The sequence below is a fragment of the Poecile atricapillus genome, chromosome 1 (genome assembly GCF_030490865.1).
Source record: "Poecile atricapillus isolate bPoeAtr1 chromosome 1, bPoeAtr1.hap1, whole genome shotgun sequence".
NCBI classification, from domain to species: Eukaryota; Metazoa; Chordata; class Aves; order Passeriformes; family Paridae; genus Poecile; species Poecile atricapillus.
Genome location: NC_081249.1, coordinates 34,521,695 through 34,665,873, shown reverse-complemented (window position 1 = coordinate 34,665,873; position 144,179 = coordinate 34,521,695). Strand labels below are relative to the sequence as shown.

Below are 144,179 nucleotides of genomic sequence, written 5' to 3'. Positions count from 1 at the left end.
AAATCATCCATCCAAGCTGATACTTACCTTCTCTGTAAAGATGCTGATGCCTTAAACAAAATAACATCAGCATTCAGAAGAACAGAAAGGACTCTGAGCTCACTCTGTAAAAGTTTCCTGGCAAAGACACCGTTATGGTAAGTCCATGTCATAGTCCTTTTACTACTGAAATAAAATAACTCATGGGAGCATTATGTAGGGAATTAGGTCTGACAAATCAAAATGCCCCATTCTTGCACTCACTGAAGACAAGAGAAGAATTAGCACTGACTCTGAGACAGGAATTTTTTGACTCATCTAGCTTAAACATCAGTTTATAGATGCAGCTTAGCACATTGGCTATGACTAACCTATTTGCTGACTTGGGGAACAAAGCAGCAACATGAGCAAATGGCAGTCCATGGTCATGCCCTGGTTTTACCTCTTTTTCCACCTTTTCTTCCTCGCACACCTCCAGATTCATCCTGGGAACCGAAGGTCCCTTGTTTCAATTTTTTGGCAAGCCTTCTTATTTACAGTGTAGAGTTCTTCAGGACTGAGACCACACCCTGAGACCAAACTTTCTCTTGAATAAATCCATGGGCATGAAGGGTGTTTTACAAGTACATGAAGTGACAGCTTCATAACCTGAATATCTGACTTTTCATAGCTTAACACAGCAAGGACCACCACAGATAATGGCAGGGTTGAAAAGGGTATAAGAGAACAGAATTCTAAGCAGGGAAGACACTGAGATGGGCTTGATGTTGTGTGTCCTCTTTGGGAAGGAAGTTTTTGGGAGGTCTCGCAGGCACACATGTATGGGATTTTTTTTCCCCCCTTGCATATACCACAGGCTGATTTTGTAGTCCTCCTCAATCAAGAGTAAATTAACATTTCCTTGGTAAAAACTATGGAGGGTTTACATTTAGCCACTTAATTAATTCACTTAAAAGGGTAATTAATTCACAGATACCACCACTTCCTTCAGGCTACTTTTTAGCATGAAACTAATATAACTGGTACCATCAAATAAGCAAAATCGTTTCTCTGAACTGTTTTATTTTTAAGGTGGTGTTAGGGGAAAAGACAAAGATCTGAGTCAGCCCCACACATCCCTGCTGGCTGTTTGGTCAACCTCATTTCACTATTTGTGTTCATGCCTGGCTGCTGCAGGATGTAACACCTCACTTTGTCTGGAAAGTGAGCAAGCATTCAGAACACATTACTCACAGGCTGCAGCTCCTGGAAAAGTCACCTTCATGCCACATAATTTGCAGGTAGGACAGAATGCACAGGGACTGCAGCTTAGCAGGGAAGTCCCCAAAACCACTTGCCCCAACTCCTGCACTATCTTACAGATACAGGATGCACCATCTTCCAGGACAAGATTCTACTTGAGCATAAGTGGCTCATGAACTGTGTTCTGTTAGTTGTTAGGATAATAAAGACCATTACAACCTTATGATTTAATTTCATGCCTATCACAGAATGTGACAAATGGCCAACTTTCCTCTTCTGAGGCTACTTTCTCCCTGTGCTACTCCTACAACCAAGGGAGAAGGATGTTCCCATACATATCTATGAGCTCAGTCTCCTGTACCTGATTCATTCAGTCTCCTGTGATTATGAGAGCCCAGAGAGATTAGCCCAAAAGTTAATAGCTTTTGCAAAGAGTCCTTAAGTGTGCTTTGTTGTCTATTACTGAGCTCAACAACTCAGTGAACATTCATTTCAGAAAGGCATCTGTTTTTGAATTGAAGGCACTACAGATAAGATCATCTGATATCTTTGTCTCAGCCAGTCACCCTCACTTTGCTTTCTAGTCCTTCTAGAAAAATAGAGCATACAAAAATACTTTGGAGAAATGTTTCCCTGGAGTGCTTTGAACATAAGGGATCACTTTCAGAGGCTCAGATGAGATGAGTCCACCTCAAATAATGTTGAATACACCACTGCTTCACTGCTTTCATTATCCCTAAAATTTACTTTTCTTTCTTCACCTGGTTGGAGGTTTTTCCTGATAACCAAAGAATTACAAGCAAGTAAAATATCATCTTTCAATGTAAGAGAGGACAGAGAGGCTTCTAGCCTATGTATATGTGCAGACATGCTCATAAACATAAAAAAGTCCTACAGTCTCATAAATGTGAAAGTTTAAAATGTCAATACCTTTTAAAAATAAATCTTATGATTTGTAGACCTTTCTAATCTTTGAGCAGTTAAGGTTGACAATACTGTAAATAGCAGCTTCTGGCCAAAAACATAAGGCAAATTTTAAAACTTAATGCAGAATGACACAAAAGATAAATAAAGATGACCTTACACTTCTGTCAAAGCATTCATAAAGAAGATAAGCCATTAAGGAAAAAGGTGTCGCATTTGAAATATCTGCTTACACCATAAAGCAATCTTTCAGATCCACAAGGCAGATTAGGAAATAATAGCAATACATTTCCACCATCTGCCCCAGTGGAATGAAAAGAGAAATATAAGACTTTGTCAACAGATCCAGAAGAAACTCCAAACCTACAGACCACATAGCAGGTGAAAGACAAGAATTTAAGTTTGGGCTAAGTCTTCAACAAAGTCATCAAGCCATTATCATGACTAAAAGCTTCTTGCAGTCAATTTCTCTTTGCAGCAAATCATTCCTATTGACGACTTATTTCTAGAATAGCTTCACCTGGAGCTCTAGGTTCTTCTTCTCTCAGCCCAAACATTATCCCTAGCCTAAACCCTAAATGAACCAAATAGATTGCCTCTTTCAAACCCACACTTTCTATATTATTTCTACCACACTATCTTTGAGCAGATCAGGTGTATAGATTTTGTGAAGGAGCTGGGAAGGCAAACTGCAGCATGTCCAGGCTCAGCTCCTTATTTCAAATGTCCCATGACAGTTACTTAACATACACCTGGCATTGGCTTCTTCCTGGTACCTACACTGCCCTCTTCAGCACATTTTATGCGTCTCCTTCAGTAGTCTTGTACGATTTAATCCTCTACGTTTCAATTTCCAGGTGTGTCAGACCTGAATGTACATCCAGGTGCTCAGAGAATTCTGTTTTAAGACAACAGGACAAGTTTACAAGTTCATTTACATAAATATAAATCATCCTGAGAAGGTAGGCACAGGGGAAGTCTGCACTTTGAAAGTCATTAATTAGATTTACAAGAAGCCTTTCTTTAGAAAAATTCATTATTTTTTCTCTTTTATTTAGCATTGATCTGTTAAGCACCATGCACCTAGACTGCATTATCAGTACTTTTCCTTTAAATAAGGTAATTAAAAGGTATTTAGAAACTAAAAAAGGTATTCTTAGACACAGATCACTCTAGAAGCCTGAACTTTGACATGGTCATCACATATACAGAATAAAAATGTGTTTCCCATTAAGTACTTTACTATCTGCAATGAAGAATAAGACATGAAAGAAAGTGAAGATTTCTCAGATGCAAACCACTGATAGTTCAGATGTTTAGTTGGCAATACCAAATCATGATCTTGAATCCCTATGTAATTATATTTTAAATTGGTGTACTGGGTCTATTTGAGGTGGCGCTAATTTTCTCCACAGCCAGGGCTGACACGGGATATTATCAGTGTCCACACTCAGCCAGCAGTGTCCCATGCCCATACAGGTGATGTCCCACACCAGTACCTATGGCAGGGAGAGCACCAAGCCATCGATGTAGCCCTGGGCCAGCATGGGAGCCTGGGGTCCCTAGAGGAATGCCCTAGAGTCCCCATGTCATATTCTGCCCCCCACCAGGCAGCACTGGATGAGAAGCACCAACCCCATGGCATAACCTGGCTCTGTTTTTGCAAGGATGTTTCTGTTCATAGGGTAAGAAGAAGAAATTAAACGTAAGGGCCATATACAAGTGTTGGTTTTCCTGTGGTGCCATAACAGGAATTTACAGCCCAGGTCTGTAAAACCTTCTGTGAAGAACCCTGGGCTCAGCTTGACAGTAAGGAAGGATGGGCTCATATTGTCATCTCCATCATTGCATACAAGGAAGGTTTTGCTCCTTCTTCCACGCATGAGCTGCAGGACAAAAACAGGTCTAAATTTACTGATAGCTGGGTGCAGAGGCTCTTTAACCACTTTTACCGTGACCCTCAGTGTCTAAACTGTTTCGTTTACACGGCACTTTATCTGTGACCGCAAATGACCGCGCAGAGCTGGCTGCTTTCCCTTCTCCGCTGCCCATGCCTCTCATGAGACAAGCGCAGCAACAGCAGCATCTTGTGGCAAGTGGCATGCGTGGCTGCAGCAGAGCAGAAACCATCTCCCAGTTAAGGAAGTATAAACCAGGCACAAATGGTCAAGGTTAGAAAATCGCAAACAGCAAAAAAAAGCTGCAATATTTTTTATTGCAAAGTTTTATCATGTTTGCATGCATACATAACATATAGAATATATATATCAAAAATAAGGTACTCTTAACTCGTTCTTTACTTCACATGACTAACACTCACTACTTCAAACACCAACTGATTTGATGACAATATGTTTATATCCTATTTAGCTTGCTTAGATTTTTCACATCAGAAGCATAACAGCAGAATTTCAAGGGAAATTATACATGCACTTATAGTTTTTTTAGGTACTCAGGCAGTGAACAGTATGATGCCTCAAGCACCAGAGGAACATTATATGTACAATAAGACATTCAGTTCCCCTGCAAGGACAGGATTCTACCTTGTTTTCCAATGCAAGATTTAAAACAATTAATTTTATTTTTTTTCTCTTTTTCCCTTCTGGCACAAGTCCTGAGTTTCGTATGCTGAACAACCATTGCTCAAGATAGAAGATTTTTTAGTGAAAACATTCAGTTAATCTACACCTCCTTGTTGGCATTGTACTGAGTGGCTGGGATGGAGTTGTTTTCTCACAGCAGCCCACAGCCCCTGTCTTAGGTCTGTTACCAAGCCAGTGTTGATAACACAGGTATATTTTAGCCATGGCTGATCAGTACTTGCACAGCATCAGAGAGTTCTCTGTTTCTCAGTCTGACCCCACACTGAGTAACCTCGGAGTGAGCAAGGGGCTGGGAGAGGACATAGCAGGTACACAGCTGACCCAGACTGAGCAGAGGAATATCCCATATCATGAAACTTCATGCTCAGTGGTAAAAACTGTGGGTAATCTTTCCAAGGCAGCTGCTGCTAAAGGAGTTGCTGGGCATCTGTCTCCTGGTGGGAAGTAGTGAGCGATTGCCTTTTCCCCCACTTGGAGTTTTTTAGTTTTGTTGTTTTTGTTTTTTCCCCTTATATCTTTCTTTCACTTGTTAAACTGTCTTTATAATTCTCCAGAAGGTCTTTCTTGCTTTTCCTCATTCATTGTCTCTCACACTGCTGGGGGCAGGGAGTGCACATGTAGTGGGTCTGTTGTGTGATTGCTGGTCAGCATAACCCACCACAACCAACTTTCCTTTGCCTAAAATCCTGTTCCAAATGTGCACATTCCACTGTGTCCAGAACTACCAAGTGTGATATTTCACATATTGCTGTGAAGTTCCCAATTTTCACAAGTTAAACTATACACTAAAGGAAATACAACATTCTTTATCATATCAGCTTACCTGAAACATTTCTGGTGTCTTGGCTTCTTCATTAACTTATCCCTGAAATCTGCCTTGCCCTTGAATTGATCACTTACAACCAAAGTTTCCACCCCCCAAAATTATCACAACAAAACTCAGTCTGGACTTGTGCTCCCCCAAGTCCCTTCCTCATCCAGGATGCTTTTTCCATGAAGTACATTTTCCACAGATAAGAAGAGCCACAGCAAAAGGACATTTTTCCCCACTATTCAGCTTCTGGTTAGAGCAAAACCATCTTCAGCAGCAAAGTTCCTCTTGAAATCTGGCATATGTAGGCAATGCATATACATAAATCAACTGCTTAATTCTTAAGGAAGATATGGAACAAGTATATTTATTCCTCTAACAGCAAATCATGTTGCTAACCCTGTCCAGACCTTGTGTAAATGCAGTTCTACATCCTGCAACAATGTGTGTCACAAACTATAGCAAAGGAAGGTAGGTTCTTCTTTTCTTCATTTCTTGCTAGATGTTTTTTTCTTTTGAATTCCTATATCAACTATCACCTGTTCTGCTTCAGGACAGAATTACAGGTTCAAAGGAAGCTCATCACAAGGAGTTAGAATTTTCTAACATCAGTCCACAAGGAATGTGAAGAAACTGGGAACTCACTACAGTGAACAGTTTTATTTTACAGGAAGCAAACAGAGTACAAATTGAAAATTGTCTTTGTCAAGTACTGTGTTAAAATTCGAAAAACAGGGGTAAAACATGAAACAGAGACTGTGAAAAGATAAGGAAGTATAATCTCTCCTTGGAAGATTTCTTTTCATAGGTAATTTCTTATGGAGTATGTGTTAATTTATTTTTCCCACTCTCAGACAAACAATCCGTATGTGTTTAATGGTTGGTGTTTCTACTGACAATGTATCAACTTATCAAAGGGATGATTGCCCTAAATAAAAACTAAGTGGATTGAATATTTCATTTTCCCACTTTTGCATGCAAGATGGCAGAAGAAAGAAGTGAGAATTATTTCCTTCCTGAAACAGCATCATAGAGTTTTCCAGTTCTCTTGACTTGAATCACTCCAAAGCCAGCTGCGTCCAGGAGCTTGCTGTACTCTGCTGCTGTTCGCTCTTTCCCTTCTGTCTGGACCAACATATTCAGAGAATACAGCTGGGTTTCTACAGGCCCACTTCTATCTTCATTCAGAAGCGATTCAACCAGCAGCACTCCACCACCTGGTGGAGAGAAGAGAAAGAAAACACATCTTGAGCAGTGAGAAGCAGTCTTTACATTGTCATATTTCAGCATCACAGAAGACAATGAAAGACCCAAAGCATCAGAGCATGTCTTTGCTTGGCTATGTAGGTACTGATGTCCCAGGGCTGACAGGGGTGCTATCACTGGGATATAAATTTCCCATTTTCCCCAGCTGAAATTGACAGGACCTTACTGATTTTGCTCAGAAGATGACTCTGTAGGCAGTACTTTCAAAGCTCCTAGGGTTCAATGCAATTCTTAATGGCATTTTTTATATGACTTATACACTTGTCTAACACAGTGTTATGGCATATATCTGATATTCCTTCTGAGAGCAGTTATTTTTAAAATAAAATACCACAATAGATTTAAGTGTTAATCCTTCAGAGAAAAATGTCTTTTAAGGAGCTTACAAAATTTTCTCATTAAAAAGGCACAAACATTGACAGACATTAGATAACCACTCTGTTTGTTAGATTTCATATCTTGTACAAAAATAAACTAAAAAAGATGGCAGCTGAACTTGAAGCACAAAGGCACTGCAGGGTCTCTCCCCTTGGAGATGTCTGAACCTCATCAGAGGCACGTACGGAGCCCTCACAGCCAGACATGCAGACACAGAGTTCATGAGAGCAAAGACACAAAGGCTAATGAAAGTGAACTGTGTCACCTCCAGCCTAATGGCAACACTCTTAGTGGCCCCTGGTATCAAACCACTGTGAATCACAACTTTGGTATTTAAAAAGTAAAAGGAGCCACTGCAGACTAGCCTTCCTTGGCTCTTTCCACATTTAGAAAGCTGGGAAATTAAGAACAGGGCACTAAACCAGGCACTGGGAAAGCCGTGATGGAGCCAACAAGGGAGCCATATGACTCTTATGAATCCTGGCAGTGCTCAGCAGCACTGGGATAGCAGTGTAGGAGAGTCTCTCAACCTAATGACACTGACTGAAGGGCAGAAGGGAAAGTCTGGCACCAGAAAAATGTATCAAGCAGGCATGAGAAAAAGCCACAGCTGCCATGTACACAAGGGGATAAACCACTTCTCACACAAATGAGATGGTAGAAAAAAACATTGAGCTTTCTAAAGCACTCATCACTCACATTCCTCTTTTTAACCCAACCGATACAGTAAATGTTCCCATTACAGCTTACAAGATTCTGGCATATGTCCTGTTTTCCAGTGTCATACCTATCATATATTATAGTTTGTTCTATTTTTTTTTTCATTGTTTGTAAAAGACAGTTCAGAGGCTTGTTAAGGAAGATCTATTGTCAGTAACATGCCTGGTCACAGACCTGCCTGAAAGGGGAATGGCATAATGCAGCAAGAATATCTCTTCCACACTTACTCTACAGAGTTCTGGCCAGTCATGAATTTCAGACCCAATGAGGCAGTTGTCCATTTTGGCCACCACAGAAAATTGGTGGTTCCTACTGAGCTTATGATTATAAATATTTGGTTATGATTATGGTTATGGTTATGATAGAACCAAAACCCGAAGATCCCTTCCTGCAGAACTACTCTCAAGCCCCAGTACCCCAGTCTATAAGTACATCCAGGATTACACCATCCCAAGTTCAGAGTCTGGAATTTGTCCTTCTAAAATTTCATACAGCTAGTACAGTGGTCTAATCTATCAAGATAACTCTACAAGTACTCTACCCTCAAAGGATTCAATGCTTCCCACTAATTTAGCATCATAAGCTACCTTGTTCAGCATCATTGGAAAATGACTTGGTAACATCCATCAGAGGGAAGACTCTTTTATCTTCAGTTAGAACATGGCTGAGATTACTTCTCAAAAACATGATGAGAATGAGAATTTTGAAATCACTATAGATCGTTAATGAGGAAAATTCAAACTGAAACTGAATAGAGGAATTTTATGCAAATGCACATACACACAGGAAAACAGCATCAGCAAACATTAAGGAAATTGAAACTGCTCCCTGTCTGTCTTAATGATATGCTGTCTGGGAGAGAGTCATTATAAGACACTCTGTATTCACAGTCCCTTCCATCTGAAGGGACATAACATACAAATGTTATCTGCATGGCAAATTAGGAAGGGGAAGAAAATATTTGAAAAATCTTATTCTTCACATGGTATAACAAGAGGGGGGGAAAAGGCAATTGAAGTCAGTCCTGTGTTTGTCAGACTTCAAAAATTATAAGTGGGAAATAATCCCACCACAGAAGAGACTTTCCACATTTAAGGCAGTCAGACAACAAAATACTATGTTTTTAAACCTTCATGCAGAGACAAGGTCTATTCAACCAAGCCTCCAAAGGTCAGTGGGGTCTCAATAAATGTTAGGTCCATCCTGAAGGCCAGATCTGCCTTAGTTGTTTGTTGGGTTTTTTTTTCCTTTAGACTTCTGTCATGCTTATTCAAGTCCAAAGTCAGTTTACATTATGATGCTTTATTATGAACTGTTATATTCTCAGAGAAGAGTGCCCCTGAGCATTTCAGTCTTAGATGTCTATAGAAGACTGAGTGGTATTTCTTACCTTGGGGACTAAAAATCCATGTATATATTGCACAATGATTTGAGAATAGTCAAGGTCTTCTGTCGAATTCATCTCTCTGGACTAAGACAGATTTTCTGCCTCTCTTAATTTAAATAAGCTTCTTTTCACCAGACACAAAACACACCAGCTGATCCACATAATCTTATTCCTTCCGAGAAACACACTGGTTACAAAACATTTTAGCTGAGTTATTTGGCTCTGATGTGTTCTTCTATCAGGTTCAGCTGTTTCTTCCATCATCAAGTATAAAGCTAAAGAAGCAGTGTGGATTAAAGCTTGTATTGTCAGTTCATCAGTCAGCAATAGGCTGGCACCTCAGAAGCACTTGAAAGCTTGGAACAAGCAAAACAGGAATCAGTACAGAAGAATTCCAAGAACCTGAACTCAGTGTGATGAGCCAGAGTTCATAAACCAAAGCAGAATCTTACTTTAGGCTTGTTCAAAAGCACAGCTTCTCCACTGAACTGGCTTTTGATGTGGGAAGGCTTCACAAAAAGAAACAGAAGATAGCAAGGGATAGAGTGTAATATGAAGAAAACCTCTACTGATCTGACTTGCAGCTTGGCCAGACAGGTGTGCAGAAGAGCAGCTTGCAAAATATGATCAGTATATTTTCCCTCACCTTTTCTCTATTTCACTAGGCTGGTTCCTCCCCTGCCCACCTTGATTCCTCCATTTCTTGCCTTTGGCCCTTTCTCTAACTACTCTCAAGTTCACCACAACTCCCACAGTAATTACCACAAGCCCATTTTAACTCCTCATGATGTTTTCATTCTGGTAAGTCCTTTGATCATTTTGTTTCTGCTTTTCTTCTCAGCTAAAAATATTTAGCTGAACTTCTTTATGGCTTTGTGGGCATCCTCCAGTGGTCTACTAAGGGGACAGGGAGTTCTGATATTTGTCACTGTGCTTCTCATTGTCTGTTTGCTAGCTTTTATACCTAGATGAGGTTGATTACTGCTTTTGTCTCTTGCCTTTGTCTGTGAGGCTGAAGAGCCCTTAATGATCTGTCTCAAAACTCAGGTACCCTCACATTATGGATTTCTTAATATCCTTAACATTCAAAATGTCCCACTATTCACAACTCAGAAACAGTATCTGTTTCCCAGTTTCTAATACTATAGAGTCTACTGTGTTACAAAAATAGTAGGTCTAAACATACAAAAGTCAGAGCAAATTCCAAACTCTAAAAAAAATGTACAGCTCCTCATTCCAGACAACATAACCCAGAATCTGTGCAGCTTGCATTAAACAAGACACCATTTTTAATTTTTGCAGGTTTTTAATATGCATTGAGAGGTGAACAGTTTTGTCAGGCTATGGCATCCTTAGCATTCCTATCACAGCCTGAAACTGCAGTCTTCCTTTTGTACTATAAATGCTGAAAGAAGAAATCAGCAAGACGTATCACAGGCACTGCTTCATTTATCATACAGAAGGTTTATGGGCTGAAGACTGTATTCCATTTCAAAAAAGCATTACCTGTCTTAAAGGTACAAGATACAGCACAGAAGAAAGGCTTAATATGTAGCCTTCTGACAGCATGAGTCTTAAGGCATTCTCAAGTCTCATACTGAGATGTTGGAAAAAACCAGTAAGTTTTACATGCTTTAAGTCAGCCCCTGACAGCCTGATTGCACTAATATGTAACATAAAGGCCTATTTCCTATTTTAAGGGATCTGTTTCACCCTGTAACAATGAAATTGCTTTTAGCAAGCCTGGACATGTATACTGCGCCCTTTCAGAAGCTGAATGGTGTGAGAACACCCAGTTCTGAAAAGGCTGCTCTACGGGCAGAGGACATTGTGCTCAGGGTGCCAGTGTCTTGGACAGGCCACGTCTGGTCCTAGGGCCTGAGAAACCCATGTGTTATCAAGGTAATCTGTAACCCATAAAATATTTGGGAAAGGTTAGGTGCATGTGGACCAAGGGGTGGAATGTATTGATCCTGACCAAGAGCTTTTTGCACATCCAGGAGTGAGTGTCCCCCATGGCAGCTGCCAGGGTGGTCTCAGGCCTGTGCTGTGCCACAAACATCCTTCAGCTGCAGGAGGGGCTCAGGCAGCTCCTGCTCGGTGCCACTGCCCACACAGCCCTGTCTTTAACGATCCAGCAACGTGTTCTTGTGAGAATGGCCTCTTTCTTTTATGAAAATAATAACCCAAATGACCCAAAATGAGCTGCTTCTTCCACCAACAGTGTCTGTACAAAGTAATGTGGAAAAATCCAACATGGCTTCATACAAAGCTGGATGGAGCATGGACATAGGTGTCTGGCATCTGGATTTACTTGCTATGTATATTCCTCTTCTTTCTTATTAAAGCCTTAATCTTTAGTTGCTTTATCAAACCATTTGTTGCAGGCCTTCCTTACTGAGTTCCAGAAAGCACTCGTCTTCAGTGTAGAGCATTCTCCACAACCCTGAGAGATTTTCACTCAAAATGTTTCTTCATTCAAAATATTGCCCTACACTAAGCTAGTCTGCAATAATGTATTTTTGAAGGGCTAAAGCATTAGAAATGAGAAGTGTGGAGAACTTTGGGGGGAAAACCACACACTTATAGAAGCACACACAGTTCAGCACAACCTGTGGACACGTCCCCAGTGCCTCAAGGGTTCTCTAGAGAAGCTCAGTGGAAGAAGGGAGAGCTGAACATTGGAGCCAGAAGGGAGCCTGGAGTGTGAGTCCTACTGTCCCACAGTGGTTTTACAGCCACAGATCCCATGAGACGATTTCCCACCCTTCTGCCCTCCATTTGAGGTCTCCTTTGGCAAGGTGTTTCTAGGCAGCATTCAGCCCCCAGCCTGTGCCTGATCCTGCAGCAATGGGGCTGTTGTCTTTCTAAGTGGGGGTTCCTTACTCAGTGCATCCCCTGTTTTGGTTTTTTCTTGCTTAGTTACTGTTTCTTCTGTCATATTTGAGGCAGTATTTTCCTAGTGCTCAAGGCTGTGCCTCTTCAAAGACCCATGACTATCAGCAAGTTCTGAAAAGCAGCAGCCACCAGCTTCCAGTTAGCACATTAAGATGGCAAATTTCCTGTCTTTTCCTGCCCTCTGCTCTTTTGTATAACTCCCAAGCCATCAGGCCAAGGCCCTGCTGGAAGTTTCTGTCCTCCCAGACAGAGCAGCCTGGGAACAGTTGACTTCACTCAGCCCAGCCCAACATGGCCAGTCTCAGCTCAGAGGCTGTGTTTCCTGCCCCAGGCAGTCTTCTGGTTCCCTTCAGCTATGGCCAGGTTTCATTCATTACTCTTAAGCCATACTGGAGCTAGAAAATTTATCTCAGTCTATATGGTGAAAAACTACATGGAAGGGGGAAAGAACTCTATTGGCAGAGCCATCTACTTCAAACAGAACACCTCCCACTGCAGCACCATGAAAGGGCACAAACTTGGGAAGAACTTTCGTTACCCAAAACATGAGTAACTTGGAAACCTCCACCTTATTTCCATTGTTCCTGCACAAACTTTTTTAAAGTTAACATATCCAAGGACAAGCAAAAAACACAGACAAGAGACCTTATATATAGCAAGGTGTCATCAGAAATATCTGTTGGAACATAGAAACTACAAAACAAACAGGGTTTTAATTTGCCTGCATTTAGCAAAGCGCTTGTTTCAGGTTCCCTTTACAGTGTTTGTTTTTTACAAGAAAAAAAAATAGACAACTCCCCAAAACCCAACATTCCAATCATGCAAGCTGTCCCACCATGTCTCTATAATTGCAATGATATTAAAACCTTGTGTTTCCTGTGTGTACTGAGGCTACTTTGTCCCTGTCCATCTCCTACAATCATGAGTGGGAGGCTCCTGTAGAAGGGTACTGAGTAAACTATCTCAAGCTCCTCTAGTATCTAGCTTAATGGGCAAATGCAACTACTCTTCCAGAAACAATAGCAGAGTGACTTCCTAGTGCCTTCTCCAAATGCTTGTCACTTCAGTAATGTGTAATTCTGCTTCCAAAAACTGCACGGATAATGGCAGACCACCTTTGATCAAATGATTTAAAGAAATAGCAGGAGGCATGCAGTAAGGACTAACCAAGTACATAACAAAATTACTTAGCTGCATCATCTTCCCACCTGCTTTGTAATAAGAATCCCTGGGCTTCACCCAGTCACGAAGGTACCACACTTCTTCATAATTTAAATCAAAGTCTACAGGAAATAAAAAATTAATATCATTTTTTCATGCAAAACTCCCCAAGGCTCAAACAAGGTTTCTCATGGAACTCTGAAAAGACCACAGGGAGACATAATTTGGTCTGATTTTATTATACCAATATCTCAGGAATAAAAATGCAGGCAAGAAAGCTCAGTACAGGGATTAGCTTTATTTTGCAGGAACTCAAGTACAAATTCAGCTCAGCTTTTGACAGATATGGTGTTAAAATCAGAGAGACTGATACAAGCTGAAGCAGACATACTACACATTTCTTTTGTGGATTGTTTTTTGTGGAACAGGTGCTAATTTCTTTCTTTCCCTCCCAGATCCAAAGGCAAGCCAAGCCAGCCTGCCAGATTTGCAATACATGCATGTTGAAGATCTGTTATTAGTGAGTCTTCTGACAATGTATCAGCTTACAAAAAAGTTGGCAGCCTTAACCAAAAGCTAAGTTGATCATTGCATCCTAAGAAGAGAATAGCACATTTCTCAACTTTTTCTGTCTTGTTACATACATAAAACACATACTACAATTTCCTTCCTAAAACAGCATCATAGAGTTTTCCAGTTCTCTTGACTTGAATCACTCCAAAGCCAGCTGCGTCCAGGAGCTTGCTGTATTCTGCTGCTGTTCGCTCTTTCCCTTCTGTCTGGACCAACATATTCAGAGAATACAGCTGGGTTTCTACAGGCCCACTTCTATCTTCATTCAGAAGCGATTCAACCAGCAGCACTCCACCACCTGGTGGAGAGAAGAAAACACACCTTGAGCAATGAGAAGTTGAGCTATTTTTAAGCTGTTACTAGGACAGATCCTAATCTTACTTTCAGGAAGAAGCAGTCTCTACATTAAGCCACATTTCAGCATCACAGAAGACAACGAAAGAGCCAAAGCATCAGAGCACATCTTTGCTTGACTATGTTGGTGCTGATGTCCCAGAACTGAAGGGGGTGCTGTTGCTGGGATGGAAATTTCCCATTATCCCCAGATGAAACTGACAAGACCTTACTGATTTTGCTCTGTAGGCAGTGCTTTTGAAACTCTGAGGCTTCATTGTGAGGTTTAATGGGATTTTTACTATAATGTATATACCTATCTAAACAATATTCAAAATTCTCAATCCTTACACTTTATGCCTCGAAAGAGGAGTTCCTGCAGAGAAGACAAAAACCGGAAACCAAACAAAGAGAAATTAGACCAGGTGCTGTTTGTCTCAGCTGCACATAGCTGGCTTAGGGAAAGCAATGGACTAAACCAAGAAACTCCTGCACTGAAACTCTGACACCCAAACTGAGCATTGAGACTGGTGTGCTTCGCATTGCTAACAGGTAAGGGTCTCTCTGCTCTCCAAGAGTTCACACCTACCAGGTTTGCACGCTTTGTAGACTTTTGCCAGCAGTTGTTTGCATTTGTCATCATCCCAATCATGCAGTATCTTGGATAAAATATACAGTTCAGCTTCAGGTATCGAATCATTAAAGAAGTCTCCTGTAAAGCAAAAAATACATGTGTTATACAAATTCCCACAACCCTGAGTGCCAAGTTATGCAAATATTTTCAGTTCTGTTCAATTCCAGCCTTGCAATGTGCTTCAGACATATCAGACAGCAATGGAGTTACCAGGTAAAAGTCCTCTGTTGCACTGCATAGGAAATTTTGCTCTTGATCAGTCTCAAGAAGATGTGAAATATTTAAAGGCAATAATCATCCTGAAACAGATTGATGCACAGGAAAACATTTGAGTTTAGGTTTCCCCCAGTAACAGAAATTCAAATTCATAAAGCACTAAGGAGATAGGTTCACATGATTTCTGTCACAAGAAAGAGGAAAGAATATTGCCTTCTCTAAGAAAGTTTAAAAATATCTTCAGTAATCACAAGTTACTTCATAATTCCATAGGTAAAAATACACATCTCTCACCTCCTAGCACTAGCTTTGTTATTCCTTTTGTTTAGCACCTGGTGTATTGCATTCAGATTTTTTTCTCAGTGTTTTACTTCGACATTTCTTCTCCCATTTTGTTGCATCTTTGTTTTTATACACTTCCTGCTTTCCTCATGGCTTCTTTTCTCTCTCTGAGCTTTGAGCAATATTAAGCACTTTCAGTACTTTGAAGCCTTTTTTAAACATTAAAAATGAGATTTCCCTATACCCATTTTCCTCATAGATGGTACAAAGACTATGGAGGACCAGTGGCCTGGGCAAGAGGAATAGGAGCTAGCTCACCCACTTTCATGGTCCAAAATATCTTAGGACTTGAAGGTCAATTGGTTGTGAGCAGAGAAGGGAAAACCCTTGCTTAGAGCAGGCCTGGCATCCCTCACATCTGCCAGGAGGTTTGCACAAGAGAAAAGGGGAGTGTTAGGAAGATTTATAACAAAGCATCACAGATTTCAAAATTGTAAGGTGCTTTTTTTTTTTTGCTAATGTACCCTTGTTCTTAAGAAATGAAATAGCTCTCTTCAGGAATTAATGTTGCTGAATAACTGAGTTTTGTCTCTGACAGCTGCTGATGGACAACTGGGACAGCTGCAGACCTGGGCTGGGGAGGCTGCAACCTGAGATGCTGTCCCCATAAGGGGCAGCTGGAGACCTGAGCCTCCAGTATGACACCTCTGAGCAGAGCCATGGCTCTGGAGAAACAGCTGTGACACCACCACACCCCTGTCCACACCTACCTTCATGGAAAGTGATTTGACGCTCCTCGGGGGAAACAAATTGTTCTTTGGCCACTTGAACAACTTTGGGCAGGTCATAAATTGTGACAGTAGAATTTGGATACAAAGAAACACACTCTTGGGCCAAAGCTCCTCCACCTCCTGTGGGGACAGTAGAAGAAGGTCAGTACTGACACAAATCCAACCAGCAACACCCCCATGAAACCATACAGAAAACGTTGCATTCAGCCTCATGGAAGCTGGCAACGTACGTTTGCACTCTATGTGTTGCTGAGAGGCAAGAGAAGGGGTAGGAGAAGCCACTGTCTCCATGTGTTGTGCAGGAAGATCTGGGGTGTGCAGCACCCAGGCGTGTGGGGTTAGCCCCAGCCCTTAGCACTCTTACACTCCCTCCTAGCCAGACCAGCTGCAGGTGCTGGAAAGTGAAAAATGAAAAACAGAGTCACTAAACCAGGCTCTGGGGAAGAAGTGAGGAAGGCCAGGGGAGAGCCTGCCTTGTCCCATGAATCAGCAGTGCTGGGACAGCAGGGTGTTGCAGGATAAGAGGCTGTAGGCAGTACCTCAACCACAGTGTCTGAAGGGGCGAAGGAAATAGTCTAGCACCAAAAGAATGCATCAAGTAAGGCATGAAAAAATGCTAAAGTTGCCACATCCACAAGGGGATGAGTGGCTACTTACATAAGTCAGACTGCAGAGAAAAGCATTCAGCTTCCTAATGCTCTCATCACTCTCAAATTTTTGTTTTTAACCCAACCAAATCAGCAAAATGCTCCTTATATTGCTGTGTCCTGCTTTCCATTGTTTTGCCCATCATATAACATAGGAGTTGTTTTCCTCTAGAGAGCTTATAAAAGACAGTTCAGAGGCTTGTTAAAGATCTTCTGACACTCACCTCCCAGGTCATAGATCTGTGTGAAAGGGGAAAGGTCGAATGCAGCAAGAACATCTCTGCCACATATGCTCCATACTGAATTCTGGCCAGCCATGAATTTTAGCATTTCTTCATCTGATCTAGCAATGCAAACAGAAACAGCACAGAGAGAGGGCTCCTTACCACATTCTCAGGGATTCCTATCATATAACTGCTGCTACATGTTTTAGCTTAAACAAAAATCTCTGGTTTTATTGACACAAAGTACGTCCTCTTTGCATATAAACCTACCTTGAATATTACTTTATCAGGAGGGTACAGCTATGAATTCATGCATTTAAATAGGGAATTAAGACTAGCAAAATCCAACAGTTTATTATGCTACTCATTCTCAGAATTTCTAAGGGATTTTTTTTCCTTCAACTATCATTTCGTCTGTCAGAGATCTGTGATATTTTTCAGATTAGCGAATTATACACTTCAAAATATCAGAAAATGCCTCAGCAATTGATATTGTTGAGAAATAAAAACATTGCATGATGCTGATGAGAGGAATTCTCATTGTTACATTTAATTGTTCTGAGCCATAATTAAAAACATTAGTCTTATCCACAACAAGAATAAAATTTCTATAAATATTCTAATGATTACCTGTACATTGCTTCAAAAGAGTCCTTAGATGAAATGCCAAAAGCTCTTTCATATTGGTTTCTTCCTTCTCTAAAATAGCAATTGAAAAAGCCTATGAGAGTGCTGATATATTAACCTCTCACAAGAATAACTAATTCTTTTCAAAGTCAGGGTGGGACAGCAATTTGAACAACCTGATCTAGTGAGTGCCATCCATGGTAGGAAGGTTGGAACTAGATGATATTTAGAGCCTCTTCCAACCCAAACCATTTTAGGATTCTGTGATTTATGGGAACACACCTGAGGTAAAGGTACAAGACTGATGCAATCATCACCATCATCTACACCATGTTTGCTCATCAGTTGCATGGACTGGAACAAGTGAGACTCCAGACCCATATTAAACTGCCCCTATAAACCTTTGCAACAGAAGGATCCTTATCCACCATTACTCATGATTTACTTTGTTGATGTCACGTCCAGTAAGAGCCACTGTAATGATAAAGTGTTTTACTGAAGGTGAAACATAAAGAAATCTGATTTCTAGATCATCTCTATAATGGCAGGGAAAAGGAAAATAAGAACATATACAAATGGAAAGCAAGGCGTTGGAAAAAGCACACATATTGGCCATGTTAACAGCTGAATTATCTGTTACTTTTAATTTCTGAGAACCAGACAGCATCTTTATTGTGCTCCTCCCCAGAAACACACCACTCAGAGCAGCAACACAGATGCTGCAAAGCACCAGACAGCACACAACACACCTTCTTACCTCACAGCATCAGCCAGGTACTGCCAGCACAAGTAGACTGTGTTGGAATAATACATCATAATATGATACTGAGACTTTGTACTTGATTTTGTAAGGTAGATGTTGGAAATTTCTGTGTTTCTGTAGAGGGCTAAAAGTAAAATAAATACCTTTTATTTATATCATAACATATATGATATAACACCTTGCCAAATCTATTGTACAGCTTGGTGTTTATCACCAGAAGATGTCTATACAGCCAAAGACACAACCACATTACTTCTACAGCCAAATCCTTCCACTGCAATGAGCAGTGGGTGAGGGCTGCTGAAATCTGTGTTGCCCCATTCCATCTAGGTAAACACTGTCTCCCTATGCTTAACTCCAGCACCAAATATTTCTTTCAAGGAGAGCAAAAAAAAAAATGCCTTAGAGGTGTTACCATTTACATAGAGGCTTCTGCTCTCAGAGGAAGATTTCAGTCTCTATTTAAATGAGTAGTCTTTGCAGACAAGTCTCTTTTCCTGATCAATAAGGTCAGCAGGTGGGGGGAAAGTCCCCAAAACAACAGGCCAACAACACCTACCCTCATTCAGTTCACTAGGGCAGGACCTTCTGCAGGCAGAAGAACGCCTAAAGGACTCCCAGAAATCTCCCCCACTCCCTCCAATGCATCTGCAGTGGCATCACTCACCCACCAAACTGGAATATCAAATGAATATAAAAGAGAGATCTTGCTCTCCCCAGCTCATTGGGCAACAACTATAATCCCTAAAACAAAGCAACACAAGGCAGAGCAGAGGGGACAACTTGTGAGACTCTAGCTAGTCCTGACCAGCTGTCTGATGGCCAGAAATCCTTTCTGTCCAAGTGGATTCTATGTTTCTGACATTTTCTAAGGAAAAATTTACATCACCTCACAGTTCTGATCAACAACCTAACAAAATAGTTCACATAATGGTAAAAACCTGTTTTAAATTATGCTGTTACCATCCACCCTGCCATTTTTTTTTAAGTTTAAAATCCTGCCCAAACCCCAGATTTCTTGAGACAAGCTCCACAGAGATCCTAAATATCTTCTCCAAGGTCACATGAGGCTCTTGCACAAAGATATTTAGAGATATAGAGCCCTGTACCCATGTTTCACTTCATACCAGTAATCATACTGACATTTACCTCTTTCAGCTGAAGAGTGAATCCTGAGTGATTCTCTCCTTCTTCCAGCTACATTAACTGATGTAATATTTGATATCACCTTTGCCCACACAGCTTATCTCACTTTCAGAACCATCAGAGGTTTAAATTATTGTTATAATTTATTCCCATTCCTCTGCCTTTATTACCTCCTTCTTGTGTCATCTCTACTGCCAAGAGCTTCAATCCCACACAAGCATCCAGCAGTCTTTTCATCCCCATGGTGCTGGCACCCAGATGTGCAGCAATGGCATCTGAAGACAGAGGCTTTCCTGACTCCAGAAGAAGATCAAACACCCCCAGCTCACAGGCAGTGAACATAACCTGGGGGTAGGGAAAGATGGAACTGAGGGATTAGGTGAAAGCACAAAGCCTACTGCATTTCACAGGCTGCTTAATTAGGGAAAATAGAAATTTGATTTATTTCAGATAAATTTGTATTTCATATAAACAAGTCCAATTATTAAATTGTAGTTCATCTGAGCAACAATATAATATACAATTCATGCAATGCACTCATTGGTCTTATCTTTTTATTTTTTTTTTACTTTTTTCAGTGAAGACAGACAATGTTTTTGGCTTCCAAAAGTCCACCTTTAGAGACCAGATTTTGTTTGTAAATAATCATGACTCTTCCTTAGTTTAGAAATATATTCACACAATCTCCTGGAAAGAGCAAAGGCAAGACTGGGTGATGGTGCTTTTTCTCTGTTTATGTTTCTGTTCTTTAACTAAGGATCTAACACATGCTTTGGGGTGGGATAGAGACTCTCTCATGGCTTGCAATAGGGGGAACATCCCATTCCATGGATCTTGTTTTCAGAGATTGATGTGAAAGACTACAGTGATCTTCCAGAAGCAGGCAGTGTCCTCTCATCCAGAAGAACTGCTTCATTCAACCCAACAACATTGCCCAGTCTTTCCACAGAATTGTGTAACTTCTCCAACAACATCTGTCAACCTTCAGACAGACATTGCTAACCATACATAAAAAACCAGAACAAAAACCACCCATTTTCTTTAACTATACAGTCAACCTTAAAAGTATTAGCCTTTTACTCTGGTCACATAAACACTCCAGAAAAAGTAACAAAGACATCAATTTAAATGACTGCCTGTATCTACAATGATTTGAGCTACAATGTTTCCTGTACAATGAAGCTCCTTTTACCTTGAATAAGAATATGGCTTAACCAAATTTCTCAAAATATTTCTCAAAAACATAGTACTAACAGTGTTAATTTGGGACGTATTGGGCACTTATTCTTCTCACAAAGTGACTTTTCATTATGTATTTTTCCTCCCTTTATTGTCAGCTCTGCCTTTCAGGAGCTTAAGGTGCAGCGGTATTTGCACAAACCAAAGAGCATTCCTTCTGTTGCCATGTTGGCCAGATATACAGCAAGGGACAACAGGAAAGTTAAGTAGTAAATGAAGAAAAAATCATCCACTGCACTGGATATTATAATTTTATGTCCATGTGCTTAGGCAAATAACATCAGCAAACAATAAGAAGAGTGGAATTGCTAGTTTTGCCTTTGTGCCTTAAAAATATGCTTGGAAAAGCAGTCATTGTACTACTGCTTTCACTTCTTCCAAAGACTTGCATTCAGGACCTAAAGAGAAATCCCTAAATATTTCTGTCTGCATACTCTCTCTAAGAGTTATATTTCTTACCTTTGAGATTAAAAATCCATTGCTGTATTGCACAATGATTTGAGGATAGTCAAGGTCTTCTGTGGAACCCATCTTCCTTCTGGACTGAGAGACAGATTTCCTGGCTCTCTTAATTTAAATAAGCTTCTTTTCACCAGACACAAAACACACCAGCTGACCCACATAATCTTATTCCTTCCGAGAAACACACTGGTTACAAAACATTTTAGCTGAGTTTTTTGGCTTTGATGGGTCTTTCTACCTGGTTCAGCTGTTTCTTTGTATCTTCTATCATCAAGTATAAAGCTAAAGAAGCAGTGTGGATTATATCTTGTATCGTCAGTTCATCAGTCAGCAATATGCTGGCACCTCAGAAGCACTTGAAAGCTTGTAACAGGCAAAACAGGAATCAGTGCAGAAGAATACCGAGAAACTGAACTCTGCAATGCACCAGAATTCATAAACTAAAGCAGAATCTTACTTGGAACTTGAAACTTGCTGTGGGCACAGCCCAGGGGACCCTGGGCCGGCAGTAGCGTACACCCCATCCCCAAGTGCAGAAGCAGCAAGTCCAAAGAGAAGCTGTAAGAATCTGCTTCTGTTTTCTCACCGTGACTATTTTGCTCTGATGATGATCACTCAGGTAAAGCCTATGAGGAATTAAAACTACATTTGTTACTTTTCTGTATTTTGCAGGTCCCCCCACCCACCTTGATACCAGTTTAGAAAGGAATACCTTTTTGATAGCAGCACCTCAGCAGGGGTGTTGTACTTGTGCTTTGCCATTTTTTGACAGAGCAGGGTGCGGAGGGATGACAGTACATTTTACATTTTCCAGCTGGCTACTACAGTCTTCCTCCCCTTCTCTGCAAAACTAACCATGGGCAGCAGAAGGCCCTTGGGAAAAAACAATGAAATTACTGCAAAGTGCAAGAAGGGTCATGGATTTCACATTCACACAGGACATACCTCATAGGTTTTCATCAAAAATTAAACCCCTGGATTACTTTCCTGAAATCTTGCTGACCCACTGTTCATTTCTGTCTCCATCTGACATCTTTCCCACCTCACCTTGGGGTAGGCGTGGCAACACTCAGGTGAGGAAAAATCCTTCCCATCAAGGAAAAGAGTCACACATTTAGTGACCCTTCAGGAAACAATGTTAAATTAAACCTTATTTAGGTAATACACTGAAGGCAAAATGTTACAAACCACTATTTTTTCAGTGGCAGCTTTTTCCATGCTTCAGATTCTACTGCATAACCCTTCTCTGAATCTGTTTTTTCCATTCAGATCCCTACATTGTAGCCAGATGATCTACTTCTTTTAGTCAGTAGTGAAATAGCAACTTTCTTTGAGAGTTAGCTATTAAAGTCAGTTAAGCAGGTATAACAGTTTTCAGCCTTTTCCCCTTTGTATATCTGAGAAATTCTCAGATTCTAACACCATGGTTCCCCGTGTTGAGTACTAGGTGTGAACATTACAAGAATTATAGCTAACACCAAGTTGCAGAAACATGTAGAACTGCTCCTCCTGACAAACACAGCCTATAGACATAGTGCTATTGTTAGTGCACCAGATTCAGTGTTCAGTACAGATTACATACTAATATTTTGTGTATTTAGTATGTGCAGGCTGGACACCCCAGCACCAGCAAACCTCTGACCGAGTGACTGACTGTGAATCTGTGCACCTTGCATTTAACAAGACACTGAAGCTTTCAAATACACAGCTATATTCATAACAGAAATATTCCCCTGCTATCCTCAGCTCAAGGAGAGCACATGCGCTCAGTTACTATTTATGAACTTCTGTCTGCATATGCAATAAGCTGTCAGCAGAGTTCATTTATTTGGACAAATCTAGATCTGCTCTTGGTGAACACACTACAGCTTTTCCAGTTCTTTGGTTTCATTCCAAAGACAGCTTTGTAGAAGGAGAAAGTTTAAGAGAGACTCACTAAGTCTCCATCTGCATGGGTAACCAAGTCAACTTATTTCCCTCTATGTCTATTTCTACCATTTCCTCTCCTCCAATGAAAACAGAGAACTAAATTGTACATAAAAACCAGCCAAAGATAACTATTGTTAGCCAAAAAGATTAGAAAGTTGTATGAAAATAAAAATATTTCTCTTCTAAAGGCAAATTCTACCTGCTACTGAGAAACTGGTGCAATTTCATGCAAGTTTAAGGATTTCCCACTCCTGGGAACATAACAGCTATTCAGCCCCAGGCCATAAATGCACTTCACTTAAGGCAAAGTAATATGGTAAATGAGTGTCCACTAATAAAATGACCACACAGTTGATTAAACACACTTGAAGTTCTTTTTCAATTATGACTAAATCTGTCTGTTGAGGATACAAGTTATAATCATCTAATGGGATTACTACTAGTAGTGAGATGTAAGGGAGGAGACTTGCAGATAACTCACACCAGATTGAAAAAAGCAGTGTAGATGTTTCCAAGTAAATTGTTAGTGAGGCTTAAGGTTTAAGCCCCTCTTAAGCTAAAAATGCATTCATGGAGATGAAATTGCAAAGGCTTGCTTTCTCTGACAACCCTATCAAGGTTTCTTTCATAGGGCTTAGACAACATGCAGACTAAAGACCTTATTTTACCCCCACAGTTCTATTTCAGTGATGCATTTTTCTTTGCCTAAATAACTCAATACAGTTAAACACTATACAAAAACCAATGATGTCGTTTTTGCATAACATTTGAAAGTAAGAAATTATCTATGAACAGAGGGGATTTAGTGAAATGAATGTGCCTGCCAGTGAGAAATGGCAGATAACACTATCTTCTCACATGAAACCTTCCTTATAAGCAAAAACTACAAATCCCAGGGATGTGACTATGTTAAATTTCAATAATGCCAGTAGGGAAACAACTGTGCTTTGCTATAATGACTAAGTCTCTAGTGTACCCAGGTTATAACAGATGCCCTGGAAGGGCACTAAGGTAATAGTTTGTGGCCTTTCCTTTAACAATCCTAAGAAACCAGGATACTCAGTATCATACTTTTTCTTTGAAATAGAATATCAAGTTTAAAATACTCCTTTTCTTCTTTGTAGTTTCTAATTATTCCCATATTTTATAATATATGCATTTTCCTAGTAATATTATTTCCATCACTTTTGACACAAACCAATTTTATTTTTTTCCTGTTTTCATCACAGTTACAACTGGCAAACATTTGGAATGGGCAGGAAAACCTGTATATCCAGCTCATTTTCTAAGCAAACCCTCCCCTCTCTTTCGATTCACTTACTGTAAAAACTCTGAGAACATCTTTTAAAGTGCATCTCAGGAAATCCGGAGTTGTTCTCCGTTTAACTTGTGGACTGCAAATAATCTCTCAACAAATAATTCAACTAAAGTCATTGAGATTGCTAAGAGAGGAAAGTCTCAACAGATAAGAGTCATACTCTTCCTGAGGCTAGCCAGCTACACCAGCTAGAAGTGGTATGTCGCTAGAGGACACAAAATGATTCACACAAACACCTCCCAGTGTCAGAACAGAAAAAGGCACTTTTATTCTCTGACTCCAGTATTTATAAATTTTTGACAATGACCAGGGATTGGATAATTAAGTTACCACCTTCCCAAGCCTACTGGTCATGCAAAACATCCATCAAAAGACATTTCCTAGAAGGAATGTGATAAAAACTTATGTTTATAGAACTTTCATGGGAAACTAAAATTATGAAAACGTTAGCAGAAGGCCTAATTTTCAGGGAGACAGTGGTAGATGCAGAAATTTTAGAGAGAGAGAGCGAAGGAGAGAGGAAGATATAAACAGAACACCAAAATGGATAGCAGCTGAGGCAGGCTCTGATTTCAGACATTACTTGTGTTCTGTCAAGCATCACAAAGGAAAATTATGGATATACAACTGCCTTAACAGGCCGTTTGAGAGGCTTGGCTTTGCTGGAGAAGGCAGGAACACCTTCCTGCCCAGGGGAGGTGGTGAATAAGTTCCTCGTTTTGCCTTGCTTGTGCATGCAGCTTTGGCTTTACCTTTATACTGTGTCTTCTCAATCCATGAGTTTTCTCACTTTCTCTCACAATTCTCTACCCCATCCCACCAGGGGTGCATGAACAGCTGCATGGAGCCGATTTGCCAGTTGCTATAAATCACAGCAGCAAGCCATGCAAAATGAACAGAAAAGATTTTTCCAGGCCTTCCTTTTTACAGGGAAGGTAGAAATCAACAGACACCACTAGGCAATTCCTCAGAGCATTGACAAACACATATCCAGGATCATACACAGAATTGCAGGGGAAATCTATTCTCAAGGTGATCAATTCTTGTTCAGACACTTTGCTGGCAGTGCCTGGGAATGACATCCTTTCACACTGTCCTACAAGTAATCCAATATCATGGACAGCACACCTGAGCATCCCACGCACAGCAGGTAGAACTCACCTGGCAGGTGCCACAGTGCACATGCAGCTAGGTAAGTTATCAATTAGAGAGAAATTCCAACCAGCCTTAGCCCTTCAGAAATTTCATAACATAAGCTATGGCAAAGCATTAGCCTGAGCTAACCTATGAATTATCTTTCTTATCAGGCAGCAGATTGAGGAGGTGTGGCATGTGAGGGAGAACCAGACCAAATTCATTTTCTGTGCTGCGACTAAGGAAGGATGGTGGTACACATCACTTCAAACAAGCCTCAAGAGCACAGTATTGGATTAATATAGGACACTTGACTCATTCTGAGCACCCAGCTTTGAAGAAGCAACAGCAACTAGATTGCTGTTTTATACAAACACTAGAGACAACTGCAAATTTACTGCAAAGCAGCAAAATATACCTTCTGCAAATATGTTCATTAGACTTGGGAAAAGGCCAGATCAACAGAATGCAATGTAAGCTTACTGAAATGGGTATTGCATCTAGAATAACCAAACTTCAAAAGCAGGATACCAGATCAAGACACAGGCAATATATAATAAACACAAATTTGATCTGTATTGTAATACAAGACATCAGTGGCCAATTTTGCCAACATATTTATAAATTAAGGTATTTGCCAAACTAGTTGGTTTAACTGCTGTCTTGTGTAAAATCTAACAACATCTCTAGCTCTGCTATCAAACATGAGAAGCCACAATAGTCTCTTATATGATCCTATACAAGAACTGCCCTAAAGCTGACATTGATGCAGAATCCAGGTAGTCCTGATCACCAATTGACTCTCACTAGTTTGTCTTCATAGCCTCGTGGCACTGACAGAATCTTGCGCTCACAACTTTGGGAGTGACTGCAAAAATTCCCCTTTTCTCTGTCAGCTTTAAAGATGATGCTTCCAGGTAACATACCACGTATTTTTTACACACATACCTAATTATGCCTATGTCTTTATTTTAGCACACTGAATAGTTTACTCTACAAAGGTAGAGTAAATTAGAAATCCTGTTTCAATTAGAAACAGGATTTGGATATGGTTACAGCTTTGATAATCATTTTTACTAGTATCACTTACTACTAGCAATTGGATTCACACATTATCAAAATTCCTTTACCACAGCAGGCAGTAATCAGGTAGAAAACATCACAATAATCAATATTCACAATAATATTGAAGGGCTTTGGCCTTGCTCTTGTAGCAAAGCTGTCATTGGACTAAGCTGCTTTCTGAGCCACCTAGTGCACGCTCAGGCCAGGAGATAAAAAGAAAATTGCAGGCCAATAGGCTGGTATGTGCAGAGGCTCATCAGCCCTCAGGCAGATACAAGAGGAGACATTCCTTAAGGATAAGAACAGGACTATGCAGTAACACTCTACATAGCAACAGGAACTTAAGATTTCTTAGCCCTTTTAGACTCCTTTGCTTCACAAGGGCTGCAGAAAAACCACTCCTGCTTGCCACTGCCAACAGTAATGATGAGGCAGCAGCACATGCAGAGAGCACATGCACCAGCTCCTGCCCAGAAAAGGAAGCTCAGGAGCTCTGGCCCACTTCCTACAGAAGACTACCTACAGACCTTACTGAAAGCAGTCTGTGAATAGCAGGGTTCACATCCTCCACCAGGAAGAGGTCACACATCCCTTCTATCACTAGATGATCAGAGCACTCCAAAACCCTGTGCATCCTCAAAAGCCAAGTGGGTTCCCACTTGATCCCATCCTTCTGGAAAGGACATAAAGGAGACATTGTGGCAACAGCTGTGAAATATCTCCTGGAGCCAAGTGCAACAACCGAGGTGCATTCTCACAACTGAGAAAACGTTCCTCCTGCCTCATCATGTGAGTTAAGAATGATCAAGAATGACAGCAGAACACTGGAATAAACACTGGGCATTTCTTGGGACTCAGTATGTGAAATAGGGCTCAGAGGCCTCTTTCACTGCTGCCTAGGCTTTCAAGCAGGCATGAAAACAATGCTGTAGCATAAAGTTGCCCAATCCATGGTTTCATAGGATTTACACCCTGTATTTATACCACACCAATCATGCTCACTGGGGAATTTTTCCACTAGTGAAGGAAAAAACTACCAGTTAAGAGTGAACCTGAGCTTTCCCCAGCAATAAAGCCTGATTTTAAACTAAGCTTAAACTGACAAGTATGGCTGCCTGACACAGGGCAAGAAGCTGAGTGAGCTCTTGGCTTTGCAAGGGAAGAATTCCGGATTTTGGAATGAGGACACAGAAGAAACAATCCCCTCCCTTGGCCAGACGGCAACACTGTAACTGATGTGCCCCAGGACACAGTGGGTTGACAGGGTACACTGAAACCCATGTTCAACTTGCCATGGATCACAACCCTCAGGTCCCTTTCTGCAAGGCTGCTCACCAGTGTCTCATTCCCCAGTCTGTGTACATCCAGAGTTGCCCCATCCCAGGTGCAGAATCCAGCACTTGCCCTTCATATGGCTGGTGATTGCCCAGCCCTCTGACTTGTCTATGCCTCTCTGCCTTTGAGGGACACAACAGCTCCTCAAAATTTAGTGTTGTCAATGTCTTACCTTTTTTGTCCACAGCTAGTAACTACAAAGATTTCAGCAGCATGTTTTCTAGTAAGAAACAAACCCAGATGGATTCTGGAAGTAAAGCAGACAAACTCAGTCAGCCAAGGATCCAGCTGAGCTGCAGCACTAATGTGCTTCTCAGACACTCCAGGAAATGGATGCACTTTGATTTCACGCATCAGTGTGAGGAAAATGGCATCTGAAGGCTGTAGTTAAAGAGCACACATCCTGCTGGATTAAGAGTTGACATAGCTGTAACATAACAGGACCATCAAGAAAAGAAGCTGAACTTCATTATTCAAATATGCTGAGTGATGCTTTGAACAAACAGGTTCTTAACACAACACTTCTGCAGATTTTAATATACTGACACATGAAAACAGCAACTTCAGTTCACTGGAAACAGTTTTCTTTTTAATTTTACCATAAAAATGCAAAATAAATTCATTCACTGTAACATTATAGCTTTTAATATTCCTGAGCTGCATTTTAAAAGCAAAGGTATTCTTAAACGGATTTAACAAGAGACACTGCAGCCTTACTTTTCAACAACACAAGTAAAAATAATTTAGCAAGAAGGCCCCTTTTTCAAGACAATGTTCAGCTCTTTATGTACCTGAAAAAATGTTTCAAGTAGCCCTATGCCACCTGAAATAATAACAAAGCCAAATATGTCAACAAAATATCAGAACAACTTTCAACCATTTTACCACTGCTTGTTACTTCCTACACCAGGTGTGCCACTCTTACATGGAACGTATTATACAAAGGCATCACATGCCAGAATAATATGGGCCACAAAGCTTGGCATCATAAAGACATGAAGGAATCAAAGCAGTTTAAAAGGTATCCTGCATAACTTTATAGTCAGTTTCAGAAAAAAGGAAGTCCTGCTATCCACCCCAATCAATATAACCTCTACTTTGTTAAACATGATTTCATTGAATGCACCAGGAAACACTTTAATCAAATCTGTATGTAATCACTTGTCACCTCTGAAGTTCCCATAACTGGCACCCATGTATTTCTTAAACCAAATTAGGTGATAAAAACTAAATACACTAAAATGAACATTTAGGAAACTGAAACTGAAGAAAACAGGTTGGCTTTTAGCACTTTAGGAACTTGAGCACAAGCACAGGTGATTATACCTACATTGTGGTAGAAACCTAGAAAGAGCCAACAAAGGAAGGAAGGTCAAAAAAATCAGGTATCTCTTTTCTTGATCTCAGGGACTAGATGCAAGCTAAGAATTGGTTGAAACAACTGTGTTTTCTATAGCAGTCATGCCAATGAGGTCTGGTGTCCAATTTTGAGGCCCTTTTGTCCTACCACAGCCTTTCAAAGGAGCCAAGGCCTCCACTACCCACTCCATGTACTCCTTTGCTCCCTCAGTGATCACCTCCGGTGCCTCCGCCTCCTGCTCACACTTCTGCGACTACGGCTCCTTTCTCTTCTGTCCCGCCTGCGTTCCCTACTGCGCGTTCGTCTGTAACGGGAACGTCTGGGGCTTGCGCTTCTTCGCCGAGGACTGCGGCTTCGGCGAGGGCTGTAACTTCTGCTGGAGTGTCTGTAATACCTCCTGTCCTTCCTATGCTTTTCATCCCGGTAACTCACATCTCTTCTGTGTCTGCTGCTCTCCCGTCTACCCTTACTCTCATCACTGTTTATGCTGCTACATGAATAGCTCTTTCTTCTCCTTGGCTCTGTTCCACGTTTGTCCTGCTCACAGTGCAAGTCCTTCTTGCAAGTGCTCTGGTCATAGCTAGAGAGGCTCTTCTCGTCCTGGTTATTGGTGGGAACACATGAAAGTACCCCCAAACCTCTTTTGTCAAAACACCTCTCAGAGTTTGTAGTATGAAGATTCTGACCTTCTTTGATGTGAACTTTGTCATGAATGTTGCCATTCAAGTACTTGCATTGAGTGTTCACACTTTCAGGTGACGCTACTTCTATTTGAGAGCCAGGAGCCAGTTTGCCTGTAACAGCCTGTCCTGAGGTAGAAGTGATGCAGCTGGATGACACAGTGTGGGGAACAGCACCAGGGCTTTTCAGCACATCAGTCTGGGATGCTTCAGTTTCTTCTTTGTTTTGATTAACTGCATCCATTTTCTTGCTCAGGAGATTGTTCAGCAGTTTCTCCCTCAGTTCCTTTTCTTTTCTCTGCAATCCCAGTGCTCTCTCTTTTTCCTCTTCCACACGTTTAAGCTCAGCCTCCTGGAGCTTTCGTCTCTCCTCTAGCTGCTGAAGACAAATCTTTTCTTCATTTTGTTCTTGCTCCAGAAGCTTTACTGTCTGAAAGACAGTCAAAAGGAAGAGTAAGCAAAAAAATACCTGCTCATGCTTCCAAGTTACAGCATAACATAAAGGCAGCAATCTGGCAAGAAAATTAAATCTAACCAACAGAACTTAACCAAAAATAAAATGGTGCTTCCTTTTTAAAGGGAAAAAAAAAATCAAAACCAATCAACCAACAAAACCCACTAATCCAAAACTGCTGTAAGCTGAAACATTATTGAGAGGAAGTTTTGCCTTCTTGGCTCTTCAAAACAAAAACAAGAAAAAACCAAAAGCAACAACATGTGAAATCTGCAGTATTTAAATACATCTATCAGGGTCAAAACTTGAAGGTTTCAGTTAAATTTAAAATTTAAAAATTTGAAAATTTGAAAATTAAAAATTCAGTCAAATTAAAAATGTTTTAAATTTTATTGAGAAGAACTTTTTTAGATGATTGCCATCTGTAAAGTTCATAGATGACTTTACAATGAGTCCATAAAAACAAGTAATTAAATGGACAAACATTACATAAAATTGACTGTCATTTTGTCAAACATTTTAAAAACTTGCAATACTGGAGAAAGTTCAAACTTTTTTCTATTCTGACCTAGTCAAGTGGCTTAGTATAGATCTCAGAATTCTCTAAATGAAAGAAACACATTCTCTGTTTCATCAGACAACCTTTCTCTTTCACAGCTACAAAGTTAAAAAGTCTGCAAAAGGCATTTCTCCCTTCTTCTAGTATGCAACTTATCTGTACCTAGCACTGAGTTCAAAAACACTCCTGAAGTGCACTGGCATAAAAAAAAAAATACATTTTTTTTTTTCTACAGAAAACATTTTGTAAACAGTACACCCTAATATGGTTTCATCCAAGTCTTAAGCTTTGGAGTTTCAGTGAAAAAAATAACAATAGTGTTAGAGAGACAGGATCTAACATTTGAAGCCTTTGCTGACAGTACTTTTCCTACAGAAGAAACATTCTGCACATTTCACACATTGACTAATGAAAGTTCAATCTCTGAAACTGCAAAGAACAATGAACAGAATTGCTGTGAGGCAGACGGGAAACAGCATCCGAACTGGAATTACTAAAGGGGTCTTACATCTTATCCTCTGTGGTTAGTTCACCTCATCAGGCTCACACCTTCTTTTATCAGACTTAAGAAAATCTGACAGTTAATTTACAGCTAAAAAATGCTATTCAGGACTATAAGTTCAAGTTCACTTTCCATTTACTTGCAAGTGCATATCTTACCCAGAGAGAAATACTGTTTCATTGTGCTTTTCTGAAATTTTGGCCTAAGGAATAGCAGCTGCAGAGAATAAACCTGATGTTTAATGAACAGTGCCCCCACCTCCTCTCAAGCCAGTAAAGGGCTTGTTCTGTTGGGCTCTTCATTAGCTTCTGAAATAAATATTGAAGTTACCTTTGCTCTGCTTAGCAGTTCTGCAATTAACCTAATGGACTGAAGATTTCTCTGAGCTAACAAGAGCTTCCTTTCTTCTAGCTTTATCTTCTCTTGAAGTTTTCTCTGTTCTTCAGCTTGAAGCTTTTCAAGTTGCTTTTTATTCCGTCGAACTTCACGATCTTTCTGCTTCTGTTCTCTCTTGCGCAACTTCTCTTCTCTTTTTCTCTCTTTCTCATATTCTTCAAGCTCTCTTTGCTTCCTAAAAAGAGATAAATATTTTTGCCTTATCTAGGCAAAGGACAACTTCAAACTCCTACTGTATGTACAATGCATTCTATATTTCAAGTAAATTTGTTTCTAAATAAGTCATGTTGATGAAGAACAAATGTAGAAAACCTAACATTTTAATCCTTACTTGTGGCAGCAGTCATAGTCTGTCTATTTTTAACAAGTTGGAATTCAAAGAAAAAAACACGGTCACAGCAAAGAATTTTTTTTAACTACTTCGACCAGAGACAACAACAACACATGAGGCAGCTGGGCAGAGAATTATCACAGCAAGAAGAAAAATACCAAGCCAATGAATGTGTGCAGTGGTGGTGGGTTTTATTTCTGTGATTAGGACAAAACGGCAGCTTCTGCTAAAGGCCAAGAGTCTCTGAAAATAGGTGTCTAATGGCAAGATTTTCAGGAAATTGAGTATTTTGCAGGTTGAATATTTTTAACTGAACATAAGCATAAGTGGTAAACTAAATAACCACACTCAGCTTTAGCTACAGGAAACTTGTGTTTCATTATTTTCTATCTTTTGTTGCTGATATGAAGGAGCAGTTTTGTTATGCCTGAATGTTAAAACTATCACTGGGCAATAAGCAATACATACCTTTCTTCTTCTTTTTGTTTCTCCTCAGCTTCTTTCTCCTTACGTTTTTGTTCTTCTCTCTGCTTTTCAAGCTCTTGAAGCTTTTGCCTTTCAAGTTGACGCTTTTTAATTGATGCATCACTGAGGTGTTTTGTTGAGTCAAAAGAAACCTTCACATGATACAATTGAAAACAGTTTTAAGGAAACAAGAAAAAAAATCAAAAATTACAACCTGCCAATTTTAACTTAGACCTTGGTCTAAGTACAATCAGATGTGTAAAACCTTTTTCAAAACAAAGGGAACTTCTCTATGCACCCAGAGAAAGAATGACATATTGTAATCAGGTAATTGGGTACTAAATGTGTGAACACGTGTAGCAAAATCAGAAACCACTTCATACTTCTGTGTCTCACAACCAAAAATAAACCCCAGTGTGGCTGAGGCTCTGTTTGTCCAATATTTTCAATGTGTCAAAATGGGCACATACAGAACTCCTAATTAATGCATGCTGTCAGGGACTGTACAGCACTACGTAGAAATAGGTTTAAATAAAGGCCTTCCTTTCTATCTGAAACTGTGATCCTTAAATTCAGCAGAAGACGTAGCTCTACAGCATTCAGCACCTGGTTCAACCCTCCCCACCAATTCTAAAACCAAGACTCCCAAATTGAGGTACACTGGACAGAAGATCCCAGGTCATGGGAACAGAAAGAAATAAAGACACACACATCTGAAAAATGAGACTTCAGAGTCGCTTAGCTTCCAGGATATATGAACACACCTTGGTCATGTCCAGCTGCATGCTGCAACAGGACACCACCAGACACCACAGCCCTGGCATCCTAATCTCCAATTCTGAGTGCAGGCAGGGATCTATAACACATTTCCACAGATCTATGGTCATTAACCATGGGGCACAGAACAAGGAACACAGCCTCTATAGTTTAATCTACTCAGGCTTTATGCAAAACCATGTTTCACTACCAGACTGGGAGGACAAATAGGGACAAACAGACAAGATGTGGTGACCTTGTATGACAGAGAGCTGCTGTCCTGACAGGGCAGCTCCCAGGAAAGCATGACTTCTTGCACAGCCAAACTAAATTTGGGAACCCTGATCCCCTGCACGTAAATGACAGTTTGAATTTCATCAGGTCAAAGCACAGTTTCTACTCCATGACTGATAAGCTTCGATAACAAGATAAAAGATTACAGTATTTTACTTACACTGACTAAACTACAATTTGAATAAATGGCTGCCTGTTCCCACGTGGCACAAAGGAATACTCAAAAGGTTTTTTTTCTGAAATACACTCCCTAGTTTGATGAATGACTACTGAGCATTTCAAAATACATCTACAAACATTTCATTCGACCAATATGCAAATGCACAGACCACCTCCAAACAGAGTAAGTTTTCTTGAGGCCGTGCTTTCAGAGACACCACATCTGAACAGACTGCCTTGTTCCCTCCCGTCACAGCTGTAAATTCTAAGACAATGAGGTTACAGAAAAGTTCTTCTGGAAAACTCTGTATGTAAATATTATGACATAAGCATAAGGAATTCACAGGAAGCTGTGCTACAAATGAAAATTATCATTTAAATTTTTGTGGGGCCTTCTATATATCAGGTACACTAACGATTAACTGTGTACTTCCCAGACCAGACAGGCCACATGCTACTAAACCTTTTAGTTCTGACCTTTGACTGGTAGGCCTAGTTATCAATGCAGGGACCAAATATAGAGACTGTACAATTCTCCCCCAAAATGTCTCTCTGTAGTAAATGCGTGAAAGAATAACGCACTTTACAGTTCAACTTGTGGTGAAATTTTTCTGAACTTGTTCAGAACTGGAATTTTAAGTGAAATCACGATTTACAAACATATTCTTTTCTAAAGCAATTTAGAAAGTCGTGTTCATAAACTTGATCCTTCCATCAGCAGTTCTCATTTTTAGAACTGTCTTGTTAAGGAAAAAAGCAAAATCCGACTCATTTTAGCCGTGTAGTCTAACAACACGTTCTTCTACCACCATTTTCCTTTAAAAATTGGATTATGTCTGTCCCATAAAGCTACAATACTGCTGTCAATGCTGCCTATTGTCATCACTATGGCATACAGACAAAGGTTTCAAGCACTACGGAAATAACATTCAGTTGTACTCGGTCTTTCATGTGGGTTCCCACACAAAAGGCTGCAGTCTCTCACCTTTATATTGCAAGCCACTGCTTTGCCATCATCGCCCTTGTACATCAGCTTCATCCCTCGCAGGGCATTCATGGCCTCGATGAAGCCTGCGTACTCTCGGTACTGAACGTACGCTTCGAAGTTTAGATGGCCTCCAAAGCTGAAAGTGTGAAAATTCCTGCCAGTCATTTCTTCTCTGTAAGGGTCCAGCATGGGTATGTCCACATTACGGATTTCTCCAAATTTCTGGAAAACTTTTATAAGGACTTCTTCGCTTGGCTTTTCCGAGCCAGTCTCCTTTGCAGCAAACCACTTACAAGGCAAACCCTCCAAGTGAATGGTATCTGGCCTCTCCCCGGGCAAGGTTTCGTTCATATCTTTTGCATCACGGAAAAATGAGTCCCAGTCGTGTCTGGTAGGAAAGTCAATCTTGTATTCCGCAGCACGCACTTTCAAAATGTCAGAGAAGCCGCTCAGCTTTATTGTTTTGCCATCAAGGCATGCCAGAAAAGATTTAACCAAACTTTTGTTCTCCACCTCTCCTTCAAACCGAATGAAATCCATTGTGCTTTTAGAAATCCGCAGAGTGGAAAACTGATGAGTTTGCACCATTCCCTTCAATCTTTCCATCACTTCCCAGTTCGAAATGGATTTTCCCGGTTGCTTCAGCTGAGGAAGTGCCACACTGATGGTCATTTTTGTAATGGGTTTAAGGTATAACCCACAGGGAGCACAGAGCTCTACAGCTTCTGATGTATCATGAACTATTGTTGCAGCAGCCATAACAAAGAAAAAGCATAGGATAAAAAAATAAAAGATGCAAGTTTAAGTTGCAGGCCAACAGTAGTCAAATAAAATAGCCCTTATCCATAAATAACTTAATTCTTTGGTGATTTAACCATTCCCAAGTTAAAACGATGTCTCTTAACACAAGAGTGAATTAGACAATTACAACCGAGTAGTACAAACATCTTAAATTACTTTACAACCACTAGAGCCAATAAGTAATTAAAACTCTGTAAGGCCTCTGAATAGAAAACAAGAAGCTGGTGACAGTCTTAGGAATACATGAAGTTGGCATGTGATTGCTCAGAAAGCAGCTACCCTTTCTCAGGAGGGAAGGGACTGGCGGCGCGATGTCACACCGCTCCCAAATCTACTTAACAACCAGTGAACCCCAGCAGGCTGGCGCCGAGGCGGATCTCACGTTCTCCGGAAGGAAGACCTGGAAGGTGTCTGCAACGAGAGAAAAGCGCCCCTTTTATTTAAAAGCCCGAAGCCCCAGCGCCCCTCCCTGCCGGCAGCGCCGAGCAGCCTCCGCAGGACAAGGCTGGGTAGCAGCGCGAATCACACGGGAGCCTGCGGCCACCGCCGGCAGCTGCCCCCGGCGGGCGGAGCCCGGGCGGCGCGGGGACACCCCGGGAAGACGCCAGCGGGGAAAGCGCGCCTCGCCGATGCCAGGGTCACCTGCGCCCGGCTCCTGCGCGTCCCCCGGCGGGCAGAGCCCGGCTCCGCGTCGCTCGCTCCCGCCGCCCGAACGGGATCCCCGCGCCCGCCTCACCCGCCGCTGCCGGGACGCACCGCCCCGCGTGCGCCACCGCCGCCGCTTCCGCTTCCGCTTCCGCGTGGCGCCAGCCCCCGGCGTGCGGGAGCGCCTCGCTGCGGCGGGACGGCGCCGCCTGGCGGCGGGGCGGGACGCGCGGCCCGGGACGGCGGGGGCTCTGCTCCCACGGGAAACACGGCCCGCGTTGCCGGGAGCCTCCGAGTGCTCTGCCGAGCGCACACCCGCCGTCTGCAGAGCTGGGGCTCGCCGCCTGGCGCTGTTCCCCTTGCACAGAATCAGTTCGGTGGGAAAGGGACCCCTGAGTCATGGAGTCCAACCTGTGACCGAACACCACGGTGGCAATAGACCATAGCACTGAGTGCCGCGTCCAGTCGTTCCTTAAACACCTCCAGGGACGGTGACTGCACCACCTCCCTGGGCAGCCCGTTCCAGTATCTAATCACCCTTCATGTGAAGAAATTCCTCCTAATACCCAACCTAAACCTTCCCTGGCACAGGTTGAGGCCGTTTCCTCTTGTCCTGTCGCTGGTTGCCGGGGAGAAGAGGCCAGCCCTCGCCTGGCTACAGCCGCCTTTCAGGGCTCGCGGTTTCTCTAAAGCGGTGGTTCTAGAGAGTGATAAGGTCACCCCTGAGCCTCCTTTCTCCCAGGCTGAACACCCCCGGCTCCCTCAGGCGCTCCTCACAGGACTGCTCCGTGAGCTCCATAGGACAGGTGTTCCCTCCGTGAGCCCAGGACACACGGGCACAGCCACGGCCCCCCTTCCCCTGGAAGACAGAGCAGGGCTGGCTCTGGTCACCTGCCCCTGCTCCGCCGGTTTAAAACAGACACCAGGTCTAGCCTCGGACAGGATTCCATCACTGGACAAACTGTGACTGCAGAAACCTTCAGAAACAGGCTGGGTGTAAATAATGGCTTTGGAGCACCACTGACCTCCGTGCAGGAGGTCACCATCAATCCAGCAGCTGCAGCAAGACCGCAGCTGTTGCGCAGAGGTGTTATTTCACACCGCAGCTGCTGGTAACTGCTGGTCCTACTCTGTTTCTGTTATGATTAAGTAGTAGTATAAACACAGGATAAGGAACTACTGCTACCATGCAACACTCGAAACTGTGTGTGCTTTGTAGTCTGAGAGCTGCTGCATTGTATGTCACACCTTCTTCTACAAACCTGACCTTGAGAGCACTAAAATTTAAGCCAGATATGTTCCAGGGGGTTTCAGTAGCAGTGCAGGGAGACCCTGCATATGGCAATGATTTTGAATCCTGTGGATGATAGCCCCACTGCTCAAGACTGTGCCAGAAATCAATAATCTGTATTTTAAACTCAGAGACTAGAACAATGTTCTGAAAAGTTACAAAATATCAGCACTGAGGTTACTCATGACCATTAGCTACAACTTTAAAAGCTATCAAAGACTATTTTAATGATATACTAAAAAAAAACCCAACTGTTACAAACATTATATTTAAATGGACAATAGGAGATATTGATATATAATCAAGCATCAATACTGCAGTATAGAAAAGGTAAACTGTCTCTGCTGAAATGCAGTCCTTAATGTTGGCAGATGTGTTAGTCTATTTTTTATTTTTTCAGTGAGATACTTAAATGAGTAAATGAAATGTCTCTGTTTGGCTTTCAGCATCTGAAGTGAAGGTCAGTAAAGCAAGGATATGACATCAACAAGGCAGAAGGATGAACCAGCAAAGTAAACATCACTGGGGGACAGTATCCGAGTGAAGCTGCATATAATTACATTTATTTTTAATAATTAATAATTTAATTAATAATTGCATATATTACTACTTACAGTAGTAAGACAATGATTTCCCCCAACTCTGTCAAATACATTGTTCTGTCGCCCTTACAAACCACCTATCATACCTAAAAGCTTGTACCTTTTTTCTGACTTCAGCACAGAGTCTAATGGAAGATATTGCTTCTACTTATTAACTCTCCTCTGAACCTTCAGTAGTTAAAGCAGCAAATCCCATAAAATTTCACTAGAGGGAGTGCTTGTTACTTACATATTAGAGATCTATTCATAAACATAATTAAAATAGGCTATAAACAGCAGATACTAGGTTTTGTATTCGTGCCAGAATACAGATCATTCTTCCTTTCTTGGAAGAGGATATAATTCTCCCAACTACACACGGTCCTGTCTGTGTACTCCTTCTGCTCATCCTGAAATGCACCGTTTTCTAGACCTTAGTGGTCATTTCCAGAAATGCATGCAAGATGTTACGTGGGTGTTTACATAAAATAAAACAACGCAGTGTAATTCCATTTCCTTTCCTTTCATCTTCCTTTCTCTTGGAAACACACCAAAGAAGAAGAAAATTTTTTAGCTTAAAACTTATCTGTATCTCTTGGAGAATGATTTATCTCCTGTGTTCACCTAAATCTTTGCTGCTACTCCAGAAATGCTTCTGGTACATTTCTTTTTAGAAACAGAGTATGTTTCACTCTGTGGTTCGTTTGAATATGATTTTGGTTTTCTGTTGTCACTGATCAGGGGATATCTCTTTATTCTTTCCCACAGAGGGAAGACTGAATGATTCACAGTGCAGTTGAATAGTTTATGAATGGAAATTGGAAGTGGAGGCAGGAATGCAGAAGAACCTCTCCAATGAAAAGATCGCATAACGTTTGAATAGACATTACAGTGTTGGTCTTAGGCTCTAAATAGCCTCCCCCCACAAAGCAAAATTAATCCCTGAAGTGGGTAGGAACAGAGGAATGAACCTGAAATATATTGCTTTATTTCCTGTGGCAAGAAAAGCTCCACAAATAATTCCATTTCCTTTCATTAGCTCTGCTCTTTCTTGTTTGGGTCATTGTGTCAGTGAAGTTTGTGGGTGTGACAGATGATCTGCCTTAGAAACAATGCATAACATTAGAATTAATACATATGCTGATATAGGGAAACTTCAATTAACTAGAATTAATAATCACTTCCTGGGCCTGGTTCTCTACCAGTCTAATTATTGCATTCTGCTTAAAGCAATAGAATATGACAATATAAAGATCTAGTTTCACTCTCTCTAACACAGCCTTATGACAGAGAATTAGCCTTGAAGCACTGTGTAGGATGCAAAGCAATTAATTTTCTACTAATTTGTCTCTGTGCCTGTGCCCACTGCCATCTATCTCACACTAAACAGAAACGGCAACGTTTCTGCTTTTTGCTTTCATGAGGCAGAATTGGCATCTGTTGTGGTATTGGTTTGTGAACTGTCTGGTCAAGCTACTGTGTGCTGTAGCCTATAAAACATAAAAATTAGATTTAATTGCCAAGACACATTGTACTATACTTGTTAGCACAATGTATTTTTTAAAAGGTTGTGGTACTGTGCTATCAGCTGCATTGCATATTTCAGTTTTTTATACATGAATCCATGAAATGTTTTCACATAATGACAGATTTCAAGAACCATCATTTAAAATAAATCAAAATGTTAAGGACTTAGATTTTTTCCTACTTTTTTTCCATTGTCTGCTTAGGGGAAAATATTTTAATTTGATTCAAATTAATGCTTGAAAATTAAGTATTTCTTCCATAGTACTGCATGTTACAGATTGATACCAATCATGAAAGCATCTCGTGCTTTTATGTACACTTTTTAAATCCAAAAATTTTCTTAGTAGTTTATGGAGTGAAAGGCAAGAACTGTTGACCTTTCTGAAGAAAAAAGAGCAGCAGGTTAATAACACTAACCTTCCTCAGCAGGATATTTCTCTTGACAAGTTCCACAAGATTCATTTGAAGTGCAGCTGTTGATACCATAAAGAGTTAGTCTGAGTTTTTTAAAGAGGTAAAACTGTATTATTAAAATTGAAGACTTACAGTTCTGAAGAGGACAAGATTTTTTAAGCAGATAAGATCCCCTCTGTAGGTTCAGGCTGCCCTGCCCACTAAAAGTTTCACCTAATCCGAAAGGACCAGAGATATTTTGGTAGACCTGGCATAAGTATAAATGACTGGCATCAATTCCATGCTTCAGCAGCAATGTCTATAGCTCAGCCTGTAGCTTCCCAACACACTCTTCAGGGATGTCAGGGGAATCAGTGGCAGAATGTTCTGCTGAGTTTGCACTCTTTTTGCTCCTGGCAACCTTTTCTCATTTCCCAGGGCCTGATTGTGGAATCTGAAAAGCTTAACAAAGAAGCCAGGTCACATTTGATTTCCACATTGCACTGCTATTTAATGCAGACAGGTACTGTCAATATGTTCCAGCATGTGCTGGCAGGGCTCATTAATTACATCTTAAAAAATGTCTTCTTGTCATTTCTATTACCAGATACTGAGTTTATACTAAGATGCAGATTAAGACAGTTGAAATAATCATTAGGCAGCCTAAATCAGTGACATATATATATATATATATATATATATATATATATGTGTGTGTGTGTCTTTATATATTTATATATGTATACATACTTCTGTATCCATCACTGTGCATCAATCTACTTATAAAAACATTTGTAGATGTACATATACTAACTGATTTTCTCCTAAGGTACTTTTTCAGCTGAGAGAGACACTCAAGTTTGTGTAGGAAAAGTCCTCAGGTGTCTGGTGATTCTGGGCTGCAGAATGACGAGTCACCCCAAGACGAATTTTTAAATATTCTCCTCCCTTCCCTCCCCAGGTATATCAGCAAGTAAAGAGACAATTTGCATAAGAAAAAAAGGCTCAGTAGTCAGAATAAAATTCTGAAAGTCATGTAGGTGCTACATATAGGTTAATACTGGACAGCAAACAACTTCCAGGCAGGGACTGAAAGCTCCCAAAAAGATTAAATGGTTGAACTTACCGCAGATAAGCAAATATTCAGGTACTGTTGCCTGTTGTGTCATCCAGAAGCAGCAGAAAATGTAAAAGTAAGGTGACATCGTCACTGGTTTAGTGACATCAGCTTCAGGTTTGTTTTGAGCTGCACCACAGGAAAGTCTGACCCATATCTGTGTAGAATTTACTTATTCTGTCCATGTCTAGACACTCACATAAATCCTGGGAGTTTCCAGTATTCTGGCTGCAAGACCCACAACATCACTGGAAGTGAGCTGTTTTTCCTAACAGTGCAATGAGTGGATGGAAAAAGCATTTTTTCATTATTTCTATTTAACCTGCACTTCTCTGTTTTACTGACAGTAATATTATAGGCATGATGGGAAGAGAAGACAGAGGGAGAAGGGAGGTTGCCATGTATTTCATATCTTTGGGCAGTAGTTATCCCTAATATAATGGCAGTACTGTTTCAAGGATAAACTGACAGTTTTCTGCAAGTGAGGAGAAAGTAAAAAGTTTTTATCAAGTAATTTTAAGTATAGAAGAAGTAATTAATCCTAACTTAACAGTGTGTTTTCAGCTGCTTACACTACAGTTTAATTGTTGTCTTACTTGTAGTTTGGTATGAAATAACCACATGCAGCAAGCTTTTCACCAAAGGAAGAGAAAAGTTATTTAGGTTAGTGCAAGGAGACTTAATTATGAGTCATAGGGTATGATTTAGAAAGGGAAAAGATTATGATTGCAAGACCCTTTCACCTATATAAGGGGAAAGGCATCATAAAAGCCAGATGGTTTTATTTGGAAGACTTTGTGGGAAATAAATCTCTCTGGGCAAAACTGCAAAGCCTAAAAACTTTTTAGCTTCAATTGTCCACTTTACCCTTTGCTGATTAAGCAGAACTAGCATAATACATGAGCATGTCCCCTAGACTTCAGTGATATTTCTCTGACTTCAAAAGCATTCTAGTATTCCAGAGTACTTTTTACCTCTTTTAGAAAGCCTTTGCTTAATGAGCGGAGGGATGGCAATTTTAAATGTTTCTTTCCTTCTCTCCTTGAGTCAGGGCAATACCAAGCACAAATACAGGCTGTGCAGAAAATTGATTCAGAGCACTCTTGAGAACGACTTGGGGGTGCTGGTGGATGAGAGCCTGGACGTGACCTGGCAATGTGAGTTTGCAGCCCAGAAAAGCAAGCATGTCCTGGGCTTCATCCAAAGCAGTGTGGCCAGCAGGGTGAGGGAAGGAATTCTGACCCTCTACTCTGTTTCCATGAGATCCCACACAGAATACTTGGAGCTCTCAGCACAGGAAACACTTGGACCCCTGGAATGGGTCCAAAGTTCAGAATGCTACAGCACCTCTCTTATGAGAACAGGCTGTTCTCACAGGCTGGAGTTGTTGAGCCTGGAGAAGAAAAGGCTCAGGGGAGATGTAATAATGCCATCTAAATGGGGGCAACACGAGGGGTGGAGAGGGATTTCGTACAAGGGCATGCAGTGGTAGTTCAAGGGAGAATGGTTTTAAACCAAAAGAGCATAGGTTTAAATTAAGTATAAGGAAGAAATTCTTCACTATAAGGGTGATGAAGCACTGGAACAGGTTCCCCAGAGAAGCTGTGGATGCCCCCTCCCTTGGAATGTTCAAGGCCAGGTGGGATTTGGAGAGGGGGCTTTGAAGGCCCTTTGCCTAGTGGAAGCTGTCCCTGCCTGTAGCAGCAGGTTGGAACTAGATGTCTTTAAGGTCACTTCCAACCCAAACCATTCTGTGTTTCTATGATGTGTTTAAATATTTTACATATATATGGCACAATATATAATGTATTGTATATTGTATATGTATGTATTGCATATTGTGGATTATGGTATTGTAAGGGGATGTAAATTCTATGACAATGATTATCTACAACATTATCACCCTTCTCTGCAGAGCCAGGCTATCCCAATTTTCTTTACAAATATGGATATCGTCCCTGTGATCTCAATCAGTTTTTCAGGGACCATGACTCTTTTTAATTTCTTCTCATCAGCAGATTGCAGGGAAGTATAGTTTTAGGCAAATGTTTGCAGTTTCCCTGAGTCTCAGCTCAGCCCTCCTTTTTTTGCTCAGCTTTCTTTCATTGGCATTCTGGCATGTTCTTACAAAAATAGTGAGTTTAGGGATATGGCATATCATTTTGAGAATAAAGCAGCATCCTAATAAGGCTAAACTCATAAGGCCTACCAAGTCCAAGTTGATGACAGCTGATAGTGACTATACAGAATGCAGAAAAAGCAATTTGTTGAATTGCTTGTCCAACAGACTGAAATTGAATTTCTTTCCCTGTCAAAATTTCTCTATAAAGACTTTCTAGCAAAAAATAATTAAGCATGTTGGGGCTTAAATTTTAAGTGTGAAGCTGTTGCTTCCTGTAGGCACACCTGCATGAAGGGAGTCAAACACCTTAGGTGAGGTTTTAAAAGTCAATTGGGAGGAGAGAAACTACTCAAGACTGAAGTCAGTTCCAGATTTCAGGTCTTCATTTCAGCTCTCTGCAGGAGACAAGTGCTGAATCTCTCTCTCCCAAGAATCAAACAGTTGATTTTTTTGTAAAGATCCTTTCAGTGGGAGAATCACAGGACCTTCATGATTCTTCAGATGAGGTAGGAAGCCTAAACTCGTTTCCCATTTCAGCCCAGAGGGAAACAAATGCACAACCAAAATTTTCAGGGCACATTTTTACTGCATAGTCAGAATAGGACGTTCTTAACACAGAAACCACTGTTCACTGTTACAAACCTGAGGTGTTTGATTTCTAGCAAAATCTACTTTTCAGTACCGGCTCTGGGCATCAGAAATGTGGTAGTGTTTGTTAAATGATGAGTTTAAAAGATAAAGGCAAATTGGGTTAGTATCTCAACTGCCCAGTGGGCAAAATATGTTGTGATGTTTGTTGTTCAGCCAGCAGTTACCTTGGGCATGAATCTAGTGAGGGATATTCTAAAACCTGTGTGATGATGGGATTTAAGTCTGTGTGATGTTACTTGTAAGAAGTACTTGGGGAATTTTCATTTGTATACAGTGTTTTTCAATTCTTTCCACATTGGCTTAAAGTCAGGTATTTTATTTCAGATAAAAGTCCAGGTGTCCTGCTGGGCTCAGGGATGTCAAAGACAACCACATCTGCTAATCTGTAAGTGAAGCATTTCCTATGGGCCCTTTCTCATGCAAAAGATGAATGCCAGTCTGCCAGCTCCAACCTGGCTGACCTGATTGATTTTGTCTATGGTTATGGGGAGTGTAGCCCCATGCCTTCTCCTTCTCCAGCCAGAATCAGGCAGAAGTCACTGCCTCAGGTTAAGATGTTATCTGCACCACTCTGTCATCTCTGCTGGAGCTGAAATACCACAAGCAGAAGAAGGAAAATTTAGTATTTGTTTACACCTCTGCTGTAGTCATGCACAGCCCATCTTAACTGTGGGAGCTGGAGCACATGCCACACTTTAGTCTTCTGCAGCCAACACTTGTAAGTGCACTGAGTTATATATTGAGCAATTGAGGTCAATGCTTCTGCATGTTACTTTGGGTTTTACACTGCTGCCAGATTCAAAATCACATCAATTAAGCTGAGCACTAAAGCAGATCTGAGAAACAACAGAAAGACAAAACTTAGATTGTTCTTTTTCCATCTCCCTCTCACCACTTCTCTAGGCAGGAAGTTGGCTGCAAATTTTGATGTTTCACCAAAGCGAGGAAAATTTCTTGTAAAGAACAGTGGCTTTTAGAAAGGCTTCTGTACACAGAGCACATTGCTCTCTTTGTTGATCTTCATCTATAATCTAAAAACCTCAAGGGTTCAAGCAGTGTCCTTCAGAGTAACTAGGCTCTCACAGCAACAGGTGAAAAGAGGTGTATCTAACTTATAATAAAACAAAAATCATAGAATCATAGAATATTTTGAGTTGGAAGAGACCCACAAGGATCATCAAAGTCCAACTCCTCCACAAGCCACAAGAGTCACACCATGGGCCAAAAGTCCAAAGCCCTCCTAACTCTGGCAGGCTGGTGCTGTGACTGCTTCCCTGGGGAGCCTGTTCCAGTGCCCTACTGAAGAGTAATTAAATGCAGGCAAAACACAAAGAATGCATAGATAATTATAGTATAACATTAGCTTATGTAGATAATAGCCAAGAAAGAAGAAAAATATTAATATTCAGAACAGAAGTTTCAACTTGAAGGTTACTAACAGGAGAACAACCTAATACAGGAAAAATGCAATGTAACTTAAATTGACTGACTAAATCTTAAGAAGGATGAGGAGCGCTAGACATGGTGCTGTAGCATGGACTGTAGCCCAATGAAAGAGAGAGGGCCATATCTGCAAGTAAAACATTACTACGTATTACTAATTCAGAACTGCATTAATTATAGGAAATTATTATTAGCATCAGTATTTTTACCAGGTACTTCTATTTTTTATCAAGAGTAATACACCTAAGACTAACATTGAGCTTTTGATTCTATATTAAGAGCTCTGAATATGTACTGGTTTTAATCACCAGGCTTTCTGGCTTTTGCTTCTTGGAAAGCCCCAGCTTACTTCTCACTTCTGAATCTTTTCACCTCTGATGCTTTCAGGTTCTTGTATTTCTTGTTTGCATGAACAAAGCTATGCTGGACATATGGAATTTTTTTTTCATTTTTACTAGTTTTATGGAAGCTGCTATGTGTGTTACTACTCCAATCTATTTTGCTTCTAACTTCTACTGCTTAATAGATGATGTTTCCTTAGAGGAGCTCATGTTAAATGATCAATCTGCTAAGGAACAAATGAATTATTGAGCTAATAATTTCTTTCAACATCCCAGCTAGACCTCAAAAAGGACAGCCTTTTCCCAGTCTCAGATATTTGCACCAGTTGGGAAAGATTCTTTCATGATCTGTTTAGCATGGGGCACTACTACCAGTTCAGAGAAGTTCTCTGGTTTAAAAAATTAGGAAAACAAATGCAAATGCTATCATTAGGAAGAAGCTTTAGCATAGAAATGGATTTTGCAGGAATAACAGAGGTCTAAGGATCCTATAGGCATTGCTGGCATTACCTAATGTGATGTTTCCAAAACATGGTGTCTGTACCCCAAGAAGTGTGAAAGACAATTCAGTGGAGTGCAGGAATAATATGTTTTTGTACCATTAACAAGTAAAATAAAAATATGAATTTTTAAAGTAGTGTTTCTTTCATCTTTATCTCATCGTTTTCCTTTCCTATTTCTTGTAGGTTTTATAATCTACGTAATATGTTGTTATAGTAATACATCTATAGAACTTATTTATAAATAAACACACATATATTGAGAGGTTGTGCTTTAATTTTTTGCTTGGGTTGTATGATCAACCCATGATGTTTGGAGACCTGTGTCATATTGGAACCATCCTGCACTGGACATTTGTCTGATCAGCTGCAGAGCATGAGCCTCGGTACAGATTAGGACTCCTCATGTGGCTAGCTTCAAGTAGCACTATTGAAACAGGTTACCTGTTTTTTCCACTATGGAAAATTAATCTTATGGGTGAGTAACAGGGACAGATCAGGCTGCTAATATAGATACAACATATTGTTTCCCTCATACTCATCTCCATCTTCTTCTTTCATAGTACTTAATATTTTAAGAAATGATTTGCAATTTTCCTTTCTTTAAAGGGAAGGTACATAAACATTGGAATTTCACAAGTGCAAACCGTATGTCAATTCTGGAAAAATGCCTCTGATGGTGACTCCAGCATTTGTGATGCAAGGTAAGTGAAACAACCTTACAGTGCTCCATGTGTAACAAAACAGGTTTTTGAACTACTTTAGCAAATATTCTAAAATAGCTTTGTCAGTGATTAAAAGTAAAGAAAATAAGAAGTAATCGTAATAATATAACTGATGCTTGTATTGGAATCCTATAGCAGAAATGCATTTAGTAAGACGAGAATGAAGAAATTCAATGTATGTTAAAAAAAAGCAGGTAAAACAATAATTTATTTAGAATTTATAAAGTCATTAGGAGCAAAATTAACTCTTTCCACACTTTGTTTGATTGACAGGAGTATTTGATTTGTGGTACAATTTGTTCAATATTTGTAGTTTGAAAAGATTGAGTTTGTCTAGACTGGAAAAGAAAAATGTTTGGGGGGTTAGGTAAGAAGGAGCTCATTTTCTCTGTTAAGAGTGAGTTAAACAGGAGTTCCAGGCTTCAGACTGAGTAGAGTCACATCTGGAAGTTTTTTTTGGTTTGTTTTCATTTAAAGGTGGCATTTGAACACATTGTCTGAAAAATTTATACTCCCCATCATTCTAAGAAAATCTTAGATAAGCATTTAATGCCAGAAATTGAACTGATTCAGTCATAGGGAAAGAATATGAAGAAATAAGACCCATCCAGCCCCATTTGTTTTGTAAAACTGTGACTGCTCTTTCTTAATATTATTTTGAGTTATACAAGGTTAAATCTGGATTTTAGTCTACCTTTGCTCTGTCTGTTAGTGAAACAAATTCCAGAAGGGTAAACCCCTGCACACCCAAAAAATATTTTACCCAAAGTCCCATGGATTGTAAGTGATGTGTTTTTATTTTTCTGTATTGATTGTGTAATTATGTAAAGCTGTACTGTAAAAAGCCACATTCTCTTGAAAATGTCTGTATGGAATTCAGTCTTGACCATGGTTAAATAAAGTTGTGAAAGAATCCCTGTTTAAGGCAATAGTTCTTTTCTGCAAACAGGGTTTCATTGTTTTATCTACTGATCTAGGTAGTTTTTTTAGCTATGTATTTTGCTCTTGCTCAGTTGTGTAATTCCACTTGTGTTTTAGGCTGCCAAGTACTTTACATACATAAGTCCATTTCAGGAAAAGGCTGGAGTTTTCAGAACTGCTTTTGTAATTTAAGAGCCTGAGTCAGATTTTGCCTTCTGAAATCACTTAGGCTTCATAAAGAAATATTTCCCTCAGTGTTTCTTTCAAAAGACCTACTAGTGCTAAACGTGGGCGATGTGCCCACAACAGCAGAAGTGAGTAGGACGAGGACTGAGTGACAACAAAACCCAAAACTCAGAGAGCTGCTCAGTTTATTCTCTTTGTTCTTGAGTTTGCTGCAGGGAGAGGGGCTGTTCTTGTCCTCCTGCATGCATATGAATTCAACAAGCTGCTGAGAGGGAAAGTCAAAGTGGGGTGATGAGAACAAGGGAAGATGGGTGAGATGTGGATGCTGGAGGGACAATAAAGTACAGGGAGATGACCTGTACTGGTGTTGACACACCATGGTCAGCTGGTTAATGTGGTGAGAAAATTGACTTTTCTGTGGAAAGTTTCACTGTCCTGGAAAGACATATGTGGCTTTAAACATTATGAAGACATTATTGAATTAATGTTCACTGCATGCACAGCTTATGAATACTCAAGCTGAAAATATACAGAGCTTCTCCAGGATTTCAGATAAAGAAATCAATTATAACTAGGCAAAAGGTTCTTTCTGAAGAGAAAGGCTAATAGAGAAGTGTTTTTTGGTAGCTGTTTTTCTTGTGAAAGAGTTAATGTGAAAAATCTGGTTTCTGTCTTCACTGTTTTCCTCACAGGACAGTTACTTGACAATTTAGGATAAACCCTTGGGAGACAGTGAATAAGTCCAATTGTTTTCACTGGTTTTTATACAACTTTTTTAAAAGGATAGCGTGTTATGTAAGGAAATTGATACCTTCTGTAAAAACTCCCGCTAAAGGACTAAAGCAGAGCCTGGAGACGTATAGATTTTGCCCTCCACTTCTGTTTGATATAACACCAGAGCTAGTGAGTTCACATCATAGTCCATACCTATACCTCTCTGGTGAAAGAGTAAATCCTAATGAGAAATGTCAAAAATACTTCCTTTTCTGATCAGCTATGCTTTTTTAACCATGTACTTGCATCTTCATGCACACACAGAGCAGCTGTATTTTTCCCTCATTTTTGTGCCCTGATTTTTATTTATGTCCACAAATGACAGTGGCTAAAACAAGAGCAGAAGAGCATCCTTTCTTCTTCACTGTTCCATAAGGATGTCATGGCACTGTGGGGTGGAGGAAGTCAGGAGCCAGGAGTGGCCGTGAGGTTGGTGGGGCCGTGCCCTCCTGTGGCAGGTCAATCCCTCAGCACCCAGCAAGGGAGCAGGGATAGGACAAGGATGGTGATGGTGTAGCAGCCCAGAGCCCTGCAGCCATCTGGCAAGGCCCCAGTGATGGGGCAGGCATGAAGCCCAGTGGGGGCAGTAGGTACAGACTCTACCAGCAGGTACAGACTGGGAACAGACTGTGGTGGAGCTCAGGAAAGGGCCACAGCCGAGGATCTGGGCATGGATACAGTTCCCAAGAAAATGACAGCTATAAAGCTACCCCAGTGACGCTCCTGTCCCTTTCTGCCCCGACTCTTTCCCAGCAGTGTGAACCTAGCTAGGCTGCAGAGCCAGGGGCAGCACCCCCGGCCTGGGAGAACGGGGGCTCAGCAGCAAAGCTGGACTGAATTTTTCCTGGATCACTGAGAAATGCTGCTGTATTACCTGGAGAGTTTTTTTCAAAGTGTATCAACAAAGTTTCAGGGTTCCAAGCAGGGCTCTCTGGGTCCTGGAGCATGAAGCCAGCAGAGTGAAAAAGCTTTAGGGTCCAGCAGGGTCCAGAGTGGCCATGGCCTGAGGAGCCTGTACTGGGGGCAGGTGCTTCAAAGTGTTTCTGCAAGCAGGCAAGGGGCACACTCAGTAAAATCCTTGAGGGTTTGAAACTTTCAGAAGCATCAAGCTCCTGGAGGAAGGGCACCACCCAAGGTGTGTTTCCTCAGAGGAAACTTAATTTCTTAGAATCTTTGGTTTGTGAGAAATGAAGAGAAAAAGGAATATAGTTTATAGTTTTGTTCTGACTCAGACCAAACCCAAATTTTAAGAGAGTCTGAACTTCCCAGAAATGTCAGAACTCTTTCTGATCATCTCTCTAAGAAGGCTTGCTCTGCCATGCACCATTTTGCTCTTTAGAACAAAAAGAATTTATTTCTGCACAAGTTCTTTTCAGGAAGCACATTGTAATCTTGTGGTTGTACTTTACAGCACAGAATATATATATATATTAAAAGAAAAGACTTTCACAGTAGACGAAAGGAAAGGCTCTAAAGCTGTAATGAGGCAGAAAAAACAGGAGCAGGTAAAAGCCTTAAATGCTGAGATCACCCTTATTTACATTTACTTCATACAGCCACAAAGATAATGACTATTTTTATTGTGGTATGGACTTATTGGTATTAGGAAGGGATAAAAGCAGACAGTTTTAAAATCTCTCTCTTCAGACAGTGGTTAGACCATCACAGAAATATAAGTTGATAACAGTGTGGCTTATGTATATTTCAACACGAAGTTTCAATGTGCTACCTGATACTTCAGTGTGAAAAAATATTGCTATGGATGTAACAGTCATATGCATGCAAATGAGTTTCATATCACTTGTTTTAGATGTTAAAGTCTCTTTCCATGCAGTGATATACTTCATGTTGCACTCAGGTAAAAGATCTAATATGATCAATGCAAGGCTTTTCAGTTTCTCATCAGAGAAGCTTTTTGAGTTTTTATATATTTATTCCTACACAGGCAAGTGTAGGTATGTTATTTGGATGAGATCTTTTGTGGACAAGCAGCTGCATTGCCAAAACCACATCAATATAAAAGTCTTAATGGATTCCAGGAACTGGACTGCATAGTCAGTCTGACCCCTCCTAAGTGGCTTTTTCTTCAGACAGTTTGCCACAGTGATGGGGTTCTAGCCTCAGCTGGATACAACAAAGTAAAAATTAACATCATCTTGTTCTTATATCCTACAGGGAGGAAACAGAACTTTCTTGACAGTGGAAGTGAAGTTTCATTTATGGATTTAGAGTTTGGCCATGCCATAACATGAAAGCTGATAGAGTTGACCTTTTATGCCCTCATAAGAGGTCATATGTACATTTGTACATATGTACATTTTCTATGTACCTGGTAGGAAATAAGTCCTGCCTTAAATGCATTGTTGAATTTTGAGCTTGTTAAATTGTGACATGTCCTTGCTTTGAACAGCTCAAAATTGGTTCTGTGCCAGTGAGACTGCTCAGAGATAAAGATGGCTTGATGTTTTTAACTGTTGGATGCTAAACTGTCTTGGTAGTAAATCAAAGTCTTGGCTTCAATTTAGAGACAAGTCATGAGCTAGTTATAGAAGTCAAAGACCCCATTGCTAGGACACAAGGATGGGAAAAGTGAATCAATGAATTATTCACAATCCAGGACTCCCATTTTCTTGCCTTATTGTACAGGTGATGCAAAGTACATTTTTCAAAAGTTTTTTGTGATACAGCAGAAAAAAATGCTTATAGTCCTTACCAATGCAGAATGCATAGACATTTTTTGCCTTGCATTGTATTTATGAGTTTAAAGTTCAGCATAAAATCTTCATGAAGCCACAGCACTGACATGAAAGGGCTTAAGGCACCTGGCATGAGTCAGAGTGAAAAAGTCCCTTTCTTCAGAGGTGTCTTGGGTGTTTTATTACTGTTACCAATTACAGTAATATGGGAATGAGCTTTCAGTTGCAGCCCTCCACTTGGGGCTCAGGAACCTGACAATTCAGTCATACAACATGGCATTAAACATGTTCTTCCTGCCCTGCTTTGGCAGCAATTCCCTCAAAGTGAACAACAGGAGTTTTCAGCAGGTGCCACTGTCCCAGACCAAGAATCCAAACTTGAGTCAGCAGTACCTCTTGCTATGACCCTGCTCAACCCGAGGCAGCTCTCTGACCTGCTGGGATGAGGGCATTGCCTCTCTGTCCTTCAGTCTCAGGCACCTTCATTCAAGGATCTCCTCTGACAGGGAACCAAGCCAGCTGCACTGAGCCCTGGGCCTGGTAATGTCCCAGGAGCTCTGAGGTAGGTACAAGGGTTTTGCTTTCAGCATCTGAAAACTCTTGTCACTCCTCAGCTGAATATTTAGGGTTCTACTTCAAAATGGCTCTGTGTATGTTATGTTAATGCTTTGTATGAGCACTGATCCCTTGCAGCATTTGTGAATTAGACTGGCTGCCTCTGAAGTAGTTCTTTGGACAGTACTGAACTTTGAGAACTGTGCTGTGGGCCATTGCTTCTTGGATTTTAACATTTTTCATAAATGTTTTTCAAAGCTTGTTTTAATTATACTTAGGGGCTGTCTGGATGAAACTATCAGGACTCATCAGTTTTTTTCCTGACTTCCTCTCATTTGCATTTAATCTCCAAACAACCCAAGGAACCCCCCTAAAGAGAGGTGCATTGAGAATCCCTTCTCACCTTCTGTCTATACTTCAGTATTTATCTCCTGCCTTCAAAATTACCAGATTTTCCTACAGCTTGTGGCTCTTCAGCCCTGAGGATCAGCTGTGTCCAGGAAGGGATGACAGACACCTGGGAGGAATGAGTCGAATGGAAAGGAAGTCAAATGCTTGGTATAGATGAGTAAACAGTCCTACTGGGGAGTTCAGGAAGGAGATGGAAGGCCAAGGATTGAAGATGACCTTTTTGGTTTCTGAAAAATAATTGTTAAGATGGGGGGAGGGGGAAGGAGAGGAAGAGGGGAAGGGCAGGCTAGCAAAAATAATTGTGAGTACAAGTGGAAGAAAGAGAGAGATTATTACTGGATGTCAGAGCTCACCTCCTTCTCTGGGACTTCAGACATGTATTTCCATTCCAAGCTGTATTCTGTCAGTATTGATATTTGCTGACCAAACCCAAAAACTTTTCCATTATTGTAACACCAGTGTTCCTGCTCACAGCTGATAAGCCCAAGTTTTTCAACTCTGAATCATCAACCAAAACTTTTATCTCAGGAATACATGCTCATGTATTCAGGAAAAAGGGGAAAGAAAGTACATGGAGACAGGATCAAAAAGCTATTAATTATATCAGTGATTTATTTCTTGTTCTTTCCTTCATGATTACCTTACATTGTTTCTTGAAAAATAGAATACAGCTCCAAAGAGGAGGGTAGAAACAGATTTGCACGAATTATTTATTGGGGTTGATTTCTGCTTAGACAAACAAACAAACAACATACCAAATCAAAACCAACAAAACCAAAACAAAAAAAAACCAACTCAAATTTCCAGAGTTTGGAGGAGCCGCGATGCTGCCGGAGGTACCGTGGTAAACCAGGGATGACAACTCCTGTGCTGTCATGGCACCGCCTGCTGGGACCTGCTGGTCCCTGCAGCTTCCAAATCCCCCGCCTGTGCTGGCAATTCCCCGCCGAGATTTTCGCACTTTGCCCACGCTTGTCTTTCAGTGGAGCCCAGACACACCCGCACTCCAGCCCATGAGCAGGCACAGGCACAGCCAAGTCTTCAAAACTTTGTCCCATCGTCCCGCTTCTCTCCAGGTTTCAGAGGGATGGAGCACGGGTGAGGTCGAGTTTACTCCAGCCTCAACCCCTTGCAAATTGAGTCTGATTATCTTGTAGAAACTGAGCCAAAACTGTGCCTAGTCTTGTGTGCTGACACAAAAGAAATGGAATTGTGGGGCTGGGCATTAATGAAGCTCCTGCCCTAGTGAGCAGTATCGACAAAACCTGGGTTTTTAGCATTATGATTGACATTAGTAGTCTTTTGTATCCACAGAGACAAGCAGAGCTGAGGTAGCCTAGAAATAGGCATCCTCTGACCGAGGTCAAAGGAAGAGGAGGAATATGGTTATGTACGCAAAGAGCAAGCTTTCTCACCGTGTTTGTGCAGGGGGAGAGTGGTTTTCTTGCTATTATCTCCAAGTTTCTACAATGTAACATTCCAAGCTACTTTTAAAAGTGTCATCTTACATTTAATGAGTGCTAACTTTCCTTTTGGTTTTTCCTGTTGTTCTGGAAACATTTAGATCTCAGTCTGTATCTCTGTGCTGCAGCTGCCACAATATCCTTCAGAGAAGGATTCTCCTACATCTTGCAATAGCAGCATGACGTGTCAGTGCAGCTGCCTGGGATTCTTCCATCAGGCCATATTCCAAACTGTTGATGATGCTGGATTTTTTCATTTCACTGGAGGGAAGTCTTTTGTGGACAAATGAAACTGGTTTAGGTTCAACTCCACATCACTTCAGATCCCTTTTTTAATTGGTTCTTTTTATAAATACAATAAATTATTTTAAACTATCTTTTAGTACTTGTCACATCTAGGATTTCTAGATGCCTGAGACTGGCAGTAGGATTTCCAGGTAAAAGTGTGAAGGAATAAAAAAGCATTATTTTCTTGTCCCATTCTCTGATTCTGCCACATTTAATTTGAAAGATCTCTACATATAGCTGGCAATATTAATCTGCTAGAGCATCAGTTGCACCAACTGGTACTAAATCAGACTCTTGTTTCAATTTTTCTAATGTGTACACCCACAGAAATGTCATAGTTATATCAGTTTATGAGAAATGGAGATGGGAGAGAGAAAATCACTTTTATACCCATCTGTTATCAAATTTCATCTAAGCTTCAGTCTAAAGTAGTTTAGTTTCATAGACTGAGTAAACCAAGGCTTGTTTTGGGAACCTACATCCTGAATATATGCTCAGCAATGGCTGTAATGAGTTTAACTCATTAAAACCTATGAGCTAAGGCTTGCCTTTCTGGAGTAAGTCATGGAGGATGAGGTTCAAATCCTGTGAATTAAACAGTCTAAAATGCAGGAGTCTGGATTAATCTTAACAACTGGGGAGTAATAGACACTTCTGTCTAGAAAAGAGATTTAATTTCTTGCCAGGGAGGGAGCAAGGGAGAGGGAGAGAGGCAGGTCCCCGCCTAGTTTTCTAGTTTCTGTTGCATCTAACAGCCAAAGCAGGGCCCAGACAGGTCCTTGAAGACATCCCAGGCTCTCAAAGTCAGTCTCAGCTGCCCTGAGAGAGGCATACTTCAGTTTGGCATTGGGCTCATGGGGCAGCCGTTTGAAAATATAATCTGTGGGACAGAGCCCACTGCATCCAGTCCAGAGCCTGCTGAAGGGGTAAAAGCTGGGGAGAGTATGGATTAAGAGCAAGGACTTGGAAGCCAGCTAATTTGATTTTCCTGAAGCTGGCCAACAACAGAGGAGCATTACAGACACTTGGAGTAGCATCTGGCTTGGCCATCCCTCCTGCTGTGTCTCTTCCCTTCCCTGGGACAGCAACTGTTTGCTCCTGCCTTGTGCTGGCAGGAACAGGAGGATGTTTGTGGTGCTGTAGGGGAGGGACAGCACAGTTCATCTCAAAAGTGGGGAGCCAGGAAGTTCTGCACAGGGGGAGGATCTTGCAGCAGGTGGGAGCAAAGTTTCAGGATCTGATGCTCGTGGAGGTCCATGCTCTTGTACAGGATGTCAGCCGCAGCTTCTATATGTGTGATTAGCCTACCGAAAAATTAAACTTAAATGTATTCAGTGTAAATCAGTGAGCTACAGTTGGTAATGCACTAGCCTTATTTTTGATCCTGTTTGCTCATATTCCTTCTCTTTTATAAATTTTGGTATTTCCTAATGCTTCCTCAGTAGGAAATGCAAACTAAATGTGTCATAAAATTGCTGATTTCAAAAACACATTTCGTTTTTCTCCATTGTTACAATAAACAATAGATGGAGCTGAAACCTGCAGGAAGCATGCCTCATCATCCATGGCCATGGGCTCGTTAAAGACTCAGCCTCTCACATTTAAGGTATGTTTCTGAGAACAGAGGTTACAATCAGATCACGGCATATTTTTATAAAAGCTGAGGCAGCCACTCACATGGAAGTTGAGAAGGAAGGTCAGTCAGTATTGTCCTCACATCTGAGGTGAAGTTGGAGAAACCTGCAGGATAGAGAATCCAGGACAAATTAGTTTATGCTTTGGGAACTGGGGAAATATGAAATATTTTGCTCTTGTGGAAGCTTACATGTGCTCAGAGATTTGAAAATCTAGCTGCCACTGCAAGATCAAAACTCAAAATCCTTACATTTTCATCAAGGCCTTAAATTAAGGTTAAAGATGCTTTAACATTAGATGTAGGAAAAAAAAATCAAACCTGAGAAAAGTTTGGCTTTTCACAAAACCATAGTGCTTGACTACCTAGGAAACAAAAAAAAATTAAATATTTTCTTTTCTGCTTTTCCTATTTGGCTTCTAGCTGCTTCTTATGAGTTTGTTCAGTGCTGAACTGGTCAATGAGAACCAAAGAAAATGCTGCTGCAGATGCTTTTCTGAATTTTTTCTCCCAGTAAGCCAAACAGGCTTGTTTTTCTGCCACTGGATCCAGCATCCCCAAAGGTGTCCAGGTCATGTAGGAGAAAAGTGGCTCATAGTGGGTCAGCAGGTTTGCCACCTTAACTGGCATAGTTGTTGCTGCTTCCCATGTATCCATAAGAGCTACAAAAATGTGTTAAGCCAAGTGACCTCAGCCATTCCTCACACAGCCTCCCCTCAAGGCCCTTCACCATTCTTTGCCCACCCTTGTACACTTTATAATGGCTTTATATCTTATATTGTGGTGCCCAGTAGCTAGCTAAGGACACCTGCGTTTTTGGCTTCAGGAGCTCAGCACCATGGCAGAAGTCACCAGGAAGCACCATTACCTGTCTTCCCTCATGCTGGCTCAAGACTCGCTCTACACCTCACTAACCTTGCAGCAGCAGGAGCTGTGGCAAGTGAAAATTTGAATTTCTGAGGTAGCAAGTGGGTCCTCTTCAGTAAGGAAAGTGAAAAAAGTGAAACCACACATAATGTACAGGGAAAAAACCCAGGGAGGGATGGAGGGACTTTCCCTGCATTCACATGGGGATGATGCTTTTCAATCTCCAAATTCCTCTTGCCACTCTCCCGCAGTTTCTGTGCTGTGGAAAACTGTGGGGTGAGAAGCAGCAAGCAGTGACCCCTGAGCACCTTCTCAGGGGTGATGGGAATCACAGGAAAATGAGCAGCTGGGGGGTGTAAAAGCAGATGTTGCCTTTAGGTTGATTGCCCACCTCGGCTCTTGAGAATGACACCTCAAGCACAGAGCAAGGCAGGTACTACAAAATTATTCCCAGCACAGTGATAGCATGTGCTTCCCTACCAGAGAAAGAAAGAATACCTTGACAGAAGGTAAAAACATACATTAAAAGAAATATTCAATTTGTGGAAGAGTTATTCAGAGTGCTTAAGAGTACACGTTCTTGTGATACAATATCTACTGATGCCTAAATTGCTATTAAACTAGGAGACATATTAAATTCTGCAGAAAATAACTATTAAAAAAATATGGATGAAAGTGTACATTCTTTTCTGAGATGAAAATGAAGAAGTGAAAAGGTTGCACTTGTTCCTTAAAAATATATCCCATATTAAATTTTAAAAATAAATAAAGGGGTTTATTCTTTACTCATTTGTCTTTCTTCCATTAACAAAATAAAGGAGCTTTTTTTTTTACCTTGTAAAGCAATATGAGTAGGGATCACCAAATCCATCCTATGCCTGTGGCAGCATTAGGTACCAACACAGAAGAGAAGCCCAAGACAGAAAGCTGCACACTGCCCTGTCAGTCCTCTGCTTGCTCATTCCCCTGCTAACTCAGGCTTCTGGCAGGAATCCTTTAGCCTGATGCCTTGGGCTCCATTTGTTGAAACTGCCCCATAAACTGACCAGCAGCCCTTTGTTTTACAGCACAAGTGCCGGTGTTGCCTGCTGTCAGCAGCAAAGAGCCAGCTCCTCAGCGCCGCTCTCTGTCACCCTGCAGGTGTTGCCCTCTGCAGGAGGAGGTGATGCTCCAGCTCAGGCTGCACACAGAGGCCTCAGGCACTGCCCAGGAACTGGTCACTTGACATTGCAACCATTTGAGGTGTTCAGATCAGCTCCTCTGGTGTGCACCTTCTCCAACACTTTAATTTAGGAAAACACATCACATTTTTCAGTGCAGGAATGACAAACAGCGAACTGATGTGTTTGTTTCCCTGACATTTTCCTGAAGAAACACTGTTTATATTAGAAATGCTGCTTTGGCTCACACGTCTCTGTGCTCTCTCCCCACTCACTAGCAATCACAATTATTCAAAAAACTTCTTACTCAAAACTTTTCACTTCCTCCTGTACACAGTTCAGGGAAATCAAAGCACACTGGTGCTTTAAACTTTATATTATGTAGGATTTTTACGATGTGCTATATGCCTGAAACAGTGATAACAATAATCCAGTTAGCCTATATTGCCAAACTGAAGATTTTGTTTGGGGTTGTATAAGCTTTTGTTGGCATTAAACAGTACCCAGTTTGATCCTGTTGTTATTGTGCTGCAAAGAGTTTCAGTGAAAGGCACAAGCAAAGATCTGCAGATACATTCCTGAGACATGCATTGGAAATGAAGATATGCTGAGAACTTCCTGAGAAAAGAATTGCAGAACTGAAAATACATTTAATCTGGAATAGATACACATTTCTTGATTTTTTGGGGAGCCTGAAAAGACTGCTATTTTAGAGCTCCATTTGCAAAAAGGACAGCAAACTGCTCTCTGCCAGAACAACTGCAACTTCTTTGGAAAACAATTACCACCACAAAATAGCTCAGTATGATCTTTCTTGGCATCAGCATACTCCAGCATATAAATGTCTCTGAATTAGAAATGCAAGATGTACATTAGTGCAGGAGCCCTGCACCCTGTTGGACTACATTTCTCAGGCTTAAAAAAAATTCTTCCAAAGCTTCTTTCCCTTTTGCATTCCTAAAGGAAATTACTCAAGACAATACAATAAACATTCAGCCATGGAGCAAAGAAATATCTGGACTGAGAGCAAAATACATTGTTGCCCGGGTCAAGGGTAAGTGCAGATGAGTTGACAGAGCCCGCAATTAAAAACTGAATGGCAGAAGGATCTACAGATTATCTTCAATCTGTCTACGTAAATTTAGTTTCCTCTTTGTAACGAGTGTTTGTGCTGTTGATCATTGAGTGTTAACACATTGCATGTACATTTCCTAACGATGTTTGTGCTTTATCGGCCATTTCCAGGCATGACCCATCATGTTACGTGCCCCCAAATATCTGAAGTGTATGGCAAAGAGTGGCACAGCAGAAAATCAACCTGGTGCTCTATATCTCTCCTCCCTCTAGGCAGTGGCTTTTTGGCCTCACCTGCTGCCCAAGGTTTGCTCCCAGGGAGCCTCAGCCACAGAAGCAGCTCCATAGGGCAGTAGCCGTGCTCCAAGGGAGCCCGAGGTGAGTTGCTGCCAGAGCACGGTGGCTGTCCAAGCCAGCAGGTTTATGTGTGAGGCTGTTTCCTCTGGAAACCTGCAGCTAAAAGGACACCTGTCACAGCAAATGCTCCAGACGGCTCCTCCCCAGCTGCCTGGGCACTCCTATAAAACTTTCCTGACCCATGCTGCCTACTTCCTCACTCCTTCCCCCTCCCCAGTGCCCTTCCAACACAAGAGCCATAAGCAAGCAGGCTTTATCCTGATTCACCTAAAAGTACATGCCCTGCCATAAATGGGAGCATTCTGAATGCACAGCTTTGCAAGCAAAGGCAATGAGGATGTCAAGAGCAAGCCTACAACCCCATGAGGATGTCAGGAATATTGGAATCATTCCAGGATTTACCACATCCCTTGTTTTACTTCCACCTTATCAGAGCTGGGAACATAATTTGACCCTCAATTTTTATTTTTTTTTTTTGTGTGATGGTCTCAGGAGTAATTACAAGACTAAAAGTATAAGAATGATGTATTTATCATAGGAATAGAATGCAGGTTTCTGATTTAAACTGCAATACAGAGCACTTTGAAAATATGCACGATGTAACCTCCCCCTCACACACCCCATTCCCTTTTTGCAAGAAATACCACAAATTTTTTTTGTATCTTTCTGAGAAGATTTCTTAGCAAATGTGTGTCTGGAAAAATCAAGAGCTTTTCTGAGTATAATACTTTTCTGTGAATAATAGCTATATAATTAATAATTAACAAGCAGTAAGATCATCTGGATTTTTTTTTTTGTTTTGTTTTCCTCTTTTCTTTTTCTTAAAAAGAAGGGGTAAAACCAGACTTATCTTGAGACAAAGATGACACCTTTAAGCAATGGTGCATGATAATTTAAGAAATTGGGTGGAGTACTTCCTTCCTGCAATCTGTTTGTAATGAGTGAGAAGTTAGAGACAAATAGGACGTCTTATACAACGTCTCAAAAACAACCTTTTAACAGTTAAAAAAAAAAAAAAAAAAAAGGTTTTCTCACCTCCTTGGTGGGCCTAATCCTGAGTCTTCTTAAAGACCCAGATGACAACCCCCTGTCTTGGTAAGTGGAATTGCTGGTGCTGGCCAGCTGGTAACTTTCACCTGTTATTTTCTCCTCTTGCTCAGTAGACAGGCTTGCTTCTTGCACGCTTTTTCTTGGGGGTAAAAGTAGATTTGTCTTCAAGGTATTTTTGGTGGCAGTCAAGATTTGACAGCATCTGCTTGCCCAAGCATGGGTGAATAAATTTTCCCAGCAACTGTGCGATGCAAGATGGGGACAAAGGGGAAAAACACACAACCAAAACCTGCAGGGATCTCACCATCCTGTATGCAGCAGCCACAGCCTCCTTTTTCAGCACCCTCTGCTTGAGAGAAGATGGCTGCTTTGAAGCACCTACTGGCCATATTTCAGTTTGTCACACGTACATCTGGGCAACAAATCAGAAAAAAACACAAAACAAAACCTACTTTTGAAATAGCTTCCAAAAAATACCCTGAAACACTTTAGTTGATAAAAGAAAAACGAAAAAACAAACCCAAAGCATTATATTTTCATTTCAACCACATAAGATACTTTGCTTCCCTAGGTATTGACTTTTGCAGGAGCTGACCATTTTCCTGCTGGTTTTGTCCAAGTTAGACAGAGTGGTTACAAGGATCAGGAGGTCAGCCTGAGGAAAGGCTTTCCCACTTACATGTCCTTCATTTGGGGTTGGACTAGGTGGTCTTTAAAGGTCCCTTCCAACCCAAACCTTTATTATATCCATGACCTTATTGGTTAATCAGGGAACAGTCAGGCAGGAAACATTGGTTTCCTGTCCACCAGCCACTAAATTGTCTGGTCTGGCTACCGAGGTCTGTCAGGAAACACGTCTGGTGGGTAAGGGACCAAACAGCCTTGATAACTAGGGACTAGGGGAGCAAAGTGCATCCCATTGTAAGAGATCACATTTGTGACCACTTGAGGATACTGGCTGTGCATAAGACTATGGGACCTGATGAGACGCATCCCAGAGTCCTGAGGTAATTGGCCATTGTAGTTGCCAAGGTACTCTCTATGATATTCCAAAAGTCGTGACAATCAGGTGAATTTTCTGGTAATTGGAAAAAGGGAAAATATTATACTCATCTTTAAAAAAATTAGAAAGGACTGTGGGAGCAACAGACCTGTGAGCCTCACCTCTCTGTCTGGGAAACTCATGGAACAGATCCTCCCAGAAGCTTTGCTAAGATACGTGGAGGACAGGGAAGGGACTCAGGACGGTCTGCACAGCTTCACCAAAGCAAGTTGATGGCCTTTGTCAGTGGACTGACTACAGCAGGGAAAATATATTGTTTGTCTGGACTTCTGTAAGGCCTTTGACATGGTCCCTTTCTACACCTTTTCTCTCTAAGCTGGAGAGAAATGGACTCAAAGGGTGGATTGTTTGAAAGTAGGAATTGGTTGGATAAACTCGATTTGTCCCTAGTAACACAGCTTTGGCCAAAGCCTTGCCCATACTGATTTCAGTTGGTCAGTCCCTAGGTGTTTCAAGGCATGATCCCAGAAACTGAGACCCAAGATTATGTCTGCTTTGGTTGATGTGGTTTTACTGGTTTCACCTAAGAGCTATGGGGCAGAGACCCAAGGCAGAGTTCAGTTCTGGGGTAGCACTCAATTCTTTCTACCATAAGAGTGTAGAGGGACCCCTGCTTTCTGCAGGACCACAGAGATTTGTCTCTTGAACTGACCCACACATTGGGAGGACTTCAGTTCAGTGGGGATGTGGCCGTGTCTGCCTGCTCTTAGGGGCTCAGCTCAAACAGGTGCCTGGAAATGGCAACTACTGATTACATTTTTTCCCAACACAAGTTACCTTGGGTAAATTTCTGATCACTGTTTGCCTGAGAGAAAGTTCCCTCTGTGAAATGCGGTAACCTGATAGACCAAGGTCATGGATCCTGCCTCCTTCCAACACTTCTCCACAGAATTAACACCTGAGGTTCGCAGTCCTGAGTCTGGGCCTTAGGCTGAAATTGAAATGCATTTTTTTTTAAATGAAAAATGACAAACACAATTGGACTGAAAAATACTTCCAATAACTACACACTAGGTAAAAAATTCTGATCCCTGCACTTTTTTTTTCTCCTCCTTTTCAATGACTGGAAAATTAAGGGAGACTCATTTATGTGGAGATAACATCCTAAAATAAAACTAAGAGCAAGGGGAAGTCACTTTTAAAGGCTGACTATCAGGACTATCAAACTGAAATCTGCCCTGTAAGGGTTAGTCAGACCATCAGCCTGTCAGAAAATATGCAATTTTCTGACCTATTTCAAAGGCAGTTAAAGGTTTTCTCAAAGCTGAGTCAATTCAAACTAAGGCTCTAGCTGCTTCATGCTGTGCGGGTGGATTTATTCAGACTGAGCTTTTGAACCATCACAATGGAGGCAGTGATCAAAACAGCAATGACAGGGTGATTAGAACCTTAAGAACACTGCCATGGTGAGGATCAGAGATAAACATTTCAAGAATTTTTACAAGAACAAGAAATGTGTACTTTATTTTGTGCTGATTAAATTTTTAGTTTCAGTCCGGAGGCACTTTTTTATTTGGGATTTTTTTTTTCTAAAACTGTTTTAGGGAGTCTAGGGATAGCTAGATTCACAGGAGTGATGTGAGGTGGCAGCTACAGACCTGGAAAAGAGCTCTGGTGTTTCACAATGTGTGGTTTAATTTCAGCTGTAGGAAACTGAGATACCTCTTGGTTCTCATTCCAAGCATCACCTCCCTCCCAAGAGCAGTCATCAGTCACCGGACAACAGATTTATTTTACACTTTTCAATATTTTTACAACATTGAACAGGAAAGACAAATGCTGCATGTGAACTTGCACTCTGATGCATGCCACAATGCATCTGATGAGCCTGATTATTCCTGATTTGCAGGCTGTGCCCTCCACTCCATCCTACCTAAGGGCTTTTCCTCCTTTTCTCTGCTCCTTTGCTTCTCCACCACCCTTGCACATCACAGAGTATTAACTCTCCTCTGCCATCTGTCATCACTCTCCCTCTATTCCTTCACATACGTCTTCTCATCCCTTGCTTGCAATGTCTCACCCACGTGAACCTTTGCTGCAAGAAAAATATTTGCCAGGAGTCTGCTTTGGAGGATCCCTCTGGGTTGCATAGAAACCAAGAGGAAAGTGTCAATATGTTTGGAGGGGGAGGAGATGTTGAGACTTTGATCTTGAGGCAGTTTGGTTCAGAGGTGTGACCAGGACACTCACCTCAGTGTATAAAGTAGGAAATTTCTCTGGCTCTGGTAGATCAGATCTAGTTGGAGAGATCCTGTCCCCAAAAGGCTCTGCAGTCCAGTGACTGAAATGCTCCCCCAGAGGATGGAAGGCCCATCTCAAACAAAGCAAAGACTCATATAATGTACTACTTCCATTGTCACTCAATTAGGCAGCAGCTATCATTTCCTACGACAGAAATTTCCTATACTGAAATGAAAAAATGTCAGTTTGAAGATACTGACATGACGTTTTTCTCTTTGAGCTTTTTTTCCCTTTCATTTGCTCTTGGGCAACACTACACAAACCTGCAATTTGAGGGTTGAATAACTGACAGACAAAATGTTTTGATCCTTGAAGGCTGTCACACTGGACAAGGAACCAGGTCATTTCTCCTGTGCAAGATAAAACTGTTAGGTATGTTTTCTTTCTCACCCCACCACCCCTTCATTGAACATCTGTAATGAATCTAACTAGAATAATTGGCCAAGATATCTGCTTGTTCCTTAAGAGCTGGTAGGAATGTCTCCTCTCTGGAGAGCTCCATGTTAGCACTAAAAGGAACAGTCAGTCATAACTGAGGACTGGATTTTCTTGAGATTTGTAATGGCATCAGAGCACAAAGGTAAACAGCATGGGGTAAAAGTGAGTTTTGCCACCTGGACAATGAGCACCAAAGTCATGTATTCTCTCTGCCATGTATTCTGTCTTTCCTATCATTGTTAGCACCACAACTCAGTTCTGAGTTCTGAGAGTGTTACACAGATTGGAGATAATCAGACTGGTTTTGAGTCAGGGGTCTCCTCATTCTTTTCACTGGTTGCCTGCCTGCCATTCATCCCTCAAAAAAGCTCACCTTGCTACAGGACAACTCATGCCATGGTTATCTCACTTGCCTAGAATGGACCAAGCAAAAGGTGGAAAATAAAAATCTCTATTTCTAGCCTGCCATATTTGAACTAAAATAAGACTGTTAAAAAAAATCACCAAAAAAAAAACCAATCAAAGAAGCAAACCAAATCTCATTCTTGGGGGGAGTTTTAGGGTGTCTGATTCAATGTATTTTGCACTCTTTGAGCCTATGAGACTGAAACTCCTTCCTGTTTACCTGTGGGCTCATGGTGAGAATACTTACAGTTGGTTTCATTTTTTTATATGTGGAAGTGAGAGGAGTTAAAGCAAGAACTTGTGTCTTTGTCCCGCAACCGTGCTCAAAGTAAAATGCCCTGATGTTTCTGCATATGAAGCTATAGCATCAATAGCCATAGCTTGAGGAGTCATGCAAATGTTTTGGCTTCCATTCCAAGACAGCAACTAAGCACCTGCTCAGATCAAGGATCTTGAGTATCCTCATTATTTTTATGGTAGATTGTAAAAGGATAAACTTCAAGTGCAGAGCAGCCTCATCAGTGTCTTGTGGGAGCATGCCTCTTGAGTCTTTGTTACTGGAAATAATCATTGGGATAACAAAGGTAAAACTTAACTTGCAGAGAATAAGGATTTTTTTTGTAGTTTTTATGAAATCTTGATTGCATAAAAAAGTCATGTGAGCATATATACCCATATAGCAGAAGAAACTCTTATTTGGATGAAAAAACTCCCAGATAAAGAATCTTGCAAAGGTCTTTTTCTTTCCACTGCCTATATTCAAGAGTGCTTTGAATGACAAACTCTGGTATAGACATCTACAGTGCAAATGGCCAGAGCTAGGTAAGACAACCCCATCTGTCTCAGAAAACCCCAACACGGGGTCTCTCCAGAGGCTCAGAAGCCCAGGTGCCACCTTGGGTTCTGTACAGAGTTGTCCACGCCCCAGAAGTGCCTTGTGCTCTTGTGGGCAGCTGGCCTTTAATAGCTTTCAGGCTAGTGGGTGTTTATAAGCTCTCAGAAATGCCTTTTAGTAAAACAGATACAGGGAAGGGGAAACAGGTTTTTAGGCACAGAGGGATTTTTGGTGCAAAGGACCTGATGCTCCAGGATGCCTGATGTTCAGCTGGAGACGCTCTGTGCATAAAAGTATCATACACCATGTGTATATCAAATGCTTGTCCAGGCTGCAATGGATGCCACTCCTTCAAATAACCTAGTTTTTTACCTTGCTCTCTTGGGCACCACAACACTGAATTGAATATGAGAATATTGCTCCACTGCTCTAAACCTCTTCTACAAATGAGAGTTCAGGGAGGTCAGACCATTACTCCAGGTCATTTCTGCACTTCATTACATAAGTGTCACTCAGCAATAAAATGTACTTGGTCCCAGTTATGCAGAAAGCACTGCCGTTTTTCTCTTCCACGGAGGTGATCAGATTCTTCTCCTCTGGCCACCTGCTTATTCTCAGTGCAAATTCTCAGTGCAACAGAAATCATGTGTAGGGCAGAGCATTCGTTACCAAACTGCGGTGGAACTGTACTTGAAAGGCTTCGAAGTGAGGAAGGAGTTAATCATTGCAAAATAGTCATTTCCTGAGTCTTCTGGTTGGATGAGTAAAAACTTTCAACTATTTCTATTTCTTCTGTGACATTTAAGAGGCTTTCAAGGTGCACTGTACCTCTCAGACCAGGTAAGGAGTACAGCTTTTCACTTCTTGATTGTTTATTCATAATAGTTTTTCAGAGGAGCCAGACTCAGTCAAGGCTGATTTTTTTCCCTCCTATTACTTACATCTGAAGCGAGAACAAAGTTCACTGCAATCCAAGAAGTACATGGGTCTCTTTGTGACAGATGACTGTGAGCTGTAGAAATAATGGAAGAATGGTATGGCTTAATAATAGAGCAAAGATAATTAAGAAATTGTGTTGCACATATTTAGAAGTCAGAATTATTATAGCAAATACAGCAGTAAAACATAACAAAACTTATCCCCAGTTTTAAGGAGTTCATTCTGCAAGAACCACTAACAAAATAAGGAGTTCTCAGGTGCACAGTTTGCTTTAGTGAGAGAGTAATAAAAATCATAGTGTGTCTTCAACTCCGTTTTTAAAAAGAGGAAGAATGAGCTTTTACATGTTGGGGGACAGAAAAAAAAATCAAACCCAGATAATTTTGGACCAGTTTTAGTTGTAAATCAGAACCTGATATCTATCTTAAGCTATTGCAGAGTCACGTACTTTACTCATTCTGAGACAACTACGGAGGTTTGCAACAGCCCAACATACACACAGGAGTGACCGTGGAACAATATCATATAATGATACAATTTCATCAGGGTCTTTTGGTGCATAAAAGCTGAACTCAGACAGACAGGCACCAGAAAGAATTCCCACAACACAGTGCACTTTTGCACACGGCATTTGTTGCCTCTTAATAGATAAGGAGAGAGATTATTTGTGTGAAAACCATTTTTTTTTTTTTGTTTAATAGTTCAGAAACAAGCAGTAAATAGACATCTGTGGGGCAGTTATTGTAATAATCTCCTGTCATCATTTCACCATACAGAAAGAGAAGTTGTCCGTGCCATGCTAATCCCTGAGTGAAATCATACACTGGTATGGCATTTGTGGGTTTTTTTAAGACTCAGGGTTTTTTTGACATTTGTGGGTTTTTAAGTCTTTGCTTGTAACCAATTTTAATATTTGGACAATGACTCCTTGAATGTTTGGTTTAAACACTTTCTGGATTTTATATATAGTAGTCAGGAGAATCTAGTTAGGACTTTTAACAGCATTGGTTTGATTCAGACACAAAATTTCCATCCATGTTGGGACTTCATTCCTAAATAATTTCCATTTTACTTGTGAAATCGCTGTTAGAGTAGCAATGGGACCTCTGTAATATGTTTCACGCTCAATAAACTCAGTGATCCACTTGAAGTTTTGTCACTGTATCTACAGATGGGGAATTCATATGAATCCCAGCTGCCAGACCTGTGCCCCAGTTTTTGCAGCTCCCCAGTGCAGGCAATCTGATCAAGAACCCCAGTCTTCCCTTGCAAATAGCTGTTTAGAAACAACCAGAGACTATGTCGCCATTCTGCTAGGGAGGAGGTTGTGGCATGGGTAGAAACATTTGCATCAGACTTAGTCTTCTCAGATTGATCAATGCTAAGCAGTTTGCTGTTCCTTACAGGTCTGTATAGCCTTAGTTGGTAAATACTTGCAACCTATGCTGTAGTTTGCTGGAGGAAAGCTGGCTGAGGTGTGCCTACCATCCTGCAGTCACATTTCCCAGTTTCTGAATAGGCATGGCTCGAGGGAAAGTGCTCAGCAGCTTTGTGTGGGAAGAGCAAACTGAACCCAGGCATCCCCTGTCACCAGCCAGTGTCTTACCCACTGCTTATGTATTCCTCTTCTGTCTTGCACCATCGGTTTGGGTCCAACTCAGACATGTCTGCCTGTGCAGACAATTAGGCTTTCACTGATGACTGTTAGTACAGAAAAGGCCAGCTCAGGTGATTTAAAATGTTTGCTCTCGGTGCTCTCTTTCAGCATCAGTATCTTTGATGTGGGAAAAGGGTGCACTCCTCTGTTGGAGGGTGGCATACATTATGTGTCGCGGTTATGTGCAACAGCACTGAAAACAAACAAATACTAGAAAGGTCACTCCTTGTATGGTAACTTTGGTCTGCCACAGTAACTGCTGAGTTCTGGCCAACTGGCCAGTGGGGAGAAACCCAGACACAACTCAGCCACAACAAGTTATTGTGTGGTATATTCCCCTGTCCTGCGCAAAAATGAGGGCACACCAATACTGTGTCACCGCACATCTGAAATATGTGCTGCTGTTTCACACGTGTATTGCCACTTAAAAACTTTACTTCACATTTGTGTCGTTTCCAGATAAAAATTTGTTTTGAAACAGAAGTTCAGGGGGCTTCGCTGCTGACAACTAATGTCTGCAAAGCTTTCAGTTGGACAGAAGGGAGGTTTTCTTACCAGGGAAATTTATTCACACTGGTTCCATGCTCTTCACAGCGTGCAAAAGGAGCTTGGAAATGTAGCTCTCCTCTGAAAAATGACATTACAGAAATGACATTACAGTTTGGACCTCAACTACTGCCTCCAGAATTCCTGGATGAAATTAACTCTATTTATAATTAAATGTCTGTGTGATTGTGGTTTTGGCTTGATTATTCTTACTGCCAGCTTTCAAATGGGAAAATCAAGCTGGTGTTCCTCTTGGGCTTACTATTTATACACAGGAAGCCTGAGAAGGACTCAGCCTGAGAGTTCAGGTTGTTACTTAAAATATCTTTAAAATGGGTAATATAATCCAATTTTTGTCTAAATGTTGGTGCTAATCAATCACAAATATCCCACAGGATTAATTTTCTACGTCTTTGAACCTGATAATGTCAGTTTGATCTAGTGTCTTTTCATATATTTTTGATTGGAAACCTTCTGTCCTTACAGAAATTTTCCATTAGTAATCTTATTTTTCACTGTTGATGAATATTTAGCTAAAGCTAAATACTCAGAGAAAGAGAGAGAAATCTGTGAATGCATCATGCACCAGCTCAGTAATTGGGCTGTCATTGATATTCTAACAGAGAGATTCTGCCTTTTTGCACAAAGACTGATGAGGCTCCAAGGGTTGTTCAGGCTGGAGCCAGGGATCTGTAAGCTTGGTCATTAAGAGCTGCACAATTTTTGTTACATGTTCACACTACTGCATGAAGAATTTGGGCTCAGCAGCTGGTGAATTGAAAATCCTTGCTCTCGCAACTGCTGACTAAATCTTGAAATAAGAACAGAAATTATACTTTGATATGGTCATGATGAAGCAGCTAGGGCTACTTACAATGAGATACACTGCACCTGATTCACACTTGCTGAAGGTGAAATGAGAAGGGAAAATAGCAAACCAACAAGATGTGCTCCCTTATCTTCTCTTCATCTTCAGACGTCTATATTCTAAAGCTTTTGTAGTCCTGCACAGGTATGTTTCAAAGCTAGTGAACCATTTATTTAAGGCTGTGAAAGAAAATAGAAAATCAGTACTTGTCCCAGTGTCACTATTTGTAATTATCTTTAGATACGTTCTTCTTTTTTTTTCCCCTTTTTCTTTTTTTAAATTCATAAAAGATTTCTTGTTTGTTCCTTTCTGCAGATCTTAGTCGTAGAGGAAATCTGATCTGCTGCAGCACGGAAACATCAGCCGTGGGATGGCGAGACAAATTCCCTAGGGAGCTGCCTGTAAGTCTGGTCAACATTTAAGATGAAAAGTTTTGCATTTTCTTTGGCAGGATGTTGCATGCAGAGTTCAGCTGTATGAGGCAATTGCTGAGGCAATAAGGGAATATTTAGGAGCACAAGCTTTGAGCAGGTGAGTAAGCACAAAGGCAGAAATAATCTTGCTAAGACTTTTCCTTTCTTCCCTGTGCCAGCCTCCTCTCCAACTTCTAAAAACCATGATTGGTCTTTGAGACTCTCTAAATCATGCCCAGTAGAAATCCTGTTCTCCCAGAATCCTGGATACACTGAATGGACCCCACTTCAGGGCTACAGTGGTTCAGCAGTTAAAAGCTGTGGGAATAACCCTCTTTTGTAGTTTTGTCACTTCACCTTGGGAGAGTCAAGCCCTGCAGGGATCAAAGGGAAATTGCCCTGGAACACAGGCAGTGGTGAGAGATAGGGTAGGGAACTGTGGATAAGTAAGCACTGAAATGGTGAGGATGAGACAAAAAAAAATAAAAGAAAAATTGGTAGTACAAATCAGGATAGATGAGGACAGAGGGTGGGATCTGGACAGCAGTAAACAGGAAGAGGACAGAATTTGGGTTACACGCTGCTGCTGATGAAAGGGGATTTGTACAGGATAGCAAAGTGATTCTTTTAGCTCTTTCCCCCAAATACTCTGGACAACCCCCTGAAATATCTAGGTCCCAGAAACATAGAAGTAAATCTTGGAGGCAGCATGGGTGTGTCTGAACCTTCCAGTGGGCTACACAGAAAATGTTTTTACTCAGTAGTAACTTCCCACTTCATTTGCTGGGACCAGTCATATCCTGATCTTTAGCATATTTGACACACCTCTAATAACTGTTTTCAGCCTCTGTAAAATCATGGCTGCATAGAAACTCCTTTTCTGGGATGGTCTTTTGTCTGTCATATCTCCTGAACTATATCAAGAAGTCGATTGTGGCTCAGAGTTTTTTGAGGGAGCATGTTTTGAGACAAAACCATGCCAGAACTGTAACAGCTTAAGAAATTTAATTTCATGGTCTGAGCACTGTTCTGACAGTGTTAAATTTACTAATATTGACATACTTTACATGTAGTAAAATCTCACTTGTGCAGGTGGTATATATTACTCAGAGTCCTAAGGGTAAATATTACAGAATAATACTGCAGCACAAAAAAATCAGTGAACAACTTGTTTAGTGGGAGACCATTTCCTGTCTCATTGTTCATCTCTCATCTACTTGCTGCTGGAGGACACTTGCTGACTGAGATGTAGAACTACAGGAAAAAGCAAAGCAGCCTTGTGATTTTAGTGACTGAGTAATGTTCTGGAAAATATGATTCTGCCACTGATTCTACCTGAAAGTAGATGCTGAGAAAAGTTTTTGTGATGCTGAGAAAAGGTCACCTTCTTAAAAAAAGGATATATGTGAAATGCCTGAAATGGAGCTAGGATGGAGTTTCAGAGCTTCACCTCCGAACAGGGAAAATTCTGATGTAGCCTCTGACTACTGGGGAATTATACCATAGCTGTTGCTTCTTATAACACGAGATAGCAGTACTTAAGATGCTTAGAAACAAATATAGAGAAGACATCCATTAGCAATTAAAGAACAAACAGATTTTGACAGGACTGAGAGAGCTAAGGGGAATGCTTAAATAAAGTCAGTGTAACTGTGTCTTCTTTACAAGTACTTGCTTTTTGTGGATGTGTCTGATGTGAAAGATGGGCAGTAACCAGAAGCTTTGTGGCTAATGCAATCTCCAGCTCAGATAGTAAGTCCCATGGTCAGACCTGGAGGGCAGTTTAAGGCATCTGTTTCCTGAAATTAACCACTGCTTATCATTCAGGGAAAGGAAGTGTTTTTCTTCTATTAACCATCTTTAAAAGTTGTAGTAAAATATATTTAGGCCCCAGAAAGAAAAGGCAACAGGGAATTTTAACAGAAGGAACTTTGGCAAAGAGGTTCAAGGATCAGGTCTCCCTGTACTTTCCCTGTGAGAGTATGTTCTGTGAGACTCACTATTTTTTCCCCCATTTTTTCATGTTTTTAAGGCTCATCCTTTGTCTGCACTAGGTGACCTATGTGTGTGGCATGTGAAGAGTGCTGACTTCACACTGTTCCTTATAATTTTTCTGACTATTGCAGATCCCATTCTGAGACACCTAAGCCTTCACTGGTGCCTTCATCCTTCCACCCATGCGATGCTTATCTTACAGAGTTTGAAACTTTGTTTCAAATTGGTTTCAAGGGGTTAAGCTTTCAGAAACAGACAACTCTGAGTTCATAATTTTCAAATGCTTATTAAAAGATATCTGGATCTGACTTGCAGAGTATTGAGTACTCACAAATCCAGGTACAGTCAATAGAAATGTGGCTTTGAAACAGTAACATTTTATTTAATGCCAAATGCTCTTAGAAACCGGGTCCTAGGCAAGTCAGGCCCTTCATTCCTCACTTTCCTCTTTGCAATATGGGATTAAATAATATTTATATTAGAGAAAGGCTGCAAATAAGAAATTTGTAGGTGTTTCTAAAGCACTTTGATTCTACAACACTGATGCCATAAAAATGCTGAAAAATAAGTTGTTTATTTAGCATTTGGGACAAGAGTTTGAGCAGTGCATTGTACATAGAGTATAGCATAATTAATTGAACAATCAGGAGAAAAAAGTCTAAATTTTTCTGATGGAGTATGTCTTTGGAAAATTGCTGAGAAGGCATTGGTTTCAACAGAAATTAAGTGAAGGGCAAGCTTAAACATGCCCATTTTCCAGCCTGTGACCTGTAGAGTTTCTTGGCCATTGGGCTGATTTCCCGTCTTCAGCTTGTTGACTTCCACCATTTCAATAGTAGGATCATGCAGCTAAAAAGCAACCAGGCTGATGAAATTCTGGCTATCAAGATCTTCAGCTGTTTATTTATTCAGGCTGCTAGAACAATAACCTTCCTGAGATAAATGGGCATTATGAATATTTCAACGTGGAAGGAAAAGACAAGACATTTTCATAAGGGACACCTTCCATTCCCCTCAATCACATGTCTCTGCAAAGATGCTGATCTCATCTACACAGTGTTTAAATCGTCTGTTTAAATCAGTGCACTGATCAGAGCTGTTGGGGTCTTTAGAAATACATAGTTAGTCAAAATGTTTGCAACCTATCCATGATTGCAGCTAACAGAAGCTGGCTGCTAGCACATGAATGTGAGTTAAACAAAAGCAAGATCAAGATCTCAAGCTGGACTAAACACTGCCTTGCTCATTGCATACATCTCCTTATCAGCCCAATTTGTGACCTAAGACTGCATAGCCCTGTCAAAAAAAATCACTGGAACCCAGTCTTTCACATGAAGATGTGCCTTCTTGGTCACTGACTTTTCCCTTGGGGCATAAACATACCTTTAACACCTTTAAGAGGAGAAAAAATGAAATTTCCTGTTATGTGTCTGGCTTTTGCAACCTCAGAAATTCTCAGCAGTGCAGATACCTAATCTTAAAATCTAGTCTTGGTGGATAAAATACGCTCACAGACTCATTACTGAGGTCTTTTATGGTGAAATGCATGTTAAATGTTTGACATTTAACACCATATATACTTGTGAAATTTTTTTGAGCTTTTTAAATAAAATGTTTTCCACCAACAGCTCTTCTCTGAGAAACTAACAGGACATGGTCCAGTTTTGCATGTTATAGTAGGTTGATAGGTTTGTTTAACTCACATGTCTGTTCTGCTAATGTTTGTGGGTTGAGTACATAATTACCACCACATGAGAGGGGCAGAGATCATAGCCAATATTGATATCAATAACAAATATGATTGGTCTACCCTGGGTTTGGAAATGTTTACACCGAGTGCGGTGGATTCTCAACATCTCCCAGTTTTCACTGCAGTTCAGCAAAAACCAACTGAAAACTCTCACAGCAGTGCCTGGGAATCACTTTGCTAAATGTGGAATACTGGCATATAGAAAGACTATTGCTATGCCAGCTAGCAGCAGGAGAGCAGAGAGAGAAAGAAATCAATCAGATTACAGAAAATTCAGTTTCTTTGGTTGTGCTTATTTTTCTGCTCTAACTTGTCTTTGGAATTATTGTAGTCATCACTGTAGAAGGAAAAAGAGGTGGTCATAAATAGAATTATTTAGGTTGGAAAAGACCCTCAAGGTCATCGAGTCCAACCTTAATCCACCACTGCCAAGTCTGCTACTAAACCATGTCCTGAAGTGTCACATCTACACATCTTTTAAATACCTCCAGGAGTGGTGACTCCACCATTTCCCCGGGCAGCCTGTTCCAATGCCTGACAACCCTTTCTGTGAAGGAATTTTCCTATTATTCAATCTAAACCTCCTTTGGTGCAGCCTGGAGGCCATTTCCTTTTTTCCTATCAGATGTTACTTGGGGGAAGAGACCAACCCCCACCTGGCTTCATCCTCCTTTCAGCTGGTTGTTGAGAGTGATAAAGTCCCCTACTTTCTTCAGACTCAACACCCCCAGCTGTTCTTAGTAAGACTTGTGCTCCAGACACCATTGTCCTTCTCTGTACACTCTCAAGCACCTCAATGTCTTCCTTGCAGTAAGGGGCCCAAAACTGAAAATCTTTGCCATCTTCAAAAGTGCATGTGGTCACCTGGAGATTTGACTTTCTCAAGTTTGAAATAAAAACCTCACTGTTGCAGCTTGCCATTGCTAGCAATTTTGTTGTTCACACTAACATGCTACAGGAGACTTAAATGCTCCCCTGTCCACACCTGCCCTAGCAAAGTAAAAAAGTTCAAACCCTCTCTGGGTCATCAGCTTAAGCTTTTCTAATAAACCTGAATAAAATAAGTAGGAGTATGTTCACAAAGAACCGGCCATACATTCAAAGTGTGCCAGGTGTTAGAAATAAAGCCATACTTATATATTAAAGATATTTTTGTGTCCAGCTATGGGCCCAAGAGAACTGAATGCTAAATTCTTTCACTTCCTTTAATGCAAGATAGATATATGGTTCATTCATAAACTGGGTCTGTCACATGTTAGGTCAAGAAGCATTTGGTGTAGGATATTTTTATCCACAAGAAATACTTTGTCTTCTATTCTGATATACATTTTCCTTGTTTTCAGTCCTGATGGAAAAAAGGGTTGGGTGAAAGTAATTTTGAACAGTTAGGACGAGATGGTGACACTGCCTCATAAGGGGACATAACACCAACATGCGTGGATCCAGTGACTATGAGGACAGTAGAAAACACTAGTCTGTTTTCTTACTGTGACTTACAATGGATTAATATATAGTGAATATAATCCTTATTGCCAATGCACACATCTACTAACTTCTCCTGAGTTATTATGGCCATTATGCACAGAAAACTATATGCAGTTGCACTAATCAGGGAAAAGAACTAAAAAACATTAAGTGGAATTAATGTCTGGATTCCAGGCTTTCATCCAGTTGGCCAAAAAAAATTTATGCAATGCTCAGAAACTTAGATTATCTCAGGACTTTCACTCTTTATCAACCATTTCCCATTTTTTGAGAGAGAGAGAAGAAATATAGACTCATGTATATAGACCAAAGTTCCTTTCCAAACGAAGCTGGACAGCAGCTGGGCTCAGTAGCTCTCTGGGTTTTATCTACATTCTTGCGTCTATGCTAACAATAAAGTGAACAAGTGTTTGATACCTTTCTGGCTGACAGTTGCCCAGGACTACCACATTCCCTTCTGGATTCTCCCATATCACATCTTTCCCCTACAGATGGGGCTACATGCTCACCCATGGACTTCATTTGTCTGATAAGAAAGCGTACTGAAACACCAGTCTTCCAATTCTGAGTCTAAGCAGCCCACTCTGTTTCTGTGAGTAGCATTCATTGCCTGACTGATAGAAAGAATTGCCTGGCCCAGCATCTCAGTGCAGGTTCTCTCTCTCATCTCCACTGTGCTCCTCAGAGCCCTGGCCCTCACCTTCCATTTCTGCAGCCCAGTGTTACTGTGCCCCTTTACCTTCTTCTGGGAGGATGACAATAGATTCAGGCTGAGCTTTCTGCATTATTGTCTCAGTGCTCTCTTCCTCCTTCCAGAGGAATGTGCTGTGGAGACCTGTGGGGACTTATTTCCTTTTCTGAGATCTGAGCCAAAGCTTAAGTCTCTTGATGTGTAACCATCAAAGGCATTGAAGGTAAATAACGCCCAGTAGTGCTGGTAAATAAATGTCTTGCAGACTATTACTCACTGCCTTATTGTTTCATACACAGTGTTAAATGGCATTATGTAGAAGCAGAAAGTTAAGCTTGCAGCAATTAAACTTCTAAATAGTTTTGAACATAGAGATTGTTTTCAATTTTATCTATTTATTTTATATTTATTTCATTCACATTTCTTTCACTTATGAAATTAATAAGCTCCTAACCATCCTTAACCTAAATCCTTTCCACAACCCACAATGGTAAGAAATTAAGCCACAGATTTTGGCAAGGCCCTACATACAGACAGTTGCAAACAACAGCACTTTTGAATACATCTGTAACATGTCTTATGCATAATTTTTTTTTTTATATGTTAGAGCTACAAAGTTTGTACTGCTGCTGAAACACTGCTATCAGTCATGACAAACAACAAGAGTGTTTCCCCAGTGGAGAAACAGCCAAATATGGTACAATTTTTTAGAAGCCAACAGAGCATTCTCAGATCAGAATTACATAGTATGTAAATGTTCTTTGCAAATCAGTTTGTATTTATCTTTTTGACGCTGATAGTCCCAGTGAACCCTTTGTGGCAAACCCCACAAAGGGTTTTAATGTGCTTGCTCTGTTTTAGATACTTTTGATCCACTCGATCTCAAATTAAATCAAATTAAATATCAAATAAAACTAGATAGAAAAAAAATTGTGCTACCCTACACCAAAAGGGTTTGGAAACCAACCTCTTTTCTCCTTATTAGAAATAATCCCTTCACTTCATGTTTCGATATGGGTGAGTGAGAAAACTGCTTGTTGTTTTGGCTAAAAGTGTAGTGTTTCCATTTCTGAAGTTCTCGTTGCAGTTTCCACTAGTTATGAACACCCACATCCCCAAGAAAAAAAGAAAGAAAACACCTAGTTTGGGGCTCTTCTGTGTTGTTTATACACCGTTTCAAATGTTATCAAGTATTTCTTAACTTTTTTCTTTGCTTAAAAGCAGATTGTTTCAACCACTACTTCCTTATTTCTCCTCCCTTCCTCTTAACTCTTTAATAGAGAATCTCTATGTGTGCTTTTCTTCTTCATTTATAGTCTATGAATAAGTTGACCTGTACATCCTTCCAACCAACTAGGATTATAAAAGCCAAGCAAACTTTAGGGTAGTTTTCATCAGAACAGCAAGACAGAGTTGAAGAGTAGGCAACAGTTTACTAGGAGTGGGGGGAGAGGTGGTGTCAGTCTCTTACCACTGAAAATATCATTGTCTTCTCATTCACCCTTCTGACAGAGTTTTATTTTGACAGCCTGCATCACAGATAGGATCATATTGTCACCACACAACACTGAAAATGACTGATCATCTGCTGCTTTCCTCAAAGCTTGTCCTTCACAGTGATGTACCCACATACCCACTGATAGGAGTTAGTCATGGCAGCAATGACAGGATGTCACAAGAGATAGCTGAGGTCTCGTGCTGGCACAAGAAGGTGTGTGTAATCTCCTCCATATATGTCCCGTGAGCCTTGTTCTGTTAAAAAATCATTGGTTGGTCTCTGCTCTGAGGCCAACCTGAGCCTTGTAGCTCAATGAGCACAGCTTTCATTCTCACCAAAGTCCTTCCCTCTGGCTTGGCTTCTTAAATATTTCCCTGTGCAATTGCCCCCCTTGGCAGGAAGATGTAGTCAGTGCAATTTGGGGATCTTCATAGTGTTCTTCTCCCATTTCAGCCAGAAAGGGGAAATGTGTGAAGGGTCTTAGCAAGACCCTTTAGAGCAAGTAGACACCTATAACCCTGTAAGCTGAAGCTCACCATCATGAGATCATCCATCCAAACAACAAAATCAGGAATTTTTGTTCAACAAGAAACAGCCCTACTTCACCCCGGTCTGTCTCAGGGGGAAAAGATACATGAACAGTCAGCCAGATGATTTGCAATGAAAGCATCACACCCATCTACCAAACTCACCCTCTCAACACTTCCACAATTACCTTCTATCTGCTTGGGAGAATGGTACAAAAATGTGGAGTTGAGCCAGATAGCTTTTCTGTGATGAATGTCTTTCCTAGTCTGCTTGATATCTACTCTCAAAGAGTTTAGTAAGACATTTTAACTTCATGATCTGGAAGACTGACTGAGTGGCAGTACATTCTGCAAGACCTGCCAGGGTTCTTGAACTAGGCAAAAGCAATTTGGATGGCAATGAAAGCAGGAAAGACAAGTATTTTTATTTGACTGCCACTGATTCTTACAATAGAGGATGAAGACCATCCATCCAGTGTGGGACTATGCTCACCAGTGGGTGATTTAGCTAGGAGAATAAGAGATCCTTCTGCAAAAGGGGCATAATCCCAGGAGGCAGAGCAAAGCAAATGTGCATTTCTGACTCACATTATATGCCTAGCATCAGGCCTCAAGCATGTTTATATGCCTGACTGGGCTCCACTCCAATCCTACACTGAAGGAGAAGACTTTCGTTACAGGTGGAATTTCAAATTTCTTGCCTTTATGCAAGCGCTGAAAATGGCTTTAGGAGCCTAAATATTATTTTGTTGTCACTAAGTGCTAAAACTTGAGACTGAGGTCTGCTGCTGCTCAGCTTCTGCTAAAGATGCCATTATCAAAACTATGAACCCCAGTCACTAAGTCCTCAGAAGCCTGTACATCCTAATACCCAGCTCAGGCTGAAGGCCTGAAATTAGCCACAGTTATTGAGTGGGGGGAAGACTGTTCCTTGTGCTGCATCAGTTTGAGGACCCAGCATACCATAAATTGCCCAAACACTGATTGGAGTACATCCTCCAAGGGATCCAGAAAGAAACAAAATGCCAATGCCATGCTCTTTAGTCCTGTGGATACTTAGGGCACTCCCTAAAGACTATGGATGTTTATCTGGCCTGATTGGAACCAAACATTCTTGCACAAATGCACTAATCATAATGTTATTTATCTACAACTTGTCTTTACTCCTGCAGCTGAATTTGTTCCAGGCTGCATGGTACCACTGGGATATAAACTCCATGGGTGAGAAAAACAAACTGTAGTGTTTGTTTAGTACTTGAGAGGAAAAGACATCCAAAATGCATCTCCTATTTCAATGTAACTTATATATTTTCTGTGAAGTAATTAATAGAAAATCCTATTTTTTATTTTTTTTTGGGGAGGGGCGGGGTGCGGGGTGTAGATTTAAATCCCATCATTCTAAAGAGAGAAATAAATTCATATCTCCCAGCTCCCCACTGTGTAATATTTAGGAAGTGTGACTAGAACTCTTGTTGCTGGTTTTGATACTTCTGGGTTTTATGAGATAAGACAGATGCAAACATCTCACTGCAGCAGAAATTTCAGGTAATAAATTTCATAATACATGGTTGTGTCTAGAGTTCTCCTTGAAACCCTCCACAAAGTGTCAAAACTGAAGCTTTCTCAGAGACTAAGGTGCTTCTGTCTACTTTTCTTGCTGCTCAGTGTCCTGGTTTTCTGTATTTCATGGTAAAATGCCCATTTATGAGCTGATGAGGTGACCTCAGATGTGGCCATGGAAACTCAGTGGCAGCCAGGTATAGAAACTTACATTTCTACAACCCAAGGCAGAGTAGGTGTGGATGGTGGTGCACTGGGCACTGGGCTCTCTCTGTGAATTTACATTCTGTTTTAACTCACCAAGGTACTTGCTGTTCTCCTGTGTCTTTTTTATATATATTTTTTTATTTTTTTTTTTGTGATTGAGCAAATCTAACCACAATCTCTTTTTACACCCAGTTTCTAAAGGAAGCCTTTTTCCTGGTTTTCAGCTGAACTGTTGCTTCACTAGTAACAAGATCAAGACATCAGAAATCCAGTATACAAAATAATACACTGATTCTGTAATATGAGGTATTCAGTCATTTGAGACCCACAGAATCTTATAGTACCCTGCAGTTTGTGGAGATTTTTCCTCTTATGATATTATTACATTATTATAATTCATGCAGAAAAAAAATATCCACTACCTCTAAAGAAATAGAGCTTAAATTTTGATAATTGATTTAGGAAGTCTCATTATATCATCAGTTAAAGTTCAAGGAAGTGCTCAATTTCAAAAGCCACTCAAAATGTTCTCCTTATAACTCTTGTAGCATTTACAAAGCAAGACACTAATATTCCTTGAACCATCAGCAGCAAGATAACTGAGTTGTGCAAAAAATATTAGTATAATTTAAAGAAAAAAACTGTATCAGAGTAGGAAAGTGATTTTTCAGAAGACATTGAATGAGCGAGAGAGAACTGGAATTGAAGATGTTCTGCTTATCAACCTCAAGAACACACCTACAGTCTTGTCAACTCTTGTCAATCCAGTCAACCCTCAGAAGAGACTTGATTCTTAATCATTGACTTCTTGTAATTGTAAGAAGGCTTTTTCACACAGAGATACAAAGAAGTCATTAACATTTTCACCTCATTGACATGGCTCTCTGCAGGAGCAATAATGAGGAAGTTTACTGTGAGTGGTGCCTTCAGTCCACTTCATCCCAGCGCTTCAGAAGTGGTTTTGGAGTGCCAGCTCCTTTTACACAGGCATGTTCAATAAGGTGGCTCCTTACTCTAATCTAGTCTAAAATCTAATCTAAAGTGATATTGCTTTGGATACCATGACATTGTGGGGAGCCCACTGACATACTGGTCAAAGTATTGTTGCTACGCTCTCATTGAGAGTTTTGGCAGCAGGAAACAAATTTGCATTTGCTTTTGCTTTTGCAAAAAAATAGTCAGAAATGCCGCTACTAAGGACTGATTCTTAAAATATTTGAATGCCTTCTAAGGACTTAAGGCAAAATCAGCATATTTTTTCACATATTGTTTTTGCATCAGGTGTGTAAAGAAGTGGGGAAAAAAAAACAAAGAGAAAAAACTACTAAAAAAACTACTAAAAAAACTACTAATGCAAATGGCAATGAGTTGGCATGTGATGTGACCTAAAAATAGTGGACTAATACAAGAACTTGTTCAGTCTAAAAAGTACTCTGTCTTGTGATTAGTGTCACCATTTCAAAATATTTCCTGTTGTGATTGTATAACCTTTAAAAAGAAAGGATAAGTTTGAGCTGGTGAATTTCTAGGTCTTCTCTTTCTACTGGTCTTGGTAAAAAAAAGGGATAGATTTATTTTTCATTCAAGAAACAGGTAAAAAAAAACTAAATTACAAGCCTTGAGGGTTTTGAGCTTAGTTTACATCATGCTGTAATAGAATGCTCTAAAAATGATCAACCCACGCTGTACAAATACAAGTAACTTTTACATGTAGTTTATAGTACATCTAAGAAGCATCTATAGAGATGGTGTGGGAGTGAAGGGAGGACTAAACAGGAAACTGCTTTTGAAAGTTGTTTTTTTGTGTGTGCAATTTATTTTTAAAGAATTTCAGAGAATGGAAAGAGGAACTACACTGAGCAGCTAGGTCTAACTTGTAAAAATCTTTCCCCACATCGTGTGGTGAAACATCTTTTGTCACTGCACTCTTATCTTTAGTATGTTGGCACTATGGTTTGCTCACATGCATGGATGGATGGATGGTTGGGACTAGAAGGGATTCTGAGAATTTATTTTGCTTTTCCAGGTTCTTTTGCACAGCCTTTATTAAACCACAATCCTTAAGAAAATGGATTTATTTTAAAGGTTAAAACTCCTTTCCTCTTCTTTCTCTCTTTTCTTGTATATTTGTATGACAATAGGCAATGTAAAACAGAGAAATACACAGAGAAGAAGAAAGGAAACTAAAGTTGCTCTCCTGAAATGTACCTTGCCTTTAGGCTTTTATAAAAGCCTTTCTGAGATGTTAAAATAAAAAGGACTCAGGTCTGTTTCATTCAGTTCCCTGAAAGAGCTTCCAAACACTGGCATTTTCCTTCATTTGCTTGCCAAACCACATTAAACCCCCCCGCAGGCTGTAGTGCTCAGTGACTGTCACAAGCACAGGTGACTGCATCTCGCATGTCCCACCAGGCCTCTCCACTGCCAAGGGATTGCCACACCAGGGTGCTGGCTGTGTGCCATGTGCAAATGCAGAAAGTGGGCCCAGGTTCCAGGGGATTTCAGCAGGGCTGGGGAGAACATAGTCCTGGCAGCGCTGTGGGAAAACCCCGTGATGGCTCTGAGCCCCTGAACTTCTCATGAGCAAGCACGAGCCATGAGTCCCAAAGCTGAGCTGGGAGCTAAGTAATAGTAGAAAATAGATAACCCTCACTGTCCTCAGAAAGAGAAGTGAGAAAGTAGTTGGTACTGTTGTTTCTTCACTGTGAGCTAGGGAGCAGGCTGGATTTTCAAAAGGCCCTTCTTTTCTGGAACCGAGGGCATCCTTGGGGTTCCAGAAAAGAAGGGGGCTGCTGTGGTGGCTGGGATCACATCTCAGCCACTGCCAATGTGTCAGGTGTCTGCTGCAAAGGAGCTTCCAATGGCAATTCTTCTTCATGATCTATGCATTACAGGAGAGTGAAAAAGAGAACCAAAACCTTTCAATAGGGAAGCCCTCATGGTTTCAAGCCCTCAGGTTTCAAGCTTGCCGTTTGCTAACAATTCTCAATTAAGCAGTTGAAACTGAAAATTTATTTGCAATAGTCTATAGGCTACACACTCTGGTGTCTAAGTTGGGAAGGAGGAGACCTCAGGTGAGTGCTCCTGCAGCAGTGGAGATACAGCATGGCAAAGGCCCGAGCCAAAAATTGTTAATCCTCATCTTATGAAGAACTCCTCACTGGGTCTTGAACAGCTGATTTCCACAAGGAATCACATTTGATGTGCCTGAAGACACACATTGCCACAATGTATTTTCCTAGTTTGTTTAGGGGTACTTGAAAGGTTTTGTTATTTCTGTATTGTTTGCTCTCACAGCTAATTTTTCTATCCCAAATACTTCACTGCCACATTTACCATCCTCGTTGTGTGATGATGCAGTCTTCCAGTCACAGCCTTCAGCCCATGGGAATTCTGTCTTGTGTTGATGTAGCTGAATTGTTTACTGGATGTGACACAAAGCTTCCATGTAATGCAACAGTATTACATGATCCTGAAGCAGCATGGCCCATTTTGGCAGGGCTGTATCAGTGTGTGCCTTGGCCATACTATTCCTAACAGTCAATTTCTGTCATCAGACTTCTCAGATTTCTAAATTAGGTCAGATTCCCAGCTGAAAACAAGGGCAATCAGCCTCAGCATTTTTACACTTTTCATTTAACTGGTCATTTTTATGTATCTGTGGTTTTTTGTGGCTCACTCTTTTATGTGATGTGCTTCACACACTTCACATGTAGCAACTGTTTGTCTGGTTCCTTCATGGGCTTTATTAACACCTTTTCCTGTCCTTTTTACTAAGACTGCAGAGGATTTAATAACATTCCCACCACTAAATACATGTCATCCTGAGCTTTTCTGTGCCAGTTTGCTCTAATTTTTAGTTTAAAAACAATAACATTAATTTTCAGTAACAGAAACATTGCCCTATTTTAGTCTAGGTCAAAGCGTATTTTCCTGATGGCACCATCTGCACCAAACATTTCCTTTATTCTTAAGTGCATCTATATCATTTTTCTATGCATCTCTTGCCAAGTTACACACTGAAAGTGCAGGAATGTGTAATATTTTAGTAATTAATAATTAAACAATTAATTAATAATTAAATTTAATTAATAATAAAAAACATTTCATTAATTAATTTTGTGGTAATCACTTAAAGATCTCTAGGGCTCCTAACAGCCAAAATTTTGTCTCCAAAGAACTGTCTCCTAGTCCTCTACTGTTATATGTATCTTATTGAAGTATAACTGTACCAGTCATCAAAATTGCCTTAGAGCAGAGTCTAGCTGGCAGCCTGTTGCTAGGGCTGTTCCACAGGGGCCAGTTCTGGCTACAGTCTTGTTCAATTTATTCCTCCATGACCTGCGTGAAGGGACAGATTGCAGCCTCAAAGAGTTTGAGGGTGATACAGAACTGGGAGGAGTGGCTGATACATCAAGGTGTTGTCAGCCTGTGAGACCTGGACTGGCTCCCCCACACAAACCAGCTTCAGAATGTTTGACTTTTGCCTGTGATTATTTCATAGGTAACATTCATTATAATAATGTATCAGCATATATTTGACTATATTTGGAGCACTTATATACTTCTCCAAGCAAAAAGAATATGTAAGACAAGGACAGAATCCAATTTCTCTCTTATTTATGCATTTAAGTTAAGTGCAGGGAGGACTGGAGAGAAGACCAAACTCTGAATACCATGTCACTTGCAGTCAGGTTCAGCTGAAAAGCTGAACTTTGACTTCTTGTCTCACCTGTACTTGAGGATATTAAGAGGAATGAAGCAGATGTGATTTCAGTGTGCTATTCCTATTATAGCTCTTTGTATTAGTGTGATAACTCAGGTGGTCACAAAGATGCTGGACTAAAGATGGAGTTTTTCTTAGAAATCCTTTTCCTTTGTTTCCCATTTTATAATCTCTACTTCTTGTATGCTACCAGTCATACCTCTAACGGTTATCAAATTGCCAAGCTGAGGAGAAGTCAAGAAAAAATTGTTAATCACGGAGAAAGTAATAGTTATGTCAGCTCTTTGCTTCTCCTTTCTGTGCATATATGATTCTGCTTTTAAAACTAGGTGATATCTTCTCCTGCAGTCTGCTGTTTCTGAGGTTCCTTTTACCTGTGCACCCTTCCTTTGGCTAGATGAGCTCTGCACTGTTCAGGTGCTTGCAAGTCCATATTGTGTCCTTTGTCAGCCACAAGCAGCACAGCTGCAGTTATTGATGCTCAACATAAGCTGTGAGTTTTGCATAGAAGCCAATTTTCAGTTCTTTCTGTATGTGAACAAAGTGCTTTTGCGCAAGCTTGGAAACAATGATCTTGCTTCTATCTATGAAGCAAAGAGCTACGAGGTGCTGTGCATACAGCACTGAGAGCTAACTCTCTTCACTGTGAGCTGCATGAATACCAGACCTACAGGACTGCTCCTGAGAGAAATGCATCCTGGTCATGCTATGGGGCCTCCGCAGATGATATGATTGTAATTAAAAGGCAGAATCAGCCAGGGTACCCCATGACTGCTGCTTGAATACTATTGAATGGTGATGGCAATTGGTTAAAAAAATGAAGAAACTTTCTCTAGCAGAGAACCACAACCACTTATATGTGACCATATACATGAGCAACTGAACATCACTCCTGAAAAGTACAGCTCACATATAGCTCAGTAGTACAATTCAGGGTTCACATTCTGAGCTGTGACAATAAGCAGTATTGATAGGCAAAGAAAAGAGTTGTGACAGTGCAAGATTTCTCATGGAGATGATCTGAGATGAGCCCCAAGCACCAGTCCTTTCAGGCCAAGCTGGAAAGGAAGCATCACCCAAAGTGCCAGGCAATCAGCTCATTTTTGCCACGGCCTTGAATTGCATACATTTCTGTCTCCCAGTCCTTTGTCAGCCCAGGCACACCTCTCCTCCTGAAATATATGCAGTCACCTGTTTCCAGTGGGTACTGACAAGAGGTACAGGAGAATGGCTGAATGCAATATCAGTTCCAGTCATACCAAAGTGCCTCCAACAGCTCATTTTTGTATCAAAGCCTTCCAGTAAGATGTATGGTTTGACAGGAAACAAGGCTCATTCTTTCTGTATATCTAGCTCCTCTTACCCTTTCGGGGAGCAGAGAATAAGATATGCAAGAAAGCTGCACAGTGCACATCAGTTTAGCTCCTACAGAGCCCCTGGTCTCTTATTTTTCAGCCAAGACTGCTTTCACTAGGACTGATGTAAGAATTGCTGCAAACTGACGTGAGAGTCTGGAGAACGCCCAGTCTGCAGGAGTTCACTGCCAGAACATTGCAGAAGGCACCTGGAGGGAGAGCAGGAGACAATTCCATGGTCCGCCAGTAAGGGCTAAATGATATGTGCTGAGCAAGTACTGCAGCAGGACCAGAAGACAAAATAATTTTTATTCTGAGTCCTTATGATCATGTAAAACTGACTGTAGGCTTTGACACACAAAGGTGGAAGGAGAAGGATACGGGTAAAACAGTGCATTTAATCCTATTTGATCCTGTTCTGTGCCAATTCATTTCCACACAAAAGCTGACCTGGTCATTTAAAAGTAGCAGCTGAGTGATCCAAGTGTGAAAGGGGTCAATTATGTTTTAGTGAACTAGCTCAGATTCTGACAGATTCCAGATTCCATGCAATTATTCACCTCCAGGAAATCAGGATCTGAATCAACAGGATGTTTAAAACAGGCTGGAATCAGCTTCAAACACCCACATTTACTATGGAAGTGACTGTGTATGCAAATACTGCAGTCACTGGCGATCCACCCAGTACAGTAAACGCTTTCCAACTCGCCCTAAAATAGACACTTAGATTTCTGTGGGTGACAAATCCATAGCTGTAGCAAAGACCAGGCAGGAAAGGCCCAAATCCTGCCACTTAGTACTACTGCTGTGGAAAGAGTTTTGCCTATTTGTATAGATCTTAATTAATAAGAGGAACAATAATTCATCCTGTGTTTTTACACATCACCACTTGTTATAGATCCAGCACAGGCTTTTTGGGACACATCTATTTATATAGAAGGTAGAAAAATATTTTGAATCTACTGAGATCAACTAGTGGAAGCAGTGGAAAAAGGCCCATAAGCTGAAGACAGCTTACCATGCTCAACCAAGTTATTTGATATACCCTGATAAACATTTCTGGCCCCAGTATGTTATATGGCTGTTAGAATGACTCTACATTGTTTGCTCAAAACATTTCCCAAATACCACACCAAATTATCCTTTCAGGTACACCTGCAAAACTTCATGGCCTGTCCTGTTTATGGACATAAAGCTAAATCGATCAACAGGTACAGACTGTCAAATCCTTAGTGCAAGTATGAGAAAAAAACATCATCTGAGGTTCTTTTCTTTTCTTTCTTCTTTTTTTTAATTTTTATCTCTAAAGATAATCTTCAAGAGCATGCAGCAACTCTACCTCAATTCCTCTGTGGACTGATCAGGAGAGGAAACACTTGAAGAGAGCTTCACAGAAAAGAGAGATGAAAAGATAGAACATAGAGATTTCAAACAGAATATATATACACATATGCTTGTATGTACGTGTGTATTTTTATATGTATTTGTTTGCTGTAAAATACTAGTTGGAGCACACAGATTCAGTGTAAGACCACCAAGTTTCTGAAGACTGAGGGATTCTCTGTGAGGAATCTGTCATATTGTCTGCCATGAATGCCTTGTGCCAATAAACTGGTAAATTCGCTTCCTGGAATTTGAGGTCAGAAGGGAAATTATTGACTACACTTTTTCCTCTGGCTCTCACAACAGCTGTGTGAGGCAATTACTCGTAGAGGGAAGTAGTTGATGACCAGAAGCCATTGTCTGTCAATCCTGAATACAGATAATATTTAAAAACTTAAAGTTATAAAGGGAAACAGTTCATGTGTTATTTAATTTTCTACTAGATCAGGCAATTTCATCAAAGTTCTATAAAAACATTTTTCTTCATCTTGCCATCTAAATAAAGTCAGGAGGGCCCTCTGGCACAGGATAACTCCACACTATACAGGATATTTGCCAGAGGAGTTAAAGGGAGGTTTACAAGCTGATTTTTCATGGCCCTGCACCATCTGACAAGCACTGTGGTCCATTTAAGTGAAGGTTCCCTGCCAGGAATCAACAGTTTCAGGAGCTGCCTGCATGGCTCTTTCTCCTTGCGCAAGACAGCATGGTTTCACCCAGAGGAAAGTTACCTTGTGCTATTGGGAAATACAAGTGTGCACATGGGCAGTGATCACAAAAGACTACGTCCTATAGAAGGAATTCCTGAGCTGATATGTTGAACTCCTCTGTTGCCTTAGCTTTGCTAATCTCTTTTAAAGTATCAGTCTTCAAAAAATTAAGCTTACAAAGTCTGCTTATGTAGGAAAGATCAACATATATACAATATTCTAGCTATTAGCCCTTAAACTGGAATGTCTTCAAATCCAGTTTAGGATGCTTACTCTGACTGTAACCAGCCTACAAAATTTATCAGTGGAGTTACACAACTTGGGTTTCAACTGAGCTAAGGTTTTGTGCACAGCATTTTTATAATTGCAACTGCTTCATTTTGTAATCTAAGTAGCACTTGAACTGTAAAATCATACTTCAGATGCTGAGAGTTTTTTTGTCAATACTGGCCCACAGACTTAATATTTCCAAGAACCTGACTACTGCAGAAAAAGATTTTTAGTTTTCAAGACCACATTGATGAGTTTCACTTTGAACTGGCTCATTGATACAGATGACAGTGGATATGTTTATGTAAATCTTACCTAAATTAGGGTGAATGTTGCTAACACCAGCAGAGAATCCTGCCTTTGCTGATTTATACTTAGAAAAGGTGAAGGTTTAAGGGAACTAAAATTCAACTATCAGCAAAACTGCATAATCCAGGGCAGACACAGGAAATTTGAAAGTAGGTATGTGCATTTAATTTTACCACTCAGCTAGTTCTGAAGATTCGGTGCAGTCTTTGCTTGTGGAGTTTTTTTGCCTCTCATCTGTATATTTAAATTTCACAGTGAGAATTTTTTAGTTCAGTCTTGGAAAGTGGCTGCTTTTACTCTGTTAGGCTGGAGAACAGAAATAGTCCCTAGCAGGCAGAAATGACAGCATTATTTTTCTTCACTTTTGAATAGAGTAGTTTCTCTCTAGATTGGTACAGCTAACAAGCTCTAACAGGAGGAGGTATGCACCCCTCCACTACATAAAAAAACTGCTAATGCTTCTTTATTTTCTTGGTGAAAAAAAAAACCAGAGGGTTTTAGACCTCTCAATGTGAAATCCTTGTGGAGAGAAGACACTTTTGTTTTACCTTGCCCTGATGGTTTGAGGTCAGAGCTATAACCACCACAGGGTTTACTTTGACTGTGTGTACTAAATAAAGACTGGCATTTCTCTCTGAAAGAGTTTTTGATTAATATAATGAATATAACTTAACCTTTTCATTGTAAAAAATATGCCACTTGTGCAGTGAAGGTATACATTTGGTTTACTTATGTCCTTTATCTGAGTGTTCTTTGGTGAAAAATAAGAAATTAAGAAAAGTTCTATTTTTTTAAAGCTAAATGGCATGGAAAGTCAGGAATATCATAGCTAGTCAGATGCTTTCAGTTTTGTCTTCTTTGCTCAGTAATAGTTGCACAGACAAGTGCACAGAGGGTAGTAGTGTCGTTTCCCAAATGTTTTTCTTAAAAGAAAGTAAGTTAAAACATCAAATAATGCCTTTGCGATAATATAACTACCGGCTTGGCAACTGTTTCTGACCTTTGTAATAATGATACTCAGAACAAAACCATAGGAAAAAAAATCAGCTAAAAGAACAAGGAAGCCCAAATACAAAGAAATTTCTTAGAAGACTTAGATTCACATCTTCACTGAGTGAACCAAACTTGGCTTTTAGAGATTAGAGATGTAATACGGCAAGCTTAAATTTGCATGGAAGTTTATTGCAAGGGTGAGAAAGAACCATCAAGACAAAACCTGCAGCCTCTTTCGGTGAGGCCCATGTTCAGTTTAGGAAACATTCAGACAGAGATGGACTCATTTACATTCCTCAGTTTGGTGAACTTGAACATTTGCAGAAGTGTTTCTCTGAATCACGTGAATGATGCTTTAGGAACTGTACTGGAGATGTGTTACAAAAGGGCACTTTTTCTTCTTGTTCTTCATATTAAAACTTCTTATTTTATTTAAATATCAAAGTGTTTGTCACTTTTCCCACAGCTCAAGATTACTGATTCTTGGCTCTTTACATTCCTGACTACTTCCCCTCACACTCAGTCTACAATAGAAATTAGGCATTAGTTTTATGTGCTTTTACACACTTCTCAGTAGTAATTCAGACAGTCCAGGAGAGGTTGAAAACCCAGCAGGAACACCCTGTACTGAGAACCCCTAAGTTTTCTCTAGTTTTATCTACCCTTAGGTAGATATAAACTATCCTAACCCTTTAGCTCTTGTTACTGTTTTGTAATCAAACTGAGTAAATAAAAAATATTGTAAAATAAAAATATACTAAAAAGCAGCCTTTTAAGAAAAAGAAAGATACATTCTTGTTTTTACAAGAATACAAGAATACAAGCTACATTTGTATTGATGAAAAACTATTAATAGGATTTTTCTAAGTGGTTACAATAAAATCTGTGCTTTCGCTTTGCTTCATTCTAAATCTATTTGCAACTGAGTTGAAATTGCACTTCAGCTTTTCTTGTAATCTGAAACATGCCATCCTACATCCTTCAGCTAGGAGGGTGTCTTTCTGAAAGTGTAATAATGTCAAAGAATTTATGAAATAAGAACATTTTTCCTATGCAATAGTGCTTTGATGGGTAGCAAACCAAAAATTATGAAACATAATAGGTTTGGAAAGGCTTTCTGCTTGATATGTTTAAAGAGTTATTTTTCCATCGCAAATCTCAAATTTTTTATAAACTGGCAATTCTTATTTTGACTTTGCCCATGGGCTTTTCAGTCTTTTTCACAGGTGCGCTTGACACTGACAACAGGAAGATAATAGATGCAAAAAAAATCAGCTTAATTTAGCAGTTCTCTAAAAATAGAAACATCTCTACTGTTACTCTTCCACATCAAAGAAATAACACAGATGTCTTGTGATTTTTGTTACTGTTTGATTTTCAGTACACCCTTCAATGTTTTATTTATCATCTTTTGTCAACTGAAGCCAAAGAAATCCCTATTCCTGTCAGAAAATCATTAAGCAGCTGTCGCCTTAGCTTGTGGTTGCAGCTCGGATGAAAACCTGATGCCACTGAATTTCCAAGTGAGTTTTCTGCTCTGAGCCAGTGAGTACAAAGAGTAGCAAAATAGTCCTACATGGATTTAGTGAGTATTACTCCAGAGGCTTAGTACTTAATATAATACTAATATACATCCATTTACTAAATGTTTCAGAAATCAGGCAAGCAGAAAAGCTTAATGTTTCTCCTTCTCTTTCACAAGCTTGAGAACTGATGTAAATGTCAATAAGACTGGATCATTGTCACTTGAAGAATCCTTATTGAGTTTTGTTTCAGTCTGTATGTATGCCCATTTTCTGTCATATTTTAAATATTAGTGTCCCAAAATTAAAGCAAAACTATGCATTTATAACAGGGACATTTATGTAACAAAATTATATTTTTTAAAATTATTCATATCAAACCATAGCTTAGCATGAATGTTTTAAAATCCATGCAAGCTTCACTGATTTGAATTCTGTTGGAAACCTGAAATGGAATAAACTTATAAAATGTAAGAGGAGTCTAATTCTAAACCTCTAAAGAGAGATTATTTTCTCTCTTGATGTATTACATTTTCAAATTAAACCACAAGAGACAGACAGAGACTGCGGGTACAGTGGGTGAAGGACATAGTTACCCTGAACAGAAGGAAATGTAAACAGCATTAATTAAACCCCAACAGACGCAGCAATGGGAGCAGTAAAGTACATTGTGGTTCCAGCAGCTTAACCTGCTGTCATGGTTTCACCCTAGCCATCAGCCAAGCCCCACACAGTTGCTTGCTCACCTCCCCCACTAGGCAGGACTGGGGAGAGATTTGAAAGGGTAAAAGGTAGAAAAATTGTGGGTTGAGAGACAAATAAGGAAAGTAAAAGACATGCACACAAGCAAAGCAAAAGAAGGAATTAATTTGCTGTTTCCCATGGGCTGACAGGTGTTCAGCCATCTCCAGGAAAGCAGGGCCCTATCACATGAAAGGGTTTCTTGGGAAGACAAACACCATCACTCCAAACGTCCCCCCTTCCTCCTTCTTCCCTCTACTATATATACAGGTAATGATGTTGTATAGTATGGAATATCCTTTTGGTCAGTTTGGGCCACCTGTCTGTCTGTGTCTCCTCCCAGCCTCTTGTGTACTCCCAACTTCCTTGCCAGCATGGCACTACAAAAAGCAGTGTGGTGGCTCTGTGTAAGCCCTGCTCAGCAATAACAAAAATATGTCTCTACTGTCAACTTTGTGTCAGCACAATTCCAAAAAATAGTCTCATACCAGCTACTGTGAAGAAAATTAACTCTACCCCAGCCAAATCCCACACACCTGGGCATTTAAAAAACAAACCATTACAAGTAAGGGTGAATAAGAGCAGGGGTGTCTTCTTGTCCAGGCTCTCCTGACAAGGAATTCAGGATTAGAGCATTGAGAGAATCTGGCAAAAGGAAAGATGAAACTGGGAGGAGGATTTTCTGTACTCCACATTTCCTCAAAAGGCTATTTGCCCTCAAGAATGACATGCAACATCAGTCTTGTGTGCTTTGCATGCCCCCTTCTCCCCTGCAGAAGACTGTAAAAGAACCACCCATAATTCTGCTGCTTGTTGTTATGGACATCTTCATTACTGAAAACAATGTCAAGGAGACCTACCCTTTTTGGAAAGCTCTTGTAGGCACCTAATCAGTAAGTCTGGTGTCTTTCAACTCCAATTCAAGAGCTGCTCACATTTGGAGGCACTTATGTTTTACTGACAGTAGCATTCCACGAGTGTATACAATTTATCTTTAGTCAGGCCGTGAATGCTGACACTGTTTTGCATTTGGCAGCATCTATGCATGCATTTTTTATCTCCTTCTTATCAAGATGTTCTGTCAGAAAAAGCAAGTACAGAAGAAAATATGCTTGAGATTAACACAAACCAAAATGTGAGACACATTAAATAGCTCTATGACCAGCGTGACAGATTTAATGGAAATTTTCACCAATATTCTTACCTTGTCAAGTATCTGTAATTTCTATAGGAATAGCATCTAGGGGCCTCTGATAGCAAATATCTTTCAATTTCAAAGGTATATTATTAGAGCTCTGTGGTAGCTCTGATACAGACAATTTTTTGTTTGTTTTGAGAAGTATAGGGTTGTTAGGCACAAAGCGATGCTACTTGAGCAGGATTTTTGAGGCAACAGACTTCATGAATAAATATTTGCTATGGTAAGTCACAGACAGAGGTGTTGAAATAGAGAGCATCAAGGCTTTTTTTCCAAGAGTTATGTGACAGTGAGTGCTTTTTTCAAGTTAGCCTGAAAAATGAAGAACTCATTTCATTCTTGATAGAACTCCCCTGACAAGAACTGAATTTCATCTGCAACGGATTTGGCACAAAGGGCTTTTTTGCAATTGTGCCCTTCTGATGATTACTTCACTACTTGAAACACGCTTGCTTTGTGTCGTGCACATGATATATGTACATCTCTGACTTCTTTGCAATTCCTATTTTCTTGTTCCTTTATCTAGGATTCCAACGACTCAGCTGGAAGCAACATTAATCAATATAACTTTCTTGATACTGACTCTCACCACTTCTGAATATTTTTAGCTGACATTTGAAGCACTATGTCAAATAGATCACGTCAAGAAAGAACCTCAATAAGCCCCCACTGAGCTGCTTGCTGCTGTAGCTGTACCTTTTTCTGGAGTTGCACTCAGGTTTTTGTGAGTTGATTATCTCTTTACTGCACTGCAGCCTCCAGTAGAGACTTCACATTTGCCAGGTCTTACCTGGTACCAGGAATTACCAATGGTTAATAAAGCAAGACTTTTAGTAAAAGCCTCTCTCAGAAAGCACAGTTTTTGTCAGAAAATGGTTATTTCCAGCTATAGAGTTTCCCAGCACCATTGGCTGGGCTCTTTGAGGGACTGACTGGTTACACTGCTCGTAGCCTATGACCACAAAAATTAAAGCTCTTTTTTTAGCAAGATATGAGGTTAAGTGACACCAGCTGGCACCTATGTTTTTTACTCTAACCTCCTGCATCAGGGCTGTCTTGCAACAAGATGCTTGGAATAAGTCATGCAGGTGAGGAGTCAACAAGCAGGAATGTGCCTGAACCCACCCTCTGCCTGTTATTAAACAGTAGAGATGTGCCCACAGTTACTGGCTGAGTTGGCCTGGCATCTCTTCAGCCCTTATAGTAACTCTTCACAGAGCCTATTGTAGATCTATCCTCTGCCTTTCTGGGAATTTGTTACCATTTCTTCACTTTTTCAATGCTGTACTTTTATGAAATTGCCTCCCTGTACTTGCAGCTTAACGAAAGCAAGCATACACACTGCGGTGTGGGCTCTTTCCTGCAGCTGCTGAATGCTACTACGCTGCTTAAAATAAATGGGCTAAAGCATGATCTATTGCATCTGCCAAGAAATATCTATGTAAACCAGACAGTGAAAGCATGGGTCTGCTTTGCAGACTGCAAAACTGAAACTAATTTTGCAGAATTACAGATGATGCAAATAAGACATCTGCAAACAGAACATTTTTAAATAACTTACATTTTACAGAAACTGAAGCTCAATAGTTTTTTCAGTTTTTTCTTCTCACTAGAAGAGGGCTTCTTCAGCCTCTAAACCTGTCCAAACAGTTGCAATCTGTCCCTGGTTCTCATGCTCCTTTCCTTATATTTTGTTTATATTACAAAAATAGCAAGAATCATTGAATGCATGTTCTCCTTTCCCTAAATTGGAAAAAAAAAAAAAAAAAATAAAATTAAAATCCAGCCCTTACTTGAAGTGGATCACTGTTTAGTTGCAGGGAGTGGTGGGGGGGGGAGGTCAGAAGATATCGTGCACTACAGAAATCAAGGTCATGACATCTAGAGTAGACACAATGGATTTAGCTCATGGAGAATCTATGGACTAATGTTCTCACCCAGACATCAACTGAACTGTGATATATGATTTTCTTTATGTTACAGTAACATAAGAGGTATGATAAAGAATAGACTACGGAGCAGTCTGGATAGTTGGGATCAATGGGTCAAGGTCAATGGTGTGAGGTTCAATAAGGTGAAATGCCAAGTCCTGCACCTGGGTCACAAGAACCCCATGCAGCACTACAGGCTTGGGGCAGAGTGGCTGGGAAGCTGCCCAGTGGAAAAGAACCCAGGAGTGTTGGTTAACAACAATCAGTGCTATGATTTAATTGGCATGGTGGTGTTTGCTCAAAGGTTCCATGATCCTGAAGGTCTTTTCCAAGCTTAATGATTCTATGATTCTAAGTATAAGAAAACCACTCAGTAGGGAAAGGCTGCTGTTCCAAGAAGGGAAGAAGTCAGGTAATAATAATGGTAAAACATTATGATGATTTGGAGGAAGGCAAGGCTTTTCAGAAAATAATTTTAATGGATTCAGTGAATTCAAGGAAAATCTGTCAAATTAAAGAATATTTTTAGTTGATTAATATAGGATTTATGTCCTTAATTTCTGTTTCAACATATTGTTTTTCTCACTTGACATTTCTCCTCTAGGTTTTCAAGCCAAGTGTTCATGATATGATCCAGCTGGCTTACAGGGATCAACTACCCACTTGTGAATAATGGTTAAAAACGAATCCCACCTGGACGCTTTGACACTGGCAATGCTCCAGAATAAAACCATCTCCATCACCCTCCCAGTTGTGTATACAGTGGTGGCTCTGGTCAGCATTCCTGGCAACTTGTTCTCCCTTTGGGTGCTCTGTTGGCACATCAAACCCAAAACACCTTCTGTTATCTTCATGATCAACTTAAGCATCACGGACCTTATGCTGGCCAGCTGTTTCCCCTTCCAGATTTCTTATCACCTCCAAGGCAATCACTGGAGATTTGGCAAGACCCTTTGCAGCCTTGTGACAGTGATGTTCTACTCCAACATGTATTCTTCTATACTGACCATGACCTTTATCAGCATGGAGCGGTACATGGGTGTGGTACACCCCTTGAAGTTGATCAAGTGGAGAAGAAAAAGATATGCCTTGGCTGCCTGCCTAGCCATGTGGCTTGCCTTGCTACTAGCCTTCTACCCACTAGAAACTACAGACCTGACCTATGAAGTGAAAGAATTAGGAATTATAACCTGTTTTGATATCCTAAAATGGGATATGCTGCCCACCTTTGCAGCTTGGGTAGCCTTTCTCCTCACTTTATTTGTTGTGCTGTTCCTGATCCCTTTTGTTGTAACAGTTGGATGCTACATTGGTATCATTAGAAAGCTAATTCAGACATCAAGCAGATATGGTAATAGGCAAAAGACTAGATCCATATACCTGGCGACAATTGTCCTTCTGTCCTTCATCACTTGCTTTGCCCCCAATAATTTTATCCTGCTTGCACACATGATCAGCCGCCTATTTTACGGCAGCAGTTTGTACCCTGCCTACAAGCTCACCTTGTGCATCAGTTGCTTCAACAATTGCATAGATCCCTTCATTTATTATTTTGCATCAAAAGAATTTTACCAGAAATTCATGCAAATGTTTCGCCCTAAGGTACTGCTCAGTGACAGTTTGGAAAACAGAAGGGAAAGTTTATTCTCTGGCAGAACCATGTCAGCCAGATCGATGTCAAGTGGACCTATGGATGGGTTAGAGGGAGTAAAGGTCAATTTGCAAAGGCAGGAAAGTGTTTTCTAGCTTTAAATATTCCGAGAAGAAAGACACCTGTGAAACTCATGAGTAGACACAGAAAACATTTCCTTATGAATGGCCATGCTCAAAGTACCTTGTTCCAGTGCCAGAACTCAAGCTGTACTTAAACTGCATTTCAGAATTTTCTGGTCAGAAATGGAAGTACTAAAGGAACTGAATTTATTCAAGAAGGCACTGAAGCAAATCAAACAGGGTTAGCCTAGAAATACCCTTGCTGCATAAGACCGAAGGACAGGTTTAGAACAGTTCCTCTCAGGTTGTATGATAGTTAACCAAAGACTTGTGATTCTCAGTGAATGTGAAAAGCTACTGTACATGAATTAGAGCACACACAAAAGCTGACTTGGGAGTAAGGGAATTATTTTTCTAAGCAACGTGCTAAGCTTTGTTTTCATTTTTTGGTTTTTTTTATTATATTTCTTTCTCTGTTGTTGTATTTTTATAAAAGAAAGAATAAACGTAGCATGGCATTTTACCATTAATACATAATGCACAGCCACTGTGAAATCACCACAACACTCACCCAACTGCTTATCAGAGTCAAACCACACTGACACTTGAAAAGGTTAGGTTGACACATATTATTTATTTCAATCTCATACAGCAAAACATCTCATACAATGAAAGGAAAGCTAAGAACGTATAAGCAAATACTTCTGTATTTCTTGAAGTTATTAATTTCTCAGGACTGTGGGGAGCAGTTTATTTAAGGAAATAGACTTTCCCACATTAACCTATTACAGTACCAATGCTGCTTGTATGTGGTTAGTATCAACTGGCCATTTTCACCAATTCACTGTAGGCTACACCTAGAAGAACCATCCCCCTCAGCAGAACTGAGCTTTAAATAGTGCCTGAGGAGTGACTTTTTCTTCCTTACAGAGATGGTGTAGATTATGAACCAGATTTTCAGCTGGATAAATGAAAATTAAACCACAGACTGGAGAGTCATTCTGTGCCAGCAGAAACCAGCTGAAAACTATTCCTGATGGCCAGATGTCAGAAACGGACTTCTTTCAGGCAGGCAAGAAGAAAGAAGAAAAGAAAGAGGAAAATAAAGCTTGAGAATGCGAGCTGTACTAAACATCCTGAAAATAAGTTATGGCAGGTGGGTTGAGCAGTCCTGTGTTTGGAGCCTTCCTCTGAAATATCTTTCTACAGCTTACATGTTGTAAGTACATAATAGAGCCATGTTTTATTCTTCTCACATCTCAACAACTGCCTGTGTGCTTGGAAATACAACTGCTACAGAACCTGCACTGGGGACAGACAAAAGATAAGTTTTTCCCGTAGTATTTACAGCTTTTTACCTACATTTGACACTCATTGACAGAGGAGAGACACAAACCACCTAAGAAGACCAGACAAGTCCCCCACACAAGCAAGACAAAGCTACACCATATCCTTTTGCTGTGCTGCAATTCCATCCAACACTGAGGAGGAAGCTGTCTGCAGCATTGTGGACAGTTGGTTCAGACATCTCTTGCTGCACTGATTCCTGAGCTCCTGTCCCTAAGTAATAAGCAACACCTTAAAAGGCCCTTAAAATTTGCTGCTTTTCTTTGGTTGTCTCATGATTATAAAACAATTTTCCATCACTAATCACTATTAATTTCTTCACAGTAGAGGGTGTGAAAACTACAAAACACACAGTGAGATATTTGAATGTCCTATCTTCTGCTAAAGTATTGTCAGTTTTTGGAGTAGAATAAATGTGAGTGGACCTAGCACTACTGTTTACAAGCCAGTGTGAACATTCAATGCTTCATGGCATTTCACAGTGTTAGTTTTAATTGATTACACATTTTCTGTGTACAGGGCCATCTTTAGTGATATGTAACTCACCTAAACCCTCCAATTAATTTGCCTAGAAGCTATCCTTCACTATTCACTTTCATATGATTCCAGCTTTCTCACTATCACAATTGTTTAATTGTTTTCTGTATTTTGTTGTGGCAGAAAATTTTTTGAAATTTATACTGAAATCTCTCTCCTTTTTCTTTTTTTTAACATAGAAATATATTTTACATTGAAAGCCTTTTTTTCTCCTGCATCTAATGCAGACTTCATTTTATCTTGAACATGGTCCTCAAGTGCATAGTCCCTCCTAAAATATGCTGCAAAGTGCTTGAAAAATAACTGACATAAAATAGAGCCAAAAGGGCAGAAGCCTTGCACTTTGGACATCAACTGCTATATTTTGAAGAATAGTGAATTGCTCCTTTTTCAAGTGAGAAAAGGTGCTCACAACTGTGTGAAAATGTTGAGAATTAAGAGAATAAATTATTATTAAAAGAAGCCCATCATACTGTTCTTTGATCCTGGAAATATATCCTTATGGAGCATCATAAGAATAATGGCTTCTACCCTCCTTGATCATGAGTGTAAGTTGACATGTATACATATAAATATATACATATAAATGTACACTGCAATTTGTAAGGTTATTGGGAAGTTCATGTCCATATTACGTTCAGTTTGGGGAATATGGGCCCTGGGCAACTTGCTTACTTGTAAGCATTACTATGTAGTTAATGAAATTTTACTGAAAAGACAAGAATGTGAAGGCTTCTGTTTGTTATTGGGGTTGGGAGGGGAGTTTATGTTTGGTTTTGTTTTTTTAATTACTGTATAGAAATTTAACCTATGAAAGTGGCTGAACTTTTTTGTACATATAATGATAATAATTAAAAAAAATAAAAAGAACATGATTTAAGAGTCATTCCTGTGTTTTCACCTGCCATGCACAAAAAACTTCCAAACATAGAAGAGGGCAGGGAAACCAAGTTATGAAATAAAATTAATCTGTTTCTCATTGTTATTGCAGACTTTTTCTGGTTTTTTCAGATTTTTTTCCAGGATAGAGATATATATTAGAAGATGGCATTGTCACAGACCCTTCACACAAATTTTAAAAGTATCAGTGAGGTGTTGGCTAACTTGAATCCTCCTTTTCCTTGCCCAAGAGGAGCACTGATACATATTTTTTAATTTCTATGCATTTCTGAATGAACCTCACAGTCAGAGCCATTCCCACCTCCACCTGGAGCAAGGCATTGGAGGAAACTGGGAATGGACAGTCAGAGTCAGTAGTCATGGGATCATACAATCATAGAATATATCAAGTTGGAAGGGACCCACAAGGATCATCGTGTCCAACTCCTAGCCCTGCACAGGACCATCCCCAAGAGTCACACCATGTATCCTGGAGTATTGTCTAAACTCTTGAACTCTGTCAGGACGGTGCTGTGACCATTTCCTCAGGGAGCCAGTTCCAGTGCCCAGCCACCCTCAGAGTAAAGAATATTTTCTTAATATACAACCTAAACCTCCCCTGACACAACCTTAGGCCAATCCCTTGGGTCCTCTTCCTGAGGTCCTCTTTCTTCAGAGAGAAGAGAACAGTGTCTGCCCCTTTTCTTCCCCTCACAAGGAAGTTGCAACTGCAATGAGGTCTCCCCTCAGTCTCCTCTTCTCCAGGCCGAACAGACCAAGTGCCCTCAGCTGCTCCTCATAAAGCTTCCCTTCTACACACCTATCTTTGTAGTGCTGCTTTGGATGTTCTCTAAGACTTCATGTCTGTCTTATATTGTGGCACGGAGGACACCAGCACAGAGAAAAGCAGGACAATCACCTCGCTCAACCAGCTCATGATGCTGTGCTTCCATAAATGTTCCCTAGACTGACTATGTCCCATTTTGGGTTCATTGTCTTTTTGGCTACATATACGCTGATATATGAGAGGGTCAGAAATTATCCTGAAGTCAACTCATCTCTTTTTGTCATTTTTTCCAGTTCAAAGTGTTTAAAATAACATGAGGTCTACATTGATACCAGTCGGGGTGTTATTTCTCTAAGGCGATGGCTAAGGTATATGCTACCCAAAGATGGGAGGGATAGCACAAACGCTTGTGTGTGAAATTCAGTGTTGGTAAGTGTGAAGTAATGCACACAGGGACATCTATGCCCAGCTTTGTGTGTAAAATGATGTTGCTTGTCAGCAACTACTGTGAATCATAATCTGTAATTCCATTCATTAGCTCAGCATCATAGAAATCCATAGTTCACCCATACCTAGTTTACTCTCTGCACTTCTGGCCCCAGTCACAGATAGGATCAACAAGGACTAGAAAAGGTCAAGGTAAGAGCATATGGTATGCTCTAAGAAACTAATTTAAAATCTTAGAAATTAAACAGTTTAGGACTGCTCATCTCAGAAAAGAGACAATATAAGGAAATAGGCCTACAAAATCCTCAATTAAATGCAAAAGCTGATTGGCATGACTTACGCTGCCTTTGCCCAATAATTGATGAACAACATATTGAGCTAAGGAGATCTAGGCTTATAGCCAGATAAAATTCGTATCTCTTACAACACACAGTATAATTAAAAAACACTATGCCAAGAATGTTGTGGATGCACATAGTGCACTGCTCCAGAGAAACTGGAAAAGAACATGGAAGATAAATCCACTGTAGATTATTAAACAGGCAAACCACCACAGGCCCAAGAAGACCCCGAGGATTCAAATTGTCAAAGGCTGGAGGAGTACTAAGAAGAAGTCATGGTATGTGATTGCCCTGTTCTCCCTTATCTTGATTTTCCACTGTTTGAGGTGGGATACCATAAGCAAGACAGCCCCTTGGCTCCTCTCTGGTCCATCTCACACTCCCAGTTAAGGCCTGCCAGAACCATCTTGGAGCTTGACCTTCTCCACACTGCCTGCTGGGGTGCTGCCAGAGGGGATTCAGTAGGAAATTCAGCCTGCTACCTTCTTGGAAGTGGCAATTCCACAGTCAGGGGAACCTGAGGCATAAGCTTATCATCTGTCACTTAGCCCTTTTGACACGTCACAGAATCACAGGATGGCTGAGGCTGGAAGAGACCTCTGGAGGTCACCATGTCCAACCCCAAAAGTGATCTCTCACGATCAGGTAAAGATGAACTTTTGTCTTACCCTTCCACAAATCTCTCTAGGTGCTTGTAACAGTTCATCCATTTTGCTTCAAAACACATAATTATTAATTCAATTTCTGACACATTTTCTCACCTCTGGTCTCATTTTTTCCATCACCTATCTCTCTCAGAGGCTGCTGATGTTGGAGTTGACTACCAGAATGTCGTTCTAATTGGGAACGGCGGGAAGAACGACACGGACTCTCAAGGGAGTCAGAACAGGAGAGAATCTCTAGTTTATTGTTACAGCCATGTTATATAGACTAGTTCGTGAAGAGTACAGAAAGGAAACTCTTATTGGTTAGTAAAATACTACATTACCATCATTGGTCAGTGGGGTTTACCACCCCCTGACCTTCTCCTGTAAGGAAAACACGGGAATCAGAAAACAGCACCTGCAGGCTGTTTTGTGTCTTTGAGGATTGTTTTGAATCCTCCCATGAATTTCCCAGGCTAGCTTCTCAGGCAGGGCTGGCAGGCCATGGGCCTACAGCCTGCTCCAAAGCTAGCCTCCATACCAGAAGACCTTCTTGTCCACTTGGGACAGGGCATTTCACTGTTGCTGGTTTTTTTTTAACTTCTCAGGCTGCAGCCTAGTCTACTCTTTTAAGCTCACAGCTGCATTAGTGAAGAGTACAATTCTCTGCCATGAATTGTCACAAATACATTGGCAAATACACTGTAGTGTACCTTTTCTGCCAAAAAAAAGTAACAAAATCTTTTTAATGACCTAACAAATTCATCTAAAAAAGCTAATTTAAGATACTATGACCTGGAAAGTCCATTAAAATAATCAGTTAATTGGTAAAATTTTTAGATGTACCTAAAGTCGCAGTTCTTTTACGTGCCCCAACTGAAAATTCTAACATAAAATAACTCTCACAAGAATGATTAGGATATAAGCCTTGGTTATTTTCCTTAGTAATTAAATACATCCTGAAAAAAAAAACTCAAAACAACCAGGAATCTTTTATAGGAATAAATGTACTTTCCTCATTTATGCTGCAGTTCATAGTCTCAAAAGGAGTTATTGAAAGCAAAATTTCAGTCATACTATTCATTTTTATATACTTGGATTACATTCATTCTGGATTAAGTTTTGCAAGTAAGTGTTTTCTTCTTGAGCCTATAAAGTGTAATTATGGAGTGCATAATAGAGTGGAGCATAGTGCTCAGTTGAAATATCTTTTTTAAAGCTTTCTTTTTTATTTGACAAAGAATCCCAACCCTGCATAACTGAAATCTGGACTGCCATTGAACTTCTGGTCTTTCATTACTTTGTTTCAAGTTTTCTAGTATTTTTCTTTGAAGTCTAAACAGCTGTAATATGTTATCAAATGAGGAGACTCTCAAGCCTCTTTAATTATAAAACATGAAGTTCAGAGCTGGCAGACAGAATACCTTTCTAGCTTTTAGCATAAATAAATACCTCAACTCCTTTCTTGACTGTCTTAGGTCATGATGATGTCTTGCAGTCAGTCTTTTTCTTCTGCAGACATTTTCAGCTCAGGGACACTGATGGTTCTCTTTCCCCAGTTTCTGCACCACTTCCCACATGACCTGGCTCTGGCATGCCCCAATTTGCAGAAAGAAAAGTTCCCGTTGTCCTGCTGAGAGCTACTCAGGCTAATTGACCTTTGGAGCTTTTCCTAGTATGTTCCACAATCTTAACTGCTGTTGTTGTATGGTGAAGTACCAAGAAAATAGAGAAGTGTTTTGTTGAGTGCCTTAAATCTGGGTAAATTTTAAGGTCATTCTCCCCTGCTGTGTGCCTGAGCAGCTTTATCAAAGGAGAAAGGACAACAGACTAATATGAAGTATAAACAGAATCAAGCTAGAAGTAACTTCTGTAGCAGCTGGGCAGAGAAATACTCTAAGTAACTGCAGAGAGACACAGGAAGTTAGCTTCTGCAATAGGCTATCTGCAGTTAGAGAATGTCCGTAAATAGTTTTCTTCATAAACAGCCACTTTCATTTTAGAAACATGGCGCCTTTTCAGCAGAAAAGCTGGAACCAGCAGTAAATCCCCAGATCTCTGCTGTAAGGAAAGGAATGTGATTAACAGAAAAATAAACACTATCGAGATACAGAACAAACACCTCACAGAGTGACTCAAACCTCTGGAAATGTGGGCTTGCCATGCACAAAAAGTGTAACTTACTTGATGAAGTGTTGCCCTAAGCATCTTATTGCTTGGCAGCAGCCATGATGACTGATGACTGTCTCCTTCATTTCCTAAACAATACCTGCTTTGTTTTTTGATTGCATTCAGATATCCAGATGTCAGTAGATCTCTGTGTTATCATAGACACACATTTCAAAAGAAATCCTGGTATCCCACAATTGTTACCATCTACATCTTGGCAGCTGTTTTTGAATTTTTCCATCTTAATACTTGTAACACCAGGTTACAATAATATTCCTGGGGATCCCAGCAAGCATTTAAATAGGCTATGGGTCTTTTTTACCTCCCCAAACTCACACGGCTTCAGAAAATAAAGGAATATATATAAGTTAATGTGTTCATTAAATATTCTTCCTGCCATTTACCTCTAAAAAGTCTGCCCACCTTCTCAGTTAAAAACTCTCTATAGAGTGCAATGGCTTTTTCTCCCTCAAAAATTTCAGCACCACAACACCTCTGACATGGTTTCCCCAGTTCTGTATTATTATCAACATGCTGACATTTTTTCCTTTCCCTATTTCATCTTACATTCCATAGTATCTGCAGAATTCATTGGTATCCCACCTCATTTTGATGAGTAATGCAAATTGCTCTGTACGCTTTCACATAAAGTGTCCATATGTTTGAAATTTTTAAAATATTTAAACGAGTACAAAAATAACTTAAAATACAACATTTAATCTTTCTTCAGTTGATACATCTGATAAAATTGAGATGAGAGGAGACATAAATATGACAGTGTTTATTTCCATATTCAATAGAAGTATTTATTTCATAGGATAGAATTATTCCTGTTCTTATAGCCATGAAAATTTGCTGGAGGAGCCTTAAGATCTATGGCAATCATATCTTAGCATTTATTAGTGTGCTTATGGTGTCTCTTTATCACTCCAATCTCAGTGCATCTCTTTCAAGATATTGCTAGACATATTGCCATTCACATCAGCTCTGACTGTCCCTAAAAGTACACATCTGCAAGCACAGATGTGCATCCAATGCTCTGCCGGGAGAAGATGATGAGGGTAGACCTCATGGAGATTCACAGCTTCTTCTAGAGGGCAAGAGGGGCAGGCACTGACTTCTTTATGTTCACCAGTGACAGGACCCGAGAGAATGGCCTGAAGCTGTTCTATCATGTAATTCTTAAAATTAAAACTAGGAATGTGAGCGTTTAGGGTGCGTGGTCTTTAGTTATTAGAAGTTACAGCATTTTAGATGTACTTGAAAGTTAAGGTTCATGATGAAATACATAAGAAAAAGATGGGATGCACTGCCCTCCGGTGGAGATTCAGATAATAAATATAAGAGCTTCACAGATGTTCTTGACCTTGGAGCCTCAGAAGATATTTTCTGGAAAAACTGGGATTACACTTGAGCCAATTAATATTCTCTTCTCTGAACCTTATCTTAATTTTCCCTAACTTCTGCCATTGTCTTTGCAGCTATCATTATACTGTGCGAAAAGAAGGCTTATTTTTCCAGACTTAGGCAACTATATATTTGTATCTTACATCACATAGGTGTACATGTATTTTTTATAAGCACACACACACATAGATAACGTGCATGCTTCATATATAATATATATATTATTTATATGCACATTTTCCACAAAATATTTTATGCACTTGTTTATGCATTTTTAAAATTTAAATAACACAGAACCAGTGTTTTTTTATAGCCTGATACACAGCCTCTTTTTGTGTAGAGACCAGGTAAGTGTTAACTGAAGTGAGACTGGGGCAGTGCTGTGATTAAAGTGGAATGTGCAGCAAAAACCAGACATAAGACTTCAAGAGAGGCTCATGGATTCAATGCAATACACTGGCTGTCAAACACACGAACACAGATTTCTAGGGATGCTGTCAGTAAACACTTATCCTCCTGTCCCAGAGACTCCAGGGTTATTAGACTCTGCTCAGTCTTCCCTTCTGAGGCTGCTTACTAGCCTCAAGATTACATCACAGAGAAAGAAAACTGTAGAGCAGAAGCTGCTCTCAGCAGCAGACATTGGCTGTGGCAACAGCGGGGAAAGTCTGTGCTGGCAGCACATGTAACTATAATGCTGTTCCTATGCTGTGTAAATCAAGATGTGCTTGCAGCACTCTACTTTATACTGGAGGAGGACATAGCACATATTTAATATCAGGTAGAAACTAGCAGGAAGGAAGCATTCTTTTCTTTCTTCTATCTTGTTTTGCTGCTGTGGACCTGGCAGCTCATCCTCTTGGCCAGCACAGGCACAAAATCTGTCATTCTGTGCTCCTCTTACTAGGATTCAGTTGTCTGAATTTTTTTATTTTTTTTTTTAAAGGCTCTAGGCTTCTCTGATTTCCAGTATCTTTTCTGTGGCAGAGGTCAAAAGAAAAGTAGTTAGCTTGAATTCCTGACATCCTTTCTTCAATTATTCTTGGAAGGACACTTTATGCACGATTTAAACGTGCTGGCCAAGGATGACTCTTTGGGGCTTGGATAATGATTTCTGTGTAGTTAAAAGTTGCTTCGTGAATGGCCATGTCCTCCTCCTGCACATTGCTACATCCATGTTTGACATAGCTGCTTTCCTTGTCCCAGGAGATGGGCATGGAGCTGCCTGACAGATGGGTTGGTATTCTTCTGGTACTAGTTATACTGCATTCCCTCAGCAGTTGTGAAGTCTCTTCTCAAGAAGTATGATGTCTTTTGATAACTATGCTAGGAAGACAAAGATCTTCAAATTAAGTATATGTAAAAACATTTACAGGGATATTATGTATCCTACAGCCTGTGTATTTAAATCTGATTTAATCTGAGTTCCTGTGTCTCCACAAAATATCTCCATATGACTGTAGTACTACTCTACTTCAAATAGAAAAGAAATTCTGGGAAGTGGTCACCTAGGGACACAGAGATATTACAGGCCTTCCAAGCTGTACAGAAGAGGAGGAAGGAGCATTTGGACCTGAGCTGACAAATTGATAGGGATTCTTAAAAATGGCCTATGAGAACATAGAGCTGTGCAGTAAGACTGTGAAAGAAATCTAGGGTATCTGCTCTGAAAGCACTCCCTGAGTCTGGAAAAATCTAGAATACCCCTTCATAAACCACATATCTAGTTGAATGTGTAAAGCAATCTTAAAACATCAAGGAGATGGAGTGCTATATGAAGTAGGTAAATCTGCTCAGAAGGCTGCTAGCTAAATACAAGCTGTATATAAAAAGACAAAAATAAAACATAGGATGGGGAATGTTAAATGACACCATGTTTTTAAACAGTTACTGATGATTAGCTGATGAAACAGAATCCATCTGCAAACAACTAAAGATCTTTTCCCCTACAGTAGCAGAAACAATAGGTATTAATTACTTCATAAATTAGGCAGACACATTAGACTATGGCAAGGATTTTGGTGGCAGAAAAAGGTTACTTGGAAAATATAAGTGTAAGTTCTTTCGATTGATGAGGTTATCCTAGAAAAGTCAAATTTACCTGTGAAAAGTGAAATGCTCATTCCCTTTACAGATAATCCTCTACAGTTCACTAATTTCCTCACAATGGAAATGCATTGTTCCCCAAACAAGAAGATCCTGTGCTTGCACAGGTGGGTCAGGCAAATAATACATCTGGGTTGAAATACATACACTCATCACAGTACACACAAAAGCAGGCACACAAACTTAATGATCACAGTGTTCTTTACATGCTCAAAGGTGTTACTGTGATGGCCACTGAGTAAATGCATAGACAGAAAAGCGGAGAAGTCCAGAGCTTTAACTGCTGTTTTGCTTCTGTTCAGAATACCTTGGATATTTGAAAAAGTCAATAGTTTCATAACCAACCTTGGACAAGCTAATCTTTGACTAGCACAGTCAGCCACGACACAAACTTTCCTGATAACTGCTGGTGTCATTGATCTTCCCCTTGGTCAGCTCACTGCAGCCTCACCCTTGCTGTGCCTGGCTTGCCAGGCCACCACGGAGCAGTTAACAGCTCTCCGTCAAACCTCTCCCAGCCATGGCAGCTTCTGTGATGTGGTTTAGCTTTTCTCACAGGGTTCTTTAGTTTGACATTTAGACCAGCAGAAATAACATGTAAAGATGTTAAATGAAAATATGTATTTCAACAGGTTTGTGGTTTTGTCTTTTAAATAAGAAAAATCACTATTTTCCATGTAAGTTTAACAGAATAACAAATTTTGTAATTACCACTCCTTAAAAATAATCTAAGAGGCCCATCTCATTTTCTTCAAGTAATAAAACCCTTTTGGTGGTCTCTGGTGTCAGGCACGGTCTTAACTTTCATGGAAAATATATTGAAATTCCATGTTTCCCATTTATTTGTTTAAGTTTCAAAAACCCTGTTGTGCAAAGCAGAATTCAGTTAAGGGAAACAAATCAGGCTTGTTTTACCCTACAGTTAATGGGATGTCACACCTAAGGAAGAGGAGTTATGCTGGGTGCATCTCTAAAGGCTCTACAGGTGTCTAGAGACAGATCTGTCTTTGTTCCTCTCTCAAAACAAGCTGTCAGGAGCAGGTGTTCTTTCATCTCAAGTCTTTCCTTTATGCATACACACAGATTGGGATGGAGTCACAGCTTCATTGCTCTGTTGCCATACTAGCCAAACTATAGTGCAAGACTGAATAAAATGAGGAAAAGAAGAAAATCTGGCCTGTTGGTTTGATATGTAAATCTTTGCATTATCATCTTACTCCTCTGGAGTGTCTGATTTTAGTTTATCATACTTGCTTATATTCAACACAAAGTAAGGCATAGATGACCCTGGATAAGAAATGTGTACCAGATTCTAGGAACATCCATTAAATTGCAATTTCCCTTTCTTTGGTTAGTAATGCAGTCTCATTGAAGGTGTAAATCTATTAGGATTTACATTTACGCTAAACTTGCAGAGTTTAACATTTTTTCCCAGTCTATAAATATAAAAAATATTTATTCTCAGAGGAATAACTCCACTTCTTTTCTGGTGTGTGCCAGAAAACATAAGCTTCTGTTACTTGATGAAATCCTTGTCCTTTTATTCCATCAAAAATTATATTAGTATCATAAGAAAGATACTATGGTTTTCATTTCTGCAATATCTTTCAGACCTGTCATTTTCAAGGAGCAGTGTCACACTTCACAGCCCTGAAAAAGGAACGATGAATTTGTTCAGACAAGTTCTAGGACAAGAATAGACTATTCCTTTTTCACACAGTCCCTATTTTCCTCCCTGGCTTTCCAGATATTCCAAAAATATTCAGTATTGTGGATTTACAGAGCACAGCTGTCTACATTCACAGTTGTACTTAATCTAAGGTTTTTATTTCTGTTTTCAATTCAGCATAATTCCCCTAGGTTCTGTGTGTTTTGTAATTACTTGAGAAAAAATATCTTTAAATTTTCAATTCTGCTCTCAAGCCATCATCATTACTTAAAAAGAAAAATTAAAAAAAAAAAAATTGAAATTCAAACCTTAAATCCTCATGCCTAGGAAGATGTACAGACTGTCAGGTTGTGGTGACAAATGGCTGATCCCCATACACCACGACAGAAGCAGGAGGCCCAAGCCTGAGGGGAGCCCCAGCAGGCCCACGAGACCAAGAGACCCCTGTCTGAGCTCCTCCAGGTGCCACAGGAGCCCTGTCCAGGTTGTGCTAGTAGGGGGATCCACATATACAATAGGTAGGTGGGTAGGGGGATATTTGTGCATACAAAAAAGCTTTTCATCCTGATCAGCCAGAGAGGAACAAAGAGACTCCTGATGCTGTTTGTGCCTGTGTGAGTGCTTAGTGTCCCTGTCCGTGTTGCTCCATGTGGTTTTCCATGTCTCCAAGTACACATGCCATACAGTGTGTGCATGTCTGCCTGCTGGCAATGGAATACACACTTAGCTACACATGCTGCTAGGGGCATGTGGGGAATGGGGCTGTGGCAGTCTCACCTCCACTGGGCTGTCAGATTTGGCAATCCCTAACACAAACCATGGAATCACACAATGGGAAAGGTTGGAAGGGATCATCTGGTCCAACTTCCTTGCTCAAGCAAGGCCACTCCAGAGCACATTGCACTGGATTGTGTCCAGATGGTTCTTGAATATCTCTAGTGTGGGAGACAATCTCTCTGTCCCAGTGATTGGTCAACCACACACTAAATTTCTTCTTCAGACTTGGGTAAAAATTCCTGAGCATCAGTTTCTGCCTGTTGCCTCTTGTCTATTGCTTAGCACTACTGAGAAGAGCCTGGTTCCACCAATGAGACATGTGGTCCATGAGACAGGTCTCAAAAGATTTGAATATGCAATGCAAATTGTTGTTTTAATGACTGGGTATATTTTTAATGCTGAAGGATACATTTTACTTCCTTCCAAGACAACTGAGAAAGTATGCATCATCACACAATTTGAAAGTAATTTGCGTTTTTATGTTCTTTTTCTACTTTTTCACTTAGAAGGCCAGATAGGGGCTATTTAAAGTTTGATGAAAATGTAACAGGTGATGATGACAATAGTCACAGAACCATAGAATGGTATGGACCAGAAGGGTCCTCAAAGAGTCTTCTGAATATCTAACCTAAATTTCCCCTCTTTCAATTTGTACCCTTTACTTCTCATCCTATTACTACATGCCCTTGTGAAAAGTCCTCTGACTTCCCTGTTTTTGCCCTTCAGGTACTGAAAGGTTGTTATGAGGTCGCTATGAAACCTTCTCTTCTCCAGGCAGAATAGGCCCAACTTTCCCAGCCCATCTTCATAGCAGATGTGCTCCAGCCCTCTGATCAACTTCACGGCCTCCTCTGGACTTGCTCCAACACTTTCATGTCCTTCTTATGTTGGGGTTCCTTCTGAGCTAAGAAAAAGTGATAACACCTCTTTTCCAAATACTTTATGCCAACATCAGTGGAACAGAAGGGATAGGACATTAAGCATGATGTGAGTCCTGCACACGGCATTGGTGAGGCCATGCCGTCAGTTCTGTGTCCAGTTCTGTGCCACTCCATACAGGAAGGACATTGAGGTGCTGGATTGGATCCAGGTAAGGGCAATGGAGCTGGTGAAGGGTACGGAGCACAAATCCTAAGAGGGGCAACTTAGGGACCTGGGGTTGTTAAGCCTGGAAAAAAAGAAGGTTCAGGGGTGACCTTACCACGCTCTAGAACCACCAGAAAGGCGGCTGTAGCCAGGTGGGGGTTGGCCTCTACTTCCAGGCAACCAGCGACAAGAGGAAATGGCTTCAACCTGTGTTAGGGAAGGAGACATGGGGAAGAATTTCTTCACAGACGGTGTGATTTGATACACAAATTGAATGCCCAGGGAGGTGGTGGAGTCACCATCCCCTGAGGCGTTTACAGAAAAGCTGGCACTCAGTGCCATGGTCTATTGACATGGTGGTGTTCAGCCGTAAATTTGACTCAATCTCAGAGGTCTTTTCCAATCTGATTCTGCGTTTCAATCCAGATGTCAGCGCAGGGGACGGCCGGCACAGCCGCAGGCCTCCCCGTCACGGCGGGGCAGCTGCCGACCCCTTTCCCCACACACGGCCGCTCCGCGCTTCCAGGCTACGGCCCCGAGCTCCTCCGGCCCCGGCCCCGGCCCCGGCCCGGCTCCGCCCCGCGGCCCCGCCGCCACATAAAGCCGCCATCTCCGTCTCCCCGCCCCCGAGCAGCGGGGAGCAGAGGCTGCGGGCCGGCGGCCGCCGCCATGGTGTTGAACCCGGTGCTGGGGAAGCTGGTCAGCAAGCGGGTGGTGCTGGCCAGCGCCTCGCCGCGCCGGCAGGAGATCCTCACCAACGTGGTGAGTGCGGCCGGCGGCCGCTCGCCTCGCACGGGCCGGGGGCTGCGGGCAGCGGCGGCCGCAAGCGCCGGCCCGGGCCTGCGGGGCCCGGCGCCTCCCGGCCCGCCCGCTCCAGTGAGACCAGCGGGAGGGGAGCGGGGCAGTAAAGGAGATGCCTCCTTTCTGAAACGCACTAGTGCAGAGCCAAGGAGGCTGCAACCTGTCATTCAGAGCGCTCAGCCCCTGCGGAGGAACGTGTCGGCCTCGCTGGGCGGGCTGCGGGAGGATTTAGAAATAGCCCTTGGGTATTATTACCTATTCAACTTAGGTTACTTAGTATTAGGTTACTTAGTTCTTATTAATTCAACCGATAAATTGAACATAAGTGGAAGAAATAACTTAAAAATGAGGATGTGTGGAGAAGCACCGAGGTTCAGTCATGCACTAAGTTACTAGAAACAGTTTGCCTGCTGGGTGTAGTAAATGTATGAGTGTAACCCAGGGGCAAAAAGTTGGAAGAATAGTTGGGCTTTTTTTTATGAAACCAGTCAGAAACTCTCTGGTTTTGTTTTCTGTTTATCATGTGTATAAGGACATATAAAGTGCAATAAAGCTCCCGTAAGAATGTGCATTGCTGTTGCTTGAGTAAAGTGCTATGGATGGATTCAATTAAAAAAAAAAAATCCAGTAATATAATCCTCTAGTTACGAAGTGTGTAAGCTCATACTGTGAATTTTTATGCGAAAACAATAATGAAACTACTAACATGATTAGATTATAATAAATTAGGGTGAAATCAAATATACACACCAGTTTCAAAGTTCTGATTGTTTTATTTTGCTTGCAAAAGATATGTATGCACTAAACACTGAGAAACATTTGGAGTGTTTTTTCCCTGTGCGTGGTGGCTGGGAGATATGTTAAAGTGTAAAAAGCAGATGTCAAATTTGCTACTTGCTTGATATGCCTTGGGAGCAATGTTTAATTATGAGGTCAGATTGACTGCATCACTTTCCTGTGTTACAGGGCCTGCGGTTTGAGGTGGTTCCATCCTGGTTTAAGGAGACGCTAGAGAAGTCATCCTTTACAGCCCCTTATCAGTATGCTGTGGAAACAGCAAAACAGAAAGCTCTTGAAGTAGCAAACAGAATGCATGTAGTAAGTTACTATTACAGCAATGAGCTTTTTGTCTTTAGTTGGTGCATGTTACTGTGACTTAATTTGCTTGCACTGCTTAAGTGATCCCTGAGTCATTTTTCTCTACTGAAGGCTAATGGATGCTTTCCTGTCATTTGTGAAAGATGGTGTCTTGAAATTACCTAATCAAAAGTCTCATGCCTGCAGTTCAGTCTTTCCACAAACTGAAACAGCCTGCATCTTTTGCCAGCATCATACCTACTCTTCTGCAGGATACATATTCCTTAGTTTCTTTGAACAGTCGAGGGTATGGCTGACCTCATTCCACATATTTGTTGGTTGTGGAGACAGACTCCATGGGAAAAACACTGCTGTGATTCCAGTGCTTTGCTGTAGCTTTTGCTGAAGAAGTGACAAGAGTAGCTCAGAAATTGAGTATAGAGGTACTGAAGGAAAGCAGAAAAATTACTCTTTGCCCAGAATGTTTTAAAGCAGAATTTGTCTATTTAATTTTAAGAAGGGAGAAGTTGACATGATTTCAAGTTCTGTTAGATAAGGCATCCATTTTGTATCCTAAATTTTATCAAAACCAGTGATGCAACTTATACTATCAGTGGTGTTTGACTTACGCCCTTGGCTGTGATCAATGTTTGAACACATAAGGCTCTTTGCTACTAGAACCTATTTAAAAGTCAAAGTGATCAAATGTCACAAAATGGACCATAATAATTTTTTAATAATATAGGTCTGAAAGAGATGTGTTTGTTGATCCTATTCTAGCAAGAGAAAAGGAATATTGAGCACTTTAAATGAACAGTGTAGCCAGATGTCACCATTCTTCAAAGCAAATATTGCATGATCTCCAATGTAAATCGTTACACAGGATTCTGTAAACTACTTTCCAGACAATGGTACAACATAGGAGAGTGGATTTTAAACCCTTCTTCATTAATTTTCTTACTTTGGGCTTTCATTGCAAAACACTGTGGTGGTGATAATGCTAATTCAGTGGATTTCAAAATGCAATATCTAGAATTAGTAGAACTAATTCTAGATATCGTTAAACAGTTTAGAGCACATCAAGTCTTTTTCTAGAAGAATTGCTTCCCTATAAATGTTTTATTATAATGGTCACACAGACAGGTTTCATGTCATGTTGTGATAAGTAACACCTTATAGTATGCAGGTAAATCAAATCTTAGCTATAAGGATAGGTACAGTTTAAAGTCAAGAAAGGTTTACAAGGAGTATTCATATATCACTACCTCTGATAATTAAAAAAATAAATAGTTCCCTTTTGAGAGAAAAACACTTAAGTGTAGCTAAAAAAACAGGGTTTATTTTTCGTTAAAATTTTACTTGGAAAAATGGTCCTAGGGAGCTGTATTCTCTGGCTTGCAAACACTAGGCACCTCCTTTAAAGGAATTGTTTACCACCTTGAAGATTGACTTTTGAGAATTCACTTTAATTTTTGGATGCATTTATTCAGCAGTAACATATTTAGGCCAATTTGTGGCTTGAAAATGGTGTGCTCAAACCTCACTTCTATGGTGATAGAAATGTTTAGTGTTTTGCAAACAGTGCAAAAGGAGAAACAGTGTCTTGTTTTCAGGTCAGTGTAGAGTCCTACCAACAAACTGCTATTTTCTTATGTTAAGTCTTAAAAGATTTTGTTCTCTTTGCATCTTCTGATAAATGCCTTCTTTCTTACACTTTTGCAGAAGCATATGAGAACACCTGATATTGTCATAGGAGCAGACACTATTGTGGTAAGAAGCTTTTAGTGATTTAGCATTAATTTAATTTACAACAAGTGTAGAAAATACTTGTATCTTTAGGTGCAAGTTTGAAAGCTGCCTTCAGTGTGTGTTTATATCTGTGTTATGATACATCTTTTTAGGTTTTGTTGATATGGCTTTTAGGTTGTTTTTTTCCCAACAAGATAATTTTTGAAATCCTGAGAGCTAGAAGCCTTGCTACTGGCTTTGGGGACACTAATACTGCCATAAATATTGCCTTGGATCCTCTAATATGTAATGGAAATTCTGTTCTCAGGTGACTCGTCAAGAAGTCCAGGTCATGTGAACTGTTTAGTATTGTGCCTTGTAGGAGGAGGTCACTTTATACCTGACATCTTCACAGAGACAGTTAGCTGTTAAGGACAGAAAAAGTTGAATTATCCTTTTGTTTGAGAGGTGCAGCCATTGGAGGGTAGAGTGTGGCACTTAAATGCTTGACACTAAATTACCTGTTCTACTAAAGTATTTGTGCTTCTTGCTCTATTCAATAGACACAAATTTGAAACCCGGCTGAAATCATGATTTAAACATAATTTCTGACCTCAATTTCTGAAAAGCGAGAAAAAGCAGCACACTCACTCTGTCTTTCTGTTTTAGTCTGTGGATGAGCAGATCCTGGAGAAACCAGTTGATAAGCAAGATGCCTACAGGATGCTATCAAGGTCCGTAGTTTTAAGTAAGATATGAAATTTGAAGATGCAGTTTCTCCATCCCTTAGATTCTCAAAAGGGTTCCACAGAAGGGATTCATGCAAATTTTTGGGGGTTTTGTTTTGTTTGTTGTTAAGTTTAGTAGGTCATCCTCTTCATTAGGGATATGAAATGCACTTAATATGTAGCTTTTTAGAACTCCAAGAAAACAGGCAGACAAGATGATGCATCTTTGCATATATCCAAGGTGTCAAATGAAAATTTTCACACACTGTTTCATCTTACAATTCAGTGTGGAATCTTTGGGGGACTGAGCATGTGAGATGCTTCTGATCACATCCAAAAATATCCTGGCTAATCTTTATAAGACTATTCCTTAAATAGTCTCTTTAAAGATTCACCATCCCTTGCTATTACACATCTGTTGCCTATGCAGCAGATAATAAAGACCTCAGAACTAATTGGCCACAGTGTGGCACTCTGGAGCCACTACAGGAGAGAGACAGGGGTAAGGGACTCTGGGCTCTTCCTCTGATCACTGGGTTGCCGTGGGATCTCTGGGGGCCAGTCTGGATGAAATGGGAACATATGCTCTAGTTCCCTATTGCATGTTTAGTCTGACTTGCATCACCTAGCTATTTATTGCCAGCTTTCAGTGAAGATGGCTGTAACAGCAGTGTTTGTGCCAGCTGGCCTTTTCTAATGCATTTGGAATAGTCACTTTCCTGATGTACAGAGAATGAGCTGATACCATGGACCACTCTTACACAAGTGGTATTTTGGAGACTTGAAATGACTGCAGCTTTTGATAGTGTTATGTGGTTATTTTTTTGTTTGTTTTGCCAATGGCTTTTCACTGATACTGAAATAAAATTTATTTGTTTAGGATGCATTTCAGATCCATTGAGTAATATATTAATATAATGGTCTGCCTCTCCTACTGTAGCAATATAATCATGTAGAACATTTCATAAGACTGTTGCTTAATGGGCATTTTTTCCCTGACAGGTTGAATGGGAAGGAGCACAGTGTTTTCACAGGGGTGGCTATTATACACTGCCGCAGTAAAGGTATGCATCATTTTATTACAAATCAATATTTGTATTAAAAATTATGCTCATGATAGCTTGTAAACAGGATGGAAATGTGTCATATACAGTCTGAATTGGTTTTCTACTCAAGAACTACCTTATCAAAATACAAATTAAAATCTCACCACAAAAGCCAATATTCTTCCTATATTCAGTTTTCACACAGGAAGGAAAGTGACAAGACACAATGGAGTTTAAAAATACTGTCTCTGAAAGCTGTGAGACTAATTGAAAGTTGTGGAATATTCTAAATTAAGGTACTACAGACTGAGGCTGAGCTGAATGTGATCCATATTAACTTCATTTTGTGTTGTGCTTATACCAGTTGAAGCTTAATGCCTAAGACTGTTAAGAAGCTGTAGAGAGCAATACACCAATGTTCTTTATCGCATAGTTTATAGAGAAAGGGAGTGGTTTTTATGGAAACTGTACCATAAATATAATTTGAGGAGTGTTTGAAAGACATTGTCTGATAATTGTGCCAATAGTCTTTTAGCAGAGCTTTCACAGACATTTTGCTGGACATAATCTTTCTGTACACAAATTAACAGTTTTTAATCTTTTCTGGAATGGTTGCTCTTAACTCTTGTAAAACAGAATTAAAGTTAGTGATGCAGTACTGCTAATATTCTAGTACAGCAGAGGGAGAGCTGCTGCAAAAGAAATAAAACATGTTACCAAGAGGTTCCTGTGAGCAGCCCAGCAATGTAAATAATACCTTTAACTGTTTATTCTAGGAAGAAAATTAAGTGCGCCCAAATGTAGTAGTGATGTTATAACAGCACATCTCATTTGAAGTTTGCAAATTTGAACTGCATCACACTCAGATGAATAAAAATATACCTTTAGTCTGCAGATTCCCCAGGAGATACAATTGATAGAACAGTTTTTTTTAACTTGTTAAAGATGAGTTTTTATCTTGAGCTGACTAGAATTTTTTAGCAATACTGAAAACCATGGTACTCTGTCTTCATATGTACCAATATTCTTATTTTGTTTAGGTTTCACACTATGACCATTAGAAGTTGGTTAGCATTCTTCCCTTGTACAGTACAGTCTGTACTGTAGATATTTCTTACTCCTCCTCAAGCATTTCCACTGCTACCAAAACTGTCATAACAGGAGATGCTGGCCTTGGTGTTTCTAGGAAAGAGTAGAGGGGAGCTAATAATCTGTAATGTGCACAATCGTTTGTGCAAGGCTGTTACCTTTTGGACATGTTTTGGAAAAGCCTCTCTCTGCAGTGACAGCAGGCTCACAGTTACCACATGCAGCAGGGTCCATACCCAGGAGTGCATACCTTATTGCACCTTCCCTCAGCCACTTCCAGCTACCGAAGTCTGAAATAATCTTGTCATCTCTTGAGAGATGATAGGAAGATGACAGCCATGGTGTTTGATGGGACTGCTGGATACCCAAGTCTGAAGTGCAGGTGCAGCTGCAAGTAACCACTTTTATGACAGCTACGTGTTGAACTCTGATATGTTGTTAAGAGTTCTTTGACAACAGTCATAAAGTTGGAAGGGTGGTTGTAGCCTTCTCTGTGCTCAGTGCTGGATGTGTGTGCCAGCATCCATAAATAGCTTTGTGTAAGCATTGTTAATTTACGAATATATTCCATACAGGAAGGTAAGTCTGTTAGCCCTGTGACAGGACTGCAGAGGTTGAAAATGCAAACTCTGACTGTTTTGGGAAAGTTGAGTGCACTGTCCCAAAAGAACATTATTAGTCATTGCACATACATCTGTGCAATATATTTAATTTTTCTCAAGCAAAACTTTTAGATGATTAAGAAATACAACCTAGATGTTATGCTCTCTAAACTACAGTTCCTGTTTCTAATAAGGCATTTTCTTTCTGTAGACAATCAGCTAGAGATGGAAATCACCGATTTCTATGAAGAGACTAAAGTAAAATTTTCTGAGCTGTCTGAAGAGCTCTTATGGGAGTACATACATAGTGGGGAGCCAATGTGAGTAAGACCCTGATGCTACCACACAACATTTGACAATGGGCCTTAGGGTACATTATTAAGCAAGTATAAAACATTGTTATGTATTCTGTGAAATTTTGCTCTGTGTGCATGGTAAATGATAGTATGGGTCACTATTCTTTTATTCTTGTGTAAGGCTGTCATTTCTCCAGTGAAAGTGAGCTACCTTTTTAGAATTCTAATGAATTTGAAAAGTGAAAACCTGAAATACTCTGGATTAGAGCAAGCACTTGTGCAATATACAATTAATCTTTCTTTTAGCAAAGGCATTCAGGGATCTTCAATGCCTGAGACAATGCATAGTTCATTACAAACTGGTGAAAAGAGTTAGTGTTGGATAATCAGGGAATCATGGAACTGTATGGGAAGAAAGCTAAAACTCAGTGTATTTAGTTTATGAAAATCACTGCTCTGATGTGAAGAACACCTGTTTAATTTTCACTTAAAAAAAAAAGTGAAAACACAGTTTGTGTGTGTTGCTGTGCAAAAGTTGTCCTTCAGCTTATGCATTTCTGCTACACTGATAATATTGTTACTGAGCTATATAGGCAACATTTACAGAGACAATATAGCAGCCAACAGTGATCAAAAAAAAAAAAGTACTTATTTGGAGATGGGAAAGGAATTTGTCTTTCCTTTGTGTTAGCTGAGGGCTCCTGAAGGCACAGTTAGCACTATGGACTGCATATCAGGTGATCTCATGTGAACTTTTGTCCCTGTAGGTTCAATTCTGACCATGTAAGAATATAAATTGTGGTGGTTTTTAAACTCATTTGTGCCATAAAACAATAAATCTGTGTTTTACTGGAGAAAGAGAAACCAGCATAGACTTTGGATATAGTTCAATGCTTATGTGTAAGTGAGGCCTACTTTGTGAACATGTAAGGTTCACAGCTTATTGAATAGACTGATGTTAAATTGGATGTGGAGAGAATGTTTTGCAAGACTACAGCTTGCAATAAATTCCTATGTAATTTTTTTGGAAGGTGATGTTTACTATGCTAATTGGTATGATGTTTAGATTTAGTGGGCCATAAGGTTGCAGTTTGGAGTAGAAATTACCATGGATTTTTAGGAAGAATGTGAGGTTGAAAATTATTTTGGAATATTATGAATATTTTCTCTGGAAGTAAATGTGCTTTAGCAGCACTTTGCTGCAGCAAAAGGGCTTTTGAGCAGTGCTGGGTTCTGTTCATTCTGCTAAAAAGGGTGTATGACATCAAGGGTTTCTCAGGGACCAGAGGTTCAGAGAATGTATTTCATTACTTTCTGAGGCAGATGCCAATTGATCTTTGTTTATATAATCCCAATGATAAGAAGCATTTATTCTGACTTTATAAAGGTACTACTAAACACAGTGTCCTATAAATTTTGCAAAACAGTGAGGAGAAGTATCTCACAGCACTTTTTTTTGGTTGTTTTTGTTCCCTTCTCCATGTCCACATACACATGCTAGGCATACAGGTTTTTCTAAACAAAAAGTGACCATTCCATATTGTTTTAAAATATTTGACATGGAAAAATAATTTTTTTAAATAATACAATACTTAATGATCACATGAAAAAATAAAAGAAAATTTACTAGTGCTGTTGAGGATTAGATTGAGTTCTTTTTCTCCAAGAAAATTGGCATATAGCATTTAAGTCAATCACTGATGACCGAGACTAGTACTACAAGTACATAACTGATATGGGAAAGGAAGGAGGGGAAATTGCTGTTTCAAGGTACCACAGTAATCCTAACTATTTTGGGCCTGTGTAATGAGTAGACTTAGTTTCTTCAAGCTTCTTTGACCCAGATTTTTATTTTGTAATCTTTCCCTTATGAACAACTTTCTCTGTTTCTGGTTACGACTTCTAGCCTGAAAATCCTATGTGGCTTCAGTAGCTCTCCTCTGATGGCAGTAAAACCCAAGGACTCTACTACAGTCTGGGAAGGAGGTGATGGCAGAGCCTAGAGCTCCACAAACTTTCTTCTGAAGTAATAAAATGTAGAATGTAAATGTTCTTTTCAGTATCCAATCCCAGAACAAAGTGTTGTAGAAAAATAAATATGTGTCCAGTTCTGTTAATGTTCTTGCTGGGAGTATGATACCACTTCTTTTGATGGTTATAATGTTTTTTGCCTCCCTGTAAACATTCACCAAAATGACTGCAGCCTCATTTAAAAATGAGAAGACATTTTAATCATTGTAATATTCCTAATTTAGTTGATATTAGTCATAAGAGTGTTATAAAGGAAGAAATAATTTAAACAATGGCAAAGTTATAAGGTAGTGCTTACAATACAAGATTAAAGAAAAATTCCTATTCCACAGTTTATAGCAATTCAGAAAATCCTACTTGCTGTTATACTGATTCCTCTGTTTTAGCATACTATTAGAAAGGGAATCCAGAGGTAAGTACTAAAAATAAAGAGTTGTTTCTGATCAAATCTAAGATTAAAAATTAGCAATAATTTTTTGTGTAGTAACCTTCTTTCTCAAGAAGTTTGCATAATTCCAGGCTACCTTAAGTTAATAGATCCAAGACTGACTGACCTTTGGTTTCTAAGCTTGCTGATGCAGGCTTTCAGATTTTGCTGTTATGTAGGAAACATACTTTTAACTGCCCTATTCCTTGTATGAGAACAGTAAAATTGCTGGGTGTACTGCAGCTTATCTGGCTTGTATATATTTCCATTCCACTCTGTGGCATTTGCATAATTATGCCTAAAGACAAATTAGATTTCCAAGGTTAGTTTCTGTGCATTTACATTCCTGTGCCAAAATTACCAGTATTACCATGACATCCAAGAGCACCATGTTGTGAACCACAGGTCTGTTCTATCTCAGATGGTTGCACAAGAGGTGGATGGATAGGGCTAAACAGAGTAGTGGATCTTGTTTGAATAGGTTGCTCTTTCCCAAGAAAGTCCATTCGTCCCATTCCTCATTTTAGGTATTCCTGTGACTGAGATCTGCAAGATGCATTCTATAATCTTTTTGAGTTCTAAAAGATCATCTTTGTTGAGCTCTTTTGGGACCTAACATTCCTAAAGGCTTTTCAGCCTCTTGTGGAATTGGGTGAGGGTCAGATGCATCTGGTGACCCAGTGTTGGTCTTGGTGACACCGTTACATTTTTGGTAGCCACGACTTGGTAACCTATGACAGTACACTCTGACTGCAGTCACCTGCTTCTTAGGTGACTGTTGCACTTGCAATGTCTGAACCATCAAGACCTTTGGCTACTCACCCTTAGTAGAAGTACTGATCCTTATATTTATCTTGTGATTTATAAATTGAAGTGTTGAGCCGACCTAGTACATTTAATCTGCCTCTAGCTTAGATACATTAGTCTTTATTCCAGCTCTGCAGTACTGGTGGATTATTAGTGTTCTGTGATACCTCTACTCTAAACCTTAATTAGATTTATGTTATTTCTGCTTTCTCTTCCCCAGGGACAAGGCTGGTGGATATGGTATCCAAGCCCTTGGTGGAATGTTAGTTGAGTATGTCCATGGAGACTTCTTGAATGTGGTGGGATTTCCTCTGAATCACTTCTGCAAAAAGCTGGCAGAATTGTATTATCCGCCCTCTAAACATAATGTACAACATAAAAAGTATGACTCTATCCCTTCTGTGGACACTTTTGAGAACCTAAGTGATGGAGAATGTGAATCTTCAAATTTCACAGAGCACAAAGTTGCTAGTAAGTTGGACAGCAGTGGGATGCATTCCTCAGGAGCTGTTCACACTTCTGAAAACAGTTCTGCTGTCAGGACAGGTTTTACAGTGCCTTTGGAAAATCAGAATGGAGTGTTACAGAGTGCATCAAAACTTCCATCCAAAATTCTAGAGCTGATGGATGGTTTTAGAGCTTCAAAGGTAAGGGAAATAAATAAAGCTACTCATTACATTATTGTCTGATATATTTGTTTCACTGGACTCCAGTATGTACCAGGTATTGTGAAATACTTCAGCTGCGGAAGGAATGTGTTAATAATTAGTAAAAAAGGACCACTGATTTCTTGGAGAATCTTAAGATAGCCAAAATTTCTGGTGCAGTGCAAACATTGCTGGGTTTGTCTTTTTGTATTATCTTGTTTGTCTTTGTGTTCTATGAAATTTCAAGTTACCTATTGGATAATTTTGTCTCTTGAGTTGAGGGGGAAAAGAGGTTGCAGAATTTTTTTTTTTTACTGATCAAAAGAGCACAACCAAGCTGGAATTAATACTCTTCACACAAAGCATTTAATGTGGTTAACCCACCTGACTTAACACTGTGACACGAATTGTGTATATTATATTTCCTTTGTAGCCTTTAATGCTTTGCATTAGAATTCTGTGGAAGATATTAATTTTTCATTGCCCCGTCACAATATTATTTTTTAATAACGTTTCATGTTCTGGATGTGTTTAACTGATATCCATGCTGTATATGATGGAGGCGTACTCATAACAGCTCACAAACAAGGTCACATGCCCTGTATATCAGCCAGGCATGATGAGAAATGCATAGCTGGACATTTTGGTACTCCCAGATTTTCTACATAGTTCCAGTGTAGCAAAGACAATAGTGAAGGAGTAATGAACAATGATCGTTCTAATGATCACTGGTCTACATCAGGTTACTTGTTTTAGAAAGAGGTGGGAAAGAAGTGCAAAGTGGCAGTGAAATGCAAACTTGGAACTAAAGATCCAAGAAATTCAAGGTGAATGGAGGGAGGCACACCAGACAGTGAACAATAGTTTTGTTGAAACTGTGGAGAGTTGTACTCAGCTCTGAAGGAAGACTAATGTGATCATGTGGTGTGGTTCTGTGGGCGTGCTGCTTGCAGGCATGCAAAGCTGCCCTGAGAGGTTTGGAATAAAGTGCCTTTGAGGTTGCTGCATTAGTTAACTTCTTGTGTATCCAAAGGGATTGATGTATTTGAATGGGTGAGATGAAGATTAGCATTTCTTCAATTTAAGTGAAAATAAATATGGAGAATCATAAGCATGTACATTACTTACACTGTTTACAGTGATTTGATGTAGATAGTTTTGTGCACTGAAAGACAATTGAGGATGGAAAGGAAAGGAAGAGCTTTACTTTGCCACTACTCCAGTGTAAAATCAGAGTATGAAGTACTGAATCATATGTTGAACTAGTGGGATTAACACCCCCCGCCACATCATGGATATTTGTAAAATAAATTACCAGTAGTGATGAATTGCGATCTGACAGAACTCATCATGTTTCCATTTGCAGAACAAGTTTAAGTACACAAAAGCATTTATTTACACAAAAACTCTGAAGATTTTTTCATTTTGTTTCTTGAACATTGCTTCAAGAACTTTATAAAGCAGAATAAAATTTTCTGCAGGTGAAGATATTGCTGCCTATTTTCCTCTGAACCGCTGTGTTGTGGAACAGGAGAGGATCAGGGTTAAATACTTGCAAGTTAAAAAACTTTCAAGTTTCCTATGTTACAAATTTACATAGTTTGATCTCTACTCAGATCTTTGACATTTTTTCTTCTTTAATTCTTTTTTTCTTTTAATTTTTAATTCTTTTAATTCTTTTTTTTTTTTTAGCTGAGATTACTGAATGGGTAGGTCAGCCAAGTTTTCTGCCTCATCTCCTCATCTGCTTTTTCCTGTTCTAATAGTTTCTAGTTGGTATCAGTCCAAAGACTGGGCAGGTCTTGGAAGCCATCTGGTTGTAAACTAGATGTAATTCAGTATTGTGAAAGCCTGAATTATAATAAATCTCAGCTATATGTTATTAGAATACCAAAGGAAGCTGCAAGAAGAGGTGAAGATGATAGAATATATAGACACACAGTAACAGACCTACCTCTCAAACTTAATCTCTTTTTCTCCCTTTGATTTTTGTTAAGCAGAATGTCAAGGCCCTTCTTTCCTTGATTACCTTTAGATTTTAAATTAATTATACTTCCTTGCAGTTGTAAAGAAATGGATTCTGTAATTGCTGCATTTGCCTCCACTACTGTCCTCCCCATAAATTCCTTGGTTTTAGGTGTTTTACCTGCTTCAAAATACAAAAACTGTAGAATTACAAATTAATTTTGAATGGAGAGGTATATATTACCACATCTCATTAACTGTAATTTCTGGTTTCGTTAGCATATCTTTAAAAATTTTCAGCTAAAGTTTTCAATTTAAAGCAGCCTTTGGCCTGTGGGCTTTTCTTCACCATCAGGCACTAGCTGTTCTCTTGTCCCCCGTTCCATGTGTACACATCCTGTTAAGGTGTGCCTGTAGTATAGTTGTCTTGTAAAGTTTTATTCTTCTTGTTCTTCATCTTTTTTGGGTGTGTCCTTAATTTTAATAAAATAAACACCTATTTTAGCAACTGAAACTGTTACACTATCTTAGTGGAGAGTTTTGAGTTCCTTATGCTTTGGGTATTAAAGATTTAATTTGATCTTTGGGTTCATATGCTTAAGAATGTTCCATAAGGCCAAATAGCCATATAGATGGGGAAGTGCTAAATATCTCAGTGAAGAAGTTTCATACAAAATTTGTAGGCTGCATTCTAGAATACTGTGAGTTCCCTTCTCTCCCAAACACCATTTTCGAAAGTTCTGTTACTTGGCTAAGATACTGAAACCCTCTGAGAAGGATGGGAGCAATTTTTAGGAGCCTTGTTCAACTGTGTTGCAGTAGTTTAACAGTAGTTGTGTAGAATAATTTTAGAAAACTATATAATTCTTTTGTTTTTGGATTGTAGTCTTTTAAACACAGCATGATAACAATTTCTTACCTACACATAGGCTCTGTTTGTAGCCTCTAAGCTGAAGATATTTGATCATCTGAAAGATAAAGGTCCAATGAAGGCTGTGGATATTGCAAATGATGTTGGAACCTCTGTATGTGGAACTGAAAGACTCCTTGATGCATGTGCTTCTCTTGGATTACTGGAGAAAACACCACAAGGTGATTAATTTATCCTCCCTGCAAGAAAGTACTGAAAGACAGCCAGGACTGGAAAAGATGCTTTTAAGGTCACAGGTTCTGACTTGTTATTGTTGATAACTTGGATTTGGGGCAGAGGGGAATGGATTGTTACTCTTTTGCTTTCATTATTAGTAGCTGGATTTGTTTCATGTCGGGGAAGGCTTTATGTAATGAACACATTCAAGTCTCCTTTATTGAAACTTTAGATTGTTTTTGCTCTCTGGACATAATACTGACCAAATTTCTAAGAAAAGGCTGCATGGACAGTCCTAGGGAATGCTGTAATAGCTCAGATGTGTCATCTGCACTTGAGTCACAACAACCCCATGCAGCACTAGGGTTGCTGGCAGGGGAAAAGTGGCTAGAAAGCTGCCCAAGGAGAAGGATCTGGTGGTGTTCAAGAGCAGCTGAGCATGAGCCAGTGTGTGTGCCCAGGTGGCCAAGAAGGCCAATGGCATCCTGGCCTGTATCAGCAATGGTGTGGCCAGCAGGAGCAGGGTGGTGACTGTGTCCTTGTGCTCAGGACTGATGAGGCCACAGCTTGAATTCTGTGGCCAGTTTTGAGCCCCTCATGACAAGAAAGACTGAGGTGCTGCAGCATGTCCAGAGAAGGGTAATGGAGCTGATGAAGGGTCTGGAGCACAAGTCAGATGAGGAGTGGCTGAGGGGGCAGGTGAAACCTGAAGAAACCTGAGGGTCAGAAGAGACCTTATTGTTCTCTACAACCATACGTAAGGATGTAGCCAGGTGGGAGGTGGTCTCTTTTTATAAGTAACAAACAGGAGGATAAGAGGAAACAGCCCCAAGGTATGCCAGGGGAGATTAGGACTGAATATCAGGAAAAAATTCTTCCCTGAAAGGATTTCCAAACATTGTAACAGGCTGCCCAGGGAAGTGGCTGACTCACCATCCCTGGAGGTATTTAAAAGGTGTGTAGATGTGGTACTTGGGAACCTGGTTAAGTGGTGGATTTAACAGTGCTGGGTTAAAGGTTGTACTTGATAACCTTAGAAGGCCTTTCCATTCTATCTAAAATGATTGTCAAATTCCATTTCCTACTGCAGCAGCGCTGTCAGCTGAGGATTAGGCTTTTAACAGGGAGAGTTCTGCAGTGTGTTCCTCTTAGTGGACAGCTTAAGTTTTAGTGCTTCTAACTGGAACAGTCCTTGAAGGTGTATGTAAATAAGGGAGTCACTATTAGGATTAACTTTTTCAGTCCACGCTATGTAGTTCTAAGTTTCCATGCGCATCATTTACATAGTAAGACTTGAAATGGTTAGGTGTGAAGAAAAGAAAATAAAGGGAGATTTTTTTTAACTCTGTTAGAGTACATGACAAATGAAAAAGACCTAAAGACAAAACGTAATGGAGAAAGTTTGAATTCAGGGAAGAAGCAGCCATAAGCTAAACAAAAATCTAGTCAAGAATGAGGGACTTCTAATACTGTACCTTGAATATTAGGTATCTGAGGTACTCTGATTTAAAATTAAAGATGTAAATCAGTATGTATCCATGTTTTCCAGCATCTAAATTCTTTTTTGAAACTATATACTTGCTCCTTTAAGAGTGACAAGACTTTCAAAATTAATTAGGTTTTGTACAAATTTTTAGTAATGGATCATAAGATCAGGATTTACTAGTTATTTATGCAGGGAAGCATGCCTTCAGATTTAAACAACAGTTGCAAAATAGTGAAACAAAGCTGTTACAACTGTGTTCTTCTCATAAGGTTACAGTAATACAGACTCAGCAAATACCTACCTGACCTCAGATGGTAAATACTCACTTCATGGCTACATTATCCATTCTAATGATCACCTTTGGCCTCTCTTCACAAACTTGGAGTCTGCTGTCAAAGAAGGGAGCAGGCAGAATCATCGAGCCTTTGGAAAGAAAGCAGATGATCTGTTTAAGGTAATATAAACTCTTCCTAGTATCAAAAGCAGCTGTGAGGAGCCTAGAACTGATCTAGGGGCAAATGGAGACAGAGCTATCTGAATAAAGTTTGTCAGTCTCAGAAATGGTTAGAAATACAGTGCAACTCACCAGTCCCAGGCTTCTGTTCCCTTCAACTTTAGGCTGTGAAGTAGAGGAGCAGTCACAGAATACACTGGGAAATTTGAGTGCTGACAGAAATTTTCCAGATTAAGTGTTGCCCATCCCATTGACACACTCTGAAAAGAACCTCTGGGCCTGTTTAATTTATGTTTGTGTCCTTTTTATAACACCAGATAGTACCTTACTACACATGTACTCTGTCCATAGTCAGTTGATACTGATATGTGTCCAGTTTTGACTGTGCTGTGTTGTCAAAGATGGTTTGTGTTGGGGCAGTGGAGAAGAGATCTAATCTCCTTTATGAAGTTTTGTAGCTTTGTATAAGCTTCAAGCAAATAATCTGTTACTGATAAAATTGTCATCCTTCTGCCATCTGTTTCAATCTGAAATTCCTTTCCCAATGCTAGCCCAGGTGGATGTGATCAGACTGGAGAATCACTTAGAGTGGTAACTAACCTAACTTGTCAATTACCCATCTGGTGAAAGCAGCTTGAGAGGCATAAATATTTGACTATGTAAGCAGGAAGCTGGTAGTGTGAGCACAAGAATGTTTTTGACATCACTGCTGGCTTAAATTATAGTTCAGACTACATCCTAAAATCCTTAATTTGTATTAAACTTCAAGGTGGTGATGAAGGCAGTCTCTTGAAGGAGATGTCTACATCCCTCATATATAGTCAGTGGAACAAAATAAGGACTTCTGGAGCCTTACAAGCTCTGCTAGCCTTGTGTTAGTACTTAAATAACTGGAGGACAGAAACTCCATTGGAAATCATTCAAAGGGTGTTTAAAGGGAGTTAAGATACTTTGCTTTAGGGCAGCTGTTGTAGTAGATGCCTAAATTTATTTACAAATTAAGTTGTTAAATGTATGCAAACTGGAGCTCATCCTTTATTAAACATCTGGGTTATCAACTTTGCTTGGGGAGGTGCTTGTGTCCAGTTTGGTCTTGGGCTCCATATGTGTACAGGATGGTATACTGTAGATACTGAGCAGAATCTATGGGCTGCCTATGGAACTGTGTACACCACAGCCTGGAGATGCATCCACTTCATTGGTAGTTGCAAAGCCAGCCATATCTCATGAAATCTGTATAAAAGTGAAACATAAAGGGATCTGTGTGTATGTGTCCTCGAAAAGGTAAAGGTGTGATGTTCTGCTACTGAATGTTTGCTCCTTCCCCAATCAAAAAAACCTAGAATGATCTTTCATGCTTCTGATTTATGGTGTGGTCCAGTTATCTATTTTTTTTTCCCATAATGGGAGAATAAATGTTTGAGTGAAATGAAAGCAATTTGTGAAGATGTCAGGAATGAGCACTAGAATTTTTCTTTCAGTCTCCTAAATCTGTTCTTTCAAGAGGTCTGTGTGATCAGAGTTCTTGAGGGGATGTAAAAATGTGCTTATCACTACAACAAAGGATTTGGATGAGCAAATAGTCAGTAGCACTTTAAATGGACCTTTTCATTTTGGGAATTCTGAAGTTCACCACATTCACCTACTGCCTTGGTAGTACATAGTTTTAATTAACTAATGAAAATAAACTTCAATTGTGCTGCTTTTCCCTCTTTTTAGGACTATTATCAAAGCCAGGAGGTAAAGCAACGTTTTATGGCTGCCATGCACAGCATTGCTCACCTTACAGCAAGAGATGTGGCTACAGCGTTTGATCTTTCACAGTTTAAATCTGCTTGTGATTTAGGAGGTATTGCTTGTAATTGACTTTGTATACAAATTAAAGGGAAATGTTTGTTTTCAGTTCTGCATTTCATTGCTTAAGACATGTATATTATTTTACTAGAACTTCAGTAATGTTACCTATTGTTATTTTTCTGATATTTCAATGCCAGGATAAAAGAATGGTGCAGCTAATTAAAAGAAGAGTTACCTAAATTGAATATGAATAGTTCAAGATAAGTGAATGTTTGTCTCAATCAGTTACACAATTCAAAGCAGAAAGGAAGATAGTGGCTCAGGTGATATAGCATTGGGCTGGGCGTGCCATTTTCAGCAGTGTTGTTGCTCTCTCTCCTTAGGCACACACAGGATTTTCAAAAGTAATTAAAGTAGTAAACCACCACTGCTGGGGTGTCAAACTTGAAACACTGCACTACTAAAACAAAAGTTTTGATTATTTTCTAGTGGGTTTGTTTTGTGTATTGTTGTAGTTATTAATATCTAAGATGTCCACCAAAATGTTGAAGACCAATGATATACCTGAAGAAACTCTGCTTTTTAGCATTCTGTTTTTTCACCCTATGCTTGGAGCTGCACAGAGGAAGTGTTATTGCATAAGGAAAGATCCATTGAAGGAGGAATACTTTATTTAGTGCATGGAGAGGTGGACGGCATCTGAGAGGAATTAACCCAATACTGGTTCAACTGTTGCCACTTGTGCAAAGAATCCAAAACTCCACAATCTTTACTACGCTGGAGACTGTCAAATTTCATGTATCAGTGCTTTGTAAATGCTAAACAGTTAGAGGTGTTCTTCTTCAACAAAGAGAAAGTCTTTGCCTTTTCATTTACATTTTGATACTCCTCAAAAAACCCTGAGGTATTGATATCAAAGGTCACATTTGCAATTCTGTGTCAGAAAGGAGTCATGCCTGCATTCCACAAGCATTAAAACCTTGCTCTATCAACCAGGAAGTCCTGTTGCTCACATTAGTTGTTGAGCTGTCTACCTCTGGTTTTGATTGGATGTCTCTATTTTAATGGTATATACAGCCTTGTCTTTAAAAATGTCTGTAAATTCTGGGAGAAAATACTTTATTTGACTTCTTTAACCTTTTAACAGGTTGCACTGGAGCTTTGGCTCATGAATTAGTACAAGTATACCCAAATCTCAAGGTCACGGTATTTGACCTTCCAGAAGTCATTGCAAATACCTCTTACTTTCAGCCTTCAGGACAACCCACTGCTCCAGTGACATTTGTGTCAGGTAAATGTAGCACATGATCTTTTGTCTGATTTCTGTTATCCTTGAGCACAGAACAGGCTCTTTTGCTGCTGCTCCAACCCCAAACATATCTTAGTACAAGACAATGTAGGTTCACCCGTACTAAATGGGGATACTGTATTTTTCAAGACTGTTGGGATAAAAAATGATTGGAGAATGTGGCTAAATAGGTATGAATTAGTAATTTTTTGAATACCACTAAAAGCAGAGGCTGCATGTGCTTGTCTGTGGTATTTCATTTCTAGACAAGATCAACATGGTGACTACAAAGAACTTTGTCTCCTTCCTTGCTTTAGGTTTGCTCTCCGTTTTTTGGTTAGAGAATTCTTGCTTGTGATCTGCTCTTTAACTACACTTTCCTTATCTGCAAATCACAGCATACCTGTACCTGTTCATTCTTGTTACTTTTGTATTCTGCTGAAGTGCCTTGTTTTTGTAGTATGTACTCTGTGGGTTCTGTAGGAATGTACTGTTTTCCAACAGGTGACTTCTTCAAGGACAATCTTCCAGAAGCAGATCTTTACATCCTTTCACGTGTTCTTCATGACTGGCCTGATGAAAAGGTACATGTGCTGTTAAGCAAGATATCAGCGGTTTGCAGACCAGGTATGTTTTTTTCATCTTGTGAACTTGAAGGCGCATGTTAATGTGCCTTTAATGAGCACTGACTAATGCTTTTCTAGTATGAACTTATGATATCTTTTGTTCAATCATAGTAGTCTTTGCTTGAATGTCTAGGCTTGCATTATGACAATACCTAGTAAGAAAAAGAAGGAAACAAATCTGCAAGTAAAACTATATGTAATAAGCTTTTACTGTAGTTGCAGGCTTCACAACTGTATCGTATCCCATCCCCAGTCTCTCTTATTAAGAAAGACTTAGTAATGCTAAAGTCTTTCTTACCAAGCCCTATATTATCAATTAAGTAAGAATGCGCTTATTTCTATACATAAAATTAGCCTAACTAAAGTTCCTTTGGGTTCATCAAGAAGCAGCAGTTTGTTTTGCTGTTGTTTTGCTATTTCGGTAGGGTCCAGAATATGGCAAACTGGCTGAAGTTCAGTACTACTTTATGCACACACATACCATGAGAAATACGCAGCTTCTTTGACTTTCTAATGCATTTGAATCATAGAATCATCAGAGTATCTCAAGTTGGAAGTGACTCATAAGGATCATCAAGTTGAACTCCTTGCTTCTTGAAGGACTAAGTAAAACTAGTTCATATGACTGAGAATGTCATCCAGATGGTCAGTGAACTCTGGCAGGTTTGGTGCTGTGATCACTTCCCTGGGGAGCCTGTTCCAGTGCCTACCACTCTCTGGGTGAAGAAACTTTTCCAAATGTCCAAACTTTCCCTGATGCTTCATTCCATTTCCTTGTGTCCTGTCACTGGTTCACCAGAGACGAGATCAGCATCTTTCTCTCTACTGCTCCCTTTGAGGAAGTTGTACATGGTGATGAAGTCACACCTCCGCCTTCTGTTCTCCAGTCTGAACAGATCAGGGAACCTCAGCTGCACCTTATGTGCCTTACCCTCACAGCCCTTCCCAATCTTGGTTACATACACTGAGGAACCCAAAACTGTACACAGAATCAAGGAGTATGCTGAGTTGAAAGGGATCCATCAGGATCCACAAGTCCAACCTCTAGCCCTATGCAGGATGCCCCGAGGGTCACACCATGTGCCTGGGAACATTGTCCAAACACCCCTTGAATTCAGACAGTCTTGGTGCTGTGATTACATCCCTGGGGAGCCTGTTCCAGTGCCCATCTATCCTCTGGGTGAAAAGCTTTTTCTGCATACCCAAACTAAACCTCCCCTGACCCAGCTTCATGCTATTTCCTTGAGTCCTGTCACTGGTCACAAGAGTGAAGAGATTGCACCTCCATTATCCCTCATGAGGATGTTGAAAACCACAATGAGGTCTTCCCTCACTCTCCTCCAGGCTGAACAAACCAAGTGGCCTCAGGTGCTCCTTATAAGGCTTCCCCTTGAGACCCTTCACCATCTTTGTGGCCATCCTTGGGATGGTCTCTAATAGCCTAATATATATATATTTTTAATATTATGATGCCTGAAACTGCACACAGTACTCTGGGCTGGCTGTGCCAGCATAGAGTGAAACAATCACCTGTGTAGTGATTTAGTATGCTGTGCTTGATGCACCCCAGAACACAGTTGTCCCTTGGACTGCCAGGGCACACTGCTGACTCATATTCAGGCAGTATTAAAGATCAAAGAAGACAAAAAGCAGAAAAGCCTGACCAGTAAGATCATGTGATTCCTTAATGCAACTGGAGGTCTGAAGTTTGTTTCAGAGGAGAGAATGCAAAATAAGACCTAGTCCATAAACTGATTATAAATTATGAAAGAAAATTTTGGGTGACTGTCTTAATCTTATACAAAGTTTGGATTATGACATATACCTACGGGAGTTGTTTGGGTCAAAAGAAAGCAAGGCTGAGTTTAAGAGCATAGACAGGAAGTGATCTGAACTTCTGGAGACAGTGCTCTAAACTCTCAGGTCTTTTTGACAATTAAATGGTTGTTTCTAGGACAAGATCACTGAAAGTAAACTTCTTTCACTGATTTCCACTGAAGACCATTAAAAAAATCAGTCTGAGGGGGCCTCTGTAACTGTCGTTTAAAAAAAACACTTTTAAGTTGAAGCTAAAAATACTTACACGGAACCACTTTTGGTTGTTTTGGAAATGCAGGAAGTGCCTTGCTAGTGGCAGAAACTGTGCTTGATGAACAGAAGACGCACCCTTCTATAGCTGTGCTACAATCCCTCAGTATGACTGAAGGCAAGCAGAGAAGCAGCTCAGAATATAAACAGCTACTGGAGAAATACGGATTCACAGATGTACAAATTAAGATCACAGGGAACTTATTAGATGCTGTTCTGTGCTTCAAGAAGAGTCTGTCACTGTAGTGTGCCCAGAAGCAATCTGGGATGATGAATTTTCACCCTCTTGTGCAATCTGCCCATCATCAACCAGCTTGTATTGGCAGTTGAGGATCATTTTAGCCCTTTATCTGAAGTGTAGTTGTTACAGGCCTTAGATACAAGTTGGAGTGCAGCTTCTGCCAGAGTGAATTCTGTGTGTTTTAAAAAGCATCTGGAACAGGCCAGTGTGTGGGTGAAGTACCTTAATAACCAGTTCTTCTGCCAACTGTATTAAGGTTAGACTCAGCATAGCTGAGCATAGCATGTCAAGTTAAAACTGCAAGCTTGTACTGAGCTACATTAATATTTTAGTTTTCTTGCACCTTAAAATTAAAGAGAATTCTCCCTTTGCAGTGTATTCAGTGGTTACTACTAATTTTTATCAGACATTAAAAATTAATATTGTACCATCTGCCTGAATTTGGGGTGTTAGTCCTCATTTTCTCTGCTGTGTAGGACTTGACTCAAAAACATCTCATATATAGTCTTTTTAAACACTTTCTAAAAGCAAAAGTAAAAACAGAACAAACCTCAAACCTCAAACCTGTTATTACAAGAGCTGTAACATTACAGAGGAACTTCAGAAGCCTCTGGCCTCTAGCCACAGTATGTACCTGCACAGGCTGCAGCTGAGAGATGTTTATATTGCTTACTATCACTTCTGGCATTTTCTGAATATGGTTGAATGGCCATATATGCTTTCTGTCTCATTAATTGAGATGAGTTTTAGGATTTATGTATAAAACCTTGTATGAAAATTAAAAAATAAAAGTTTCTTCATGCTTCAGTCTTTAATTGGAGAAGTACATGTTGTATCCAATCTCTTTAAGTAATTTGTCAGTAATGTCACTTTTCCTAATGTTTATTTCTTTCCTAGTACTTCATTGATATTTTTTTTTCTCTTTAAAGTGTAGTGGAAGCCTTTCTGGAAATTAAAGTTACACTTTCAAACTAGCTTTCTTCTCTATCAGTTGTGAGTTTCCTGCCTGTCACTTGTACAGCAATAGTACCAGTAAACCAGTGTGCAAGAGGCCGTGCCAATACTGAATCACCAACCTCAGCAAATTAGAGAGAGTTAGTAAGGAAAGTTAAGAGTTGCATCTGCTCGGATGTTACTTAATCAGGAGTTACTTTGCTCCTTGACCAATGGGTAAAGAAAAAGTGCCACAGTGACTCAACTCATCAGGAGAAGCAGGCTTCCTACAGAGCATTTCAGGTGTAGAAAATCAGGGAAATGTCAGACTTCATCACATTGGGGTTTTTTAATTCTTAGGAGGTTTCTATGAATGGAATTTTGACTGATCTCATCTGTACAGACATTTAAAATAGATAAGGCCAAATATTCAAAAATGTAAAAAAAATTAAAATGTTTCTTTTCCACATGGACATGAAGCTTGCTCTTAGCTTAACAGGTTTGTACATTGAAAGAGACTCCTGGTAATTAGATGTGTCTCATCTCATAGTCATGTTCATAATGCTGTTCCTTAAGCTGCTCTAAGCTGCTTAAGTCAGAAACAATCAAATCCTAAAGTTGGTACACCTGTAACTGTCAGAGACTTTAAAACTATGCCCCTAAGTATTATGTCTCTGACTGTAAAATTTGAGTGTAATGTGTTTGGTTACCACCCAGCCTTCATCTACTCTGTGATTAAGACACGACGCTAAGCATTAGTCCCTTGGGCATGGTGTCTGTGGTCATGCACCACAGCTTTGCACTCTCAGTATAATTAAGCAGGTGGACCCAGGAGGTTGCGGAATCTCTGTTGTTAGAGGCTTCCATGTATGAAGCCAGCCCTGAAGAAGCTGAGCTGATTGTTCTGAGTGGGAGGCTGGACTGGAGATCTCCTGTGGTCTGTTTCAGGCTCAGCTGTTCTAAAATTATTTGATGCAGCCCGGTCACCTGAGGAATTATAAACTCATCTTACTAATATACAAAATGAGTTTTTCAATTGCTCTGAATATCTTTCGCTGACTGGTAGAAGGAATGGATTTAATAGTCTAACACTGAAAAGATTTTTCTAAGCAGTATGTATAACTGAGGAAAATTTTCCTCAGTTATGAAGAATGAGGGGGATTACATTTTAAAACTTTTTGACGATTATTGAGTGTCTGGGCTGTACAAGTTGAAATGGCTCTGAGGAGATTGTCTTAAAGGTCAAAAAGGTATGAATGTTATGCTGTACTTAATAATAAAATCACTATGAACTGTTGCTATTTTGATCTGAGTTGGTGTAAGGCCAAAAGGCAAGTATGTATAGTGGTGATTTTGTTAGTAGCCCTCTCTTGGCTTCCTTTTCCCCTCACATGTCTGAATATGAAGAAGACTGTAAATCAGATAATTTAAGTTCTGCTTTCATCCTTTGATCAGTCCCACCACAAAGAATTTGGGTCCTACAGGAATAACGTACATAATGTGTTGAACAGAAACATTGACTTCTCCTCTGCTTCTGTAATGCTTGCCATCCCCTCTTCTCTCTGCTTGGCATCATTTCAATATGAATGTGAAGCAGCAGTATATCCCAAAGAGATGCAACTCTATTCCTAGTCTTACTGTTTTCTATAGTCCTCATGCCAAGTCTACAGAAGTCATCCCCTTTTCCCCTGAAAACAGAGATGTGACTTGACTCGTGAGTGATCACTCATACTGTGAAAGGGGATTTCCTGGGGTTTGTGAGAGGAGTGGATTAGCAGAGCAAATCCATAAATGATACAGGAAATCTCACAGGTCTTGAAGTTTGCACCCTTCTATATGGTAGCAGAAATTTTCTTGCCTGATAATGTATTAGAGCTGTTGCATGCATTTGTTTTTTAAATTAGGCTGTGCAGTTTTGCTGGCTGAAATGGTGTTGGATGATGAAAAGAAGAACAGGAGCACAGCTCTGCTGCAGTCGTTGAACATGCTTGTGCAGACAGAGGGAAAGGAGAGAAGTGGCTCTGAGTATCAAACCTTGCTGGAACAACATGGATTCACAAATGTCAAAATCAGAGTAACAGGAAATTTGTTAGATGTCATTCTCTGTGTTAAGCCCTAGAAAAAAAAAACATATTAAACATATTAAGTAGTAATCTTGATGTCTCATACTTTGATGTTTTGATGTTTGATGTTTTGTAATTATCCAAATACATTCTCAACTTCTCATCAATACCATAAACCATGAACCAAATACCATAAAAAAAGGAATATAACAAGAAATGACAGCTTTATGGTGTTATTTTTAAAAAGGGGGAAACATTGATTACAATTATTTTGGACTTCAGTGGAATGATGCCAGGAGATTCTGTGGCTGCACAACACGTGTAGAACACAAATGGTGTAATCGGCCCAATGGCAGTATTCACACTGTTGAGAAATCACTGTTTATTCATACTTGGTGCAATTAGAATAGTAGTTTTTAGACCAGTACACGTTGCTTTGCCCCTGTTCCAGCAGGTTAATGTTGGTATCATTTTAATGCTTCATTGCCATCCATTTTAATATCCTTTTATGCTACACCCTCTACTATAAATAAACAGTCTCAAATCAGCTGGAAACTGCTACAGCGATGGTGTAAGATTGGAAACAAGAACTGGAGCAGCAGCTTCCTGAGAGAGTCAAGACAGACTGCTCTGCTTTGAGAGAGGCTTCTGAAAAAAGGCAGTTATATAAAAGCACAAGTGTGATTGTAATTTGAGATTAAATGTTAGGGCACCAAGTTTGTTTCAAGAACATCATCATACACCTTTTTAGCCCTACTTAATTTGTGAGCTCTTAAAAAAGTGGATAGCGAAATATGAGAAAAGGAGAAAAAAAAAAAAAAGTACAGAAACAGAAGAAAAAGCATGGTGATAGACAAAAAAGGATTTCCCCCAGTCATATGCAGGTGAGCTCTCAAGGTGAACAGAATATGACAACTACAGACTGAACAGTTTTCCATTACAAGTTATGTGCCTTTTATCTTCATTTTTCACACTGACAATACTCAAGAGTCTTAGAATATAAAGTTCCTTTTAAATCAATAGAAAATTTTATGGTGAAAAAAAATCTCAGTTTTGCAGACAAGGTATTGTGCTAAGAGAGTATTAATATTCAGTTACGAGATTTTTTAGAAGGAAAAAATGACACACTGTGCCTCCCTGAATGAATGTAGCACAGCATTTAATAAATTATGTTCAAAATATGTTCATGTAACACCCTATGTGCATAACCCTCTGTGAGCACAGGAGTCACTTCAGTCTATCTGTATTATGATTGATTAGAGCAGTTTACTTTTGATCTTCCAGTGTGCAAGAAAAAAGTATAATGACATATCTTGCACTAGAGCAGAGACCAAGGCTATGCCTTGCATATTTTCTTCTCACAATATTCCCTCTTGAGAGATATGCTCTCATTTTGAAATCCTACAAAATACTGTGTAAACAGTGGTTTCTGGTACCTCAGTTACTGCATCTTTGTGGTTCACCAGTCATCTGTTTTAAAAAAAAAAGGTTGGTCTTATTTACTTTGGTTGGAAACATCCACTAAAAGTGAAAGCAGGTGATGTGAACTAATGCCCTCCAGCTAGAATAATTTCAATACTTCTAGAAAGAATAGGTGTAATTTCAGACAGAAGTCTGAGAGGTTGAAAATACCAATTTCAACATACAGTAAAATTAGCAAAGTAACTGATGATGGAAACCAGGCTTGTCTTGGTAGGGCCTGAGTCCCTGCCATGAGTGCTTGCTCTGACAGTTTTCAGAGGAGGTTTTCACAGCATCTAACTTCAATTTTGAGTGCCCATACAGGAAGCTGGAAATACCCTGTCCTATTGTCCCTCTGTTGTCCCACAGGAAACTGCAGCTAAGTCCTTTGGTATTACATTGTCTTGGATCAGTTCAGTGACATGCAGAAAAGCCCCATGATGTGACCCTTGTCACTGGCAGTGCTAAGGAGGAGGTAGGTACAGGACCTGGAACAAGGATATGCCATGGACCAGCATTATGCAGAGGGTGGTGAGCATGGAGCAAAACCAACTGGTGCACAGTGCCTGAAATCTGCTCCCCTCCACCTGACACCTGCTGCTGCCTCACTGGGACCCCACGCAGAAAGCTGTGTCTCCCTCTTAGACTGGCTTCCAGCAGTTGCCACAGAAGGAGCCTCCCAGTTCAATTGCTTGTGCTGCTCAGCCTGGGCCCATAGACGCACACCCCAAAGCCAGTGCTCCACCAGCTCACATTCAGCTTCACAGAATCAGCTAATGTAGAAAATCTCAGATCAAGTAAAACCTCTGACCCAAAACCACATCAGCAGATCATGGCACCAAGTGCCACATCCACTCTTCCTTTAGAAACACCAAGGGGCGTTGACTCCACCACTTCCCTGGACAGTCCATTCCAATCTCACTACGCCTTCTGTGAAAAAATTCTTCATAATGTTCAACCTAACTCTCTCCTGGCACAGCTTAAGACTGTGTCCTCTTGTGTTTTCACTGATTTCCTGGGAGAAAAGGCCAACCCTCGCCTTGCTACACCCTCCTTTCAGGTCGTTGTACAGAGTGATAAGGTCACCTACCCCTGAGTCCTCTTTTCTCCGGGCTAACCAGCCCCAGCTCCCTCAGCCGCTCCTCACAGCCCTTGTGCTTCAGACCCTTCACCAGTTTGATTCCCCTTCTCTGGATCCACTCTCAACACCTCAGTTTCCTTTCTGATTGGATTAAAGAGCCCAGAACTGGGCACAGTACTCGAGGAGTGGCCTCACCAGTGCAGAGGGCAGGGACAGGATTACTGCCCTGGTTCTCTTAGCCAGGATGCCACTGACTTTCCTGGCTGCCTGGGCACACGCTGCTTCATTTTCCGAAGCTGTCACCAGCACCCCCTGTCCCTTTTACGCGGGACAGTTTTCCAGCCAGTCTGCCACCAGCCTGTAGCGCTTCATGGGGTTGTTGTGACCCAAGTGCATTCGGCATTTGGTCTTGTTGAATCTCAATACAACTAGCGCCCATCGATCCAGCCCGTCCACATCCGTCTGCAGAGCCTGCGTGCCGGGCGGTGCGGGGACCCGCTGGGCTGTGCAGGCTGATGCGGACGCTACTGGCATCGGCAGAAAGCGATCGCGGAAAGCGCTGGGGAAGGCGACTGTAGCGGGGACAATTGCGTGAGCAGCGGGCTGAGCCGCAGGCTGCCGCGCGGTGACCGGGCCGGGCCGGGGCGGTGGCGGGGCCGGGCCGCCGCGGGTGACGCGGCGCTGCGACACTGGCGCCGCAGCGGGGCGGAATGGGAGGGGCGGGGTGAGGGCAGGGGCTTTCGTCTCTAGCCACGCCCCTGAAACGGGTTGGCCAATGGGGCGGCAGGAGGCGTGGCCAGCGCGGTCCGGCATTAAGCCTATGCGCGGCTGGGCTCCCGCCCTTTCGGCTTGAGCGGCAGCGGCGTTTCTCTCCCGGCGGCTCCGGCGCGGCGCGAACATGGCGGACCAGGCCATCTCCTTCCTCAAGGACTTTCTGGCGGGCGGCGTCGCTGCAGCCATCAGCAAGACCGCGGTGGCGCCCATCGAGCGGGTCAAGCTTTTGCTCCAGGTCAGCGGCGTGGGCGAGAACGGGTAGCGCGGGCGGCGCCCGTCTCTGCCCCCGCGGGCGCCGGGCCGGCCGAGGACCGAGGGAGGAACGGGGGGCGGGAGCCGCGGCCAGCGCGGGACAAAGGGCGCCAGCGAGGCGGCTGGCGGGAAGGTCACGTGGGTGGCGGCGGGGAAACCGGAGCCGGTTCCGCCGTGCGGGGAGGGGAGGAAAGGAGGGCCGGGCCCAGCCGAGCCGAGCCGAAGGGGGCGGCCGCCGCTGGTGTCACTTCCTGCCGCCCCGCTCCCAGCGCCGAGGGCACGGCAGGGAGGGGAGGGCGGCTGCTCTCCGCCGCCATCTTGGCGACCTTCACGTGATGCTTGCCCGGGCCGCGATTGGGCCGCGGGCGGGGCGGGATCGGGCCGCGACCGGCGCGCGAGGCCCGGCGTGACCCGGTGGCGCCCCAAGGTGACTCGAGTGACCTTCGCGACGGCTCCGGCACCGGACGGGGGGCTGGCCAGTCTGTCGGCCTAACGTGGCTCTCCCAGACGACTCCCGCCCGCAGGCCCGGCTCTGTCAGTAAAGGCTCTCGCCTCTATGTAGGCCCGATGTATTTGTCGTGATGCATTTGTATTATACTTGCCCTTGTACCTTACAGAGTCAGTTAGGTTGTTAAAGACCACAGATCATGAAGCCCAACCTAACGCTACGGTTTAAACTAGACTGTGGCACTAAGTGCCACGTCCAGTCTGAAACACGTGCAGGGACGGTTTCTTCACCACCTCCCTGAGCGGTCCATTCCAACGTCTAATCACTTTTGTCTGGAAAAAATTCCTCCCCTATTTCCCCCTAAACGTTCCATGTCACAGCTCGAGGTTGTGTTCTCTTGTCACTAGTTGCCTGGGAGAAGAGGCTGGTCCCTACCTAGGTACAGTCTCCCTTGCTGTAGTTGCAGAGGAATTGCTTGCAGCTGTCTGTTCATGTTTTGGCAAGTCCTGATTTCTGAGAAACTTAAAGCAATTTTAAGCCTTTTCCTTAATAATTTCCTTAATGGGCATTCATTAACAATTTTGTTTTATAGTAGAAGCAGCTTTCAGCTCACCTGCAGCATAGACCTGTCAAGGTACGTGATCAATATTTGTATTTTTATTTGCAGGTGCAACATGCGAGTAAACAGATTGCTGCTGATAAGCAGTACAAGGGTATCATCGACTGTGTAGTGCGTATTCCAAAGGAACAAGGAGTGCTGTCCTTCTGGAGAGGAAACTTGGCAAATGTCATCAGATACTTCCCAACTCAAGCTCTTAATTTTGCCTTCAAGGATAAGTATAAGCAGGTGTTTTTGGGAGGTGTAGACAAGCACACTCAGTTCTGGAGGTATTTTGCTGGTAACCTGGCATCTGGTGGTGCAGCTGGAGCCACTTCCCTCTGCTTTGTCTACCCCTTGGATTTTGCAAGAACCCGTTTGGCTGCTGATGTTGGAAAAGCTGGCGCAGACAGAGAATTCTCTGGTCTCGGGGACTGCCTAGTCAAAATCACCAAGTCTGATGGTGTGCGTGGCTTGTACCAAGGGTTCAATGTCTCTGTCCAAGGCATCATCATCTATAGAGCTGCCTACTTTGGGATCTATGATACAGCAAAAGGTAATCTTTCAGAGGGGATCTGAAAAACTTGTTTCTAGAATTGTATTGTCTGGTTTTGGATAGGTGAAGGGGAATATCAGTGTCATGCATGTGGCAAGTATACAAGGGAAAACTTGTGCATGCATTGATGGCAACAGCCTACTTGCGATTACTGGTTTTATACTTTTAAGTGGTGGCTCCTTAGGTCAGGAAAATTTGTTGTTGACCAGACACAATTAAAATAATTCTGGTTTTGTTCAGTGAATGCTTGAAGTTACACTGGACCAGTCCAAGTGTGTTTAGCAGAATGGGATTGAGCAGTGCTTTTGCAAAGTAATTTTTAAGCTTGACATTTGGGCAAATAAGCCATTTATGCTAGTTTGTAGTTTAATGTTACCCACAGGGACAGTGACTTAATTTAGTGATGTTTCTTTACTAAAATGTAGTGAATAGTCTAGTCTTCTCATGCCAGTCTTAAAAGAACTCTTGTGCCTAAGTGGTAACCTGTTCTGTTTACTGAGAAGAAAGTCTTCTAAATATGGCTTCGGTATGTTTCAAGTTTGTGAAGTGTATTGCTGCAATTTTATTGAGAGTATGTGTCTACAGTGTTTTATACTACTTCATCTAGTAAAATAGCTGTCATTCAATGAGTGAACCAGAGGAGTATGTGCAAGCTAAAAAGCTAATTGCCTTTTTTGTTTTACTACAGGCATGCTCCCAGATCCCAGAAATACTCACATTGTTATCAGCTGGATGATTGCCCAGACAGTGACTGCTGTGGCCGGCGTGGTCTCCTATCCTTTTGATACAGTGCGACGTAGAATGATGATGCAGTCAGGACGCAAAGGAGGTAGGCTGTAAATCCACAGAGCTGTTTATGCTGTTAAAACAGCATTAATTAGATGGAGTTCTTTTGTACTAATAGCCGTCTTCAAGAGTTACAGTTCATTGTTCCGTAAATCTGGTTTATTATAATGTACTCAAATGAGGAACTGCAATAAGGCTCAACTTGAGATTGTCAGGATTTATGCTGAGGGCTTTTTATTATGAAACTTGAAGTTAAAAAAAATTGACTGCCTGTTTGCATTGTTAGATTAAACAGAGGTATTAAAAAGATACATATTTAATATTTTTAGTAAGTATTATGTTACAGTCTTAAATTCTGATTTGTGAGATCACAAAGCAGTTAAGTGAAACAAGGCAGTTGTTAAAATTATCTGAGATAAAATAGGAATTAATAACTCTTCGCTTTTTCTGCAGCTGATATCATGTACTCCGGAACAATTGACTGCTGGCGGAAGATTGCAAGGGATGAAGGAGGAAAGGCCTTCTTCAAGGGTGCATGGTCTAACGTTCTCAGAGGCATGGGGGGTGCTTTCGTGCTTGTGCTGTATGATGAATTCAAGAAAGTAATTTAAACAGCCTAAATAGAATTGGAAATCAAGTTGAGCAGATCATGTAGAATAACTACCATTATGGACCATTGACCTTCAAGAAATTCCTGTGAGTCTTATTTATCGGAGCCAGATGATACTTCTAGATGGGGCTAGAAACTGACATAGAGGACTGATCCACTTCTCTGTAACATGCATGAAGACACTGAATCGGGCAATTCAGTGCAGCAATTTTTCTTTACAGCAGTAAGGAATGAGTGGAGTTGGTTCTGGGTCCAAAGTTGTTAGGTCCAGTTTGGGCAGAAAAAAAATCATTTGCCTGTGGATCAGTCTCTGGTTTCAAGTCCTATCTTCTAGGACCATAAAATTGTATTTGAAAGCATTTGCTAACAAATCATGTTCTTTTCCACTTGTACTGAAGCACTATGTACCATTTTGCACAGCTGAACATCTAGCAACTTTGTTCTTAAATTGGGGCATTCTGCTGTAAAACAATAAACATACTTACTCGGTCTGTGTTGAAATTATTACATAAAAGCTTTGGGAAAGCCTCTTGTATTTGAAAATTTGTTTCAGATAATGGGTCCTCTGATACCCTTACACTGCATTCTGTAACAAAATATGCTTTTAAAAAATAATTAAGTGTGAGATCTTTAGAGAGGAGGGGTGGGGGAAGCATGGGTTATACTAATAGAAACCACTTCCATTCTTTGTGCCTGATAGTGTATGATGGGCTGCTGCAAGTGGCTTTTTGCATGATTCTTAGAAATTGATTTACAACTTCTATGATTTAAAACTGGGGGAGGGTTCAGTTGTAGTGCTAGGAAAACCCAAAGTACCAAGGACTGTCAAAAAGTAATGCTCTTGACCTTGGTAAAACAGCCTAAATTTTTTTTTTTTTGTTAAACTGGTATGGAAAGCATCATGCTATTCATGCAAAAACCCAGTAACCCAGTAAATGCCTTCAACTTCTGAGTGACCTATGTATTGTATTGTTGCTGCTGGGTTGGAAGTGTTGATTGTGCCATTCAAGATACGGTTTGGCCTCATCTGTAGCAGTGGTCAGTAGCTCTGTGGAAGGTTGAATTTAATCTGAAATGATTTGCAGTCTAATAGGTGAAGTTGAAGGGGTGTGGGGAGGGAATGTGTGTGCTTCTGTGTAGCTAAAATAATCGATCAAAGTAGGTCAGCCTTCAGTATTAACTAACTGATGTTTAGAGATGGTCAGAAGACCAGATCGAGTAATTTCTCATAACTGCTCTTTGAAATAATGTAATACCCACGTGCTGTTCTTCATATGTATATAATCTTTTGTATTTTGTAATCTGCAAATACACAGTAGAGGGACCAGTAGAGGAAAACAAGGTGTTAATCATAATGGTTTAAGAACTCCCCCTATATCTTGAGAAATGAAAACTATCATTGTATGACTCATTGAAGGCTGACTGAGCTGTATTGAGTTCTTCTGTGTGCCTTCTGAGATTGCGATTCAAGATGAAATTTTTAAATTACGTGCTTGGCTTTGGCTGGTTATTACCTTCCTCTCGAACATACTTTACC

The 144,179-nt window shown here is 40.5% G+C and overlaps 5 protein-coding genes across 6 annotated transcripts; 3 read left to right on the top strand and 2 right to left on the bottom strand.

Annotated features, from left to right (window-relative positions):
• Positions 1–13,626: 13,626 nt before the first annotated feature.
• On the bottom strand, positions 13,627–21,442 carry ASMT (acetylserotonin O-methyltransferase). The gene is made up of 8 exons (XM_058837410.1): positions 21,304–21,442; positions 19,776–19,950; positions 18,454–18,583; positions 17,700–17,768; positions 17,070–17,188; positions 16,178–16,318; positions 14,865–14,987; positions 13,627–14,240 (listed from the first exon to the last, which is right to left on the bottom strand). Exons 1-8 carry the CDS (start codon positions 21,373–21,375, stop codon positions 14,026–14,028), a joined length of 1,044 nt encoding a protein of 347 aa, XP_058693393.1. The 5' UTR covers positions 21,376–21,442; the 3' UTR covers positions 13,627–14,025.
• Positions 21,443–28,618: 7,176 nt separating this feature from the next.
• AKAP17A (A-kinase anchoring protein 17A) lies at positions 28,619–36,565 on the bottom strand. The gene is made up of 4 exons (XM_058837398.1): positions 35,029–36,565; positions 32,838–32,986; positions 31,973–32,213; positions 28,619–30,557 (listed from the first exon to the last, which is right to left on the bottom strand). Exons 1-4 carry the CDS (start codon positions 35,788–35,790, stop codon positions 29,661–29,663), a joined length of 2,049 nt encoding a protein of 682 aa, XP_058693381.1. The 5' UTR covers positions 35,791–36,565; the 3' UTR covers positions 28,619–29,660.
• Positions 36,566–66,350: 29,785 nt separating this feature from the next.
• On the top strand, positions 66,351–99,272 carry P2RY8 (P2Y receptor family member 8). Its single transcript, XM_058829729.1, has 3 exons — positions 66,351–66,425; positions 69,911–69,996; positions 95,465–99,272. Exon 3 carries the CDS (start codon positions 95,533–95,535, stop codon positions 96,604–96,606), a length of 1,074 nt encoding a protein of 357 aa, XP_058685712.1. The 5' UTR covers positions 66,351–66,425; positions 69,911–69,996; positions 95,465–95,532; the 3' UTR covers positions 96,607–99,272.
• A 12,103-nt stretch (positions 99,273–111,375) lies between these two features.
• ASMTL (acetylserotonin O-methyltransferase like) lies at positions 111,376–136,605 on the top strand. 2 transcript variants are annotated; one of them, XM_058843713.1, is made up of 13 exons: positions 111,376–111,531; positions 112,537–112,668; positions 114,370–114,417; positions 115,045–115,109; positions 116,106–116,167; positions 118,052–118,160; positions 121,622–122,048; positions 124,943–125,105; positions 126,856–127,040; positions 128,760–128,889; positions 129,985–130,128; positions 130,630–130,752; positions 135,918–136,605. In XM_058843713.1, exons 1-13 carry the CDS (start codon positions 111,439–111,441, stop codon positions 136,130–136,132), a joined length of 1,896 nt encoding a protein of 631 aa, XP_058699696.1. In that variant the 5' UTR covers positions 111,376–111,438; the 3' UTR covers positions 136,133–136,605. The 2 variants fall into 2 exon arrangements, with proteins under 2 accessions (XP_058699696.1, XP_058699687.1); XM_058843704.1 differs by lacking the exon at positions 135,918–136,605 and adding an exon at positions 132,868–135,911.
• Positions 136,606–139,443: 2,838 nt separating this feature from the next.
• Positions 139,444–143,133, top strand: SLC25A6 (solute carrier family 25 member 6). Its single transcript, XM_058844544.1, has 4 exons — positions 139,444–139,627; positions 140,760–141,246; positions 141,935–142,075; positions 142,486–143,133. The coding sequence occupies exons 1-4, from the start codon at positions 139,517–139,519 to the stop codon at positions 142,641–142,643; spliced, it is 897 nt and encodes a 298-aa protein (XP_058700527.1). The 5' UTR covers positions 139,444–139,516; the 3' UTR covers positions 142,644–143,133.
• Positions 143,134–144,179: the final 1,046 nt, after the last annotated feature.

What these genes read in the sequence shown, in the direction of transcription:
- ASMT (XM_058837410.1), bottom strand. Translation starts at nt 21,375, where the DNA reads ATGGGTTCCACAGAAGACCTTGACTATCCTCAAATCATTGTGCAATAC. An exon ending in AGAGATGACACAAGAAGGAG is followed by an intron (nt 18,584 to 19,775) that starts GTAATAAAGGCA and finishes TTTTACTTTTAG; the next exon opens with CCCTCTACAGAAACACAGAA. An exon ending in TACCTGGCTGATGCTGTGAG is followed by an intron (nt 17,769 to 18,453) that starts GTAAGAAGGTGT and finishes TTGCTATTTTAG; the next exon opens with AGAAGGAAGAAACCAATATG.
- AKAP17A (XM_058837398.1), bottom strand. Translation starts at nt 35,790, where the DNA reads ATGGCTGCTGCAACAATAGTTCATGATACATCAGAAGCTGTAGAGCTC. An exon ending in CAGTGGCTTGCAATATAAAG is followed by an intron (nt 32,987 to 35,028) that starts GTGAGAGACTGC and finishes TATCATGTGAAG; the next exon opens with GTTTCTTTTGACTCAACAAA. An exon ending in AACTGCTAAGCAGAGCAAAG is followed by an intron (nt 30,558 to 31,972) that starts GTAACTTCAATA and finishes ACTGTCTTTCAG; the next exon opens with ACAGTAAAGCTTCTGGAGCA.
- P2RY8 (XM_058829729.1), top strand. Translation starts at nt 95,533, where the DNA reads ATGGTTAAAAACGAATCCCACCTGGACGCTTTGACACTGGCAATGCTC.
- ASMTL (XM_058843704.1), top strand. Translation starts at nt 111,439, where the DNA reads ATGGTGTTGAACCCGGTGCTGGGGAAGCTGGTCAGCAAGCGGGTGGTG. An exon ending in TAGGAGCAGACACTATTGTG is followed by an intron (nt 114,418 to 115,044) that starts GTAAGAAGCTTT and finishes TTTCTGTTTTAG; the next exon opens with TCTGTGGATGAGCAGATCCT. An exon ending in ATCAGCGGTTTGCAGACCAG is followed by an intron (nt 130,753 to 132,867) that starts GTATGTTTTTTT and finishes TTGGAAATGCAG; the next exon opens with GAAGTGCCTTGCTAGTGGCA.
- SLC25A6 (XM_058844544.1), top strand. Translation starts at nt 139,517, where the DNA reads ATGGCGGACCAGGCCATCTCCTTCCTCAAGGACTTTCTGGCGGGCGGC. An exon ending in GGGTCAAGCTTTTGCTCCAG is followed by an intron (nt 139,628 to 140,759) that starts GTCAGCGGCGTG and finishes TTTTATTTGCAG; the next exon opens with GTGCAACATGCGAGTAAACA. An exon ending in GATCTATGATACAGCAAAAG is followed by an intron (nt 141,247 to 141,934) that starts GTAATCTTTCAG and finishes GTTTTACTACAG; the next exon opens with GCATGCTCCCAGATCCCAGA.